Below are 114,385 nucleotides of genomic sequence, written 5' to 3'. Positions count from 1 at the left end.
TCATTTTCTCTACCTCCTCCTCAACTTTTCCTGAACCTGATCTTTTTCCCACAGCTGATGCATGAAGAAGTAAAATGACCTGTTTGGCTCAGAGCTTTACATTGCGCTGTTTATGGGCACAGCACATCGGTTCCTTGGCCCTGCCTCATTCCCACACCTCCTCCTCATCTGGAGGGGAAAATTCACACCGCTCAGCTCCGCGCAGCCATGTGGGGAGCCAAAGTTGCTGGCAGCCCAGGGAAGAGAGAGAGGAACTGAACATCTCTGGAGAACGCCTAGCTCAGCCAGCGCAAATGTATTCCCTCCTCGCCAATTCCCTGGTATCTGCAGTGGTGAGAGATGGTAAGAGAACATGGACAAATCTCTATTACTCTTTTAAAAAATGAATTGTTTTTCAAAGCAAAGTATGGTTGAAGTTAGTGGCTTTATCAAAACTTTTTATTTTTAGTGAACTACTTTACCAAATATATTTTCAAATTTCCATTTTGTTTCTATGAAAAGATATGAACATACGAAGATATGATATCTTCTAAAAAAATACGAAATTTTACTGATGTTTTAAGAAGCTGATCATAACATCTTAACAGTTTTCTTTTCCTCAAAAATCCAGTTTTTATTTGGCAAGAACTATCAAGAACGTGAGTCTTCAAAGCAGTTAAATAATAATCAAAAATATCATTGATAAATGCCATAGGTAATTTTACAAAACTAGGGAGAAAACTGAGTTTTGTAAACAGGAACCAATTTCATAATTTTGAGGTTCTTCCAGACATTTTTTTTCCCTTAATCTGTTTTCAGCTGTTCAGTCAGGACCCCAAGTCTCTTCCAGCATCATGGCTTTCTGGTAGCATAGACCATCGTGAGAGGTATCAGACTGTGCCTAGTTTATTATATAAGCCCAATGGCTTGGTATCAGTGATCCAACTCCTCCAACTCCCAGATCCATCAGTGTTTGTGCCATTTTGGTCCTGCTTGGACCACGGTGGGTACATCATGGAAGGTCCACTGCTTTCTTTCCTCCTAGCTCCTGGGAGCTCACCCCAGCTGTGCTCGGACCTCTCCCTTCTGGATACTTTGCAACACGACACCTTCAACACCGCCCCAGGACCAGCTCTGGATGAGCCCTCTTACTGGCACCTGACCTTCATTCCTCAGCTTGGGCCACGTCTCCCTGCTGTGTCATGGGGTGAAAGTCATTTCTGCGCCTTGTGGTCACCTGCAGAGCACGTTCAATGCACAGCTGCTGAGCCAGGTTTTTCGTGTTAATCTTCCTTCCGCAGAAACTTACATTTCCCTCTGGCATTGAAGGACACTAATATGGCAAGAGACTTCTTTTATTCCTTTATAAGACATCCTTTCTACATTATTAGTAGTAGTACGTGAGTTTTTTAGTCACCGGGTCAAGAGGGGGATTCTTCATTTCTCCTTGAGGGACATCTGCTGCCTAGCGAAAAAGGTTGCTGCCTCTACCTTCTTAATTTTTTTCCCTTCACAGCGCTGCAATTGTTATGCTTTCCCTTCCTCTGCTCGCTTATTAACAGGAAAGTTTATGGCAATATCTCATGCCACTTCTCTCTGCAAATGTTATACCCAAGGGAGCATCTCCTTTAACTTCACCAGCAACCCAGCAGCTCAATAAAGACACATTACATTTTCATGCCGTTATTAGATAAAGTAACCGCCATCATTTCCTATTCATAGTGACTGCCTGGTGCCCACATTAACATAAGGATGTATTGCTTTCAATCATCAGCCTAATGTAGTGCCCAGCAGAGAAACGTGCTGCACTGGGCTACATCAGCGCAGAAGGCGAATGGACCGTGACAGCCTCTATCGCCTCGTGTCGGAGACAGAAAAAGCACCCGAAGCCAGTAGTTATGAACAAAGGGAGCTCCTTTTCCTGCTGTCCGCATGGGCACTGGCTTGTGCAGGGACAGCATCTAATTTTGAGCAGCTTTTAAGGGCTGGAGAGTTTCTCATTTGCTAGAGAGCCCATCTGAGAGGCTGTCCCTGGTCACGCTCTGTGCACTGGCGTTTTGCTCTGAGTGCTGCACTTAGCTGGAGTAAACAGCAGTCAGCAAAGCAGACTGGCGATGGCACTGGTGTCACTGTTTAATCTCCTTAGCATGCTCTTAGCACCAGTGCTGATTTGCAATCAGGATGTTGGGTGCCTCCCTGAGCCCTAGGACAGTGTCAGAGTCTCTACAGGCGTTTCTTTTTTTAATCCAGCTGCTTTAAAATAGACACAGACACGCACGCACGCACACACGCACGCATACATACACAGCACAGACAGGCAACAGGGACAAGAAAAGCTTTCTGTCCTAACAGCAAAGGGTAAGCAGCTTCTGCAAGTGCAAACAAGCCATACCGAACCAGGTCACACTGTTCCTGTCTTCTCCGCACAGGAGATAGGCCCTGTGCAGAAGAGGTGGGGGGTGTATCCAGGCTACCCAGTGGGACGGACTGAAGTCCCTGCTCTTCTAGGTCACAGGAATAAGAAAATTTCAGGCTAACTTCAGGGTTTCAGATCTTACATGCAGGTTTTCCTGGCACTGGACTTTTCTGTCTTCAAAATCTGGTCCAGACAGATTTTGGATTCAAGGATTTTCCAGCCATCAGAGATGGCATACATCTTCCTCTGGCAGATGCCTATGTCTGAGTTAGCCAGCCTTGCCTCCACAAATAGTGGGAAGAAGTCTGTCTGGGACATCTCAGGTTAAAGCAGATATCTAAAATAGGTTAGATTACTCACAACCTGAAATTACCAAATTGCCTCCATGGACTGCACATCTGCAACTCAGACCTCAGGTATTACACCATGGACTTCTAAAATCAGGTGAGAATGAATCCCAGACCCTAGTGAGATGGGCATTACTATGCAAGCAGTGGCTCCAGCTGAGCTACCTGGCATCCTGATACTCAGCACTGTTAGCCAGCATGGATGCAGGGAGTCCAGCATGCCCAGAAAGCACTGGGCTTCCCAAGAGTGGCCAGGTCCCATCTGAGCGATTATTCGAAGGCCTCCTGGCAAGCTTGGGTGGAAATACTGTAATTGCCTATTGGCTTCCACTGGGGCAGGGCTAGATATCATGGTGGAGACTGCACCAGTGTGGTCTTACTTGACGCTGGCATTGCTTGGCCAGTACCAGCTCCGAGGGTGATACAGCCTTGCACTAAGAAGTAACCTGCTTAGCACACGCAAGTGGTACTCCTACACCCTGCTGCAGCCACAGCAAAGGGAAACACAATAGTGGTCCTTCCTGAAATGGCTGGGCAGAAACTGAAGCATGTCTTAACCAGCTAAAGCCATGGAAAAATTTAACTGAGGCAAAGAAGGACATGTATGTGCTTCAGGGAGGTGTCAGGATTGCCCCTTTTCACTGAGAGTGGGAGGTGGGTCTGGCAGCCCTGGAGAACAGGCAATTTCAGTCACTCATCACTCTCTTGAATGTAGGTGGTAAGGTAGCATCTAAATCTGTCTCAGGAGCCATCATAGGCGGCCTGAAGCTGACCCTGACCTCCTGGGAGGAAAAAAGGCAGCTAGCACAAACACTAGTCCTTGTCACAATGGGGTGGAAGCAGGCGCCTGTCTGTAGGGGTATGCGCCCACTGTAGGGCACGTACACAGCCACTTTGCTCTCTTCAGCTACAGCATCCCTATGGCCTGAGCTTAACAACAGTCCCAGAGCCCTGGTGACCCCAAATTAAGCTGGGGACAGTGGGTGCAACCCAGCGCAAGCACTTGTGTGTCCCCTACGGTTCCCATCCCACTTTGGGCAGTGGAGGTCCCCAGTTCAGTCCTAAGATACCAGTTCAAAGAGCCAACCCTTGCAAGCGGTACCCAGCCAGAGGCCCTTCACCAGCACAGAAAAGGGACAGAGATGGCTGGGCAAGTGCTAGTAAGGTCTAAATTTCAGAGAACTCGAAATCCCTTTCTTGAGAGTCTCCTCACCCCATGTCCTTCTCTTCAGGACAAAACTCTGCCCAGCAGTAACCTCCTGGGTGGTTATGGTGAGCCGAGGAGATGTGCAACATCATCTGAAGGTCTCACCAGTTCCTGCCATCTCAGGACTCACGGGTCCCACTGATGACCACTGACCAAGCAGGACATGTAGCCTTTCCGAATCTGTATTTACTCATTTGGAAAATGTGCCTAACAATGCTAGTTTCACTGAGGTATTTCTGTGAAGCTTAATTAGTTAATGGCACAGAGTTTCGGAGAGCTACTTGGATGGGAGGCGGTATGGAGGTGCCAAGTGTGGTTATCATGATTATCACATCTCAGTGTATTACCAGAGGCATCCATCCAGCACAAGCTGCACCAGGTGATGGCTTGCCTGGACCATGTCCCTTCATATCTACATGCATCCAAGGCACCCTGGCAGCTGATGCCATTTTTTCAGACCATGAGCACAAGAGCTAGCTAAGGTAGTGCCCAGCTAGGTCAGAGACAGCAAAGGAACTCTTGTTTCCCCAGAAAGCATGAACAAGAAAGGATATAGAGCAAGGAAGTGTCACTTGGAGCACCAAAGCCTCTTCCCAAGTTCATGTGCAACACTCCCATGATGCCAGCTGCATTTGTAGACAAGTATCTGATGGCAGAATTTGACTCTTAGCCCATTTATTTCACCTCCTCAGGGTCACAGAAGGAAAAGAGAGGTTAGTCCTCCCTGAAATAGATTTTTGGGCTGTGCTTCAGCTCAGTATACCCTTTCACTTACTCTGATGCTAGCAGAGATGAAGCAGACTAATGCTTGCCATTGCCAGCCAGCCAGTGCAGTGAAAGCTGCCCAGTTTTCTCAGGGTTTTGTCCTGCAGCAACCACTTTCTTTCTTCACATCAGAACTAGTGTCTTGACAGTGGGTTCCTCGTGAGCTAGAGACAGGCTGTCAAGTACATGATGCACCTTTAGATATAGACCTTGCCTGGACTGACGTAGCGAATGCGAAGGCGAGAAACACTGTGGAGGATTATCGACGTATGATCTCTTCTTACCTTCTCTTTGCAATGGGGGTAGAAAAGGGATGCTGTGCCATGTTTCAGAGTGACAGGCAAGGCAGAGTATGTTGGTAGAGCAATGTAGAGGAGCATGAGGTGAGAGCTGGAGGGGCAGAACAGAGGGAGATGCTGCTGTCAGGACAGGAGATGATCTACACCTGACATAGAGTTCACCTAAGTGGAAAGATGTCTTTCAGAAATGTTTTGGAGAAGACAGATTTCAGATTTTGGGTAGGGCCAGGCCACGAGACCCACGGGCACAGTGAAAACCAGCCGCAAGGACCTCTGGCGTCATGGTGGCTGTGCTCTGGTGATTCAGACTGCTTTTGGGTGGCATCAGGCTTCTCATTCAAGAAACTGTAGTTAAAAGACCTGCATGGATGTGACATCTTCCATCTGAACATGAGGAAAAACTTTTTCACTGTGAGGGTGACAGAGCACTGGAACAAGTTGCCCAGAGAGGTGGTGAAGTCTCCTTCTCTGGAGATATTCAAAACGCGCCTGGGTGCAATCCTGTGCAATGTGCTCTAGGTGACCCTGCTGAGCAGGGGGGTTGGACTAGATGATCTCCAGAGGTCCCTTCCAACCTCAGCGATTCTGTGATTCTGTGATTCTGTGATCTGCACGGGCCAGGTGACTCCTGGTGACTCACCAGGAGTCACCTGGCCCATGCAGTCTGCAGGAAGTTCCCAAGCAGTGTTACACTGAGTTAGACCCTTTCCTCCTGTGCCTATAAATAACCAATCTTCCTTGTGTGGTGGAAAAAAAATATATTTGGAATTATTAACCTTGGTTAAAAGCCCTTAATTCATCATTTCCTTGGAGCAAGGTGGTGCAACTCTCCTTCACACTGGTGGGCACGTCACCCCGTTGGGTCTGCCTGGGCAGGTAATTGCTCACCAGTTTAGGTTGTCAGGAGGGCTTGAAATAAATTTGAAATATGTAGCACTGGAAATGACAACAAACAAATAATTACTTGCAGCCATATCATACTGTAGGTTTCCCTGGAGAGAACTGTTTTAATACTGACTGTATAGGGTGGCCTGCGTTTCGGGGCACAGCCACAGGACAGACCTTATTGCTTTTCTTCCTCCCTTTGTAAATTTAACTAAATTAATTTGATTTATAGAGCCAATAAACAGGAGCTTCTGTCCCCTGCTCTCAAATACGATTGTCAAATGGGCTGTTCCTGCAGTCACCTCTTAGCCAATAATAACATAGTTTTTTTAGTTGAAAATAATCATTTAAAGGGACAACTGTCCCAGTTGTCTCATGCCTTAATTCCAGATCTGTTTTCCAGAGAATAACTAATGCTTTTCATAATGAGATCAGTTCCATCTCAGGGGACACAATCACCTTCTTCCTGGAAAGTCTTTCATGCCGGAGGATGCTAGTTGAAACCAAGAGCAATATTGTCGGTGAAAATCCCAGCTGACACTACACATTTTTTACTATGGTACAGCTAACCCTCAAGAGGCAAGCAGAGCCTGACCTCAGCAGAGCCAGCAGAGATCAACGTTACAACACCCGACCTGGGATTTAGCTCTGGTGCTTTACGCTGAAGTAAAAACTAGCAGAGTCTGCTCTCCAAGAAGATTTCCCAGAAAAAATACTATTTTGAGTTAACTAACTGTCTTGATATAAAAAACATACCTCTGTTAGCAGTAATAGCTTAAGAAGAGTTCCCAGTGTGTTTTATAAGCAATACCACTGGGACTAAAACTGCATACATTGCTAACCATGGCACATCAAAAAATCGGGCAGTGATTCAAGGTTTGATTTCTTTTTTCTGGCTCTGTGTTTCAATTTCTATTTGGCATCCCTTATATAAAAATGTAAGCCCTCAGTGTCCGGTAAAACCGAGCATATAGATAGCTCAATACAAGATATAAAAGTTGGTTATTAGGACCATCATGACCGTATCGTGACCCTTTACTCAAAAACCAAACAGCTCCTCCATATCTTTTGCCAGCAATTAGCTGCCGGACAACAACCCACTCCTTCCCAAACCCTGCCACCACTGACATCTCCTCACCAAGCTATCGCCCTCAATCAACAAAAGCCAGATTAAACAGATGAGCCCTGACCCACAGCCTCGAGGCCATCGCATTCGGGTGCTGGGGAAGTCTCAAAAGATTTCATTCCAGCACGTGTGGTATTTTACATTTTAAATGGCAATTTATAAAACCGTGATAAAGCTAACACTGAAGACGCAACTTGTTTGAAATGCAATGCCTGCCATGCAATGTGACAATGGCATGCCTCGGGGTTTGCCTTTTTTATTTTTTTTTATGTAAAGATATCAAATCATCAACCGAATAACCTGGTGTTATTTCACCTCTCTGTATGAAGCAAGTCCATCAGAGACACTTTTCTTAATTACTCAGCAATCCCACTGAGATTAATTTATCTCCAGGGTTAAAATATGCCAGGCATTTAAAGTGCAAACCAAATGATTGTATTTAAAGTTTGCCAGAAGGACTATCAGCATTTTATGTGTGTAACATCCCTGTTCGAATGATTTGGAAAGGTGGCTGTGATATATTCTGTTTAATTATTTCTTCTGATGGTTTTATAAATGTGCTCTCTACAGTCTACAAACAGCGTACATCTTGATTATATATGACATATTTGTCTTTAACTAAAAGCAGACCAATAAAGAGACTCCACTTTTTATTTAAGGTTGCTATTGGTTTGCTGTTCAAAACAAAAAAAAATACAAATATTAGTTGAATAATAAAAATCCTGACAGGCTGCTTAAAACATAAAAAATAGATATTATCCATTGTTTTAGAATTAGATGGTAAACCATGCCTGTGCATCTGAAATGGAAAGCAGTAGAGCTGGAGGAAAAGGTACAACGCAGCGTTTTCACCCTTCCGAGTGCCGGTGTGGAGATTTCTATGAATCAAAGCATGAGAGGAGCTGCTCTGCTGCGGAGAGCAACTACCACCCATGCTGGCTCCAGAGCCCGCCAGGAGAAAGCAGCCCCTGTGGCGAATTATGGTCCCAAAATTCACATCAGGAAGTTTTGGAGTTTTTGGTTCCAGACCTCTTTCAGCGACTTATCCGCCTGGTTGGTCCGTGGCTCTGGATAAAAATTACTGCTCAGCTGAGGTGCTCCAGCTCAAGGCTTTAAGCCTGTAAAGCATTAATTGTGGTTGTCAAACCAACTTGGAGAAATCTGGCAAGTCAGTGCAGCTGTATATAAATCAAAGCACCGAGGAGTTGTTTCTCTGGTGATTTGTGACATTGAGCACGGTTCTGTAGGAGAAAACGTACCCAAGCACACACATTCGCAGAGAAGCAGGTCCAGCATAGTCCCTCAGCCGCGCGCTCGCCGCCTGCTCCATAATCCGTGAGCCCTGCTGGTTTATCCCTTGCGCGCTGCCGGGGCCAGCAGGTTAAGAGCTGCCCTCAAGGAGATCCAACAAAGCACGTCATGGGAGCAAAATTAAACTAAAAAAATCAGCTCTATCCAAACTGCTGAGGGCAGACTGCTCGAGTTGCTGTCGTGCTTTTTAAATCTACCCAGGCTTTTTACCTTTTCGTGATGCCAGGGGAGTATTTTCGTATGCTCTTCGAAGCATCTGCTTTTGGCCAGGCAAGACCCAGGGCTGGACGGGCCTCTGGTCTGACCAAGCTTGGTTCCCCTCGCACCTGAAATAACGAAAGGGGTCAGGGTCCAAACTTGCGCCCTTCCTTTTCAGCCACTGGAGCCACATTCAGACCCCGTGACGGTCCCGGGCTCATGAAAAAGGCTTTTGATGAACTCCTCCAATATGTTTGGGTTAATGGTTGTCCTTTGTCACTCTCTGCAACAAAATGGAGCATTTCTCAAACGGTTTCCTCAGTGTTTTGCATGGGAACACGTGTGGCCCCAGAACAGGAGCAGAGGTGAAGGTGGACAGGGGCAGCAGAGGGTTAGCCATGCTAGATGCTGGGCTGGGCTGGGCCGGCTGCTATTGAAAGTGGCATTTACATTTATTTCAGGTGGCTCTGCTGCTTGCTCGCAGCTGATGGGAGGAGCTGCAAGTCAGCGGACTGGAAACTGGTGTAATTGGCTCATAATTGCCAGTTCGGATGGGTGTCCAGAGAGCCCGCCTGCTGGCCGGAGGCCACCAAAATGGGCAGAAAGAAGTTGCTCGGTCCCCTTTCTCAGGGGCTCAGTGGCATCTGATTGCCTCTTAGGCAGCATCGACCTGTGCTCAGGCTTCACAGTCAAGGGTGCTCCTTTGATCTTGGATACCAAGCCTATTTTCTTTCTTTCTTTTTTTTTTTTAAGTGCATTCTAGTTCTTCCAAAACACAGCAGGAGGAGGCGTCACCACTGCCCTGTCTCTTCACAGTTAGTGCACTGGCCCGAGCCTTTATGAAACCGGAGACCTCCTTGGCTGCGGGGCAGAGATGCTGGTCAGGGCCTGCCGCAGCAAGGAGGTCAGAGACATCCCCACTGCAGAGACAGAGTACAGAGAGCGGCCGGGTGCTCCACCGCTGGGCTGGGCAGTGAGCGCCAGCATCATCTGAATTGCAAATTTAGGGGCATTTCACAACACGTGGCTCTCTTAAGTCCCTCTGGGAATCCAGCCTTTTCTACCCTGTGTGCTTTCCTGATGTGCTCCTCTCTCTTGCAGCCCTGCTTCCCACCCCCTACTGCCATCCTTGAAGCAATTTCTTGCCTCCAGTGGTGAGACTGAAAGTGGCCACAGCCACGGGAGAGATGGACTTCTCTGCAACAAAGGTCGGGCCAAGGAGAGTGATGGAGGAGGAAAACAGTGCCCAGAAGAATGCACACGTAGCAGTTATTGTTAATATTACTGTTTCTTATCATGAGAAAGCAAGAGCAAAAACAAAGAGGATGTAAATGGCTTTTGCTTCTGCATATCCAAGTTTTCCACTGTTTGCAGATCCCTTCCATTGCTTCTCTTGGAGAAGAGAAAACCCTTCTAGATCATTTTCCAAGGCTTTATAATTAATGTAAGCAGAACCCTGAGGGGCATTCGATTTGTGTTAGAGTGTCAGTCTCATTTACGGTCAATTTGGGACAGATCCACTCCACTTTGCTGGACTGTAGCACAGAGTCAGATCTGTTTATGAGATGCACTTTATTACCAGCAGAGGTACCCTCAGGGCACTACATCAATTTACGAGTACTTAGTCACTGCTTTCCCTTAACCCTTTGATTGCCAGTGCATTTGTATTTTGTAAACTAAACAAAGAGATGACTTGTAGCCATGGCTGGCTGTGGCAGACTGGAAAATAGCAATTCCCTTAGCTAGTGGATCCTAAATAGTGAGATGGAAATAAGACATGCACCTGTATTCTAGTAATACTGTCATTGCCTAGAGAGGCTGCAGTTAAGGATCCCAATGTGCTTTATATGGACAGTCAGGGGACAGAAAAGGGCATGTGGGTGGGTTGGTTGTGAGCACTGGAATGTCCCTCTGCAGATGGGCCCAGGGTTAAGTGATCCATCGGTGCCTGCAGAAAAATCCAGGAAGCCTGGAAGAAAGCCTGGAAGAAAGCCCGCACGTCCTGAATTGCAGAACTCGTCTGCCCGCTCCAGCTCCAGCCTCCTGTTACTTCCCACGATCATCTGAGTCACTCCCCATCTCGGACCATTTGGTAGCCATCCCTCCCAGATTTTGCAATTTCCTCCACTTTCACACCCTAGATAGACTGCAGCAAGTCGTAACTAGCCAGGATCTGTTTATTTTTCTTCCCCCTGAAAGCCCCTTAGGTGCTTGTGAGGGCTGGGTGAGCACAGCGAGTGGAGCCGCCAGTCAGTGCTCCCTCATCCCTGCTGCATCTTGTGGCTGTCTTGGGGACCACTGCTGTCTGCCAGATCCCTGAAACACTGTGGGTTAAAAATAACCCCACCCCAAAGAAATGGAGGGAGGGGAAACTGTTTTTATCCCACATCATTTCTGCCATCCTGTTTACCAGATGGCGGCAGAAGCTATGGCTTTAGCAAAGTTGAAGAGCTGCAATGGGAAGGCGGAAAGAAGCCCGTGGGAGCGGGTTTAGGTGATTTCACCCTGACCTCAGAATGGTATGAAATCCCACTCGCCTGCAGAGTTGAGGGAACCCAGACTCACCACCAGGAGCTTGCATGGATCGTTTGAATGCCCCTGTGTCCTGGGAGCACTGGGAGAGGGCACAGGGGCAGCATCTGTCGCTCCCTCTCATGCCCATCACGCGGGCTCATGGTGGCTGAGGCCAGGGTGCCTCCTGACCTCCTGGCACCAAACCTGGAAAATGTCAGCACAGACAACAAAAGTCCCTATTTTTGTGGAGAAAAGGTGTTTCCCCATCAGCCCTGGCTGCAATCTAAAATCAGCTCTGCAGACAGGACCCAGGAACATTTTCACATTCTCTTTGCTCACTTTACTGGAAAAGAAAACTTCCCTTTTGGTTAGGTCTGCAGAATCATCTTCCTCCTGCAGCATCACGCCAGGGAGTAGAGGTTATTCTCCATAGTGTGGGACACTGATGATGACTCTCTGTCTCACGTGAGACTCAGTTTTGTTCTAGACTCTTTACAGAAAATAACGTGCAGAAAATGAACTGCTGCTGGAGCAGCTTTCAGGCTATTTCTCTGCTACAATCACACCTCAGTCAAAACTGGGGCAGGAAAAGCCCAGAAGAAAGGAGCAATAAAACAGTGAACTATGGGAAATGACAACAGAGCAGACATGACAAGGGGGTTTAAATGGCCAGCTTACATAGGATGGTGGAGTAAATGCGGTTAATACAAAGCAATTTAAAGCCAATGGTAAATGACAACTATGTTCCTTTGCTTTTTATTATTAAATCATGTTGGATTAATCTGGCGTTAACTGGTATTTCTGTCTCTCTCCTCTGTTGCACAGATCCATAGTTGCTCTGAAGCATTGGCCTTGATACATCTTATACAAATTGCAGCCAGCAGTGTGGGATCAGCCTCTGTCTGCAGAGGTGAGAAAGGGATTCCTCTTCCCTCCTGCTCTCATAGCCAGCATTTCTAAATACTACATTAAAAAAAAAAAAAAAAAAAAAAGATGTTTGCACAACTGGGCATTACCTGGCCAAACTCAGCTTGGATTATTCTATTCTTCCTAAACAAAATCTGGTGATGTTGGAGAAATTATCTCTTTGTGAAAATTGTGGTCTACCAGCACCAGGCTACATGCAATTGTGACGCTCCACCATGGGGATGACAACAATGAAGAGGTGACCCTCTGGGACACATTTTCTCTCTGGGATGTCTTGGGAAATGGGGAGTGATGGGCCTGAGCTACACCCAGAAACAATGATATCCTTTAAGAAAGTCAGCTTTCATTATAGCCAACCTGAGGGCTGAAAGGAAGAGCCCTGAGCACTGCACCACTTCTTTGGACATGGCTCTAAGACTGCAAATGAAAAGCTGTGGGTTCTCTGCAAGATTTTCCACTGATCTCTCAGGCCCTTTGCACAGCCTTCAATTATTCTCTTCTTGCCCTCAAAGCTGAACTAAAAAAAAAAAAATTATAATAGCCTGAATTCCTGGAAATTCTCCTGAGCTTTCTGGTCCTAGTAACATGTATCCAGAAGCAGAGAATGACTGCAGCATTGATTGAATATATAGATTGGTAATGTCTCAACTTTTGTTTTAATCTTTCCATTACCTATGGTATTTTTTACAGGGAAAGCCTTATTATTTAGAAAACATTTTCTGTCAGCCTTCAAACAGATGAAAAGCTTCAGCATCTTAATCAAAGGTAAATTACTGGTGCTTTCACAGTCAGAGCTTCTCTGTGGCCTGATGAAAAGGTTAACCATTTAGCACCTACTTAAGTTGAACACCATTTTCCAAGTGAATGAGAATTTGGTAGAATTTGTTGCAGCATATCCACTAGCTGGACGAGCTTCTCCACATCACCATGGCAGGGCTGTCTAGGAGGTCTTGGGCTGATGCCACCTCATTTTCCTGTCTCATGTGCTGCTATTTGATAGCATTCGCCATTAAATTTGCATTCGCCTATCTTCATGCATTGCTTTGAATCTGGACTCAGACCAGCCTCTTAGCAGCTACCTGCCCCTTGCCAGTGTTCAGGTCTGCTCACACTTGAAATTTCAGTGCACTTTTGCTCCTGCTCCCTCTTTCCATGATCAGGCAATCTGGTTATTTGCTGCAAGAGGTGGTTATTCCATACCAGGGGGTCCAAAGTTTTATTTGGGGGGTAAACCCATGCAGGATTTCCAAGTGACAGCAAAGGCAGCAGGGTTGGATGACTAATTCGTAATGGTGACCTTGGCGGTTTCAGGGATGAGGAAGAAGCATGGTAGCTTTTCCCTTTGTGCAACAGAGGAAGCAGCCCCTCATTTTTGCTCCTCACCCCAAGCCTGTGCGTGGCTGGCCAATCCCCTCTTGGGCTGTGATGTGATGACACCCTGCATTTTCCTACCACCGTCCTCCCCTGCTGCTGAGGCTACCCGTGGTAGTTCAGGCTATTTCTCCCTGCCTCCCTCGCCCAAAACAAATGAGCAATTTCACTGGTGAGCCAAAATTGGATTCGAGCCTAGGTGTCTAGATGGCAAAGGCAATTGCTTTAATCCATTAAGCTACTTTAGCTCCCTGTTTTATCTGAAACTCACAGACAGAAGTGTCACTGGGAACTTGATGGACTTAACTACTTCACGCAATCAAGGTTCCCGTGTGCAAATTATGTTTTCTTGGTTAGCTTGTTTAAAAGGAAAATGGCAAAAAAAAAAAAAAGATCTTTATCACAAGCTTGGATACGTCATTTTAGAACAAAATCCTCATTAAACAAACTGGGCCAGCAAGAAAGCATTTCAGTAGAATAGTGGGGCAGGAGTGATGTGCGGATGTTTGACTTGAAAATGACTGCAGCCTGAAAACCCATCTGTTTTTAAAAGGGAAGATAATCCAACACATACACTAAAAAGCGTAGAGCCAGTTAAATCAGTCAGGCTACCAATAGACACTCATGTGACATGCTGATTTTCCTGTCTCTCCCTGTTATTTGGTAAACCGTAGAAGGCTTCCAGCACTTCCAGCATCTTTATGCCGAATCCAGCTGTCACAGATCTGTAATTTAAGGTATAAACTGGAATCACAGTTTTTTGATGACTGTGAGCAGAGTGATGCATAATGAAAGCTGCTTTTGGCATCAGGCTTTTCAAGTCCCCTGAGGTTATTATTATATTTAGATTTTTGGCAAGGGAGCAAGCTGAAGACCACGCCAATACTGCCAGTCAGTAGAAAGCAGACACGAGGCTCGGATACTCCCTTCCTTCCCACTCAGGGCTCAGTGGGCTCAGCCCCAAATTTCTACAAATCCACTGCAGAGTGGGGTGAAAGTCACGGAGGGACTCAGGAGAATTTGGGAAAGGACACGGAGCTGGCACTGAATATGCAGGCAGCTCCCCAGGCTCAAAGTCAAAACTCAGCTGTGGTGGTGAACACAGGAAAAGTCGGTGGCTCAGGCATCCCAGAGCCCTTGTGTCCCACCCCAATAGCTAAGCCTGCTCAACAGAAAAGCTAAAATGCTTCATTACCCTTCACGAGATTATTAAAGGCAATGAAGTGGGGGACTCGCAGAGATGAAGGCTACTTCCAGCATCACTAAATCGGGGGGGAGGGGGGGGGGAGTGTAACATCTGAATAACATGCCCTCTTACAAAGCTTTGAAAGTCAAAGGCAGAAGCACCAGGAAAGTTTATCATTATATTGGCCTTTATAATTCACTCAAACATTTTCTTCCATCTTTTTCCCTCTCTGTGGCCATTTTACCCCTTAAAAGACCTTTATTTCTACCACCCGAACACAGCTCTAGGGCATTGGCTGTGTCGCTCTGCATTGTGAAGCAACATGAGAAATTTTTTGGACAGAGTTTTGTGTGGGATCAGTTTGATCTTTTTTATCTGTTTGTTTCTCATGGGTTGTCTTATCAAGGGTCAGAAAGAACAGAATCATCTTTTTACCTCCAAAAGTTACTACTTCTGGTTATGCCTGGAGCTCACAGTGGCACATTGAAAGAAAAGGCCTATGGTCCCTCTTCATCTCCAGGCAGAGTCTGGATCTGCTGATTCGCTGAACACTGCTATAGAGCAATTAGTAAAGGATACATCCCTCTGCTTGGTCCCTACAGAGTTTCAAGGGAGGTCCTTTGACTACTGGTTAGGTTATTTTCTTCAATATTTGAATTTAATTCTTGAGATTACAGACCCTCTTTCTGCTGAAGAGAGAGGTCTATTTTAATGGGCTGGGATGCAAAGGACTGACTTCTTTCTGAAGCTAACATGGTCATCTATGGCGTGTTTGCTCCATGTGGGAGCTGTTTCCCTCTTCAGATCTCCTGTCTTGACAGACATCCTCAGGGCAATGTCCACCATTTATCCTGAACCTGCAGGCATTGTCTGGCAGTTTCTCCTCGGGGTCCCTTTGCCTTTTGCTCTGACCCTCACCAGGTGCCAGGGTGCCCAGCTGCCCCCCCTTCTTTCCCCAAGATCACTGAACTTTGGTAGCTTCTCCCCTCCCTGTGCTTTACTGAGGAATGGCCCTCTGTCCCTACGTCTGCTGAGGACCTTGCAAAACAGTGATCATTACCCAGAGTTCTCTTCATCCATCCCTTCTGCCTTCTTTTTCCCAATACATTGCAGCCTGTTTCTTTTCTTACTTGTTTTTCTCATTCTTTTTCCCTTGGGAATTGCTGGGTTTGGGGTTCTCTGACCCTCCTCAAGGGTCAAGACAAGAGTCTTAGGGGCACAGCTTTGTTCTTTTGGGGAGTGACAGTCACCGGTGTAGGACTTAGCAGGTTGGCAGAAGAGGCAGACTGGCAGGAGCCAGGGAGAGAGAACACAGTCACTTGCAGAGTATTTTCCTCATTATATTGCCCTGAGCCCAGCTCCAGGCCCAAGGACAGAACAGATTTCCCCACATCTCTATTGCCACCCCCACACAAATTCTCCAGTGGCTTCCTAACCCTGTGGCTGTTACAACTGTCCCTCAGAAATTAAAATCTGCCATGATTTAGAGGCTTCTATTGCACAACACAGCTTCTATTCCCAGGCCCAGGACACTGTTAGCTGATGGTTAATGGTAATAGCCACACGGATGAGAACCAGGGGTAAATTGAAGGCCCCCTTGAAAACACTGGAAACAGATGTTCAGAAGGCTCACACTTCTCCTCATTAACTTCAGAATGTAAATGCCTGCTAATTCCTCATTTTATTGCACAGCCCCACGCTCAGTGTCAGAAAGAACAATCCTGCAGGGATGCGCCATACATCAGCTCTGAAGGTCATGACAACAGTGGAAACTTACCTAAACAGGAGGGGAAAAGGGGGGCGGGGGGCTACTGTTCCTGCAGATGGGCTGTGGTTGGGAACAAAAAGCTCTCTTGAGTGACTACAGAAGAAAATTAGATAACAGGGTTTGATAGCAGAGAAGGGAAGGGGAAGTTGTATCCTAAACAGCTCTATTGGACTTGAAGATTATCCTTAGCTGGACTCCTGACCGCTTTTGGCAACCAGACTTTTCTCAGTGAAAAGCCAGGGGCTCTTTTGCTTGGGATGAGACATGTAAAAGACAATTCCATGAATCCAGTATGACTTTGTTAGAGGTTGTGTCTGTCCTGGGATTTTTCTGTGGGCAGTTGGGGATATTTTTACTATCATCTGATGAGTGGAGATTTTGTGGTATCCATTCTGCCACGTTCTCACTCTCTTGCTTCCCATTTCAGGCATTTATTCCAACTCTTTGTCTCTGCTTTTCTAGTTTGGCTCTCTGTTCCCCTCTTCCCATACACTGTCACTGCTCAGCTCCAAATGACTGTGCTCAGGATCATAGATACCCCTGAGAAAGTGGGGTGAGCTAGGGAGGGACAGGGTTTTGCAGTCTTTGACCTTGTCACTTAGATCTCTGCACTGAAGCTCAAACTCTCTTGGGGCCAAACTCCAGCTGTACAGAAAGGATGCTGCAAGAAGAGGGTTCATGAGGAGATTTTACTGAGGACAACACATGAAAAAGTTAGTAGTGGGGAGACTAGGAGGCTCCTACACTTACTGCAGCAGCTCAGTTGGCCTCCGCAGGAGCAAGAGGGACCTGGTGTCACTCATGCAAGAAGGCGTAATTGGAAGCAAGAGCCTAGAAGACATAGGGTGTGCAATGGGTCTCCGACCCCCAGCAGGGGAGAGTGGTTCACCGCAACTTGATGCGCAGCAGGAAGCACTGCTGATATTATTAAAGCTGGATTTACAATGCAAACGTTTATGTAGTGAGTCATATTTCTATGCAAATGGATTTCTATGTATGTTTTGCAAAACAGTGGCATGGATGAGTGGAGAGGAGCTAAGACAGGCAGGTGCATCCAGCATAAGCAATTTATTCTGTTAGTTGAGAGATCAGTGGAGCCTCCTCTCATGTTCTCTTAATATCTAGAGTTTCACTTAATAAGCAGAGAAAGCATGCATATTTATTCTAACCTTTAACTGTGCTTATGAAGTATAGGTCAAATATACATTTGAAGACAGCATGACCACAGAGCTATTCCTTGGGGATCTGAGTAATAAAAAGCACCTAAAAGTTTTCCACTTAACAAGCCTCCATATATCATCAGGGACACCTGTCTGCACTGGAAATGTGACAGTTTAATAACTATAAAGAACCTGGAAATAATAATTGAGAACATGGACAACTAGAGCAACATTAATTATCTGTAACAAATACATCAAGTCAATATGCTGCTGTACATGTAAGATTAGCTTCAGTTAGTGCATTAAAAGGTCAGCAGGAAATGAAGGATGGGAAAACAACATCTCTGATTTGTGGGCATACGATGTAGACAGTCATTAGGAATAATCTGTGAAATATTCAAGCCCTCATCCTGATGTTTATAAAAGCACAGGAGTGTGTTATTTTAATGAATCCCTTCTCATTTATGAATTCCAACTCATACTCACCAAACACAAATCCCATGCACATGTACAAAGACTATTTTTGGTTAGCAGCTAAGATCCGTTCCTGAAAAAGGACACAGGCATGGATGACTCTGCAGCCTTGCCTACAACAATGGCAAAATCTTGGCTAGGAACAAAACTTTATCCTTGAGGAGCAAAAAATGCATGGTAATCATGCAAGGGAGATGTCCAAAGTACGGTTAATTTTGGTGAGGCATATTGATCATTTTGCAGTAGCATTGAAGTGAGGCAATATTTAGAGGTCTCCAAGGGTATGTTAATTATGAAGGTTTTGCCTTGGTGCTTTGGTGTGATGCATTAGGGACAATGTAGATAACGTAGAGAAAACAGTCAACAGACCACTGAACAGTGGTCTGTACTATGACCACATCCCACAAGTGCAAAAATCCCATCAATATTAAATAAGTGTGTATATCAAGAAAAGACTATAAACCTGTAAAATATCAAAGGCTAGTTACACAGGAGTCAGCCAAACAAGGATTTAACCTCATCTAGACACATCCAGGCTTTCAGTGAGGGGAGGAGTGTAGTGTATTAAGCATCAAGCTGACAAGAATTTATGCAAGATAAAGCCCTAATGTCAAAAATATGGGTATGCATGAACACATTTTTGTCATATTTCTAGTTCTATGCTGTAAATATTTTCCTGGTCCTTTTGTGATAATTTTATACAAAATAAATTTAGTCATACATTGAATACATGCGTTCAGATCATGGAATGGAGACATGGACAGGGTAGACACCTGCAAATAAAGTATAGAGAAAGAAGCTGATTTCGTGAGGTAAGGAGACAGGACCTGGAGCGGAAGGGACTGTAGCGACAGACCAAAGCAATATCCCTTCCGAATTACAAATACTAGACATTCAAGCACAAATTATTCCTTTCCAGCCTTTATTTTTATGAAATCCTTCCCTTCTCCCAAAAGATAGAAAATGTACATTGAAAAGCAGTTGAAGATAGTAAATAACTTCTTACGCAGGGAATTATAAAGCCTTTGGAAACAGAGGTGTAACAGTAAATACTGACATCTTCACAGCTAAGACCCGAGCTCTCACTACTAAAAATACCATGAAACACAAGGGCAACCTGGTCACTGCCTTTTACTGTTGCATCCAACAGTATTAAGTAGAAGGTTTACTCAGCTTATTAATATGAAGAGATTTTTGATTGTGTTTGTCTTTTCAGGATAAACAGATTACATTAGGGTTGACTTCAGACTCTGCCTTCCCTGTCCATGTAGCCTACTTACTACAGATGTGTGTGACAAGTTTAATTTATGCTGCAATAGAACAGTGATGAGAAATGCTGAATCTAAATAAAATTTCAATATAACTTTCTTACTAGAAGAGGAAAGAGCGCAGTAATTCAGACACATGTATACTCACAGCCACTGAATCTTATGATATTATTAACGAAGATTTTTGGCTTTGTAATTTTTAATGACTAAAATATCTTCTTTGTTGGATGGCTAACTTTAATGTCATAGTGGTCTCAGATTTCCCCCTGAGGGAACTTGCATTCTGTATTAACAACCCAATTCAACTGAGAGACCCATTTAACACTCTTATTAGCTCAATACAAAGATTAATTAAGCAATAACCTCTTCAGAACAGCTCCTCATCAATGGTTAATAACATGTTTGTTAGTTAACTTCCTAAGGCTAGACCCGTGATGGAGAATGTTCTCGTGAGCTGGTTAACTGTTTTAACAATTGTTAAAGGTTTTATTGCTGATATAAATTGTGCTTCACGATTTGTAACAGGAGCAGTGTTCATACGGAATTAGCCACAAAATGCAGATTTAACCACATAGGTAGAAAGCCGGTCATTTCACTGGAGGGGGCCTACAGCTCGATTAGAAAGCAGGCCATACGTGAGATAACTTTATCTCTATAATGGTCCTTATAATATTCCTCATAATGTATTTTTAAACGTATCTAAGACTTCTGTTGGCTTTTTTTAATGCTTTCATTTACAACCGTTTTTTATTGCCATGTAATAACACTTCCACGATGCCTTTGAACCTGCATTCCTTAGAGCACAAATGGATCTGCTGGCGAGCAAACTGCAGCACTCGCTGCTCAGAGGCGCCGGGCAGGCCGGGGTGGGCACAGCTAAGAAATGATTAGGAGCTGGCTGCATACTGCAGCGCCCATCACTTACCCAGGTCAAAAGCTGCGTAAAATTTAATTTTTGAAAGGCTGGGAAAAAGCTTTCCCCAGCTCCTGATCAGTAGCATGAGACACATTGCAAAGATGCTTGGGCCTTGGAGAAGGGAGCGGGAAAAAAACAATTCAATTTAGTTTAGGGTTATATTGATTTTTCCTCCTTCTCTTTATAAGACGATGCCAAAATTTATTAGATTAAAGAACATAGCAAAGTCGCTAGGTAAAATATTTCTTTTGCAGCTGCAGACTTTGTGCTGTTACGCTGGGTAAAAACGGTGGCAGCAAGTCAATCCTGAGGAAGACACCGGTGGTGAACAGCCAGCATCTCTCCTGCTCAGCGCGTCCTGCGCACCCATGGGTGCCGGACACCCTGCAGCCCCAGGCAGCTGGCTGGGCCAGCCCAGGAAGCTTCCCTGTTGCAGGAACTCTGCTGTCCGTCATACTGCGAAGCTCGGGGGCAGATGGTCACCCACTTTCCGTTCTGTCAGCTGGCCAAAATTCAAATTTCCCCCCAGAAATGGTAATGCAAACATATATATATATATATATATATATATATATTTCAGCAACAATCGAGGACAAGAGCGAAGGAAACTACTGCTGCTTACCTGCTATTCCATTTTGACACATAAATCAATACAACACTGATTAGGTATTTTTAGAGTAACACAAAATATTTTTGAGGAAAAAAAGAAAAAACACCCGATAAATCTTCCTCTGTTGCTGTTGGATGAAGAGCTGAAAACCAATTTCTACAGTTCAAAAGCAAGTGCAGAAGGAAAACATCTTTCCAGATTTATCACTTCGGGAGTATATCAATTTAATCATGTCATTCTCTTTACAGCTCATATCGGTTTATACAGGTGAAAATTAGAGTTGAATCTCCCATACATAAATGCAATCATCCCTTTCTTTCCAAATGTGCAAGGCTGAGCTGAGGCTGGAACTGACATATGCCTGTTGCCAGAAGGAGAAAAAGCCTGATTCTGAAATTCAATGTCCAGCTGCCTTACTCGTTAACTATCCAGTACATTTTATTATGGGCTCCAGCAATTTAATGTGAAATCGGACCGTTTTATGTTACTATGGTATATGAGCATTATTAAATTGCTTTTCCTGAAAAGGTACTGAAGTGGGACCATAGTTTGAGTGTTTCCTTGTGATCGAACACTGTGGCTATGCAATATTCTTATCATCACGTTTACATACACGTGGTGATGCCTTTGGCACTGTTTCCAGTAAAATGCTCATGTGCCCATCCAAATACACACACTGAACATAACAGCACAGTTTTGTTTTTCACAGATTTGGAAAATGCTTTGAAAGCAGTGTTTATCAGTCCTTTTTAAGCTTCAAATCTAATACGATTTCACGCTTCCACCTGGCTAAGAGGAAATCATGATTTATGTTAAGATGTCATCAGATAGCACTTCCCATTTTTTATGTATAGTTATGAATGCAGTGTTAACTAGATCAAACAGCAAGTCAGAATCATGCATCACGCACCAAACACACTTTAAAGTAGGCTGAAGAACAGACCAGCCCATCTTTATAATTTGTTCACCAAGGAAAAAAAAGGGAGGGGGGGTAAGATTATAGCAGTAAAAATGGAAATTAAAGGGCTCAATACTGCAAATAGATTGTGCTATCATTCCTGAGCAGAGCAGACAGTAGAGAAGTCACAGCTGCCTGTCCAAGTGTCAACAGTTCATGCATCAGAGGAAATTTGCAGAGCAGGGTACTGCTCTTTAGGGAAAGCAAGAACAGAAGAGCTGCTGCTAAGTATGAATTTAACAGTGCATTTATTCTTTTTGGGGCAACTCGCTTTCTGATAAGCTGGCAAGAAAGCCCATTGCATAAAGCAAAGAAAATCAAATCATGCAGGAAAAATGCTGCAGTCAGGCCTCTTGTCTGCCAATTTATGTGCTTCTGACAGTGGTGCCAACCAAACGCTTCAAAGGAATATTCAAGAGCTATCAAAATGGGTATCTTAATTTCCAGAAGAGTTAGATACAGGATGACATAACCTTCTCAGAAGGTCTTACAGCCTCCAAGAGATGAATAGCTGAAGCCCAGGCACACGACACCCTGCTGGATTCAAACATGTCCAGGAACATGCTGGTCTGAATCTGAACAATTATCTGAATCTGGCCCCTTCCAACCCAATTTCTCCCCACGCAAATCCCATGTGTGAGTCGGCCGCAGGGTCAGGGACTATCCCAACACGCGATCTACCTGTAGCCATCCTGTGCCTGGAACTAGAACAGCCTGCGAGAGCAGAGGCAGCCTGTGGTGCACCTTCCTGATCATACATGTATATATGCTATAAGTTGGTGTAGGCATGGTCTCAGTCTACTTTCAAGGAATAACTCTATATATTTGCAGCAAGCTCAATCTGTTTGGAAATCTTGCTTAATTTTGTTTGTTCTACAACATCCTACAGACCTGAAGTCTAAGACTGATTAGCCACTGCAAGGAAAAAAAAGATTTTTATTATTCAAATCTGCCACCCTTTAATTTCATTGAATACATCTCTGTGTTATAAGGAGCAGAAGAAAAGTTATCTTCTGTTAAACTTTTTCTGGACCACCATTTCATATATTCTCATCATATCTGCTATTATTCCTCTCCTTTCCAAGGACACAGTCCCAATAATTTTAATTAATTTTGATATGAGAATATTCCATGCTTTGAATGATTTCTCACCTGTTTTTCAAGAAGCTTCTTTAAAATAGGGGCTTATTCATACAGTGGTTTCTACCTTTGCATCCATCATCTTTTCTATGTATTATTCTACTTTTGGCTTTACACACGTCACTATATCAGAGTGAAATTTTCTGTGAAATGTAGTTTTCCCTCTGGCACTAATACTGCTAACTTGCGACACTGTGTTGTATAGAAGTTGTTTATATTTTCCCCTTCAGCAATGTTTCAATTTGCATATCTTGATGCTGACTGGCAGAAGGACCTGAAACGAGCTAAGTGAACAGGCTACACAGCAGCAAATGAAGCTTTGTGTGTTTTTTCTCCAGTTTTAACTGTGATTTGCAAGTTTTCCCCTCTTCCTTTTCAGTCAGCTCCTTCACAGACCACAAATGTACAGGGAGGTCACCCACTGTGAACTGTTTGTACAGTGATGAGTCTTGATTATTTAATACTCTTGTTTTACCTTCTGGTTCTCAGATAATTTTTAATTCATGTCATTTCTCTATCCTTCACTCACTACAGCTTAATTTTTCTAGTAACCTTGTGCGAGACACTTCAAAAGTCCTCTGAAACCTCTTGTTAACATATTTTCTGTGAGCCTGCAAAGAACAGACACAGGACTGAATCATCTAAGGTAGAGACAACTGCAGGTTTCGTGTTGGCACAAAGCAGCTTTGCAGCTCAGGTAGTGGGTTAATCTGGCATGCACCTATTCAGGTCCATAGGGGTTTTCCAGTCTTAAAGGTTCATATGGGCAGTATAGGCTCACTGCTTTATTTCTTTTTCCCCATGTTTCTCACTTTCCCAGTGTATTAGGGGAGAGCAATCAGACTCCATCCTTGTCTTCACTTCTAGAAGCCCTTCCCTGCACCAACTAAAGCTTGAATCCACCTTCTGCAAACACAGGTGAGCATAACAGGACAAACTGGGTGACAACTTACAGGTACTATGTAGAGTAGCAAACCCACTCCTTTTCCTGCTAGAAATACCTGTCTGGAACCACATTAGGTCAACACTACCTGTTTTCAGAGCTCTAGCACTAACGCGTTTTGGGCTGAGTTAATACATTCAGACCTTTCTGCCTCAGTCATTCTGATGAATGAGCTCCTGGCTTGCAGCAGAAGCATGAAGTCGCTCTTGCAGGCTGCCCTACTACAACTACAGTCCATACTGCTCACAATTTCTACTACTACTTCCCTCAAATACTTTGCATATAGTGTCCCAAGCACCCTTTATACACACAATGTGTTCAAACAGCAAATTCATTCATAAAATAGATGAACAAGAGATTTTTCCTGTTATTCCCACCAAAACTGTAAGGTTTCTTCAAATCCATATACAATATCTATTAGTTCAATAATTCCCCCTCCTCCTGGTTTTGGAATTGCATCCTTGCAACTAACACAGCCATTTCACACGTGAACATATACTTAAATCCGGCAACATACTGCTTTGTAACTCAGCAGATTTTTCTAGCACGTCTTCTGATGCTTCAGTTGTTAAAGCTTCATTACTAAGGAAAAAGCAAGTCTGTGGTAGATGCACCCCTGACAGTGAAAGCTGATAGAAAAAAATTAAACTTGCCCAGAATGCACTTATCTTCCATCTTTGATCTGTTGATCCCTTACTGATAGGGCAGATGCAATGAAGCTGCCTGTTCTTTACAAAAGACTTTCTTCTTCCCCCAAAATGTCAGCTATTTACTCTTTGAATACCATTTTAACACTTTTTTTCTTCTGTGTTCCGCTTTGGGCTCCATTATTGATTGTGGTGGGGCAAATTTCCAGATTCTGCAGGAGGTCAGTTTAGTTCAAGAACCCCCTTGCATATTGATACTCAGCCACATTGCTTTACTCTTCAGTTGCTGAATATAGGATATATATATTGTTTCTTTGTAACAGTATACATTTGCCATTCTTAAATTGTCTTCTGACACCATATCCAGAAAACTTCCTCAGTCACACTGCCCACAAAAACTCACCTACTACCTCATCAGTGTGCCAAGACCAAGCACTCAGCACCATTTCCTTGGGCTCCTCCTTAGCATTATGGATGTCTTTACAGGAAAAACAGCTTTTTGTACAAAAAAACATTGAAAAGCAGACTTTGGCTGCCATTGCAAAAGAAAGGATGTTCCTGAAATCTTTAAGCCCATAGCCACTGTTAGAACTGTACATACATCTTACTTCTTAAGAGCAGAGCAGCTCCAACCAACTTGTTTTCCTCTGAAGGACATCCCTACAGTGGAAAGGGGAGAACATAACTGTGTAAAGACAGTTCAAACAAAAGTCTTAATTTAGTAAAATTTCATAAACTCTAACACTGTCTTTGAGTACACTGTACAGATTGCCCACTTGCAAAACCTGTGTCTCACTCCACACACTGGAGATAATAGCCTGAAGTACTATCTATCCAAGTTAATGAATGTGACAATATCCCAAGATACAGGTCATGGTCGTATTTTGTGTCTCCAGGCTTTAAAAATCTGCTCTGCCGGTGAGTCTGCAAGCGATGGGCACACTGTTTCACCCGGGTGAAAGCCTGCCTCGTCTTCCAAGGTCACATGGCAGCTTGTTCTTCTGCAGCTCCACATCGCAGACTGCACCTCAGGGATGCTTAAAACTAATTTATCATCCAGCTAGGCATAGCATGGGCTTAGCAGCAGAAAGGGCTGACATCTCTACTTAGGTATAGGGGCCACTTTAAAATTGCTGTCTGGCATCACCTTGCTGCCTGAAACATTACAGACTCCCATGTACCATTACTGGACCTGTGAAATACGAAAATTGAAGTGGACTAATATTCTTCCATATACTTCCCCCTCTCCTCCCAAAATTGCACTGAGAGAGAGGTGGGGAGAAAGGAAGACACGGAAAAGGAGAAAAGGAGAAAAGGAGGGGCAGACCATATCAGAAAAGTAATGACTTTAACAGAGGAAAGGAGATGGAAGGTCCTAAAACAAGTTTTCCAGTTCAAACAAGCTTCACCTCCTTTTTCTTGTAATTCTTGTAAAATTAACTGAGGACAGCTTTATAACTTGCATTCCCTGACAGAGAGAATACCTGCAAACAAAACAATAGTTCATGTTCAAATGACAGAGACCAAAAGACGTCATATTCAGGAATTTCACACTTCCGGGGCTCCACTATTGCAGTCACTGTCCTGCCAAGTGAGAGAGGAATTGCTTCAAAGTCTTGTGCCACCCACAGAAACAGGCACTTTTCCTGCCAGTACCCTAATGTACTTCTGCACTCATAAGCACTTCAAATCAAATCAAAGGTGCATAGGAGGCAATTTCACCACCATTTTTATACAGTTCCAGTTAAATGATGATACAAGGCAGCATTGGATTTGACCTTCAATGGGACTGACATTTCACAAAATACTCACAGTAGCTCATCAAGCCTATTTATTTTGCACTTTTAAGGTAATGTGAAATACTCTTCTGCAAACTAAGTACATATATACACCCTGACTGTTTTTACAAGTAAAGTGTTTAAAAGTAAGCTCAATGTAATTAAATACCAAACAGTGAATCTATTTTGTGTACTGCAGTCTAAGTCAAGGCTGTTTCTAGCTATCAAATATTTTTATTTCTTTTAGAGACAGTGATTAAAATAGACTTTAACATAATTGGAAGCAATGATCTAATACTTTCAGCTTAAAGGCAGCATTATTGTAGCTATAAAATAGCGAGAACACATATAAAAGCTGAATAGAAGAGGTTTGTTAACGCTTGCTCAGTTTAAGCTACTGGAGTGTTTAAAAGACACACTTTTTTATAAGCATATATAAAGTTACTAATAAAAAATAAAAGCCACCAAGTCCCCTGAAAAAATGTTCAAGAAGTGAAGAAATTAGGAAGATTAAGTTTTGCATGGATCACATAGTTTAATAAGAATCAAACAAATGATAGAAATTTCTCATGTCATTTGTATTTGATACAAGTACATATACACTAGTGTGTGGGCACTTATAAAAATATAAATAATAAACCCTCACATTTTCTTTAGTAACAGTTATTTAAAAGTAGAAAAACAGCATTTTGCTGAATGCTTATGTACTAGGCATTATAGGAAAACATAGTAAGAAAGCTTTGCATTAACATTTTGGGAAGTGAATTAGAACTGAATTTGAATTCATAAGGCCTAAGCCTTTGCTTGAAACCAATGCAACTGTCAGTAATCACAAAACAGATGTGAGATCAGGTCTCCTGTGTTAAACTGCACAGTCAATATCCTACCTTAGCATGCTGGTTCCAAGAGGAGAAAAGGATAAGAAATTAATTTCAACCAACCTGCAAAAATTCCGGTGTCTTGTAACTCATTTTTTAACCCAAATCAGAACAATGAACATAAGGGGCTCTGCAGCAACCCAATTACAAGATTAAATCACAGATTTCCTTCCCACCTCCTGTGAGTGGACTTCAAAGCAAGATTTCACATTTAAACCCAGGAAAAGTACAGACGTATACAGAGACTTAGTCTAATTTTAGAAGCCTCAGTTTCGCAAGAAGGTTTCCATAGACTACCTAAAAATACTTGACTGGTTTAGTCAAAAGGGCAGCATAATTCTAGATCCCAAATGACAGATTCATTTCTCAACTTGAAATCAACTCTTATGAAATTGAGCCCAGGCTTGACAAGTCCCTAATTGGGTCTCTGAATCTTTAACACCTGATAAAATGTTACTGCTCACTGCCTTTACTGCTAAGGTCTGAAGGCTCCTGAAAAAAACCACAGTGTGAAATTCCCTCAGGTTGCTGCATGGAATTGACCTGCCTCGATACTTGGAGCATGTAAAACATATGCACTAGACACCCTCGGCATCCTTTGTAGGAAGCAGCTATTTCCAAAATGCAATTAGCCTCATATAGGCCTCTAAGACTGGTCATAAACCACTTTCTGGAAATTCTTACTTCCTTCCAACAAGGGGAGCCTTAAGTGACTAAACTAGATTTTGGTGTCTAGAAATAACAAGAGGTAACTTACGTTAAGGATGAAAAGGAGCTAGAGTTTTGTCCAAAACCAGAACTACACCAGAGACTGCTCTGATATGAAAGTGATTTGAAAAGTGGAGATAGACAGACTCCCAGGAAGCAAGCCATTTTAGAAGTTCCATGTAGTGAGGGATCAGAGTGGTGGTGGGGAAACCCATTCAGAATGAGGAAAAGAGATACACAAACAGTTTTCTTCAGTTTAATATCAGGTGGTGTTATAAACTGCTAAAACCAGACATCTTCACATTATTACACTTGATGCACCATAAAACAGCTTTATGTTACAGTGTAAGATTCAATATTATAAAACTTGCAGAGAAATGCAAACAAAAGTCTTTACTTTTTACCACTTTTATTCACATCCAAACACCACAATTCTCTTCTGTGTAAAACAGGGTCTTTTCCTTCATCTTCTACAGCGGCTTTCCAGCCAAACAGTTCTAAACATCAATAGCAACATTAGTAGTGGGAAATCAACTAGAAAGTGCTGCTGCAGCCATTTGCTTAAGATACACACACTTCTTGCTGGACAGCTGGCTGTGGAATTTTACCATCTTCTGTCTTTTCTTGCCCAGAAACTTGGCACACAGTCTTTCTTTTGAATAACCGTAGACTCAACCGTAACAAGTCACTGTCCATCGCTGCAGGATTTGTGTAAGTTTGTTTTGTTGCACCCTGTTGAAATTAAAAGAAAGAACTAAAATGAGTGGCTTTTAATATGCAAGCTGAGACATTAACCTCAAGTAGTCTCAATAATTAGAGGTACAGCTGTACATATTCACTACAAAAACTTTGAGAATTAATGATTTTTCCATTAGCATACAAGATCACAAAACCTGCTGCAGTGTGAGAAACAGCTAAAATATTTTTCTTCTAATTTTAAAAATAATTTTATCTTAGAACTCTTAACTTGGAAGAACAGAATCTTATAAGCCTTACAAAAGTCCACAGAATCTTTAGCAGGAGAATTATTCAACAGTTATCTTTGGAATTGTACTTTAACCCATTACTTTAATAACATATTCTCTAAATGCAAACAGCATAGCTCCAGAACTTAACTCCAAGATAAGAAACAGCACTTATCTCTAGTCACAATCTTAAATTAATCTCTCAGACTAAATAAAAAATAAAAACCCTATGACCTCTTTCAATAAAAGTCTCTTCTCCATTATTTAAAGGACTAGGTCAGTTCCAGAACAACAAATGGCTAATATAAAAATAGTCTCCCACAGTACAATTTGCATTCCCACATTTTAACCAAGCTCTGTAAATGAAGTACTTGCCTTTTCGTTCTTCATTAGCTGTTTACGAATTGCAGAATCCCTTCTAAAGCATAATGCTTTACAGCAAGGACCCAGGTTACTGAGAAGACCTGCTCTCTCTTCTTTTCGTAGAAGTGCAGCCATATTCAAGGCCCCCAGTTCATGTTCAAAAAGGTTTTCTGCATCTACAAAGAGTTGATATTTGCAAAGATCAGCATGTACATGGTATTTTGGAAATGGCAATATACAGAACTATGAATTTATTAAAGTTAAAAACAATCCTGCAAGAGATTTAACAACCCCCTCAAAGGCTGACTATTTGAATTTCTGCCTTTTAAACAAGGTTGGGAAAAAGAAGATGTTGCAATCTGTGGGAAAAAATGAATAAGTCCTTCACCATCTAAGGGAAATATAGGTACACTTGTATTTAGCTTCAGCACTGCAAAGAAATATTGGGACAGCAATTGCAGAAAGAGCTACAAATCATACGACAGCTCCAGAACAAAGGAGAGGGTATCATTCATGACTGGATATATGTGAAGAAAGGTATTTACTACTAGTGTTAAGCAGACAATGATTTATGTTTCACTTCTCTGTAAGATGTAAGAGAACTGTACCAGTGTCAAAACAGGGTTTATATGGCTAAACAAGTGTGAAGTATGACTATGCAAAATAATTGTTATTCATAGTGGATGAACCTTGAGCATAAGTCAATAGATGCTAACGAACTACCTCCTCCTACAGGCTCTTCAAAAGCATTTTTTAATAGTACGCAAAGTGGCAGCACTAGGCTTTTAATATATCTCTCAGAAGAATCAAATGTGTAGCTGTTAACACTTCAATCGTGTTGCTTTTCCAGATGGCTTCTGGGGGGAGACTCATTCTGTGAGATCTTTTTTCTATGAAATGCAGATATAAACAAGAAGAGTATATTTGTCTGGACAGCAGCTTACTGATTTAATCACCCTTTCACATGAGATAGGAACATAATGAAATAATTGAAAAAATTACTTTAAGTAAGGTATGTAGCAAAGGCCAATCCAGTCATCTTTATATAATAAACATCTGGTGCTTAGCAAAGACTCTAATGCACAGCTGCAGATATCAGCAAACCGGAAGAAAGTTTAACCTCCAAAAGCAAAGAATACTACAGCAACTTGGCAGAATGCACACAGAATAGAACAAGGATTTATTTTTAATCCCCTCTGTGATCTTCTGATGAAGCTGAATAGAACCAGTTTTGAAACAAGGTGAAAAGAAATAGAAAAGTTGCAAGAAATCAAGGGCAGGTAAAGGAGAACTGCACTAAAGTCATCAAAACAACCCCAATGGACAATCAACAATTCAAGTGACAAGACACTAAAAGGTCACTTCAAAGCTAACACTATCTGCTCGTAGGGTCTGCCTAGGTGCCAGATGCTGATCATGTTTGGCAACTGAGCATCTGGATCCTTAGAGAAAACAACTGCATTTAACAGATTAGGGTAAATCAGCTACAAATCTCACTTCCACCACATACTACAGATTTTTGTTTCTGAAGAAAAATTCAAACAAAAATCCCACAAACAAGCTGTTGTCTCCTTTTTCTGCACTTCAATGTGCCACCAGAAACTGTTCATCCACAAACATGAACAAAAAAAAAGAGAAAAAACAAACAAACAAACTCACTCAGCAGTAAAATAGAGGAACACAGAAATTATACCACCACAAAGAAAAGTCTGAATATACTGTCTGCCGGCAGTTCTACATGTAGTAACTTTGAGTGAGACACTGTGCACATACTAAAGGGAAATCAGTGGAGGCACTTAAATCCTCTCTCGCCTCTCCAAAGTTCTGCTGAACCTCCTACACTTAAGACAACCCAGAGGCAATGCTGAAGAGTCTCTTATCATCACCATTCCTCTGGCCTTTCTTTTCATTTCTAAAGAAGCATGAAAGGAACACAGGTTATTTCATGTATCATTTTAAATAGCCAGTAGAGCGATTCTGCACTCTAGTTTCTGTTGCAAGGAATCCCTGATATGAAGTATCCAAGTATAAAGCAAAATTATAGCATTCAAGAGAGAGAACTTACTTCTTTGGTAGTTCATACCTTTACTGTGTCAGACAGCTCTGCAGACTCAAGAAGATACAACATTGTATCAATTACACCCCTTATGTAAATTTCCAAGCATAAGAGCTGGAATATTTTTAAATTAAAAGCAAGCTAATGTTGTATAGAAAAAGCTTTAAGTGCCCCCAGCAACATATGCAGTGGGACACCTGCAATACTAATGCCAGGTACACGTGTCAAATTATAATCTTTATGCCGCATTAAAAATGTTTGTATTTAATTTGGCTTAAAAAAAAAAGTGGAAGCAGTAGCAACAGCCCATGATTAATAGTTTTACAACTTAAATGGCTCATGCAAGCAGTATCATTCATGGAGATTAAAAGTGAATTTGCTTATCTCAGCCCTATTCTCCACTGTTTGAAAGCAAACTTATTCGAACTGCTAGGTTAACAAGACAGCAGCATGATGATTAATGTTGCAAAGAATTAAAAAGTCCTGTTTCAAATAAAGAACTAGAACTTACAGCGTCAAAAATCAGAAAAATCTGGTATTCCATAAAAACAGGGGTTCTACAGATAATGTTATAATTTTCTCATATTTGTAACCTGGAATAACTCGTATACAGATCCTACAGAGAGCAAATGTTTCATAGTCCTAACAAACAATTCTACCATGTAAGTTGTTGCAAGCAGCTCAACTGGATCCCAGGACACCAAAGAAAAATGAGTGTTCTCTCTCGTACAAAAGCCCTACTTACTCTATGGAACTACAGTAAACAGCATTGATATAGGTCATGCCCATATCATCTATCTTGCATAAGTAATGTCTTCCGCCCAAATCCTCCCTCCAAGTGCTAAACTTGTGTATTATTTCATCTAGTTCCCCACTTCTAGCAGAGACATAGTATATAAATTTCACTAAGCTCCTCCTTCATTCTGACCCAGTAACTCCTATCCACGCATTTGGAAGAGGATCTTCAGAAGGGAAGCAAGAGAACATGCAGAGACCATTCATAGAAAATAAGAACATCTTATTTCTTTTTCATACTATTACTACTGATCCACTGCAGAAAATCATTAGCTCTCCAAGATGCTGCCAATACACTTTAGGCCAGGAAGGCACTAATTCAGGATGGTCTCACGAAAAGGATATTCAGCCAGGATGAAACATTTTTTTCAGGTAATTATTCTAGACCTCCTCATCCACTGCTGTAATTAAAACACTAAATTTGATTGACATGAAGCTGTATAACATTCATATAATTCTTCCTCAGTGCTCAGTATACACTTGCTATGGCTGTACAATCATAACACAAATCAATGTCCACCTTGAAACCAAAAATAATGAGCTAGCACAAACTTCACAAGCATCTTTACTAAGCACAAAAAGGCAGTTTAATCCCTGGGAAACAATTACCTTTAGGTTTTTCTAATGCTCTCTGGCAAGTCTCTCTAATTTTGGTGAAGAGTTCTGGTCCTGCCAATCGTTTGGAAATGCCAACTCTCAACATAACAGCACCTGGTGTGAATTTTAGGAGTGCAGCCCCAGGCTCCCTTGGTTCTTTTGGCTGCTTTGGCATAAGACTGGACCAATCCACATCTATTACATCTACAGGATCTACAAAACATTGACAGAAAATTAGTTATCATATCATCATCCTCTACCACAACTGATTAATTCATGTTGCTTTTAGGAGACAGAAATGTATAGTGTATGTGAAATTAGATTAACATTGTTCTGCGGTTCTCAGCAAAGACTGATCCTTACACACTTCAGATAAGTGTTAAAACTCATTTAGATTTGTGGGGAAAAGGAGCATAGGATTCCTTACAAAAATTAATGCTTCTTGGATTTCAAAAGAAAACCTAACATTTTGTTTCATTTTTTAGCAACCTCTTTTGTGAAAGGCTGCTTTACACTGCTTAGTCAGCAGATTTGGATGTATCACAATGCATTCACAAAAGTCACAGTACAACGAAATGTGGTATTATAGGTCCAAGTTTAATGCTTAAAAAGCTAGTAGTTTCCTTTGGCTGTTCTCTGCTGTAACTGCTCTTTTCAAAGGGGTGGTAGACCGTTAATTGACCAACCACATAACAATGTTTGTCTAGTACATTTATGATAGAAAATATGAACACTTTTCATATATCCCAGATGACCTAACTGAACTTACAGCAATTAGAAAATTCCATGCCTTCCAGTGTATTTGGGAAGAATTTCAGCATGGCTAAAATCTGTTCTTAAAAAATTAGTTTCAAATAACTCTCAACAGCAAATGGGAAAAATGAAAACATGTTTATAAGAACAAAGCTTATCCTTCTAGTTATAAGCAAAAAGATAAATATTGCTTCAAAACACAGTTCCCAGTACTCTGTTTAGTCACCTCTGTACTTCAGGCTTACCTGGCCATTTACCAGAACAAATAAGAAACACTGAAAAGCACACGAACTTCATTCTGAATTCAGAAATACTGTCTACACAGCATTACAACTTGAAAAGGATGAAGCAGCATTATGCACAAACTGACCTAATCTTTATATTCAAATAATCATAAAAAGAGTTTTGCTATACTTTTACCAGGCATCTTCTCATCCTCCTGTTGATCTTCCCGCTTTTCAGCATCACCCGCCAGAATTTCATCCAGTTCATCATCACTGATCGGCTCATATTCTCCAGCACCTGACCCCAGTGATTGTACATCATCAATCTTTGCTTCATCTTCTCCTCCTACAGAGACAGACACATACTTTAGCTTTAAAGCAACTACTCTTGTTTTCTAAACATGCTATAAGTAGGCTGAAAAACGAGAGGAGTTCAGCAAATTAGCTTGTTAGCTTTTGGGGACAAGTATATTCAACATGAAAATAGGTGCTCGCTCATAGAGACAGAAAAGTAATTTTTCCCACATACCATGTGACAGTTTATCATGACAGAAGGCCTTATTCAGAAGAAACATATGTTGATGGTCTGGCATGTAGTTAACACTATAAATCTAAGTTAACATCACAAAGTCTTTCACGCTTTTTCACAGGAATCAGAATTCAGGATTCAGTTCAAAGGCTCTACTAGAGAAAGAAGTAGCAAAACTTCTAAAGAATAGAAGGTGCAAGACATCTGGAATGAAGCGATTTATCATACAGTTTTAGACTCTTTGTGGAAGTCACAAGAAGAACTTGAAGGAAGCTATGCCAAATTTCCTCACTCCTACCCATCCACGTATTATATGCATACATACGTATCTACACTGCATGCATAAACATGTTCCTTAAAACCAGTAAGCACAAGACATTCAACTAAAAAGTTGAATTTTGCAGTTCATGAAAGAAATGTCTGAAGGTATGCTCTCACCTCCAAGATCACAAAAACTGATTCAAGCATTCAGAAACCCTAATGCTCCAAACCCAGGCTTTCTTAGGGTATAAATTTGTAAACCAAGGTGCTTGCAATCAGTTGCACACAACAAACAAGACAGAATTTACAGGAGCCTTCCCCTGTAAATGACTATTCTAGTATCTTCTGTCTCCCTCACTCAGAAGTAACATTACTTCTGTGTTAAGTTGCCCCAACAGCTCAGTTTGTCTGCCTTTGTAAAAACTACAGGAAAAAAAACGAATCCCCTCAACTAACCTAAAAATCGGGGGGGGGGGGGGGGGGGGAGAAGTAAAAGACATGCTAGCAGAGTGCAAGTCAAACAACCTGGCAGTACATTGGAGGAAGCATACAGTATCTTGGGCATCATTTAAACCTACTCCTGCAGCAAACACACTAAGGTTCAACACATTATCATAATTAAGTAATTAAATTCTCACACATTTAGCTATGATACAGTTCTTATTGAGAAGAAAGCAAATATGATCAAAGTACTGTTATCTCATATAAAATTACAAAAGCTTAACAATTCATTTGTTGTTCTTTATGCTCCTGAAGACTTCAGGCCTTACAATCCCAGTCAGCAAAAATTCCAAATTCTACAAAGTCTTTTTCCTCCCTCAATAGATTTTTGAGAAGATAACTCCTCAGATCACCATTAAAAAAAAAAAAAAAAGTACTGAACATAACTGTAGCATGCACCAGTTATTCTATATATCTGAGAGTCATGCTGCTTCTCCATTTTTGATATTGGTTAAAGCTACTTCCCAAACTCACTCTCCATGCAAAACTCAAGCTGTTTAACCTAGGTGTACCTCACTGAGTTTGATTTTCAGTGTTTGCCTCTTTCTATACTTACTTTATTTATTAATCCTAAGCATGCTTTTTTCAGTATGATTAGGGCCAGCAAACTGAAGCTACACTAAATGTCATACATATATTTCACCTACAAATCAGACAATCATTTCTATGATACTTGGCTCTGCACACCCTCCTTTCCCTTCCCCTCCCTCCCAACAGTTTCAAGTCAACAAGTTTCCTACTTTTTAGGATAGAGGAAAACAGGCAGAAGCTCCTTAAGGAATGATGATTAATATTTCTTATTTAAAACGCATCTTTGGCAGCAATTTTTTGCTCATTACCTATCACTTCCAAACTAAAACAGATCTTAAAATGACATAACAGGACAATGGAATTTTGTGTGTTATTCTTCAGCAAGCTGACTATTCAGAAATGTTACACCTTGGCAAAATTTTACCTCCTATCATTTATGCTTATTTGTCTCAAGATTTCTTTAGAAATTAACAATTAACATTAATTAACACAGCTAAGAAGATGCTCATCAGAATTCTCTCACATTGTATCTGCTTTCATGGTAGAAAGGCCAGAGCGAATAGGCATTTCAGAGCGTAACCCTTCAGTAGAAAATTATTCTAATACAGTTCAGCATTGTGCTAAAAGGGAAAGAATAAAATATGTGATTGCCCAGGTTCTTTCCCAGAATATCTCACCTTCTAAACTCTCTACTTTTTCAGCCTCATTTCCATCTTCAAACCCTTGTAAAGGTCCTAAATCTCTGTCTGTTCTTTCCTTCTCTGAAGCTGCAGCATCCCGACAAACACCATCGAACTCCTTTTCATGATCTCTGTCCAGTTTTGTTTCACTGTGTTTTGCTGATTCCTTTTGAGAGGAAATGTCAAGAGCTCTGTCTCTATCTCTTTCAGTAGTATCAGGTAGTTGCCTGTCTCTCTCTCTGTCCAGCTCCCTTCTTTTTTCCCTCTCTCTCTCTCGTTCTCTGAGTCTCTCTCGTTCCCTGCTCCTTGGCCAATCTTTGTCAACATCTCGGTCCCAGTCTCTCTGTCTTCCCTCTCTCCTGTCTCTGTCTCGTTCTCGATCGTGTTCATGTCGATCACGCTCCTGAAGCCTTTCCCTGCTATCAAAGGACCCAGATCTGGAATGGACCTGACGATCTGATTCAGGAGAACTTCTTCTTGAACTGTGGCTTCTTGAATCTTGACGATCTGAATAAAATATTTTAAATATATGTATGACTACAGCAAGTGAACGCAATACCATTTTACTAGACCAAAGCATTTTAAAGATTCTGGTATCCAAGGGGACTTCTGAAAAGCATTATCTTGATATTAATAATGCCTTCAGATTATCTATAGATTTAACTTTACTTTAAAACACAAGGTATTTCTCCCACTCCCAGCAAACATTTTTCACTGGCTACTCCCTACTGTTACAGAAGCCAAACTGTACATCATTTACACTGAAGGTACAAAATTTAGCAAAAAAATTTTTTTGAATTATTTTCAAAATTATTTTCAAAGCATAGTAATGCCTTGGCTAAGCAAGTGATAACTTCAGAAAGATGATTTCAGACATATAACCATGATAAGAATACCTGCATTTTTCTTCCTTCATGTACTAGCAGAGCCAAATTGCTTTAGAAGAAAGATTTTCTTTTTATTGATGTTGTTTGTATTTTAAGAAAAATGCTTTAGTCATTTTCTTTACAAGAACTACAAAACTAAAAATAATTCAACAGTGATTATTTTGATCCAAAAAGATGATTTTCGTATGCATTAAAAGCATGCCTAACAAGGACCAGATTTACCTCAGTGAAAATATCTCCTGAGATCATAATGGATCCCTCTGCCAGACAGAAGGGCATTTTAATTTTGCATACATTTCAGAATTTCCATATTAAAATGAATGTTAGTAATGAATTTTAAAACATTATTTATATGATAAAACTATCTCATATGTTCTGTTAGCACAAAGCTTATTTCTTTTTATGAGTTTCATTTGCCCTACAAATTACTTTACCCTCCAGACAGCATGAACTGCCAAATCTGACTGAATGTTTTTGTGAAAACAAAGTGGTAATCCATGTTCATCGAGGATCAGCTTTTCAAGTATGGTAACACTTGCAGAAATCTTAATTCACTCTAGTTTTACTATGAATGGAAGAGAGCATCTCCTTCTCCCATCACACTAATTACAAAAGAAAAGAGTATACAGCCATGCAAGAACAATTTGGGATTTGCACCTTTTCATTTTCATACAGAATGATAGGTCAGCCTCACTAAGACATATCTTATTACCTGAAGATGTGCTGCGACTGGGTTCCCCACGTTTCAACTGATCAATTCTGGACTTTCGCTCCCCAGTGATTTCTAAGCTTTTCTTCTCTCTGTCTCTGTCCCTGTCCCTATCCCTGTCTCTAGAGCTACTGTGTAGGATCCTCTTCCGTCCAGTCTGGTCATCTCCACTGCGATGAGCAGACTCATTGGAAGGGGATCGAAGTCTGCTTGAGGTATGGCTCCGATTGCTACCAAGACTGCTGCTGCGCTTCTGATCCACAGGCTTACGATGTGGTCCATCTTCTATAGTAACATGAGGGGTTTCCACCTTTTCTCCCCTTGTCCTGTGACTTTTTCTATGGGAGTCCTCAGTGTTTCTTTCTGGAACAACGATGTCACTGCGTTCAGGAACATCTTCATCTGACCAGTCACTAAATGTTGTATCCTCTCTTTTTGGAGGGACTTCTGCCACAGCTTTCTCAGGTGGTGCTTCAACCAACTCTTCTTTTGTTACAGGGGGAGTTCTCGGGCCTTTTTTCTTTTTATGATGTGGAACAATTTCTTCATCAGAAACTTCAGAATCACCCTTGGACCTCTTCCGCTTTTTCTCTACATTTTTCTTTTTTTGACCTTTCTTGGGTGAAAAGACTTGGTTTTCCTCAACCGTTGGCTCATTAGTGTACCTTTCCACCCCACTATCATCATCTTTCTTTTTCTTTGTTGCCTTTTTCTGTACTTTAGACTTCTTCTTGCTGTCATCATGCAGTCTATCAGATGCATCTCTTTCTTCAGAAGGACGGTGTCCAAGGTTTTCTTGGACCCTGGACCGGGAGCCTTCTGTAGCATCTGGTTGTTCTCTTTGCTTATCTGCTGAAGAAACCCTTTCTTTAAATTCTTGTTCTTCATAACGCCTGGAGCTTTCCTTTCTGTCTGATTTCCGCTCTTCTTCTTTCCAGCGACTCTGTCTATCTTCTGTAACATGAGAGGGGCTCAGTGACCGGGATTCCTGTGGTCGCACAACCTGGCTCAGAAGTCTGTGCTTTTCATCTACAAAATGGGAAAAAGGATGTACTTGTATTGTTTAGGAAGGAGAACAGGTGAACATTTGGTATCTTGTGCATGCCAAAAAGTGTCAATCAAAACAAATGATCCATTATTTCAGTTATATTTTCCAAGCTTTTATACTGCTGCAGAAGCAACAGACAATTTCCATTTTGGTAAACATGCATCTTAAAAGACAGATATGGAAGTCACTATCACCCAACAATACTAACATATAGTGACAAGATGAAGATACAAAACAAATATAAAGAAAATGGTATTGCACAGAAAAATAAGGGGAAGAAGACATTTTAAAGGTTTAACCTGTGTTTTTTCTATTTAAGGTTACAAAGTATTTTCCATAGTTAGAGGGTAAGCTAGATCTTGCAGTAAAGATAGCCCAGTCCTACTTACTTTTATCATCTCCACTGTTGTAAGCATCACTATCAGGAGAGTGCTCACGGCGACGTTTGGGTGACTGACGAGGACTTGGACTACTTTCATTTCTGTGACGCTTCCTGTGGAACAAACATGTTCAGTCAAATTTCTTGAAGATTCATTGGGGAAAAAGAAACAATTGAGTATCATCATCAATACAATCCCTGAAATACAAGCACCTCATACAGATGACAAAACATCTAAGGATGCCAGGAAGTTTTGCAATTTTTTACCTTGTTATTCCAAAACTTCAAGTACGATCAGCTTTCTCCGTCGTAATTAGGTGAGACATCTTAAACTAAGCTTCACAAAGTTAATATAGTTATCTTTTTTAATAAAGGGTATAAAAGGCTATTGAAATCTTTTTTTCCTGTGGCAATAATCCTGTATTAGATGATTCATAAGATTACACAAGTCTCTCACACAAAAGATACTAATTATTTCCAGGCAAAGTAGCCAAAAGCGAGGGGAGGCAGGGAACAAACAAACACCACACATTTACTTGGGACACAGTTCACTTAAATTTCTGTGGAAAATACATTACCCTTTGCATTACTAAATTTTCAGTACTGGGAGGCTACCAGTGCAGGCTTGAATGAACTCATGAGCACTGACCTAGCCAGCTGCTACCTGACTTGCCACACTTCAAAACCATCAGCAGTCTGCTACGCTATTTCAAAGAATGCCTGCGTTAATGAACGCAAGGTTACACAAATATACTTAGAAGGGAAAATGACATGGTCTGACCCAACTGTTAGCTTCTGAGCAGTTCCACAGTTTTGCACTAACAAAGCATCAGGCTAACTTTACCAGCATGGTTCAACTTCACTGATTGCAGGAGCCAGACCCTGGTTTTGGAGCCACCAGCAACAGCCACACACATGCAAGGGAGAGGTGGCTCCAGACTGGGCATATGCAAAAACAGGGCAGCAAGCTTCCTGCCCCATCTTCTCCTTCCTCCAAGCTTACTAACTCACTAAAATTGATATTAAAGAGACTTTTTTTAATATTTTGTTTGAAGTCACGTTTATATCCACTCACTTGGATTTTCTTTCCTCATGGACATCTCTCGTACTTCTTTCTTCTCGGAGATCTTCCCTCTTATCCCTGCGGTCTTCCCTTCCTTTTTCTTTGTCATCCCAGTCTCTCTGACGGTCTCTTTCTTTATCCCTGTCCCGACCTCTCTCCCTTTCTCGTTCCCGTTCTCGATCTCTTTCTCGCTCTCGTTCCCTTTCTCGTTCTTCCCTCTCTCGCTCTCGCTCTTTTTCTCTTTCTCTTTCTCGTTCCCTTTCCCTGTCATGGTCCCTGTCTCTGTCACGATCACGTTCCCTATCTTTGTCCCGCTCTCTCTCCCTCTCTCTTTCCCGAGCACGATCTCGTTCTAACTCTCTTTCCTTCTCCCTTTCTCTTTCCCGATCTCTTTCTCTTTCCCTCTCTCGATCCCTCTCTCTTTCTCGCTCTCTCTCCCTAGCCCTTTCATCTCTTCTATCATCAGTCCGATCTACCCTTCGGTCTTCTCTTCTTTCATCACGCTCAAGGTCATCACTTCTTCCTTGATGTCGTACTGGTGAGCTTGCTCTCTGATCTGTGAGGAGAATCAGGTTTGGTTGTTAACTGTTTAAAAAAATATACACTACTTCCACTACACTAATTAAAAAGACTTGTTTTAACAATCTAGATATTAATTTGCATTAAATAAAAAAAACCCCTCCATTCAGAACCTTGAAAATTCTCTTGAGGAGGAGGGGGAAGATAAAAAGCAGTACTAATTTGAAATTTTTGTAGTATTTAGGGAGTGGGCTTTCCTTATTTTAGCCAAAAGCCAGTACAAAAATTTTATTTTCTACTAGATTGTTCTCAATGGCTTCAAAACATAATTAGATGCTTCACACCCTAGCTACTATATTGTATTACTGAATGATTCAAAATCAGTATAAGAACTTAAAAAGCTCAGAATGACACTCATTTAAAAATGAAATATGGAAGCATAACTGCAAGAAGTTTTTGCAGACATTCTCTGCAGATTCCAACAGTTTTAATCACTGAATTTTCAAATGTTCAAAATGTGGCACAGAGACATGGAGAAAACTGTATGTATATAGAAAACTACTGTGATCCAGAAGGTCAGGGAAACTGATTTAACTAAGAGTATTCTCAACAGACCTAAGGCTAAAACTTGGGCGCATTTTGTTAGTTATATTTTAGATTTTTTGATTATTTCTGTAAATTCTGACTATTTGAGAACAATTCCTATGCTGGTGTTACTAGTATTTGAACAGCAACAATCAACAGAACAATTCTCTGCAATATGTATTAAAAGCATTATACAAAAGAGCAAAAAAGATATGGATAGAGGTTGATATTTTTTTGCTCCAGTACTCTAAGGCTGACAGAGTGCACTTCTCTGTAAATTGAGACAATGTCCACCAGGGCAGGCAGGCAGAGCTTGAACAGTACCAAGTCAATAAAACACATATTTCCATCAGTTTAATCAATTTTCAACTCTAAGTGAATTAACAATGACTTAATGCTCCCCTGCTACTAGGTAAAATTAAAAGCAAACTTGAGTGACATTTCTGCCATGGATGTAACATTCTTTTTTTTTTTTTTTTTTTTTTTAAAACAAGTCATCAGTCCATACAAGTGGTTCCATGAACAGGTTTCACATTCTTTTAATGGTGTCTATAACTTTGAAATACCACTTATTATGATTACTCAATATTAAATTTTATATAAAGTTCTGTAACTCTTGTTTATTACACTAGTTTTGGTGACAAAATTCTTATGTGAAGCAAAATACTTGGAGGTGTATTAAACAAGTAATCATGGATATTCAGCATTTATATAATCACATTCATGATTTAATTATTTGAAGCACTTTTCCTGTGGTGGTTGGGAACACCCAAACAGTTGCTTTAGTTGAACACAGAGAACCCAAATTCGCAAGTTTGAATTTTAAAATCACACTAAAAAGATTCCATATATATGACAGAAGTACATACCAACCAAAATTTATCTTGATTTTTTCTGAATGACAAATGACAGTAATCTAATCATGGAAATTTACATCTTAAATTGTAACTCTGAGAAGGATTTACTATCATAAAGAGATCTATATTTTTAAGAAAGAAAAGACCAAATGCTATCTCCATTCAAGCTCTTTACGTATTTTTATCCTGCAAGTGAAATGCAATCCATTCAGTGACTTCCCTTCCAGAAATTTCTTTGTAGTGATGACATATGTTTACTTCTAAGCTTTTTCTTCTTTTTGTTAATGAAGAACTTGGTATGAGACAAAAAATACAAATTATTTTATAATGTATCAGGCAATTATTGGGGATGGGGAGGTGGAAGAGATGAAAGCTAGTTTGCAAAAGCCATCTACCAGGACACGATCAGACTGCAGGATTTTTTGGCTAACAAGAAAAAGGAAGCTGCAGATTAGGTTTCTGAAATCCTGCCCTGAAGACAAGAGAGAAGCTAAAGCAGAAACTTTCACAATAACAAGCAATATAGCATAAATGTTTCAGTGGACTAGAAAGCATCTTGCAAAGTAGCATATAAAACACTCCTTTGAAAAACTGAAGGTAAGCAGCAGCTAGAACACAGCTGTCACTTCCAAATCAGAACTCTTCTAAAGATGGGGGGGAAAAAAAAAAAAAAATCTAATTTTGTATTTATTCTTCACAGCTCCTCCTTTCTTTTCCCATGCTATTCCCATTTGCCTGACTCTCCATTTCTCCTAATTGATGAGCAATACAAGCACTCTCCACAGTGGAAGTGGGCACCGAATTCCTTAGAGACAAGACAGCATTCTTTCAGGTGCAGAAGTGTGAAATCTTGTAGACTGTGCCTAAAAGGGCAGTCTTGCTTACTCTTCCCATGATCACCAGTATCTGTACCAGTATTTATTAGCTATTTATTACTGACCACAGCAAAGCATTCATCAATATTAAATTCCCTGGGTCAGTAAAATTTTGAATTAACTACAGACAAACTGTCAGTTCCTTTAGTAGCCAGGCCTTCCTAAAAATAAATTCAAATAATTTAAGGTGCAAAAATACAATGATCCTATAGAGACAAACAGAACCAGTAATAAAATGCAATAATGATCCTAAGTTCATGTATGTATGTACATGTGGCGGGGGAGGGGGAAAAGAAGAGGAGAAAATGTTTTAACTTGAAGTTGTACAGTGAAATCTTTTCAAGTTTAGTTTATTTAAAGAATACTTGGATGAATAAAAACAGAAGGTTGCCAAAATTCAGCCACAGGAGGGAAAAAAAGACATAACACTCAAGCATAAACTGCCAATAAGAGATCTTAGTAAAGAAGTTGGCTTACATCCAAGATAAGACTTGTGTCAAAAGTACAGTATCAAATGAGTTATTTATAAACCAGTGGGGCGGAGATACATACACACATTCATATGCATACATATAAAAATATATATATACACACATACACACACATGTATATCACACATCCACATATATATATGCATACATATGTGTAATAGTATATATTAAAATACCTCTTTCTCTGTTGTCACGCCTGTCCCGTTCACCATGCCTTCTTTCAAAGGAGGAATCCCTTGCTTGCTCTCGACTATCATAGCGATCCCGGTCAGTGTAGCTACTCCGTGATTCCCAACTGTCATGGTAGTTTCCACTACTGCTGTGACCATCAACCTGGGATCCTCTAGTCCCACGACTTCCTAATAGAGATATATCAATATAGAAGGTGGGTTTCCACATGTAAGAAAATCCACTGACGTTTTACACCAATTGAAGAAGTAATTTTTCAAAAACTTGGAGTAACTACTCATGGAAATAAAAGTCACAGTGTCAAACTCAACCAAGAACTCTTAAATTTCACACCTTTTAACTGTAAAGTTACTATACAAAAAAATTCTGTTAACAAAAAATTAGAAAAATAAGAAGGTTATCTTCCGAAAACAGAATCAACACACTGCTATTCTGAACTGCTACAATTTATGCATTGGTTTCAAACAGCAAATTCAAGAATTTCTAAATTGGCACCACCTCATCAAGACATAGAGGTTTCCTGACTAGGAATAAAGCAGTCAAGAAGTCAATTCAAATTTGTTCTGAGTAGGATGTAAGCTCACAGACTATGCAGCAGGAAAATAAGTAGAGACCACTTTCCAGTAAAATTATATGGCATTTTCCTAATGAAAACACCACAATAAGCCTGAGAGCACCAAAATATATTTATTATAGGTGATTAAAATGTTGTAAGTGAAGTTGTTTATTTATAAAGTGCATCATCAAAAATGCTGCCACAGATTAAAATCCCTTTTTTTTGGTCAATCAAGGAGAGAAAAAGAGAAAAAGAAAAAGGAAAAAAAAAAAAAGGGAAAAAGATGATTTTCAGGAACCTGTCTGGACATGCAGTTGCTTTTGAGAGAAGATAATTAACGGCTGCCCAGTACACTGAGAAATGCTGCCCCCTGCTAATCTTCAATTACACTTCAGCCTTTTATTTGTGTTTCATGGCCCCTGGGAAAACCCAGGGTGGCAGAAACATTAGATAGAATCGTAAGGGTTGGGTTTTTTTGGTTTTTTGTTTTTTTTTAATGATATGGCAGAATACCAATGCTATGCCACTTTAATGAATGGAGAACAGAGAAATGCTATAAATTTCAGCAACTGTTCTGATTAATGAAAATAGAATTGAATGTAGCTTTAAAATTGAACGTAGCTTTAAAAGCATGAACTATTTGGCAGCAATTCAGTATCAAATATCAAACATCAAACAAGATATTATGAATACTGGTATTCAATCTTCTTCAATAAGGAGACTTATTCATTTTTTAAATCATGTAATACCCTTTTCAGATAATTCTGGACCTCTGCCTCGACTTCTGCCAGTTCGATCACTTCTGCTCTCATTTCTAGAGTCACTTCTGGAGTCAATCCTTGTTTCAGCACGAGAGCTCTCCTCTCTGCCATGGGATCTTCCATAGCTGCGTGAGTCCTCCTGATACTGGTCATCCTTTTTATGGGCATCCCGACTCTCCCTGTCCCTGTAGTCATGTGAATCTCGTGTTGAGCGTGAGTCCCTCTGATCACGACTATCTTTGTTATCTCTGTTATAATCCCTCGTATCTCTGGAGTCTCGAGTGTCTCTGGATTCCCTTGGATCCCTTCGATCTCTGTTATCTCTTGTCTCCCTCCGATCTCTTCCATCACGAGATTCTCTGTCATCTCTGTGATCCCTGGAGGTACTCTGTTCCTGGTCAAAATCACGATCATCTCTTGTTTCTCTCTCTTTTTCCCTTTTCCCTCTAGTTTCTGAAAAATGTTTAAAAGAATGTTACATACTTGGCTCAATCAAAGCAAGCAAAATTTTAAAAGACAAACAACACTAAAATAATACAGTCAAAATATACTTCTGACACACACACAGAAGCTTAAAATCAGTATGGAAGAAGGATAAAATCATGTTGGGTATCCATCTATATATTCAGCAAGCTTAAAAGATCTTCTTTGTGAATCTGAATCTGTGCTTTACAAATATTTACTTGTTCAAAAGTGAGTATGTATAATAAAAACTCAGGCGTGTTAGAAAGCAAGCACATTTCAATAATTTAATGGTAAGATGATGCTTTTTTAAAAGCTACTGAATTCAAATGCTTTGTGATAGAAATAGGTTCTTTCTTCTTACACATGCACTTTAAGAAAAATCTATTGTATCTGCACCACTTGCTTTTAAGACCTCACTGCCCCACTAAAATCTTTCTTTCTTTTTGTTATTTATTTACAGTGTTGCCACTACAAGAATATAAAATTTTACAGTCAGTCTAAAAAAAGCCAACAGACATATTCTTCATAAAAGTTTCTGTTGGGAGAAATGGCATGTTTGTCCTTCACAAATTGCTCTACCAACTTGATAGACTTCTACCAGAGGGAGCGACACACTTTCTTTGTGCACAGCTCATTTAACCTCAATGAAAAAGACAACAGACTGCATTGACCACTGTCAGTGAGGAGTGGATTAGCATTTGGGCCCTTTGCAGAAAAGAAGAGAGCAATGGTTACTTACAAGTGTTGTGCCATCTCTCAGCTGATCCACTAGTACATGCCCAGTACCATAAGAAGATTACTTACCTACTGACACCATCACCGCATTACAAAAGAAACTCCTAGACCTATAGGATCTATAGAACCAGCTAAGCCTACATAGCCAGTCCTATTGAGAGCACTCCATTGCATGGTCCCTGAAACAGCACCACCAGCACAAGACTGATAATACTGATGTCTGCCAGTATTTTCTTCACCGTGTAGCCAGCGGGACAGATGCAGACAATAGCACAATTTGAATAATCGAGTTTCAAAATATAACTTGCAAACAATATAAAATTATTCTGAAGTGCTATTCTTGTTCATACCATCCCGCCTTTCATGGCGCCTATCATGAGACTGTGAAGTCCGATCACGATCATGCCTTCCCTTCTCTCTGCCAGGAGATCGATGTCTTGAAGGGCTTCGCTTCCTCTGAGGAGAAGAGGAAGAGCGTGGGGGATAGGGAGAAGATGATCGCCTCACAGGCGGGGAAGCGGTCCTTTGATAGGAGGGAGAGGGAGTTCTTTTGTGGTGTGGGGAAGGAGAATGTCTTTGAACAGAGGAGCCTGATTGTGATGAAGAGGAGTGATGTCTAGAGGATATGGGAGAATGATGCTGACCTGATGGTGAAGCAGACCTGCAAGAAAGAGTTAGAATAGCCACACATGTAATAACTTTGACAACAAGGTTACTTTACTATAACCTATGAAAAAGAGGAATTAAAATAACTTGTGCCATTTTTTACCCGTGTCTACTGAAAATAAAAGTGCTATTTCTACAAGACATCAGACTAGTCTTTCCTTATATATTTCCAAAGCATATTTATGTATTTTCTAAAGTATATTTAGTATATAAATGACAACAGTTTATTTAAGATAATATTTAAGAACCAGTTGTCCAAGAAAAATTTACAGACTCCAGAGCAATAAAACTGAAAATATTTTATGCAGCCACTAGAACTCCTTCCTGGGGAAAGAGAGGGAGGATTCACAAAAAATTTGATCTTCTCTCCCACCCCCAATCCAAGAAGAGTAATTTTCTTCACTACAAGCTTCCTTTTGGAATTCATGGTAAAATTAGGCAGATAACACTGTGTAAAAGTTATCTAAGGGGAACATTTTTTCTTCAAGTAAAGAGCTATACAGCATCCTACTTTTTAGTAAGCCACAGTGGTTCCTTCTTTTGCATTTTTTAATTATTTCTGTTATTAAAGGCACTGATCTTTTTAAACAAGTTAAGCCTAGGTCCTGCAAACTCATATGCTTATCTGCCTAAAGTTTAGCAGACAAGAACATTTACAAGGTCAGGGAAAAACTTCATTCAACAAAATGAGAAAAAAGTATGCCAAGTATCTCTCATCTGGGAAATCATAGTTTGACTAGGGATCAGTTACACATCAGTAAATAGATTTCTTCATAATGTGTATCATATGTACAGTCTAACATGGAGGAACACAGGCTTCATGCCTTTGAGGGTTTTTTTTTCCCCCCCTCTCCTTAGCAGCATCTGAGCAACTTGCAAGTGTCTTTTCTCATGAAATGAACACTACACTAAAATCCCAACTCCCTTCCTCTAGACAAAATTCCAGAGGCTCCACAGAAGAGAAGAGCAGGAATCAAAATAATACCACATGGACAATGCATTTTTAAAAACTCCACTTACTTTTGAGTAATTTGCTTTCTGTTTTTGAATGTTCATTTACAGTGTTGGTGACTTCAAGCAAATACCCAGATCATATAGATTAAGCTCTAAGTTTCAGGGGACTCACAAATGAAGGTCTACTTTACCAAAGGTAGGATCGTTCCTGCAAAATTCCACAATAGCTCAGCAGTTGGTAAAGGTATTTTGGCATTGTGACTGCTGTCGTAAGGGCTGTGCTATCCATGAGGCCCATCCTTGCCTGCAGGCCTGTGACATGTATGTATTCAACCCAGCTTTTGGCAAATACCATGCAAATGTCACAAGAAATTCTTCTCTGTGAGATAGCTGATGGCACTTGGGCTCTGAACAGAATGAGCTCTGGAGTAATTTGGGTTAGCATGCTTACAGCATGCCATGACACTATCCAAGAGCCAAATGGATAGTCTCTTGGCCAATGCTGCTCAGCAGTGGATCTCACAACTAAGATAACTTTCTGAAAGACTCAGACTCTGTTCAGGTAAAAAGATTCTCCTTATGTCAAGGACATAGAGATTCTACTTCCAAGAAGCAAAGCTTTGGGTACAGAACGCTAAGCAAAATCACTGGCAACCTGAGGTAGAAACTCAGATCTGCAAGGAAATCATTTTTGGGTAAAAGACAACAGGGAGAGAATCTTATATTAATGTCAGCACTTCTTTCCTTCTAGTCATACCACTGACTCAAGAAAACTGCTTTCATAGTTCTGTGGAGTAGTATGCTGATTACCACAGGACCAATCTTACAAAGGATGTCATTCCATAGCCAGATTCCATTATACAGCCAGATATATTCACTGAAGGAAGCATCTTTACTTGATCCTTGAGGAGTTTCAGGGTAAGTCAAGTGGCAGAAGTCAAACAATTTCTACAGAAAAGGCTGAAACAGCACTTGATATGAGCCACCTCAGCTCTACTTGAAAAACTACACAGGGAAGTGGCAGAAAGAAAGGGGTGGGCCAAAAAAAATACATAAATAAAATACATAAATAAATAAATCTTTAGAACATGCTTAACTAAGGCACTCTAAAGAACAGGTTGCATCTGTTTTCCAATTTGAGTGGTATAGTGTCTGTGATCCTGTATGCTTAGATATTGTAAGGCCTGGAAACTATCCCATTCAGATGCATCTGTGATAGTCAATGCCAGAGACTTATCTGGACTCCTCAGCAACAGACTAAGATTCTGAATCTCCTGTCTGAAGATGCAGAAGAGCGTAGGGTCCAGCTGATCTGCTCCTGAGGTGGCTTAAGAATCCCTTTAAGCTCTACATACAGTCTGAGCTCCAGAATACTTGTGTGACTTCTTCTGCCTGGAAAATTAAAAATCTGAAAGTCTCCTTTACATATACTGTGAGGAAGCATTCCTCACTGATGGCAGGAAGAAGAAAACTCAATAGTTTCTCTGTCTCTCTCCATATACACACTCTTGCTGGCTGCACCTTTCAATCACAAGAGGGAAGGTCTAACCACTGAGGGTGAGGACTGACTCTTCCTGAGAGAGCAAACAGTCTGCATCCCTCCAAGATGATCTGCATCCCTTTTTTTTCCCCCCTTCTCAACAGAAGGGTAAAAAGTAAGCAGGCCTCCCTTTCCCATTACAACAGTAATGGGTAATAGTATTTAGCACTGCCATTCTGAACTTAAATTTGCAGATTCTTTCAGCTCAGAGCAAGAAGCCTCCTTCCTTTCTTCTTCAAAGCTAAGTAGTAATTTTTTCCTGAGTGGCAAAAGGTTTTCCTCTACGGCCCCCAGAACCAGCACAAATGACATATCTAAAACACACTGCAAGAACGGTCTCTGAAATTGGCCCTGTATTATACTGTTTAGCCAGCTGTGCTTTCTTTTCCAGGAAAGATGCGTAGGAGCAAGATCTGTGCATCACCTTATCAATTTTAAATTGGAGAAACTCTGTTCCTTCCCCATCTCCAAGACAGAAGATTTCTCCTATTACATTTTGTACTTTTTAAGAAGGTGGGGGGAGGATTAAAAATAAAAAGGTGCCCAAAGATCACAGACTGAACACGTCCCATATCAGACTACTAAAGCTCCACCTGATGATGAAATATTTGAGAAGAACTGACAAATGGAAGCTTGGACCATGACTTGTGTTTGTGACATGACAGGTACTCTCAGTGTAGGACCCGGGCAAAAATACCATCTCAGAGCTCAAGTGCTGGAGGCACACACATACCAGCAACAGACCCATACAAACAAACACTCAAAGCAATAGACAAAGTTTCTAAATTACAACTATTAATGGAAATAAAATCTATGCATTTGGCATCCCACCTGCGAGAGGGTGAGAAGTTATGCTTGTGAGCGGTTGACTTGGCTGGAGCTCGGGAGGCTTGCCTTCGCCTTGCAGCAGGTGGTGAATACTCTCTGGAAGGGGAGGAATTACTGCCAGAATGATCTGCAGGGCTAGGAGAACGCTTCTGTCTATGGGAGCCTTCAGAAGGATCCCTGGAAACACAAACAGCAGCTTGTTCTACAGACATAATACGGCATTTGTACATCTCTAAGAAATTACAAACAACTCCAAGACAGAACTCGTGCTTACAAGATCATGAACTACTCTTACAGAATAATTTGTTCCATCTGTAATGTCACATATGAAATCACCTTAAGTTAGCAGAACTAAGGAATGCAAAATATACACTAAATTTCTTCCTAATGATTTGATTATAAAATACAGAGCTTGAAGATGGTGAAAACAAAATACTCTTTGATTTTTACCTAATATTCTATGCGGCTGTGAAACAGAATTCCCATCAATGGAGAGTTATCTTGATACCCGTTCATGTTCTGTAATGTCAGAACTTTAAGAAGCCTTAGAAGTTCACAGACATATTTTCAAACACTAGGCACAGTTTCAAAAGAATGAAGATCATCTGAATTTTCAACTATTTCTCTTGCTATTCATCATGAAGACTTGACATTACTTCTTAATTTTTATTTAAGGAAAAAAATTGACAAAACCCCAACTACTCTCTTACTCCTTTCACAGCTACCTAGAATGTTCTTTACTGCTCCTCCTTCCACTAATGAGGAGGAAAGCATTTGGAGGCCTCAAATTCAACTCAATCACAGCAAGTATGAGGGAAACAATGAGAGAAATAATAAATAATGTATATTTCAGTTTACAATTTCCTGACCTTCAGCCCTTTAGTTGGTGCTATGCTAGATACAAAGTAAGCGCTTACATATACACCCTATTTTCATCAAATGAATACAAGACCTAGAAATGCAGTTGTAATTTTTCAACTTAAATGGACACCTATGCTTTAAAAAATAATGGGAAAATAATGGGAATAGTCAGATTAGATGCATAAATGCAGAAGCAAAGAAATTCTAAAATCACAGTAGTCTGACTATTTCAGAATTTTTTTTAATCTACTGAAGATTAAGGAAAAGACAAATATGCCATCTCCAATGTAGAAAGGCAACAGTCCTCTCAGACGTCAGAAAAGAAGCAAGTGGACAAGTGAATGACTTGTGAACTTCCTGAAAAATATAATGAATCTTTTGGAAGGGCAGCTGACAAACTTAAGTTATGTAATATATACTTATATTATGTTGTATATATTAGTAGTATTATGTAGTTATATAGTATATACTTAATAGCTTATCAGTCCATCTAAATAATGCATTTATAATATTCAATGAATACTGAAAAGAGTGCTGCCAAAGCAGGTATAAATTCCTTATTAGTTAGTGATGCATAAGTGACAACTTTAAAAAGCAAGGTTACATTAATGTTAAAAATCCAATAATGCAACAGAACTTACCTCTGCTTCTCTTTTTTCTCCTTGTGTCTTTCAAAGTCACGCCCTCTCTCTTTCACCTCCCTTGGTTTTTCTTCAGAACGTTCTTTTGCTTTATGTTTCTCTTTGTGTTTTTTCCCTAGGGGAGTTTCCTCTTGTACTGGAGGAGGAGGACTAGGGGTACGAGGACCTTTTTTTTTAGTCTGGTTACTTTTAGAACTCCTAAAAATAAATTAACAGGAAAAAGAAATTGAAGGACTGCCAACTACTTCAAATAATGATTTCTCTGATGTTAGCAGGATAAGTTATAATGTAAAAGTGCTTTAAAGCTTTTAGGACAGGATTCATCACTCCATTAGCAAAGTGCTCAATAACTACACTTGACTGTAGGGTGAATGCAGATGGTAAAAATTCACATTGAGCTCTTCACTTTATAATCTTTATTTCTGAAGCAGATGAACACAAAGAAGAACTGCTCCATTCAGATAGCATTAGTTTCCAAAGTCACAGTGCCCTTGCAAGAACTGCACACACCCAAAGAATCTACAGCATCTTGCCTATTTAGACTCCCAATTCTGCAAAACAATACACCATCACGTACACCCAATGATTTCAACAACTCATGTCTTAGATTTAATTCTAACTACCTGACACAGGATAAAAGCATCCTTGGATTTTTGAGCACGCATCTCACTTCATATGAAAATAAATATTTACACCATCATGTATTTTTTCCACACCAATTATCACAGCCCCAAAGCCTATAAACTAGATGCCATCACATACTAAGTATCAGTAGCATACTATTCCATGTTCTATACTCTTGTAGCAAAAACACCATTGTTTTGTCTCTATTTTAAAAGAGCTGTTGTTGGCTTCGGTTGGTTGGTTGGGTTTTTGCTTAGCAAACATAGATGTCTATGCTTGTGCCGGTATGGTAATGTCTTTCCTACCTAACAGAAGCAAGCACTGATTCAGAAGGTTCTGCAGCCAGCAAGAACTTCAAACCAGTTTTAGGAGAGAACTTTAAATCAGTTTTAGGAGACTGACTTTTTGTGGCAAGGCATCCAGTTTGACTTTCCTGGGATTTTCATGTACCTTGTCCCTACCTTTTTTCTCTCACCCTTTTCCCTGCCCCTCCAAACTCCAAGTCACTCCCCAAGTCAAACATTATTTCCTGAACAGCAATATGCATTATCAACAGAATTTGCAATTGGTCAAATTACAAAATATTTCATATTTTAGTCTAGATGAGCTATTTCACAGGCTTTAGCATCTCAAATAAAACTATCCCCTCCGGTAACACTGTTTATATTTCCTCATCATCTTCAGAGACTCTAGGACACTCAAAGAGAAAAAGCCTGCTGTAAACCTTGAAATTAGCCAACTGACAACTACATGCATATAACAATTTTCCACAGTAGATGATTCACAGCTTTGCAACAGTGCACAATTTAGAGACCTTCCTCTGAAGTTATAAAATCAATAGTTCTGGAAGCAAGCAAAATGAAAAACTATGCCAATTAATTATAAAATCCACTGTAATAATACATCAATGTGGTTCTCTCCTCCCACTCTTCTCCAAGGTGCATCTACATACTGACCTCTGCTGATCCAAAAGTGGTGAAGATACAGTAGATGCTTTCTTCTCTTTCTTACTAGCTGAAGAGGAAGATTTGGGACTGGATCTTCGTTTTGGAGACTTGCTAGACTTTCTTGGTGATGGAGATGGTGATAATTTAGATCTAACCACCTCTGGAGAAATCTTGAGGAAAGGAATATATTAACTGATAATATATTGATGCCCAAAAGCTTCACTGTATGAACACACACATGCCAAATACATACACATAGTAACAGTCTAGATCTTAGATCTTAACCAATTACACTTCTACCACAAGTACACCAAGCACAATCTTCAAAACAGTTTATTAGCTTACTAAAACACCATAAAAGGAAGATAACCAGGGGAAGAGGGAGGGAGGAAGAGAAGATGATGCACTCTAATACATTACAAAAGCTATAACTAAACAAAGTTTAAAGACATTATATTCAAAATTAGTAAGATCCCAGTTAGCACTCCAGTTTGTCTGAAAAATTTATCTCCAGCCCTGTGCTAGCCCTTAACACTTCCTCTGTTCTCACCCATATTCCCAGCCAGAATACATCAGCAATGCAAGCAGCAAAGGGGACAAAGTCATGGACATAAAAAGAAGCCCTTACAGCTCACTCTCTGTGCTGTAGGATATATGGAAAACAAGTTGTACATTTACTCTGCAAAAGTTTTGTGACAATCAGCTGGAATCTATAATCATATGTACCCTATAACTCCTCTTCTATTGCTTCCTGCAATAAAGGTTTCCCAAAGGACATAAATACTAGTTAGAATATGGTCCTGTCAAAATTTAGTGGGACAGACCACAAAACACAAGTATTGTGGGTTTAGCTTCTGTATGCTCACGCTCCTATACTGTGTTTATTTTTTATAGTTAATGTCACACTTCTTCACAAACCCAGAAACCTTTTGATTAAAACACATTAAAATATGAAGGCACCAGCCATATTGGGTAGCCAAAGACAACAGTTAGTCCTCTGAAAGAAAGAGGCCTCCTTTCAGACTTTTTTTTTTTTTTTTTTTTAAAAAACTTCCCCTAAATTTTAGGTCTTCTAACACTTACTTTGGGAACAGCTCTGCCTGTTACTCTACTTTACTTTGTTACTACACAAAATGTTGGATAAACAACTTGTTAAAAGTTATGCCTTGTATTTTCCTATACACCTTGTCTCTGTTAAAAGTCATCTTAGTTCTGTATTATTAAAAAGCACACTCGAGTTACTGGAAGAGTTTTGTAAACATTTAATAACCGATTTCACAATGGCAAGAATTCAGTTATGGTGCTGGAAGACTGACCAGATAGATACTGGCACCTAATATCCAAGTCACACACCAACTTATATGCGGGCCACTTATTTACTACTGCGTAACACAATAGCACATCTGTAATCCAGAAAGCTCAAATTGCCCTGGAAACAATTAGAAGGCTATGAAGGGATCGCTGTTGTTTTTTTTTTAATTTCACATTTGCATAATACAAACCTCTTTTTTAATTACTATTTCCTCTCGTTTCTCCATGTTTTCCTGTTCCAACTTCATGAGTTCTCTCTGAATCTTTTGGCGCTTCATTTCCAAAGACAGCTCATGGTCATAGTCATAATTGACATCTCCATTATCAGAGTCTTTATTAAAAAAAGTAGATAGATTAGTAAATAAATTGCATATGAAATTAATAATATTACTTAGCATACTGGATGCACAGCACGAATATTTGTGCAACTTTTAAGCACTGCACATGTGGATCACCGAAGCTAAGCCAAATCTCTACTCCAATTATCCTATGTAAACTTGAAATAACTCCAGTTAGATCCAACCAAGCTACAATTAAAATACTTAAACTGCATAAAAAAAATCTTTCAATTTATTTTAGAGATTTGCACCCATTATTAAACTGAGGCAGAAAGGGAAAATAAAATGAATATTCCTAATTTACTTCCCAATAAATCACTTCTTTACATTTATGTAACAACAAATTCAAAAAAGACTGTGTTTTCACAAAGTCCAGAAATACGCGCAGCGCTTAATTGGGAAATCTCACATGAAACAGATTTATATAGTGATGCATGATACGACAGCTTTTTGTTTAATTAAGTATCCCACAAAGCAATAGATACTCTTTTTTAATTAAACATACAAACTGATTTTAAAGTAATTAAAAAAAAGACATCTGCATGAACTCTTTCATTGGATTAAAAAAAAAAAGAAATCACACTTTGATAGCTTATTTCTGTTTTAAAACACTACTGCTTGATTTTCACATCAGTATAGGTGTTGTTTTCTCCCACTTTTTCTTTAAGTCATGGCTAGTTAATATCACACTCTTCCATTCATGCAACTGAAATCTTCTTGAAAAAGAGAGCAGTTTTACTCATTCTGTTTACATTTATTTTGTTTACAGTTATTTAAATCTGATGCTCAGAAAGAAGTTGGAGAAAATCACCTTCAAAGAAAAGAGGGCCTCATTAAACTTTCTTTAGCTTTCATCCCTCTTCATACACACAGAAATTTTATAAAAGCTTCTGCAATGACTATGCTCAATACACAAATTCCCTTTATATGTCATGAATGCATGGGAGCTGCTTGTAGATAGGTGCAGTCCCTAACAGCATAGATTCTTTCCCAGTCCATCTGTCTACCTATGTAACACCCACTGCAACTTAACAGACAGTACTTCTACTTCCGCCATGTCAGAGGTTTTAACTATTATGAACACCAATTTGAAAAAATCATAATTCTCAAGATGAAAGGCCTAATGTCTAAGGCTTAAGATATTCAAAGTACCTATTTACGTAATGAAAGTTTTTGTGTTGCAAACCTTTTTGAATTAGATTCTATTTGCATACCTACATGCCACAGGACAGAGCTTATTAAAACACCCAGAAAGTTCAAGTTTAGAAAGGGCTGAAAATATATTATGGCTGCTTTTCTAAAAGTTAGAAAATCTCACAGAACAGAAAATTTCTTTTGGATTTTATGAGAGTGACAGAGGTGGCAGTAGAAGAAAATATCAAAAAAAAATCTCAGTAGTACATTAAGGAATGTGTTTACTATTCTTTTAATTGCTTCTAAAAACTTCTGTTAATATTTGCCTTCACATTCTCTATTCATACATTGTGCTTAAGACACAGCAGAACAGTATCTGCAACACTTGCAACTTTTTATAGAAAAGCTACCTACTCAATGAAATTTACGGTGGAGCCTCATTCCACAAATAGATCCATTATATCTAAATTCACTCAAGAAATTTCAGTGGCTTTCCTTTTTTCAAAAACAAAGTCTGCCACATGGGCTATTGAACCTTTACTTTCTACATTTATTAAATCTTTATTTCTTACATTATAACCAACTACTAGACAAGCAATCAATCAACAAGCAACTAACATTTATGTGTTTAGCCAAAATTGACTTCAAGCTATCATAAAACTGCAACATTATGCTGAAGATCTCTATAATTTGAGAGAAATTTTTACCACAGTTCTGTGTAAATTTTTAGGCACGCTAATTTAAAGTCACATACTTATCTTCCAATATACAACAGTTGCTTCCTCCCCCCAAATACTTAATACAAAACCCTTTGTTTAGGAAGGCACTGTGGCTGTCCACATTTTGTTTCCACCCTGAAGAACTTCCAATTTAACATAAACTTAAAGCAAAAGTGCTAAGCATACAGAATCATTTGCACATTTCAAAAGATTTTGTGTCATATGAAGCTTTAATACAATGTAGATATGTGTTTTATACAATTATTTATATCTTGTCTCTTGTGTAAGACAAGAGTTGTAAACTCTGGAAAAGGACTGTTTTTTTGTTTGGCTACAATTTTTGGTAGAAAGAATCCTCAAAGGTGGATCAGGATCCCCATGTTCTCTTGTCATATTGTAACTACTGCTGAAACACTGATATTTACAAAACTAGGTAAACACCAAACTTCATTAGAAGCTGTTGTAATTTCACTGTCAGGTTAATTTGGTCTCTAACAAAAGGGAAATGGAAAGACTCAGGAGAGAGAGGAGAAAACAAGACAGTTTTTTCCTCAACTGTCTGCACTGTAAATGGATGGATATTATCAACACCATGGACAATGAAATCATCTTTTAACCATAAAAAAAGACTACAGCAGTAATGCAAACTTCTTACAACTCTTTCAGTTGTTTTGAAAGGTGAATAGTTCACCAAATTCTACCTTCAGCTGTTACACTCATTCTAGTCAAGCCCTCCTTAATGAGACAGTCCACACCAACACAAATCATTGAAAAAAAATCCCGCTGCCTTTAGGCTTCAAATGAGTTATATGCTCTCTTCTCAATCCTACCAGTTTCAAAAAAAAATTTAGATGTCATCTGGATTCAACTACTGACCTAGATGTGAAAGGCTCAGCCACAGAGCACCCAACGGCCAAGTTACATGTTGTCTGAGGAATGGAAAAAGTGTCCGTTTTCTAAACAAGTTGGTTTTACTATTGTAGCAGTCCAACTCAGACTGCTTCTTTGCTCATCTCCAAAAACAGATGTTAATGATCACCGCATAAAAGTATGTTGCTTAGAGACTGAATTTTTAACCATTCTGCTTTACTTACAGTCTGACAATCCTGTAATACTTGAACTGTAGGGGACCACTGGTTTAATTTCACTTACCTTCTCTATTTGTTTCCCAATCCCCATTTTCCTCTTCACTTTCTGGTGTTCTCTCCTTTGTAATTTTGATATCCTCCTTTTCTCTGTGTCTTCCTCGTGAAGACTCTTTCTATAAAGGGAAAAATGCTGAATTAAACAAGTTTTTTTTTAAAAAAGAAGCCTGAAGAAGCAGGTACATTTTACATGGTATTTGGGGCTTCTTTGTTTTTTAATAGTAAAAAAGTCTTTTCCCCTTTGGTCTGTTGAACAAATTCCTTCTTAAATGTGCAGAGACTCCACAGGCAAAATATTCTAATGCAATTTCATACAATCAGTATGCAAACAGCAGACGGGGAGAAGAAAGAAGAAGGGATCCATAAAATAGGAAGGTTTAAAGGCAGGGCAAGAATCAAGCATGTATCAGAGAATCAGGTTTAAAATAGGAACCGAAAGAACAAATCACTTTCGTAAGACCAGAAGTTTAATGAGCATTTAAACAGTATGTTTTTAACAGCTTGAATAAGAGTTCTCAGCTGTAAATAAGAATATCTGTATTCAAGGCAGATGAGCCTGCTTAACTCTACAGAGGATAAGGATGTGTGAAAGAGGGAAGAAAAAAAAAAATAGAGAACCTTGGCTGGTAGAAGAAGGAGTGAAAAAAAAAAAGCAACACACAGGGATCAAGTTTTGATGATAGCTTTATCTTTGATCTTTCATTGGCCCAGAGTTATTAGTCAAGTCTAACTATTGCAGTACCACCCACTTTGCATTCAGCAGATGGTCCTACAGATACCTAAGGAAGCCAGAGACTCCTCTTACAGGAAATAAGACTGTTTCAAAAGTGCTCTCTTTTTCTCCTCCTCCTACCTGCCAATAGTAAAGCTGCACAGTTGTATCACTGCCTCTGCTGAATCAATATCCTCTAGACAATCTACTTGGACTTGAGTGGAATAAAGAACAAAGTTTTTTCACTACTCGCAAAAAAAGTACATCCAAGTTTAGAAGTATCTCAGATTAATTTAGTAAGTAGGAAATCAGAAAGAGCATAATGAAAGCCTGCCACGTTTCCTTTGAGTCCTCCCCTCCCCTTATTCTGTCTTTTGGGGATTCTTCAGTTTTGATGTGCGGGACCCTTTGTTTTATGCCAAGAAAAGGATATTCCGGAGAATTTCACTAGCTATTCCTTATCAGGAATTAGATCTTTGCTTGATTTCAGTCCTAAACATCATCTTAGAAATATAGTAAGGAAATAATATAACACTTTGGACAGTCACTCACAAGTGAACAAAATTCAACTTTTCCTTTTTATTCATTAAACTAGATATAAGATATTAATATTATTAACTATATACATGATGACATAACAAGTATTGCTTTTATTTTACCTAGTGAACTGAAACATATTACAATGTACAATTATCTTGAAGCCTCTCATCTTGATGCATTAAGCACATCATAAGTCTTAGAAGGTTTGAAAAAACTAACAGGCCACTAAAAAAAAAAAAAAAAAAAAAAACACAAAGGAACTTCATATTAAAAAACTAATTCCGGTCATGTTTAACTAAAAACAGCTTGTAGTGTAAGAAGGAAAAGAAAGTTAATTTTTCTTCTTTTTTATGACAGGACCTCTTAAATGATGCACAAGATTCTAACCTGGCAAGTCACATTAGTTTCTCTGACCTCAACTGCAGACAAGTTACATCAGGTAAGCCATAATCCTATCATGTACAAAAGGCACTCAGGTCTAAGAACAAGAATTGTACTAAGCTCCAAAGTTGAGAGTACAAACTTGAAGAGAAAATGACACTGAAGAGATTTGAAAAGTTCTGACTTATCAGCAAGCCTCACTTGCAGCCATTTCTTTAGAACATTTTCATTTTTCCAGACTGCCCTCTTTGCTGACTGCAACTGTTCTGTTAAACTCTTTATTTCTACTATATACTCCAAATAATTGCTATTATATAAACAAATAAAATTTCTTAAGTACAAATACTAGTTTCTATTAATCCAACACTATTTGTTACTAGCAAACTGAAATATGAACATTAAGACATCCTTTATGTACTGCCTTTAAGAAAAAAATTCTCAAAGCCTATTTATAAAATAACTTTTCAACAAAGCAAGTACAGTTCAGTCAGAATGCTTCAAGTCCAATGCAATTTAGTAAGTACTCCATGTTAAAAATCATACACAACCTGAATATATCTTGCCTACATCTCCAAACTTACAACCAGACATAAGCATCCTGAAACGCTGGCCTGTATTTTCTCCTTCAGTGGAGAGATTCGGTAGTGGCAGTAGTGGGACAATCATACTTCTACAGAAGAACTGAGAACAAAATGCCTATGAAAGAAATTTTATTGTAATTATCAAATATAGGTGAAGTGAATAGACGATTTTTATGCCAGCATGCTATTTTACAAGTCACAACAACTTGATCCAAGCCCATTATAAACTAACAACTTCAGTTTAATTGTCATGAGAAAAGATTCTGGTAACATACCATCTTAAAAAAAAAAAAAATCTCAATTTAGACATTCTTTTCCTAGAATATATATTAAAAATTTCTCATGGAAAAGTCTTCAACATATTCCTTTTGTTGCATTTGTTTTACTTACAGTATGTTCCCTCATACTGTGTGCTATACTGGTTAATGAGCAAGTATTTCATTCGTATCCTCACAGATGATCCTGTACATTACAAAGTTTGTCTGTCTCTCGCCCTTACTGAGCCAAAAACAAAAAAGGTCAAACTCCTAAAGGCCAAAAGCATGTCTTTTTTCTGTATTTGAAGGTGCAGTATGCACTTCAGATACACCTGCAAACTATTTATCTGCAGACTCTGGAAAACACCATTTACCAGAAGACAAACGATAAACTTTCATAATAATCTAATTATTTACTAAACAAACAAACAAACAAACAACAACAACAAAAAAACAACAGTATATTGTCCTAAGCATAGACAACAATTTAGCAGACTTTGTCTATGCTGTTTTCAGGTATATGCTCAAAGTTATACTTTGCATGTGTTGCATAGATTATTGCAGTTTAATACCGAATTTCAGGAGAAATACTACTTAAGGAGGGAAAAAATTAGACATTATTACTGAACTCCGTGAGATTTTATTACATCTAATATCTACTTAAGTTGAAGATCCACACCTCATAAGATGTGATCAGCACCCACAGCACAAGGTTTAATGCCTACTTGAATAAATTTCCCACTAAAGCCAGAAGAATTTGGCCAAGTACCAAAGGATTCATGCAGTCTGCAAAACATGCTTCTAGTCAAGTGTTATCTTGCCAATACTGATGGACAAAATATTCATAACATTCTTATAACATACAATTCTTACAAGGCAGAAGTTTCAGCTTCTCTCTTGTCAGCACATGTACATGCAGCAGTGGTATAAACTAATTTAAAAGCAAAAATTCTTTTAAATCTAGAACAAGCTACTAAGTATTATAGCTAGAATCGTTTGGGTAAGCACAGTATTATTTTGCTCTACATATAGTACCTTTATAGCATAAACTACTGCCATACAATACAAACGTTCAAGAAAACGAATCTGAAATTTCCCTGAAACAAACAGATATTGATTCCTTTTCAGAGATGGAAGACAATGCTGACTTCCATTTCCAGTGCAGATATTCAGAAGCCACGATGACAAAAAGCACAAGATAGGAAACAAACACACAAGCAAATTTTTCTTACAAACACCTTTCACCTAAAGGTAAATTAAGTTCTTCCCCCTGTTTCTCCCAAATCACACAAACTTCACGGAAATTGTTTTAGATAATACTTCGAATACCTCCAATGTAACTGTCTTCTCAAAACACAGAAAATTCAACATGACAATTTCCAACTAAATATAATAAAGGCAAGAACCTTATCTAATTACTTGCAATGCATTTGATACACTAACACACAGCACTGAAATAATTCCAAACATAAATCTAAAAACATTGAAGCAACTGAGTTCAATGTAGCTGTCCATGCAATGCAGCATATTGTTTCTGGAAGTAACAGTACAACACATGAAGAAATAGTAAGGGATACTCTATAAGCTGTCCATATAGGAAGTTTCTTCCTAAAGATAGACAGATTTTACTGGTAAGCTTATGTCTCCAAGCAACAAGAACTCTCTCTCTTCTAAAAACATTTTATACTAGTTAAACTGTCTCAGCTTTCTGTGGAAGCTGCTCATGTATCTTCTTGTGGCAACCAGTAGAATTATTATATAGAAGGTAAATAGCATTTCCCTTTGGCATTTTCAGATTTGCCATTGTTTCTACTGGGATAAAGTATGAATAAGATGCATCTAATTTACATTCTCTCAACCACACATTATATGCATTCATCACATCTCCTTTCTCCTCCTCTCCAGTTTCATTCTCACCTCCTTGCCCACTTCAGAAGGATCTTTGACTACATTTCCCTTGCATAGGGGTGATCATAACCAAACAGCATTTCAAATAAAAGTGGACCATGAATTTTTATAGCGTAATATTAATCATTTTCTATTCCATTTTTATATACGTATTTGATTCTGTGACTGTGACTGCACTTCAAGCAGAAGTTTTCATTGAGCTGTCCACAATAACTTCTTTTTCTCCCAGCTGGTTTCACTTACTTTAAAAATTTTCACTCACGGCTTTTGGTTTTAATTAATTCCTTCACTGTGCATTACCTTGCATTTGCCAACACCAAGTTTCATCTGCCATTGTACTCCTCAAAACTATCTTTTCCCCAAGCCCCATGGCTTTCCTCAGACTTTATTAATCTCAACTAATATCTTCTGCAAAGTCTGCCATCTGGGGTGTTCAACACTTTTTTCCACATTCTTAAAAAATTAGCTATTTAGATGAAGCACCACGGCATCCTCTGTAACTTCATCATTTTGAAACTAATCTAACATTTTCCCTTTAGCTGGCCTCTAAACTCGATAACATTATACCTACTATTCTTTAACTGCTTATAGGTCCCAAAAGCTCCGTTTCCAAAGAAGCTATTTAGGATTTCATCTGTATCAAATAGTTCTCTTTCAGCCAGTACTCTGTTACAGTTTCAATTCTAGCAGACTGGTGAAGCACAAGTTTTGTGTGGAGGAGCAGTGCTCTCTTGCTCTTTTTTTCTTTTTTCTTCTTCTTTAAAGCCACAGTTACAAAACTTTTTATGGAACAAGCTATTTGTCATTATTTCAAAACAAAGTTAAGATTTCTTATGTAGTTCCTCAGTTATCCCAGAAGTTTTGATAAGAGATGAAACTGTCAATCATTAGATCTCCATCACAGGCACAGCTTTAATGATGGAGCAAGATTTCTGTTAGCAGTTCAGCCACTTGAGTCTTCTGTTCTTTTAGAACTCCTGGTCCTTTGCAATACAAGTGTTGACAGCTGTCCCTCTTCCTCTACTTGTTCCAGAATCTTTTCTTTGGATATCCCAGCTTTTGACAGTTGCGTCCATGCAATCAATATGAAAGCTCAGTGATTTCCTGAATCTTTTATTTTATGAGATTGATGCAGAGGAATTTTCTCTCTGCAATACACTTATCCTGTAAATAACTCTAGTACTTTAACAGACCCACTAATTCTCTGATTCCTTTTGATCCTTCCAATTCACTTCATTTGGGGTTTCATTTTTTAAGAGTATTTTATTATTACTTTAATAGACCACTATAAAAAGCAGGGTTAACTAATCAAAAGTAAAAATTACACCCAAATTAAGAGTTATACCAGGAGAGAAAAAATTATAGTAAATTGTTAATAATGGTTGGAAAAAACACTTTTCCCACCATCTGTTCTCAATAACTAAACAGTTTGTTCAAACTATTAGAAAATAAAAGAAACACATTTAAGTAAAAGAATAAAAGACTGAAATTTTATGCAAATAAACAGCAACTGAAAGCATGATTGGAAGGTAAGCCATTCTGTTAATTTAATGATAGCAGCTGCTGTTGATTTCTGTACACCTGACATAAAATCCATTTTACACAGCAAGTAGAAACAGACCCAGAGAAAAAGAGAATGCCATTAATATCTGCAGAAGCAAAACCAAACTTTCACAAAGAACTTTTAACTGTTATTTTTATGAAGATAGTCTTAAAAAAACATGATGGAACATCAGGGACACACTGATGCTATTGTTACACAGGTGCAGCGTCACGCTACCAGCTCTGCCCTCTTTGTAACATCAGTGCAGGAACAGATAACACAGGTTTTAAAATAAGTAACTTCTGATATTTGAGTGGAGTAGGGCTGCAGAAAGATGCTTAGAAAGTGAGAACGATAATGAATGAATTGGTTGCAAAATCCAAAAGTGGGCATTTGGGAGGCCAATGAGTATGTGAGGAGGAAGGTGAAATGAACCAGCACAGCTGTAACTGTATGGTCTCATTAGAAGGGAATTTGGAATAAGCAAAACGCCAACTGGAGTCAGGATGCATGTAAACGACGGATATGAAGGAACATGGGAGGAAAAAAAGTAAATGACTGGAACAATAGTTAATACTTTTTTTGATAGTATCAAAAAGTTTGCACTGTTATTAAATACCTGTGTATCAATATTTATAACATATTTCAATCTGCAGAATTTATAAAATTTTTGAAACCAGAAGATCGAAAAGCACTATAAAATTGCAAAATAATTAAAATAACACATCTGTTAAGACACTTTATAATAAAATATGTCACAATCTATGTACAAAATTACCAAATTTTAAAACATTTTAAATTACAAGCCACCATGACCAGGTTTCTAGGACACACTGCCAATTGCTACTGAGTGATTCTGGAGTTTTGCAAACTCCATTCTTACCCTAACAGGAGAGGATGATTCTTCTGTATTTCGTTTCTGTGGCTCAGCCTCAACGTCCTGACGTTTGTTCTTCATTCTTTCCCGAAGATCCCCAGTTGGCCTTTCTGGTGACCTGTATAATACAGAAACATAATATAACCAGTTCTATGGGATTATTTTTAAAGCAATACTATCTGTCTTTTAACTGTTTTTGTTATCAGTATATACAGAAAGATCTAAACCTCCCACCCAAAAGTGATGAGGATGAAGAAAAACATTGAATTCTAACAGGTTTAAGCATTCTAAAAAAACCTCTTTCAGACCATCAAGACAGACTTGACTCTAGGAGAAAAACTATGTTATGGCTCAGTTACCATTCCTGATCAGTTCAGGTGATCCTAGACACAGCAAATCTGCTTTTTCTGACTATCATGCAAATCCATTTCACAATCAGTCTTTCCAGGCATCTTTAGCCTTTTCCATATTTTAAGCTGCATTGATTTTGTGTGCGTGTGTGTGTATGTGTGCATGCATGTACACATATGTACACACACTTATTTACATATATAAAAATTAAAGCAGAGTCAAACCACTGTAGACCGGCAATAATAGTCATACAGAAGCACAACTCCGAATATGGATGAAGTCCATGAGTTGAGATCACCTGACCTAGCTGCTATTCTCCTGTGACCTTGATCAGACAACAACACAAAGAAAAGCTGTTGTGGACCATGCATCAGAAATTCACTTTTGGAGACCTTGTTTATTTTCCATCTTGCAATAGCATAATTATTCCATTATTTTTTAAACAAACAATAATGGAATAACTGTACTAGTCACACAACTTTATAGTGTACCTTCTGTAAAAAGTATTACTGTGAGGTGTGCAGGGAGAGGGAAGATACACTGCTACAAAACATGTATATAATTTCACCCCCCCCCCCACTACAGATCAACAAATTCATCTACCCCTTATGGGTTAAAAGGGAACGACTCTTGCATTTAGACAAGTTCATAACCAAAGGGGATGGTAGGAGCTGCTGCAAATGACATTTTGGTTCAAGTAAGCAATTTACTTTGCATATAAATCTAGCTTGATATTGAGTTTGGTGCTTCTGTGATGGCTGTTAGCCATAATTACAGATGCTTATGTGAGATGGTTCTGTGAAGGTACAGGATCTGTACAGATTAATTTCCACTAAAGAATCATAAAGAGATACTGATGCTACCTTAGCGAATGAATAATGAAATCTGCATTTGCTTCATTTTCCAAAATGAATTAACGTTTCCATTTAGAAACTGCCCACCCCTTCCTCAGTCACAAAATACACAATGGGTCAACTTTCTTTCACAATTTCTGCATAAAAAATATTTAAATTAATAATATGATTTCACTTTCAAACTGTGCACATTTGAAGCACAGTAATTTACTTCCACTTCCTTTTTTTGGAAGGTTTTCTACATTTAATGCTTTAAATTGCATCATGATGTTAAATGTCTTAAGATCCACGAAGAAAAAGACCAGTGACTGCTGTCATTTTTAAATACATTTAATTCTTCATGAAATTGTCAATACAGGTCACTCTAGATCAGAGGAAAGGTACAACAGTAGCATGCTGTTTCTTTCGGCACTAACACTGATCAAATAATATCCAGCATACAAATATAAGCAAGGTATATTCCTTCCATGCATGACTATCATCTTTAAAGCATCTAGCTTTAGCAAAGGCTATGATTCAAAGTATTTTTTTAAGCCTAGAAACATAATTCCCTTGCATTATCAAAACTAACTCTCTGAAGCATTTCAAACCGTTAGCTACCTCAACAAAACATCTGTCAATGTTAAAGTGGCAATTCAATGCCTTCTGTTCATTTAATTATTATTAATATTCCAGCTATGGCACAAAGGATCTGGATTTGTGAAACAGATAAAATTATTTTAAAAAGCAAAGAAACTGTAGACAATGTACTAGTAACTTTCCTCCTCAAAAGCAGTAATTCTCAGGGGGGAAAAAAAGCCTGTAGCTGAAGGAGAAAAGCAAGAGAACTTACACAGAATGCAGGTTATCTACTTTCTAGAGAGACATAAGATACTGTGATATTATTAATGTCTTCCTCCTGCCCCCTCACCCCCACAAAGTTACAGGGCAGAGTGAAAAAACACATCCAAACAATTTCACTCTCCATTAACACCTTTTCCAGTGTGGAAAGGAGGGAAGAAAATGCTTAGTTTATTATAGCATTATTCAGGTCTACCTTAAGATCATTAAAGTCACCAAACAATCACAGTAATGAAAAACAAACTGAAGTTATCATTTTTTATAGCTTTGTGAGATAGCACTGGAGCAAAATCAAGGTAACCATCCTACCCAAACAAAAAACAAAAAAAGCATCATAAAAGCCAAAACAGTCTTTTATTAGACTTAAAATTTGTCAAATACTTAAAACATCATTAGTCAGGAAACCATGACTGTTTTCAGATACTTTGGCTTAATGCACAGAAAATAAGCTGGCTTATTAACAGTTTTTTTTTCCTTTAGGTGTTCCACAATATTTTTGTAATAATGGCTTCTTTTCTCTCTATATATACATGTTTGTTTGTTTTTTAAGTAGCCTTTGGATATTCCAGGTAATAAACACAGGGCTGGGCAACCTGCTGAATTTCAAAAGATAAATACAATTTAACTTTACAGTTTGAGATGATATGGCTAGACTGCAAATGGCAGAACCTTTCATACACAGGCCTCCACATATTTTCACTAAACATTGAAAGAGAAAAGCTACTAATGAAAAATTTCTCTTCAATGATTTAATATTTTGTGCAGGGCCCATAAATTAAAAAAAACCCTACAATGCAGAATTTCACCCTTTCAAACTTTAAATAGTGGAGTTAAGTGATTTTAAACTGCATTATTTCCTGCAACAGTTCAGTTCTGCATATTAAACAGCTTGTTTGGAGTACATCCATTCACAGCAAGCGCCTCCTCACTCCTTATTTCTTTACCTATCTCAAAAAGTCAGGAACAGCTCCCTAGCAAAGGGAGCATATTACAATTTATATATTTGAATATATTTGAGTATATTTGGGGGGGGTGCATGCCTGCATGTGTATTTATTTATACACATTTACATTATACACTAATAATTGTATCATTATAACTGAACACTCATGAGACATTGCCCTGTTTTTCAGTTTCACGCATAATGATATTTGTACCCTTCAAAATCCAACAAGTTTACCTACTACTGCTGCTGATTTGGTTTGGTTTTTAAACCCAGTGGCTTAACTCTGCTGGAACAATGTGAGATTGACACAAGCTGAGCTCTGGCTAGATGTACTCACTGCAAGTGTATGGTTTTTCCTATATTTGAACTATTCTATACTAGTAGATCTGTAACTGTAGTCTGGGTTCAAAGGGAGGCACGCGCCCCAAGCGCAAGATCTGTCAAAGCATTTCTTCACATGACCTAGCTAAACATGTCTAGCTCCCAAGCACATAATCCATTCTGCACTGGATCCCAGGGTTTTTTCTTCATGGTTCCCAAAACAGTTTGTAAACACCGCTCTGTAACAATCCAGGATGAACAGCATCCCTCTCTTAGCCGATCCGACCCTGTGACTGCATAGGTCCTGGCAACAGTGCAAGAGAAACAGTAGGAGGGCTGCCAAGCAACTAGCCAACAATCTGCGTGGAGCAAGAGAGCAAAACTCTTTTGGGGATAGAACGTTTTGACACAGCTCTTTCCTTGTTGGCATCTCCTATTCCAGATGTCTGGAAGACAGCTTGATTGTTATCTACTGAGGGACAAAAATGGCTCTTGATAACATACATTTAACCATGCATTTGTCTGCTAAAATACAGCTTTGTATGTAAAAACACGCTCCTTACTTTTTTTTTTTTTTAATGGTAAGATTAAAATTCGTGGTGTAAGATGGACTATTAATGCTGAAATGTAGTTACATGTAAACTACCTTTAAGAGGCCTTTTCACACTTTGGAGTCAAGTTCTATTGTTTGATGGTGTTCTGAACTACGGGGGAGCGTTATGGTCAGCTAAAACCATTAACAACGAGACTAGTTTCAGACAGGTAGGAAATAGGAGGGGTAAGACAGATAGCTAATATGAGATGCTTTGTCCTACCAAATGGCTGGCAAAGCGGACAAGGGACTTCACTAGCAAGCCTGGCTGAACACATGTAGCCGCACCACCAGTATATCCCAGATACTCTAACAGGAATAATGCTTGAATTGAACTGATGCAGAAGCAGTGTTAGCTTGATTTGCACAAAGCCAATAAAAATGTATTTCAAATACCTGGAAAATGTTTGTAAACATGTCTGTAATGTTAAGTGGCGTGAAAAATGCCAAAATTCTGCAATGTACATAAACCAGCCTTTTCTGAGTCTGGCCTTTATTTGTCAGTTTTGGTGTGGGGGTGGGTAGGTGGGTCCCCCCCCCCCTTTTTTTTAACATAGCAGGCAAGCAAGCAGCAAGACCTGTCATTCGACTTTTTCATATAATCCTAACAGGAGGAAAAAGTTAGTAATAAAGAAGTAAACCAACATTAGTCTTAAATGTTAGTGATAACAGCGAAGCAAAAACAAAGCCTTAGTCTATCAAAGAAATGTGACTTTTCTTCAAATTACCAAGGAGAATGATACACTGAATGTTCCAAATACTGAAAGCAAGGTGAAAATGACATTCAATATATAATAGTTTTTAGATTTAAATTTAAACTTTATGAGTAAATCACCCCTTTTCTTTTTCCTATTTGGAACATTCAGTACAGAATAGAGTAAGATCCCTTACACACTGAAAGAAACATTAAGCTCAGTGACACATTTTGTATCCCAGCTGCTACCCCTTCAGGATCAATAAAAGATCAAACGAGCAAAATCAAGATCATCCTGAGAGTACGGCACAGCAATAGAGGAAAGAACCAGAACCTCATGCCAAGCTTCCTGTTTGACCTTCACAAAGTTTCTTAACTTTGATGCTTCAGTGTGCCCATCCATAAAAAAGGGTAACACTGACCTTACTGTAGCATTATGAAGCATAATTGTCTGTAAAATGCGAAGTCTTCATACAAAGAGGTACCATGTGAAAACTATGCAATCTTGTTTGCTCTTTATAGCTAGAACAGTACAGACTGACTGCTATGTTTAGTTTCTGCTAACAAGCACAGTGTTATACCACATAAAGGACACTGAGAAAAACAACATTTTATAGAGATACTAATGTATGAAGAGGCATATAAAAAAAGTATTCTCTTCTCAAAAATCAAGTAATTTTTTGAATCACCTCTTGTGATATAGGATATTTGTCATATACCTGACAGATATAGTCATGAAACTACTTTTTGAAGAGAAGCGTTTTTTCCACAACTAGAGAGAAAGGATAGACATTTTACTCATCAAACAATATCATGAAAGCAGAAGGGTTGCAAGTATGTGAGTACTGCTGTAAGTAGTTGCAAAACAGCATTTTAGTACAGGACAGAAAGGCATATCAGAAGCTGCAGTAACAGTATGTAATTAATAATTCATTTATTAAGGTATCTGAATTTCCCATTTCAAGTAATGTAAGAAGTTAATCTGCATCCAGCAGACTCCATTAATTTTTTTAAGCTATGTACACATAAAAATCCTGGGAAAACCCACTGCAATTTATGAAATCAATCGTTTTGAGCAGCTTCACAATGCAATTGGTTATTGCTAAAACATACCATTAGGCACACCACAGCATTTCTTTTTTTTTTTTTCTTTTTTTTTTTTTTTAAACAGAAGACAGTTGCAAAAGCAATTTTCCTACAGCATGTGAAGAATTCAAAGTGAGTTCTTGATTTACCTTCTATAACTGCTGCTATAGCCTTTACCTCGTGGTGAAGGGCCATGTACGAATCTACATGTGTTCCCATAGAGGCAGTTGCCAGTCTTCAGCCAGTTACGGCACTGTGTCTAAGAGACAGACATCACTGGGTGAATTTCACACTCATTTCTGGAAATACCATTGGTGTGAGTGTGGCAGAACAAACAAATGACTCCACGTTAACTCCCATTTATCTGTAAGTTCTGTCCACCAGTAATTTAATTCATTAAAAAAAAAAAAAAAAAAAAAAAAAAAAAACCAACAACGAACATCAGGTCTGGCAGAGAAAAATTTAGGCTGGTGAAAATACTGTTTAAATGTACAGTACTACTGCTCCTCTCCAAAAGCTGGGACAACATACGTTATTTGAAAATTCTAGTATTAGTATTTTGAACATCCATGCGTTAAGGAGTTCTTTTCACCATAACTAACATCAATGACACCTGGATATTTGGCACTTGCAAACTACTCTTTCCCACCATTTAGGTCCTGGAAAAGAAGATGCTGGGGTGGGGAGGAAAAGAAGAATACTTTTACAACTCACCTCTGCAGTATTTCCTGTGCTGGGTCCAAGCCTTTCAAACACACTGGGTCTTCGGGATGTGCTATCGGATATGGTCTTGGTATTTTCCACTGTGACCTTCCTTCTAATTTTTGACATTTTGTACTACTTCAACCAAAAAAAAAAGCAGAACTGTAAAATCCTTCAGTTTTTGAGCTATTGACACTGAACTCAGAATAAAATATTATGATATACTTTGTAAGAGTTGCTGCAGAGGTGATGAAGAAAGGAAAAAGTCATAAATGAATGGAATGTAACTAATTACAAGGAATGCCTCTGATTTGAGCTACTCAGCTGAACACCAGCAATGATTGTTTTTCATTTTATTTTATGACCCGCTTTGGATTCTTCAGCTTCCCTTTGGGAAAGATCAGATGATATTCTATTCGTTCAGACAGCAAACAAGACACAGAACAGCTGCTTTCCTTGATCAGGTATTTTTGTGCAACAACTCAAGTGACTTCAGGTGTAAAGAATATTTAATGTCACTTCACCAACCTCTCAGAAACATGTTCTGACTAGTAAAAACAGCTCCCAGTTTCAGAAACAAATGCCCAAATCAGACCTCCCATTTTTTTCCCCTTTGCTGTGTGCGATAACCTATTGAAAACCAACTTGCCATCATCCACACTCTGTATTCTTACTGATTTGTTATTGTACAATTATTTGGAACTGCCTGAGTTCAAGAAAAAAAAAAAGTGATGATACACTCCTTTAGAAATACCTCCTTTTATTAAAGGACGGATTTTGAAATGGATACAGCTTAAATTTGACAAATAAGGAAGTCACAATTTATCTTACCTGGGTAAGGAAGGAGTTATTGAATACAGAAAGAAACTATAAAAAAAGAGGAAGATATGGGGCACTAGAGACAGGTTACAGAGAGAGGGCAAAACGGTTTCCAAAACTATTGTCCATTCTTTGAATGTTACTGATCTGCACGGAAATAAAATCAACTTGGGAAAATCTGCCTGTTGCTGGACCTCTGCTACATTGCAAAATGTCATCATTCTGGAGCTCATTAGAGTAAAATGATTAGCCAAACACCAATCTTCTACCCTTCTGCTGTCTCTTCTGCTCCTGTCATCAACAGATCATTGTGTTCAGAACATGTACATTTAAAAAGTTAATTTATTTTCTTTTGTCTTATGCTCAAACAAGAATTATCAATGAAAAAAGCTCATCCATACTGTCAGAAGAATACACATTTAAACTAACCACCACCAGACTGGATTAATACAAATTTTTAATGATTTGAACAGTGATATGTTTCCATAGCATTCAGATTATAAGGTTCCACTCTACAGCAAAACACATAATATATAATGTATAAATGTATACATATAAAATGTATACATACATATAAAATGTAACACTGGTGTAACCTAGATTTTACACTTGACATTTGGATAGTGTCCCTTTTTTTCCTTGTACTTCAGTGAAACTTCATTATCTGAATCCCACGGTTACTTTAATGACAAGACTTCCCTAGAGGTCTGATGTCCGTGCACTTCCTACAGAGAAAACTCTGCTGACGCTCTTGCTAAGCACTTTAGCTCCTTTTCAAACAACTGGAGAAAGAAAGCTTAAGGTATATACTTGAGAAGACTTCTCAGTTCAGCCCTAGTCACTACTTCTCCAAGCCTTTGATTATTATCTCATGAGTAAGGTTCAGATAAACAAGATGATCGCTCAGAGAGGGAAGAAGTTAACCATGTGGTATACACTAGACATTAAGAACAATGGTTAACATTAATTAGTGCTCTGTAGGATGGAAGCAGATAGTAAAATAGAATTTGCAAGTAGTAAGAAATTATTTGGGTTAGTAAAAAACTGTGGAGAATAGAGAAGGCTTCCAGAAAGATCTAATTGAGTTAGAAAACTGAGTAATACAACAGCAGATGAAATGCAAATAAATATAATGTAATGCACACAAGGAGAAATGATTTTATCTAAATACTTGATGAGTTCAAATTAGTCCAGTCTTCTGAGAAAAATAATTAGGAGTCATTGTGGACAGCTCAATGTGCAACAGTAGTTAAAGTCTGACAGGATAAACCATTAAAGTTAGAAAGCAAAACAATACCACATCTAATCTAGCTGAGCATCCTTCTATTTCAGGATTGTTCCCCACTGTATTTTAGTAAACAAAACACTGGATTTGTAAGGTTTCATGCAGTTACACCCTTTAATTGAGGATACAAAAAAAAAACCCTGACATATGCAAAATCATTTTTAATAAGACAATCACATACCAAATACTGAATTTGGTTTAAATGGTTACAGTAAAAAAGAACCATATCTGAAAAAGAAAAGGTTAGAAGAACGGCACTGGCAATGGCATAGGGAGAGGGTTCAACACATGAAGGACGAGTAAAATGAGTGCATCTAATACGTAAGTACAGTACATAGTGACATGACAGCAGTATACAATATATGAATAAGAAAAATTCTCATTCAATTTGCCTCCTAATATGTATATCTTTTTATTTTCAAAGAAACAGAGGCAAATTATTTCCCTCCCCCCCCCCCAAAATGTTACTGTTACAGCAACTAATTACAGCAACTAATACCTTTCTGGAATTCACTTGACTTGCATAAGAAATTATGATGATGACTAGGCTTAAAAGGATAGTTATAAATGTAGAGAGGATAAAGGGGGTAACATCATAACTGAACGGATATTTTCATTCCAAGTCCCTAGTTCCCTATATTTTGGCTGATAATTCCTTAGAAGAAAATTAAGAGAACACCACCCAACCCTGAATCTTCTAAGTTTTGTAGAAAAACCTACTTTGAAATAACATAAAAATTTGAAATGTGAAAATAAAAAAAAACCACACTCTTTCAGGTAGCATTCTAACAGTTCTGTTCTTACATTCTGGCCCATACCCCCAGTTTGCTTAAGAAAAACAGGTACTTTATCAACAGAAGAGACATCTAATGAAAAACTGTTTCAAGCAAATGAAAACAGCATGCTGTGACCACACAGCATATTACTTTCTGTATGCACAGAATATCCCATAAGGTCTCACTTCTGCAATCAGATCTGCATTATAAGATTTCACTTGTAAGAGAATACGCCTGTAATACAGGCTGCAGGATTAGAGTCCGGACACATTATTCAGAGACAAACTGAGGAATATTCACATAGTGAAACATACGCATGTATTAAATTTGAGCGACTGTATCTGAATATGCAGTCACTCCCATTTTCATTCTTCAAAGACCAAGCAAGCTCAATAAACCAACAGTCTATTAAAACAACACTGCAGTTGAAATTTTAGATGCAAAATGGCACTTGTGTAATATTGATAAGTACAGAAATGATAGAAATGCCCCTCCCTTGCTTCTAAACAAGTAGTGTGAGGGGGAAGGACCAGAAAATTTAAATTGTGTTTAATTTCTGAATTTTTCATCCAGCAAATTAATGAGTAATCAACTGAAATGCAATATCCCATAAAAATTCAAATAACTTGCTCAGTTCTTGCACATTTACATTGCTTTACCCTTCTTGATCACAGTCCTGCTATCAATTCCACACTCATCACCAGTGCAATTCTTTTTCTTTCCATCAAGCTCCTGTCTCTTTGAACTATCATCTCCTTATCAAACATTCAGGTGGATCAGACAACACTGAGTACCAACGTGGACTGAGCCTTAAACATTCAGATTTCCAGCTCAAGATTTTAAATAATTACTATTACATATTTTTTAAAAGTTTCTAATTAGAAAGCTACAATGTACTTCTCTACTTTAGGTACATAACAACATTACTAAATAGACTTAGGGGCATCTAAGAGCCTGCAACTTCTGAGAACTTACCACAACTAACAAATACAACCAAACCAATAATAAGAAGGGTAAAACAATAGGGAAATCAATTTTATCCTCCTAAATTAAATTCTATAGCTGAAGTTTTAAATGTAACAACTATAAAGTATCACTTTTCCATCCATAAATAATATCCATGGGAATCTTTAATAAAAAATTAGAAATATTTTAACACTATGATAACTTATTCACTTACAGATAAATCTACATCATTTTACAAAAGAAGTTTACGTTTCCAGGGTAAATGACAACCTGTTAATTCCATTATTATACTACCAATATAGATCAAGAGGTTAGTTATTAAAAAATACATAGACTTGAGGGAAGTGAGTATTCCTAGTGGACCAATAACTGAAATCAACAAAGCACGGTACAATTCACATAATATTTAGTGCACTTATGTATTGTTATTATCCGTACTCCTACATTTGGGGTCAAGTATACTTAACATTTGTCTTCCATAGAAGTATGATAATACGTACGCCACAATCAAGAGAAATACACATGAAACATCTGCTTTTTCTATTAGAAAAACCTAACCCAGTCCTTTGCAAAAACTAACCCTGCTTGTAGAGAAAAACTAGTAACTGAGAGGTGACGAGAACTCAACAAAAGCAAAGTTTATAAAATCTGTAAGAAGATAAAATCCCATTAACAGTCTAAGACATCACTAATAATTATGTAAATGTATGCACATGCAAGTGTGTGTGCACACCACAAATTAAACATTACGTCACTTAAGAAGATCCTACTGGTAAAGTGATAAATAAGGTTCCATTTAAAATAACAAGCAAAATTTTAAACTGAAAATGTTATAGAAATTCAGATACAAACTGATTATGCTATAACATTCTAGGATAAACTAAATCATTGCAAATGTTGACAACTAAATAATAGCTTGGAAAGACAGAAAAACATCAACGCTTCCCTTTCATTTTTCTAAATGAAGAGCTTTCAGCTGAAAGGGATTTTTTTTTCCTGATTACTATTTTAACATTTCCATGTCACAATACTAATAAAATACAGTGATATTTGAAAGAACTCTGCAGTTTCACTACACAATAGTGCTAAAAAACAGTAAAATGAACTGTTAATCAGCTCTCAAAAATACTCAGAAACTGGCTGTACTTTTATGTGATGTTAGTCTAGCACTCTTCAACTGACAGAAAGAAGCCTGTTTAACAGAAAACTGGAAGTTATTCCAAGTTTACTTTTACAACTTCAAGCTGTTAATGCACTTATTAGCTTGAAGTTATCCCTCTAATTTAACATATGTTATTTCTCCATGAGTAAAAATAAGCAACTGCAAATTATATTTTTACAAGTATGAAACGATGGCTGGCGGTCTATAGATAAACAGATTAAAAAAAAAATCAGGCCCTAGCATGTCAAAAATAAGGTATCAGACAGCGTTTCCTATCTTGTCTAACAAAGTCCTCATACTCAAGGAAGACATTTTCCCAGACTAAGAGACAGTCTACACAGACTGATGCAGACAAATCCAAGCTCACTCCACCTCCATATCAAGTTTGTCAGATACACATTACCTCCAATCTGTAAACTGGATAGCCACATTAGCACGTTGTCATACTTGAGCAAACATGCTGAGAAGCAGCACTTACTATTTTGGGCACAGCCACATGCTAATGTACCTCTATAATTTCCACATACAGTCAATTCATAGCATGAGCCTGTCCACTCCTGTCGGCATCGAGAGCCACTGTGTTTAGGCACCACGGCAAGATCCCATAAAGTGGTGACCCACTATCTGTCACAACCTGGTCTTCAAACAATCTTGCAGAAGATCAGTAAGAAATCAATGGTGGAGTGGGACTCCAGTAGAGAAGTCAAAGGTGAGGACCTAAGCAGAACATCCCTAACATTAACCAAACTTGCCCGGCCTACAAGCCCTGGAAGCGATGGGAGTTAGCTGCAGCTGCTATCTAAAGGAATGGCGACGAGTGAATTCATCCTAGCGAAATTACTGAGTCTTCTCAGCGCATAAAGCAGAAACCAATTTACTGCCAGCAAGCGGGAGAAGAACGCCGCTGAAGTGTGTGTGTGTGTGTCTGTGTGTGTGTCTGTGTGTGTGTGGCGGGGGGGGGGAGCGGGGGAACCCACCACACACACAAAAACTGCAAAGACCAAATCATCGGGTAGGCGGCCCTGAACGCGGCCCCTCGCTGATGACGCTGCAAGCGGCGCAGCCGGCGGGCGCCCCCCCCTCCCCGCAGCCCCGAGGCCGCCCCGGTGCGGAGCGGCACCACCCGCGGCCCAGCACCGCCCCGGCCCCGGCGCCCCCCGGCGCCCCGCGGCCCCGGCAGGGCGGGAAGGGGGCGGCCCGCCTCGCCCCTCCCCCCCTCCGCGCCCCGGCCGTGCCGCCGCACTCACCTGCTCCTTCCGCTGCCGCGCCGCTCCCCGCCGCCTCCTCCGCCGCCGCCCGGGGCGGAGAGGGTGGGAGGGGGCGAGGGGGGAGTCCGTCCTCCCGGGCCTGGGCGCCGAGCGACACGGAGAGGAAGACGAGGAGCGCCACCCGCTCCCGCAGCCCAACGGCGCCCGCCGCTCCCGTCCTCCCCCCGCGCGCGAGGGCCGCCGGGAAAGCGCCGCCGCCGCCGCTCCCGCCGCCGCCGCGCCGCCCTTCCCAGCAGCCCCTGCGCTTCCCGCCGCGCCGCCGCTGGTGATGACGTTGGAGAGGGGAGGGAGGCGGTCGTGGCGCCATGACGAGGTAGGGCGGCCGTTACGCCGGCCGTTGGACTTGGACTTGGACTTGGACTTGGACTTGGAGGAGGGGCGGCGGCGGCGGCCCGGGGCTCAGAGTCAATGAGCGTGGCAAGGGGGTCACGGTTTTCCTGGTCAGCGCAGCGGGAGCTGAGCTGAGCGGCTTCAACAGTTAAAAAGCACAAGCTGCTTTAAGACTTTTAAATAAAGGCACAAGCAATGCAATGATCCTCTTCTTAGGGCTTAAAACCCTCCTACCGTTTGATGCATGCAGTAGTAGGTTAGCAAGTACTTTACAAAAGCAAGGTGGCTACAAATACTAAAACTTGTTTCAAAAGCCCTGTTTTATGAAAGGGTAAGTGAACTGGATTGATCGGAGGCTTACAGGAGCAAATAAAACTCCAGACTCTCTCTCTATATATTTAATATATATTTAAGTGTTGAGAAGTTGTACTTGCAGCATTGCCTTCTGTGTTGCTGTCCTCATAGCACTGAACTAGTGTAGGTTTAAGAATATAAGTATAGTTGAAAAAAGTTGATGTATTCTAAAATGAACTAAAAGGGATGCAGTCATCATTTTTTGCCTGTGTATAAATAATTGTAGCAAAGCAGCAAGCTTTCTTGTTATTATTGAGCTAACTAAATACAGTCATGTTGGAATAAATTATATTCAATACCTGTTTGTGTAAAAGTACAGGCTAAGGTTAGGAAATGCCAAATGAAAGCATCACAAATTCTGAAGAATGTGTTTAGCTATCTCTTTGACAGCAGCAAGTGCTTCTAAGCAAGTTGGCTTAATTTCTTGAGGGGGAAGCAAAAATCCATAAGTTCCTGTGTCCCGAAGCTCAAAAGTAAAAGAATATTTAATGCCAAGATCATAAGCCCAGTCATCTGAACCTCCAGGGGCTAAATCTATATAAGGAAGGGAAAAAAAATAACAATTAGCTGAAACCGGAGCTCTAGTTTTCTGCTCAAAAGCTGCCCTCTGATGCTACAGAGGATATGCTATCATGCTTACTACTGTAGTAAAAATCATACTTACAAATTGTATGTGCGCCTGCACCAAGTTTGTATGTTTTTTGTGTTGTCCTCTTAATAGCTTTAGCTGCTTTGTTTGCTAGACTCTCCTGAAATGAACAACACATTACTAGCTTTATGACCTTATGATAATAGTTCATATGTATTCAGTTAGGATTTATTTTTACTGTGCTCCAGATCTCAGTTAGACAGTCATAGCACCATTCTGCCAATCTGGAAAGATTTAAAACTTTGGGAATGGGGTTAACATGGTACATTCTGCCCAACAGAGGATATATTTGTTCCATTTGTGTGATTTGTTAGCTCAAGACTCTCAAAATATACATAATCAGGTATGTTTTCATCATACCATTAGGACCATCTGAAATAAATATCCCTAGCAAAACACCTTAGTAAAAATAGCAAGCATCCACCAGAATACCTCATTGCTCAGGTATGTGACGTTTTGGGGGGTTTTTTTAGTTACCCACCCAAGTAATTTCAAAGGTCATGTAACGCATACAACATAATCACAAATTTATCCAACTGTCTTATCAAGTTGTCCAAAAAACTTTGACTCTGCTTGTTTAGCAGCATCTGGAAAGTATCAGAAATTTATGATGCCCTTTCAGTCTGGAATAAATATTATCATTTTTCCAGGTCCTTCAAAAGCCTGCTGCTTTACACAGTGCTAGGGCAGTCTGAATTCCTTTAAGTTCTTAAGAATATCAGGAGAAATCTCCTTTCTGAATCCTTATCTTCAGAGTGATGTGACACCCTCATTACAAGCCTAACCAAGCATGGTGAGAAGTTCTGGAATAAATGTGAAACTTAGGAAGTGGGAAGACTTACCAGCTCATCATGGTCTTTACTTTTGTTGGTAGTGTAAGAATATGGAAACAATACCATCTGGGAGTAAGAGTGCATTGTTATGTATGCTTTAATGATGTCTTTATGGTTTCTGAGAAAGCGAGCCACTGCTCTCACTTCTGGTTCAGACTCTGGGTACGGTCCACAGTATATCTCACGGCATTCGTAAGAAGATGCTCCTTCACCTGTAACAAAAGAGAGCACACAGTGTTACTCCTTAAGTTCTTCCCTTCTGTGTTATCTGTTTAGCTAATGAAAGAACAGATTATGATGCTAATATTCAAGAAAGCATAGGCTCTTTCAGTCTATGGAAAGAACTTGTGTTCTTGCAGAAATCAGTGCAGGCTTACTCAGATTTCTCACCTATTATACTCTGAAAATTTGAAAAAGGTGAAGAAAAATCAAAATGGTTCAAAGGCTGGATAAAAAGTCCTACAGGAGAGTATGAAAGTGCTCCATTTCTTTAAATTAATCAAGAACATGATCTAAAAATCTAGAAGTACTTCTGCAGGGAAAAGACAGATTCTAAGAGGTTATTTAATCTCGTGGGGAAAGTCAACTGCTGTTGCACAAATCAAATTGTAAGTAATGTACCAAGTTTTTAAGAATGAGGAAAACTGGGCACTGGAATAAGTTATCAAAAGAATTAGTTGATTCTCCATTTTTGATACCTACATCCTCCCGTTACACAGTGGAAGAAGCAGAAATACAGTGAAGAGCAGACTATGGGGGAAGAGTGCTGACGGAGACAGTGTGTCTGGAACATGCAGACTGTGGGGAATCAGAAACAGGTATTGGGACAGGGAGGGCTGTGGTAAAATTTTTTTCATGTTCCAGGATATATATGTACAATCCTTAATGTTGCTGAATTGAGGGGGATGGGAGGATTTCACAGGGAGTCCATGAAAATGTATGCACATGAAAATACAAACAATTCCTGGAATCTGTGCAAAATCTTGCAAAAGTGGGAAAATCAGAATGTTTTATACTGTTCTGTTTTGCACAGAAGTGAATAACTGCCCAAGATAAAAGACAATGAAGAATCTTTTTGCTGGCAATCCTGGATTCTGCTTTCCTAAATTCTCGGTCATAGAGAAAACAGTCAGCTGAGAAAATAATGTGAAAAACATGGAGGAATTCTAGGTCCATGGTCCAGTCAAATTTAGTTCCACAGAGCAAATTCAAAGTAAGTGCATTGCTTTTAGTGGAGTAAAATTGCATTTTATTATTAAAAAAGAAATGCATACTATATCAGCGCATCAAGTAGTGTATTTTACTCTTCATAAAAACCATGAGGGCTTTGTTCCTCTTCAAAAAGTTTTTATCTGAACAGCTGAAGAGGAAAAACACATAAACACAGCAATACAGTTCTAATTAAATGCATAGATTTAAACCCTGGAATTTTGCAGTGACGTGAAGCATATTCATGAGCAAAACTGAAGCCAATAGAAGTCTGAGCATTTAATACCTTTGTCAAGAACTCTTAGCTATTGAAAGGTATATGAGTAAAGATTAATATGCAAGGTCCCATGAATGTTTCACCATGACTTTGTGTCACTTAACACAACTATGTCAATTTAAGCAATTAACACAACTAGTAATAATTACAGCATTGTTATAATTTTACTGACTCTGTAGAACTAAAAGGGGTAGAAACCTAGGGAAATCCTTGCAACCATGTAAGTTATTGTAAGCACCTGACTAGTGCTTAGACTCATCTGTACAAGCAGCTGTTCCTGTCTGATGACCCTGCAAGGTGCTGAGGCTTCTCTCTTTTATCTTTTCAACCCTGTCTAGGTGAGGAGTGTAGCATAGCTGAAAACAGTATGAATATATCCCTAGTCACTAAAATAAGATGCTCCAGTTTTGCCCTGTAAGAAGATGTACATGTTGCTCAAACACTTTTTCAGAGAAGACCCACTCTGTAGTCTCCTTGTATTATTCTCCTTTTTGTAAAGTAGAATCACTTATCTGGCTCAGAAGTTGTTAACCACCAAAAGTGTTTGGCAAGTTAAATGCGTTATTGAAGGTGAGTGTTGAGACAAGCATTGGGTGACATGGCAAGGGCCACTTCTTCTTCCTTTCCCACCACAACCTGCACCACGTGTCTTAATGTAATGGAAGAGACAGGGTACAGCATCTCGGCCCCCTTCTCTCTTGTCATGGCACTGGGAAAAGGTTAGTCTTCACTGTGGAGTCTTAAGGGGGAAAATCCTGGGTCCCTACAAAAAGTATCTCAAGTTGAGGAACTGTTCTTCTGTTCATAAATGTTATTCAGGCGCATTCATCTTTATATCAAAAGGGTAAAGGAAAATATTTTAAAATTAAGAACTTTGAAGATTAAAACTGAGGCAGAGATAAAATGGAAAGGAAGTGAGGTCATACCACACCACTGCGCATCAAAATTCCTGTTCATGTCAGTACCAATACACTTGCTGTTACCATGTGATGAGCGGCTCTTTCTCCACAGCCGTTTCTGTGAAAAGAAACACAAAAACTGGGGTTCACAGAAAAAGTTAAGAAAAATTATGTCATCGTTTCACTGCTTAGTTAAATATACCTTCCCATTTGTATCTCTACAGGTCATGTGCCAATGAAGGGGCAAAAAAATAAGAAAGATTATAAAACCATAGTCTGATTGCCAGTAAGCCTGAGTGATAAGATGAAATGTTGGACAGGAAAAGATGTGGACATATTTGGTCTGATTTCAACAGACTTGCACTGTGGAAGGAGGGGAGAAGACATACTGTTTAGCCAGGTATATAAGTTTACAAGTACAAGTCCAATCTTTCTGTAGGGACTGCTGACAGCATGTGGAAAGTTAGGAATATGGTGTGCAGCTGTTGGGCTGTATAAGTGTGGCTATCCAAATACAAGCAGAGCTGGAATGAAAATCCAAAGAGTAAAAGAATGGAAGAGATTTTGTTTAAAATTTAAGTGAAGTGTCTAAAAATCAAAGAACCGTTTCAGCTTCTCAGAATTTCAAACCAATGAGTAAATAAAATCCTGGGCAGAAGGCTTTCACCTGTTGTACCTTCATTTACCTGACACAAAAAATACTCAAAGAACTGGGCTATCTTGCAGGATGAAGGAGTGAGTTACTGGCTGTGGCCGATCTGATGCAGTACACTATTCATCTTGTATTGGATTGTGCCAGTATTTGTAACCTTGCTGCTGAAGGCTGGCATAGGCATTCCCTGATGTCTGAAAGTGTTAAAATTCCAGAATGAGATGCTGTCATTTCCAAATGCATTTTCAGCAATTTGGAAGACACAAAGGTTCTATGGGTCAAATATCAATTAGTCATAGTATTTGCTGTACTTGAAATGAGGCAGAAGTGCAGAAATTTCAAGCGCAAATTAACAAGTTTGGACATGCAGTTCCAGAGTGGAAATTATGCCCTGAGCATCCACCACACTGACGGTTTCCGTAGATGGCATGTCAGTATATTCCACAGTCCGTCTAAAAAACCTTTACATACGGAGGGATGACTCCATGTGTACTCATAGCCATCCACATTCACCACAGGCATGATGTAGAAATCAAAGTGCTCCAGAAGTGTTGACATGGTCTGATCTCTCTCACGTAAATAGGTTGTCTGTAAAACACCAGGAAAACTTATTAAAAGCATTTATAATGGTGTTTTTCTTACCTTCCTAAAAAGGCACCTGATGGCCTATGTAAAATAATCCTGCAATTATTACACCAGGCTACCTCATGATAGATGTATATGACATCAGAGAAATTGCTACTCCAAATAGCACTTTAGTTAGAACTCCCAGGGGAGAGACTGGGAATCGAACTGGTACAGTCAGTCAGATGCACTACAGTCATCTAATGTTAGCAAGTTGGTCATGAGATAGAGCTGAAACCTATCAGGAGGAAAGCTTGAGCTTTTGCTGCTTGTATAAATAAATAGGGAAAAAAATAGCACAAAAGAGTGTAAAAGTAGCATAAAATAACACAAGCACAAAAATAACAACATTTCATGTAGCTGCTGCACCTAACAGTATTCTTCATATTTTCATTATGAGTTCAATGCACCTGTATGCAAAGAGCCAATAAGAGCTACACTGCTAATTTTGCCTCAATTATAGCTTATTTTAAAGGCTCAAGTGATACCTAACCTGGTTGTAGGTCCACCACACAGGGATAAATTTTAACCTAGATAAGTGACTGTGTTTCTAATAGAATAGATTAGGTCTTTAATCATATCTTCTTTTTCTTTATGCCTTACTTGAAGCAACTTCTCTTATTTCAAATTCTTCCCACTTTTCCTCAGGCAATGGACTTTCTCTGAATTAAGTGAAAAGTGTCACTCTCTCTACCATCTAACAACAAAATTAAATGATAAAAAGTGGAAACATTATAAAAATGCCTCATGTTTGCAAAACAGAGCGCTATTGATGTTAATATGTGTGTGCAGATGTCTATTAATGTCAGATTTTAAAATGTTATTTTGTGACGTGATATAGAAATAAAATTTGAATTTAAAACACGTAAATTAGATCAAGCGTATGGAGAAACTAAATGTTCAGCCTGTTACTGCTGAAAAATATTGCAGGGACATTTCACTGGCACAGCAACAGCACAGCTGGTAATTATTTGGAGCAACATGAAAAGGGCAAATGCATTTCTCTCCAAGGGAGCTTGAAAGCTGGGATTATCAGTGGGGCATAAGGTACATTCAGCTGTATCTGCATCTAACTCCTGCAATCTCCTTTAAAAATGTTATAGTCTTTGAGGTTTTATAGTTGTGACTGAGGATAGAAATAAACACATTTATTTTCTTTTATAATTTGTTATTATTTAGTTCCATCGTGGACAAACCATAATTCATCTTTCAAGGACTCATCTATGTTGTTGCTCTGGCTGCAGGGCTGGTGACTGTGAAGTCACAATCTCATCTGGTTTGTTTTTATTGTGAACTTTGTTTTTGTGAATAAGTAATTGAATAAACAATGTCTCAGGACATTACTTGAGCAACCTGGGCAACCTTGGCTAGGCCAGAATGAGTTTTTTCTTGGGAACCTTTTTCCTGGCCCATACTAAGAACTGAAAGAACAACTCAGCATGATGAGTTTTGCCTGCAGTGCTGAGCAGAAATGTCTTAAATTCAAAAAGACCAAAGAGGTCTTTTTGGGTGCAAACCCCTTATCTGTCTCTTGGCATACCTTTGTTCACTGTCCTGAGCTGTATGAGATCATTAGAGACCAGGCATGACCATTGGTCTGGGACTGCATAACAAAGCTGGAGAGGTTCAAGATGCCAATCTCCACCTCTCAGCACCTGCTTGTGATGGCAAAAAACAGGACAGGGGGAGAGGGCACATCCTCCCAAGCTTTTTTTTCCTTCTAGAGTTATCCAGAGGGAAATCCTTGATCCCAAGCATCTCCATATTGTGGCAATGAGTTCTGGATGAAATTCTGGAAGGCATCTGCATAGGCAAATTGAAGTTCTGGTCTAGCTCCAGGGAGAAAATGGCATGAAAGGGCAGCAATTTGTCTTCTCTGTTCTCCAGAGAAGAACAGGCTGTTCCAAGAGCAGAAAACAATAAAACAGGAGTGATACCAGCCTCTTCTAGGGTTGTTCACACCCCTGTTGCTCCTGGCCTTTTCTGCTTTTATATATATATATATATATAAATTATAATATATATAATATATTATAATATATATTATAATATATATATTTATTTATATACAAAGAGGCTTTTGTATCCTTCTCTCCTCCTGAAAAAAACACAAGCCAAGCAAAACCAAGCAAGACCTTTTCCATCTCCAAACCCTATTCCTGAACTGAGAGTTCTTGTATTATGGTGCACACTGTGATTGTCTAATCAAGACACTGTGGCCATGCTGTATAGGCCATTTTGCATTTTTATCCCTGGCTTGTGAGACCCTTTTTATTTTATATTTAGGTGATAACTCTCTACCTGTATTCTGATAACCAGTTAGACCATATATATATTTTGAAACGTGGTCTGAGTTTTTATTTCATTCTGGTTTATGTTTAGGCCATGGACTATGCAACATTTTTCTTTATTTTACATCTAGGTAATGAAGGCATTTCTGTGTAAATGCCACTTATTTGGGTACCTATGCCCATATTTTCACTTAAATTTTTCATTTACCTATTTTCATTTACTCCCTTCTTGATAACAACACATTTATATTTTGATTATTTGATTGTAAGTGGTGTCCTGCTCTGTTGTAGGGCTTATTGCATAGCTTGCTTTCCTCCCCATTCTCCAGACTGATTATTCTGCCTAACAATGGCAAGAGAGCAAATGGCATAGGGTCTCAAGTCTAAAGAAGGGATAAATAGCAGAGATCTTGTCTCTTGGAGTTATTGGGGTATCTGCTGATGTCTGAAAGCAGCCAACCTGACATGAGAGAAGGCTAAACTCATCTGGGCTGGGAGGCAGGAAGGGGTCTGTTTATAACTGATGGTGTATATCTGATGTCTTGTGGAGTTACCAATTAGAGGACAATGCTTGTCTAGAGGTTGTTTAGCAAAAGGGAAGAAAAAAAAACAGCAGTCTTCTCAGAGAGTTTGTGCTGTGAAAAGCAAATGAAGGAGATGTAAACCAGATTTTTTTCACTTTGGGTAGAGCTAGGACCAGAGGCCTTGCTGAAATGCAGCTCTGAGTTTGTTTTGGTCTTTCATGGTATTGCCCTTGAGACACATATATGCAACGTGTTTCTCTGGTCCCATGCCAGCAGCTCTGAAAGGAACTGCTCACCAGTGGCCTCCCATGGGCTGTGAAAAAAACAGCAGATGGTGACAATCTGCACAGCAACATTCAGCCTGTCTGCCAAAGCTCTCCATCAATCTAGTAGACCAAGCACACATTATCCCGGAGTGTGGCAAAGGGCTGTGTTCACAGAATGGGAGCATAGCAGTCCCTGTGGTGAGGTACCCACCAGAATCTTATGGAAAACACTAGTCAGAGAAATGGCTGCATCAGAACAGAATCCCTGTAGGGCAAAACTCTCACAATTTTGATGACACTGTTAATGCAGACTGCAGTAAACTGGCCAAACCCATAGTGTTTTCCTACCAGTAAGAGACAGAAATGATGAGACTTCAGAGGGCAATCATGAACCTCTTCTCCACTTGTATTTGTGCTTGGAATGGAGTTAATTGATGCTTGATATCAAACCCTTACAGAGACCTTCTGGTTTGGCACTTCAAATTCAGAAATGCTGAATTTACTGCTGCTCATGCTGAGTGCATAATACGGTCTCATCCCATCAGTGATCATTGGTTTCCATGAACTGATATTATACATATGGATGGCAGTTGTTGCCATTCATGTCCTGAAGGTCTGAAATGACAGTTTCTCCGGCAGGGCTGGTACCATCAGAAGAACGTGGCTTGTGTGGCCTCATTCTCTGAATGAGGTAAATCCAGCAAAAAGCATGAGTACAAATAGAAAATCAGAGGCAGCAAGAGCAGTGACAGCAGGCAGAGCAGCAGGTGACATCTCACAGAAAGAGTGAAACAGAGGTTGCTGGTGTGCCTGCAATTTAGCCTCTTTGGAGAGTCTATTGATATGGAGCTATGTCACGCCTGGAGCAAGCAAATGTAGGGTGTGGGGTGCCTGTCACACTGGAGAGGCATGGAGGGAAAAAGCAAGAGTTGTGGGATATCCTAAGCTCACTCTAGGTGATTTACTCCAGGCAGTGCCAGCTGGAGTGATATGGACGTGAGACACCATGCACTATTTGACCCAGAACCAGGATCATTCCTTGGCAAGGACCCATGTGGCAGTATAGACAGAGCTCTAATGCATTTCCAAATACATCCTTTTCCTGGCATACTCTCTTCATCCCTGGCGATTCCACAGTTGTAGAAATCTGTGTTGAATTTGCTGCACATACTTTGAAAATTTTCTTTCATACCTGAAAATACACTTGAGCTCTTTTCCATTTGATCCATATGATATTTTTCCTCTCTCTCTCTCTTTCTCTCTCATCCCCACTGACACACACATACACACCCACAAACACACACACACTGCTACATATAAACAATAAATACAGATCTCATGTTTTGGTGCTCTGCAAGTAAATAGCTTAAAACATTGTAGAAGTTAGAGCGCAATTTGCAAGAGAAGGTAAATGGCATCAAGATATTTTACTTTGCTTTAAAAACAGTCATCAAATGTGATATGTACTCACATGGCCTATGAACCACAGGCAAAAAGCAGGAGAAATCCATTCTCTAGCATGGATACCACAGTCAATCCATATGGCACTTTTGACTTTTTCCTGCCTTCTAGAAAGCTGACAAAAAAAGAAATTTTATTAAAATGCCGCTGTTTGAAGTATGCCACATAAAAGTGAAAAGTGAAAAGGGTAACCAAGATGGAAGAAGGAGCATCTGTCTTGTAGGGAGTGCTTAGACTGATCCTGGGCTGGTTACTGCTTTCATTTACATTAGCATATGGTAAGAGGACAATATTCAGAACACCTGCAGCAGGCTCCTAACACAGGCATCAAGACCGCAGCAGTACCTGAGGTCAGGAGAGCAGATCACCAAGTATTCAGGGGATGGAGCTAGACTGCCTTTATAGTCAAGAGAGGAGGGTATCCACCATGCCAATATTTCATGCCTTTGGTTGGTGGCCCAGGTGTGGTAACTTCTCTGGCTTTCAGTGACCCAACAAAGAAGCTAAACTGGTCAAAGATAATGGCACCTTATTGGAAGAATGTAGGAAACTTCTAAAAAGGCAAAAAATTACAGGTTGTTAAAATATAAATACAGATTTAAGAAAGTGTTTTGGCCAAAACCCTTCACTTGCTTACATTACTACCTGGAAATATTTCACAGTAAGTCACAGCGCTACCTTCAAAACATAAAGTGGTCGTTTCTCATATGAGGATCCAATATATATTTTCTGGAGGAGGTCAGAATGGGTTTTCACCATTTCTTCCATCCAAAAATATATCTACAAAGATGAAGTGGATCAATTAGTATATGAATCTTTTCCATATTGTTTCCCCTCATCCCTGAAAGTGGTCTGGACCTGGATTCATTCTGCTTCCCAAAGTGCTGCTTCCTTAGCTGACTGGAAAGAGAAACTAGCAATTCAGACCATTTACCCCTTGCCAGGCTCTGATTTCTTTTAAAAGAAACAGTGAGATATAGTCACAGCACTGTCTAAGTATTACCCTGAAATTCCTCTTTAGTTTCATTTCGTTAAAATATTATTCTTTTCATACCTTAAAGATTTATGTGGTGTTTTGCTGCTGCATTTCCCTTCTGAGTTGGCTGTATTGGAGTGGTGGTTTGAAGTAATATTTGCTGCGTTACTTCTTTATGAAGGCATTGTAATAATTAGAACTCTTGCTAGCTGGGCAGTACAATGGCAATTGTTTACCTGTTGGTGATTTCTTTCCCTGTCTCTGTTCTCAACTACCAGACAAATTTAACCTCTTAAATAAATCTACAGAGGATTACAACAAAAATATCTTACTTCTCTCAGAGAATGGTAGTTTTCATAATATGATGAAGAACTGCGTGGATTGACTGTGTCATTGATAGTCTGTTTTTCAATAAGTCCTTGAACATCTCCCACCAAAACTCTAAGTAAGAAAGAAAGAGCACAACCTCCTGGTAAATGACCATGTTGCCAAACAACTTTACCTGAAGCATTCATGACAAGAAATAAAGAATTCATACTTGTGCGGGATGGTCAGTCTCCTTAACTCAGCCTTTATATTATATATAATGGACACACTGATGTAGAAATGGACTTCTTTGTCCTTCTTGATGTTTTCAACCATAACAGGCTGCCAGAGAATGACCTGCAAAGTTTCCAAGAACATTTTATTTTTTATCAAGGAAAGAAAAAGTATACCATTAACATTTAATAAGTATTTTGAAAATAATCAAAGCATATGTTTTCAATTTAAGAGACTGTGTATAACAAGCAGTTTAATGTTCCGTGTGCTTTGTTAGAGTATTTTGCCACTGCTGGAAATGAAAAGTGTGTATTTAAGAAATGTTTATAATGACTTCTGCACAAAAATTCATAAATCAGGAACAAAGACAGGAACACAACCTTTTCTGAGACAATATTTCTGGTATAATAGATATGTTTAGCTGGTTATTATGCTACATGTTTTCAAGTCTGCTGAGAGTTATTTTCCCTCAGGGTATTTTGGGAATTAATGAAGATCAGACCAGTCTTTGTAGTTATTGTATTCACTGATTACTTGAGCAGGGATGAAATAAATGCCAGAAGGAGTTTAAGTCAAGATGAAGCAGCAATATAGAGATTAGAAATGGGAGGAAAATCAGAAAATGAGATTCTTCTTGGTAAAATTAAATCTTATACAATAATATAATCAGAAACCAACATACTCAATAAGAGACCAAAACTTTAGAAGCAATAACACCAAAAGACCTAGGAGTGACAGTGAGCAGAAAATTAGACATGAATTTACAATGTGAAAAAGGTCAGCATAATTCTTGGCTGCATATTTAAAGAGGTACAGCACGGAGTCACTAAAAAATAGGGGGTTTTTACTCTTTCCTGGTGCAATTACACCAGGAATATTATATTCAACTTAGGACACCATGTTTCCAGGAACATGCCAGCTGTCAGCGTTTACCTGACTCATTTCTTAGACAGAACATATATGCAACATCATACAGAGAATTCTTCTATGCTCTTAGTCAAGACTTTGAAACGATAAATGGTAAAACATTAGGGCCCTAAGTGCATTACTGTGATGTGCTGTCCACATAGCTGACTAGTCTCAGTGTAGGTATCTCAGCCATTATTATTGGCAGGGTAGCTGCAGCATCACATGCCTCAGTGTTGCTGGGAAAACCCATCCAAGAAGCAAGCTGGATGCTGAGTTCACCAGTGCTGATCTCCCTGTTGCCCTGGCTAGCCTGCTGTCTGCACTGAGGCACACCTGTTCAGATTTGGTTTCTCACTGGTGAAGGCATTCTTCAAGTTGAGAATAAGGAGATCTAAAGAACTCTAGATTGACATAGCTGAGTTGGCAGAGGAGCAATGAATGCTGGTAAAAGAGAAACTTTCATAACGCACAGGATTACTGGTCATCAGCCCATCATCAGCAATGGTCAATGCTGCCTCAGGGACAGCTGGTAAAGACTGATACAGATGTTTCTGGGTCTGGGTCCTCTAATGAGTGCTATTGTAAGGATAAAGTGTGTCCTTTTATTAGATTTTTGTTCTCTGTCTTTTGCAAGAATAGCACCTGTAATTAGCCTGCTAATTCTTCTTGTAAGATGCTAATTTTCAGTTGTTTCTCTTTTTCCTAGATTGTAACCAACTGGGCTGAACTTTTCAAATGTCAAGTATTTGTCACAAGCTGAGGATTTGTTTTTTGTTTTTTGTTTTTTTATAAGTTTCAGCTTAAACAGCTCATCCCCTTAGGGAAAAATATGTTGATTTTGCAGGTGTTAAAGAATTTTATATGGTGATCTAAACACTCTTGCTGCCATGTTGGGGAGTTTAAAATTTGTTGGGAGGTACCACATGATCTTTATTTCCTTTTTCTCCTTTTCTTTTTCCTTGACATATGGAGGTGGAAAAGAGCAAATAAAGGTATCAAAGTTTGTGGGAGCTGAAGAGGAGGGTAAGACAATGCTAGGAGGGATAGCGGAAAAGTATAATAGGAATTGAAATGGGCACAGAATAGGAGCCAAGAAGGACAGAGAAGGAGTGTGGGCAAAGACATTGTTAAAAGCTCTCAGTCATCTGAGACACATCTTCAATTGTGTTGTAAATTATGATGGTTGAGGGAATGGTTACATTTTTTGTTGCAGAATGTTGACTTCAGACTAACTGTGAGGGTGTGATTGGGAAAATGCTTTTGAAGAGGAAGAGATGCCTTATTTTAATTAAATGCTCTCTAATGACAGACAGAAGTGAAAAAGTCCCACTAGACTTTTTAGCAATAGCAGAAGAGATTTTTACCATTTAAATGCTGCTTTAAGAAAAATAACACTTTGGTAAGTCCTGATCTTCAAAGAGCATAAGATACCAGAGCAATGAAAACAAAGCATTTGTTGAGCTGCTCTATTAGGAGAAAAGAATGAAAGGCAGAGGGCTAAATCTTCCTCTGGGGGTAAATAGTACTAGTGAGTTGTGTAGAAGAATTTGCCCTAGGACCAGAGAGAAATAGGGAACTATTTACCTCAGTGGTGTTCAGTAAATTCTGAAGGGCTTCAACCTGTTTGTCTGTTTGTGGGAGAGCCCACAAAACTTCATCCCTGGAAAGACAAAGGTATTTAGATAAAGCACAGGCACCTGAAACCATTATAGGTCATGCAAAACAGTCTTGGCCTTACTTGTCTTCCCTGGCTTGGCTACCATGGACTCAAAGAGGATTCAGTAGTGAGAATGCTGGGCCCAGTTCTAGCCTCGACTTCTGCCAATCTGTCAAAATATGAAAGAGCCAGGTGGCTGGTGTAGGACTTTGGTAACCATTGCCTACTACTGTATCCCAGATTGCTCCTGGGAGCTGGCAGCAACACAACACAGCCCTGGCTAATCTAGAGTGTGGCAGGAATAAAACCAGACTAGATTGGGAAGACATCTCTCCTGTTGTCCCCCAAGTTTCTAGAGTTCATTCATCCTTCAGCAGTGACATGAGGCCTCCCAGCCTGCTGCAGAAGACAAACACAGCATTTCATGGATGTGCAGAGGGCGCTACCGTCATCCTTCCTACTCCAATCCATTTTTACTGCTCTCCTCATTTCTCTCCCTCTGCGAGTTATGCAGGGTTTCCAGCGCTTTGTACCACTGCCCTCCCTCCCTGTGCAGTAACTAATATTCCCCCTTCTACTTGAAACCCATGGCCCAAACATGCTGCACAGAGAGATGGCCCTTCCAAGCTACTCCTGTGCTTGACCCCACATCAAGGACAGAAGAAAAATTCACACACAGTTCAGCAAGAATGAAAGGACAGTACCCCTGCGCAAGTACAGAATAGTAGTAGCTGGAGCTCACACTTGCAATTGAGGGGAAGAAATAAGTCAGCTGTCTGAAGAGATCTTTGTCTAAATGCTGCCTTAAGAAAAATATCACTTTGTATTGTAAATCCAGTCCTGATCTTCAGAGCTCTGCAAGCCATGTAGCTCACAATTGTGTTGGATAGGCTTGAAAATAATTCATGTTTGTAGAGGAAGGAGACTCGGGGGAAATATCTGACCCTTATTTCCACTTTCTGGGTTGGAGTGCTTCTCAGCCCTCTAATCGTCTGGAGCTGATGGCAGTGCATAAAACAAGCGCTGTAGAAGTCCCTAAGAGGACTTCTTAGGGACTGTCTGAAAAGACCATTCTGAAAAGAAAACAGGCAGGGCTCTCAAAACAAGTATTTTCAAGCTGCAGAACATGATTGTCGCAACTCATTGTTGTGACTGATTTCAAGCAGAGACCTGACAGCATCCGGCTACCAGGTGATTTATCTTTTCTACTTTTAGCCAGGCTCCAAGCAATCGCTGTTATTTCTCATGCAGAACCAACAATATGCCAGCCTTATTTTTGCTTCCACCGTCATTTGACAGAGCATCAAATAGCAATCAGGGCTAGGCAGGGCTGGCAGTTTGCCTATTTCTTTAGACAAGTGAACTCCAAAGCTCATGTTTGGGACTGCTTCAAAAGTAAGCCTGTCTTCTCATGGTGATATTTGCCGCAGGGAATCTTTTCAGAAGGGAGGCCAGAAGAGGGCTGCTGCATGTGGTTGCGTCCTACACTTCTCATTGCCTGCTGCAGCATGGAGTACAAAATGAGGAAGCTGGTATATATTTATACCCCCAATTTGTTGCACATGTGTTTCAGTTGAGTGTGGTAAGTGCCAGATAGCCAGTGGCTAGCAGCGAGTCCTTTATAGCTCATGCTGGTAGGACCTGAACATAGTGAACATGTTGATCTGAGTTCTGCCCCTGCTGTAGTATTAGCAGCTGAAGTTGTAGTTGTTGGGCTTCTCAATTCCTCTGCATTGCTTCAGCATTATACTCTCCCACCTGTCTTCTTCCCCATTCCTGTTAAAAACTGTTCCAGTCAAAAGCTCTAATTATTGTCTCCTACACCAGTCTTAGAACCAACCCTCCATCCCCACCTTCCTTGCCTTGTGTGCTGCCTTGGCTACAGCTGAACACGTTCACCTTGAACTCACCTCTTCTCTTTCAGATTCTGTCCTCTTGCCCTGCTTCCCTAGTTGTACTTTAAGTTTGTTCTTAAGAGGATCCTTCTCATTCCCCTCCTCTAACTTTCTGTCAGGGTCCCTCAGACTCTCTTGCTGGTCCCCTACTCTTTTTCCTCTGCTTCTTACTTCTGGGTAAATTGAAATTCAGCTGACATCCCCACACTACAATGCTCAGGTCTTATCCTGTATCTGTGACACAGTGAGTGGGATCCATCACTGCTCCTTTTCAATGGTTTTGGTATCTTCTTCTGAGCTGCTTACTCTCTTTGTAAAGAAATAGGCACTTAGAGGGTTCAGTTAATCTGACCTGTTTTAGATGTGTGCTGAACTGGAATTAATTACTATACATTAGTACATACATATGTTTCTCTCCATTGGCTGTACAGGAGGTGAAGGGGACTTGTTCTTATGTAGAATTATATAGAAAACCCATATGGTCAGATGAATCCCATCCAGGGCCCCTGGCCACCATCTCACAAATAGATATAAATCAGTGCCAGTTCTCCATAGTCATCTTAGTCTCTTCACCCCTCCCCTCCATTGCATTTCTCGATCACTAGGAAGGCCATCGGCATTGCTTATCACACGGGCCGATGAAAACAAAGCATCAGCATGTATATGTCCCCAGGACCTCATAGCCTGGCTTCATTTAAACCCTGCATGTTCTTTCTGACTAATGTCTCTAAGAGAGAGGCCTTCTTGCTTGACTACAACTCCAAGTCTTACCCAGTCCCTCAGCAAGTTATGTCACTAGAGGAATACTGCAAAGATCTCCTCCTGTCCCCTCAGACCTTGTTGCCTGCTGCTTGTGTCCCTCATCTATTTAGCTTGAGGCACATACTACTTGTTTTCTCTTTCAAGAGCCTATCCCACTCTCCCTGTCCTCCCTTCCTTGCTGATGACAGATTTACTCCCAACTCTGGTGACCCTGCCATGTCAGTCTCCACTCATGTGGACGTTTTCATGTGACATTGCCAAACAAGTGCCTTTGTCTTGCATCTCTTTTGATTGCTGATGTTTGGGCAACTCTCACCTTATCCAGCTATAAACCTCCTATACAGAATTCTTTCAGATTCTTTGCTAAAAATCTTTGCTGTGATGCCAGTCAAAATTTGTAACGCCTTTTAAGCTGTTAGTCTTCCTGGAGAACAGATATCTGTCTATGGGTGCTCTTTTCTCCCGCCCTGTTGGCTCTCAGACAACCTCCAGCCTTCTCTTTTCCCTATAACAGTTCAGTGAGCTACATGTGTTTTCAGTGTTACCCACTCTTTCACAAGTCTTGCGTTATCTGGTATTTTTCTTAGCAGTCCAACGGCAGTAATCATGCAATGACCTTGCAAAGAGAAGCTTTAATACAAGACCATTAAATTCTTGAACACTAGCATCAAATAAAAGTAAAAAGTCAAATAAAATATATCACCTTTAAAATCTCATTATTTTTAGTCATTTTCATAACTGGCCTGGGAGGGCTAGACTCATGTTTTCCAGTGGGAAATGCCATATTCTTCTGTAAGGGTCAGATATTCAATGTTTTATTTAAACATTAAATAAATGAATCTTCAAGTAACATAGAACAATGTTGCTCCACTGAATTCACCTAAAAGCTTATTTATCTGTTCCTTTGCTTTAACCCCCCCACAACTGCATGGTAATCCACAACAAAATATTATTGCAACACAAGGTGAGATGAATGATCCTGTTTTTAAGGCACAAATTCAAGAGGTGTTCGCCTGTCATAGTTCTGCCACTGACTTGTGGTGCGAAGTCACAGAAGGGTTGTGAGACATAATTCATTATTATTTGTGTAGCTATTTGAGTTCTGGGAGCAGGCACTGTTTAATCGTGGTTCCTGTAGGTTGTTCAGCTTGCTTAATATTGCCACATGAGGGGGTTGTCTTTTTAGTTCCACCTATTACAACTTTTCAGGTTTTTAAACCAGCTGCACACATAGAAAATAAAGCTCTTTGGCTGTCTTCATCTCTGACATGTGTTTTCATGTTTTAACAAAGTGTTTGGTTTCAGGGCATTTCTGAAGTTTATCAATAGGTAACAATAAAGCTGTTTCTGAAACATTGTACAAATACTAAATGGTTATTCAAAAATGATTTATGACTGAAAAAACAATCATAAAAGCTCCTTTAGAAAGAAAACAGATTGTTAACACTTTCAGAAATGGTTTCTCTCTCTACCCCAAGAAGTAATTCATTTAAACTCTTGTTTTAAGGCAAATGAAGCAAATTATTTTTTCCCATTAAGTTTCAAAATGCCCTTTACTGGCACTCAAAAGCACTGAATGAACATAACTGATTTGCACTTAGACTGAAAAGAGTAGTTTTAATGTGATTAAAAACATAGGATTTATGAATGCAAAGAAGACTTATAATAATTTCATTTCCTCCACCATCTATATATTAAATTGAACCACATATCCAATTACAAGAGCAATAAATAAATGTCAACCTTTGCCAAATGTTTGCTTATGCAATTTGGAGATATTTTACCTTGGAAGAGTGAAGCCATGCTTCTCCTGAATCCAGATAAATAGAGTAAAAAAGAGCAGGCAAGACTTCATCCTGACAGCATCCACAATGAAACCCAATGCAATTGGAAAGCCAAAGGTTCAGGACCCACATTATGGATTTCAAAAATGTTATTTAAAGAGTGGTTAAAATTTAATACTGTCTCTCACCTCAATCCCATGCTCCTGGTGGCTGCGTCAATATGACAGAATTCCCAGGGGAGATTCTGTTCGTATTAATGTAGCTGGGCCCAGAAAGGGTATGGTACATTCTTGACATTTTCATATTGCCTAATCACTTTGTCTTCTGTGCTTTTATTTTGTTTCATTGTGGCTAGGAAGCACAGAGATAAGAAAGAATACCAACACCAAAGTTTTTGGTAGTGTGATCCTGTCATATTTATGGAGGTGCAACAGCATCTTTGCATTGAGCACTCTGAAAACAAATCACAGCCAAGTGTGAAGCTGGGTTAGAGAAGTGGGGGTGAGGTTATTAAGTCCAAGTGGAAAAATCATTAACATTATTACTAATTTTTGCATGCCCCAGTGATTTTCCTCCCATATTTCTATCCATGATTGTCCAGACAGGACATACCAGAGAGCTGAAAGAACCTGACATGTCCAGCATAGATGATCTCCATGTATGTTCTGTGCCTGAACAGTAAATCCAGCTTGGCTAGGACATGACAGGCTTCTTACAGTGTAATTATCATGTGCATTGAAAGTGTCATCCGTAGGCAGTACAAGCAATATGCAGCAATTACTGGAAATATTCAGTGGGGTTGGTCTGTTTGTGGCAAAGGCTTGTCAGGAATATATGCATGTCCAACAACACAATCAGTTACATCTGCTACATGCCTGTAAATCACAGGTAATTGGTCAAATTCCCCGAAGTCCAAAGCCTACCCACCAACACTACAGCTCCAGGCAGAAAATCCTGACCTAGTTAGAGAGCCTCACTATGGTAGCCTTATGTGGAGGAGAACTGTTATTTACATCTCCAGGGTGGCAATATATCCACCCTAATATTAGCCCTTGAGCATCTGGCTCAACATGTCAAATAGGTGTAGCTTCACCCATAATGTCTAATATAAAAGTTTCTTGGTGCAAATGGTCCCCAGAACCACAACATAGTTTTGTTCCAGAGGGAATTCGCTCCAGTGGAGGACCTACAAGGGAATTTACACACATGCAGTGTGGACATCATGGAGCCAAGAACTGGAAGTGAAGAGAGGGGGATAAATTATTTGACAGTGTAGGTATAGCTTAAGGTTACAGCTATACAATTGAATGAAAACTCCCTTGGACCTGGGAAAAACCCTGGAGTGGAAGTTAAGTAGCAGGGACTAGGTTGCATCCACTGGTCCCCTCTAGAACAGCTCTGGAGTGGTCCAGATCAGAGGCAGTGCCCCGCTGAGGCAGCATTTGGGCCTCAGAGCTCAAGTTCAGTCCTGGCTCTTCTTTATTTAGAAGTGCAGACATGCCCTAAGAAGCCAGACAGCTAAGTTTCAGATGGCTAAAGTCAGAAGAGATGAATCACACTCCCCGGTGAGTAGCTTGGTGTTAAGTCTCTCTGAAAATACACAAACACTGAAAATCCCCAAATCAGAAACACTGGGTTGAGCACAAACTAGACACCAAAGGGAAAGAAAAAAAAGGCTCACAGGAAGTTAAACCATTGATAACCTGCCTGGCTTTTGCAGTTCCTTTTTTATCTTTTCTAAATCTTATTCAAACAAATACAAAGTTCTAGTAAGTGACACAAGCCATTCCCGGTAAGAGAAGTGGGCAGCGCTCTGATACAGTGGTTGATTTTTAAACCGAAGGTTCAGATGTTCTTCTTTCACGTAGGCACGTAGGCAAAAAGATCCTGCTAACAGATGATAAAATACAGGAAACAAAACTTGCTCATCCAGTTATACTTTCATTTGGAAATGTTTGATTCACAGATACAAATTTAAAGAAAAACTGGATCTACTAAGTTAGGTATAACAGAGCAAATTGAAAAATGTGTGGAGTGAGGTCACTGCTAACAAAGGAAAGAAAAGGGTCATCTATGTCTAGATCTTAAGGTGCTAATTAAGTGAGAAATGGGAACACCTTCCTACCTACCTAAGAAGAAACTTTTGAACAAATGGCAGGTGTGAGACATTTTTATAATTTGGTTGCTCTTCCTGTGGGTTCTTTGGCTCATCTGCACAGAGGAGGTTCACACCCTGTTTGAAAGGTGCTGTTTGCCTACTTCCTTTTTGGTTTCTGATATGCACTGGAAATATTTCACAAAAAGACACAATGGTCATTTGAGGAAACTGAAGGCACTAGATGAAAATCTGAGAGAAGGACAAACCAGAGCCTGCCTTGGGGTGGGTGGCTAAAGCATCACACAGGTTAAACCACAGTAAACAGAAAGGTAAATGTAGGATGAAAGAACAAAAAATAACTAATGGAAGATGTGACTGACCAGGAGGCAGAGATATATCCCCATGCCTTCTGCTTGCCTGAAAGCATCACAGGTCTCAAGGCTCGACCCAGAAACCCGTTGCCTTTCAAGTGTGGGCTGAACGTTGCTTATCTGGATGATCTGTCTTTCTGCCTTTTTCCTTCCTGCAGAATTTAAACAACACAGACAGGCAATACTCTTCTCCACATATGCAGCCTGTATCAGCAGCAAGGTCAAGCACAGCTTTCAAAACCAGGATCACTGATCACTGTCCTTGGGTTATTACATGTCAACTCCATGTCTGCTACACCCCCTTTCTCCATCCTGCCTTCTCCCAATAGCAGCAGCCAAACTGTTCAGATCTGGGTGCCTGAACTGAGGTTCCTGGGCAATAAGCATCTCTGCAGCAGGCTGATTTTCGAAAGCATGGAGGCTCCTTTCCCAAGGATATTTATGCCATGTGACACACATTTCACACACAAAGACAATTTCTGTGACAGTTCAATCTCAGAGTGGATCAAATTTCCTTGCCTCATATGATCTATTTATACTGTATTGCTGAGGTTTGCTATAATAGGCAACCAAGTATACATTGATTACTGCTGAAACCTTGTGTGTTGCTGAGGAGCACCCTAGCTGTGCATAGACAAGACATAAGTAAAAAAAAAACTAATGACATAATAGAGAGGGATGGTAGTGTATTTAGACACCAAACTTAAGCATTAACTCCCCCGCTTTCCCCAAACTATTAGGGGTTATCACTTGTCCTTTGACTTATGTTGACATTCCTACCATCCGCTCGTCTCATCCACTTAAGGAAGAAAGATTCATTTCCTCTGATGTTAGCTGTTTCCAGTGTAGACTGCTATACCTGAGTGAGTCATCCGGCACTGCCTTCATCGTCGCTGGAGAGAAATAGGCACTTTTAGGGAGCAATTCATCTGACCTCCTGTAGACATCTCAATTAGAGGGAAATGAAATGCCTGATCCTATTCACTCACGGGAACTGGAGCTGGGGTGACTTGCTCGGAGGTAGGAGGCTGCATTTATTCCAGTGAATCCCATTGATTCTGCCTATCTTCTATCTTCCTACCATGGCCCGGACACTTTGAGATGCTCGTTATGGCCAGAAGCAATTTGCTGTGTTCTGGGCTACAGAAGTCATAAATTAAGATACACTTGCACTACCTGCAACTGTAAGTTGTTTCTTACCCTTCAAAAATTTCTGAGAACCTGGAAGGTTTTTCTAAGTTAAGCTATGAATGAAAATGCAGTTTTAAAAAATACTGTGAGGGGCAACAATAAAAACAATTGGGTTAATCAAAACATTTGGTTTTGATAATTTCAACTGTTGTTTGGTTTTGATTTGATTTCAAAGCCATTTCATCATTTTATTGAGAATTAAATCACATTTCTAGGCAATTTCATTTTTTTAAGAAAAGGAGGAAATGAGATGTAATTATATATTTGAGAAGTGTCGCAAGGGGAACTTTTAGCAGTTTGAAAGCTTCCTTTTTTGAACATATATATATATATATATATATATATATATCTTTCTCTAATTGGGAAATTAATCAAAGCTAATCCTTTTCAGCAATCCTTTTTGCTTCTAATGAATCAGCATTCCCTGACAAAGAACTGTTTGGTCAAAGAGTTCCTGCTCAGTTCAGAGTTTTTGCTGCACCTGGATTAATTATTATTTCTACACTGAGTAGACCATGCGCTGTGCTGAACTGGTGCCTGCAAGTGTTACTCACATAACAGATGTGGCAGACCCTGTGCAGTAGTAGGGGACAGTCTGATCTGCACTGATTTCTGTTAACTTTTAGAGTAGCTTTGGGGTCTGCACTGGCTTTTATTTCAAAGGGGATGCTCAGGTCCTAGTTTTTAATAAAATAATCTCTTACTTTCTTTGCTGAGAACTACTGATGCAGGAACTATGGATTGGCAGTATATATAAAGCTTTCTGATGCCATTATTATATTGATTCTCAGATCCAAGTTGTGTATCTCACCACATGCCAGGGCCCATGCGAAGTTTGTGCTGTCTGTTGATAATAATAAACCTGTTAACAAGCACACAGATGGGGCAGGAGTGGGGAAAGGTCAGCTCTTATCGCAGACGCCACTGTCAGATCCTTCTCCCTGTTGGGGATTTGCATATTCTCCTGTTGTTTTGATCCTCCTGTTATTTCCAGTTAATCAGTAATGAGTCCCTCCAGGGACTGGCAATCATACCAATGGATCCATGTGATTGAAGCAGCATACAGAGGCCAAATGAGTCTGTGTTGTTCTTCTTGGCTCTTTAAATTCAGATTCAAATGCAAAATGAATCTCCTGAATAATATTTACAGATTTTTGCCCTCTTTTGTGCATTATCACCATTGATGAGGACAACGGTAACCTGCTAGCATCCTTCTCAAATGATGTAAAGGACTACTAAAATCTAACTGAACTCTGATCTCTGTTGCTTGCTATGCAATGCAGCTCAGTGCCGTCACTCGTGAACCACACAAGGATGCAATTAGTTTAACAGCTCTTTATTATGAATGCAGCAGAACAGAATTAGAACTCAATTTAGAAGTCTCCCTTTCAAACCCATTCAGCCGTTACGCTTGCATCATCTTTCAGTTTTCCAAGGCATATAATTGATAAATGATTTCTCCCTCCACACCTCAGCTCCTCATCTTTATTCATGAACCAATAAATCTCTGTAGGAAACTGTGATCGTTTACATACGTGGCCAATGTCATCAACCTCTGTCATTTCATTGTGGAAGCAATTTTGCAGCCTATGAAACCACTGGAATAGGAAATTCTTGACTATCTCTAAATTTCTATGGTTCTGGCATTTCTCTCTTGTATTGTTCCCTAAGATGAAAATCAAATTTCTACCTATACCGAGAACTGATGGGTTAACCTGGCAGAAAATGAACCTCTCATCACAGGGTGTGTGCTGTGAAAGCAGTATGCTTAAATCTTGGCTAATGGGTATGAACAGTGGCTGAAAATACATGATCACTTTGTGTTCTTGAGTAATCAGTTACCCCAAATCTAATTTATTCATTTTTTAATCTACTTTCTTTACCATTTAGCTTTTTCAGTAGTGTACCACCTTGACAAGGAGGAAGACACTATAACGTTTCAGGACCAAATTGTATTTGTTTGCTCAGGGAGGTGAGGTGTCCGCACTGGCTGAACACTTTCCTCTTTAGCTCTGTTTCCTGTAGGCCTGTTATCAACTTTCACTGAACAATATGTTCTCCAAGGGACTCATGTTTTCTCATTGCCTGGAGCTATTGATTTATTTGCCAGTATTTTAACAACCAGCACTTGTAAAGCAAAATAAAGTTTATTAAACAAAGAGGTGTATCAAAGGGGAGCCACAGGAGCACTCCAGACAGAGCTTCTGAGCTCTTCAGAGAGGTATTTCAGGTACCACGCACAAGGAGCACACTTCAGCTAATGTGCAAGAGAGGGGATGCATGCACCTCTCGCTCTCTTTCTGTGCATATACATATAGATATACGTCAATACAAGTAGCCCTGGATAGTGCCACTAGTTGCCTGTGACAGCACTTTGGCAGTGTTTGCTGCTCTTTTCTGCACTGTCTATACATGCCCACCTTGCTTGGACTGGCATCTGGCAGAGGTTGGAAGAATGGGCCCTTCCCTTTGGGCTTTTGGAGGATGCTGGGACCTCTTTGGAGCCATGGTGAAGAGATGCTCCACAGAGCAAAGCTCGTGCCCCCTTTCATTCAGCCCTCTGGGCTGGTAGGGTCCCCACCTTGGAAGGCACATCTGTTTGGCACGTGCCGAGCATCTGTAAGCAGAAGCAGATCCACACTGCAGAGGGACTCATCAGTGTCCCAGCGGAGCAGCTCTTGTACAAATGCATCCACATGGGCACTCACCTTTTTCCCTACTCATCCAGGGATGGGGAAGGGGAGAGGAGAGCTTCCCTGCAGTGCACTCTCGGTGTTGCAGTTGTGGACCCACGGCAAAGCTGCAATGCCTTTGTATGGCTGCTCCACCCCAGCATGGTGGGATTGGTCTCCTGTTGGGGCCCTTGCGGTGCTTCAGAACAATAATCTATATGAGATATAGAGCATGGAACTAACACTGTTTAGGATTAATTGCTTAGCACAACTTGCTTAGCATTAGTAGCTAAATTTGCTGAAGCCTTAGGCCTCAGGCTATAGCCACTGCTACGTGCTTTGAAGTAGTTTTACCAAGGACACTGGCGCAGCTGGAAATGATACATCCTGAGAAAGTACAGATAAACTAGCAGAAGCCAGTGGGAACCAAGGTTAAGGGTAAGATAGCTTTGCTAAATAAGTAGCAAGGTACAAGGCATGATCGCTGCGTGCGTGATCGGTGCCATGATTGGCTACCTGTGACATAATCTGCATGGTGATTGGCCTAGCAAAGTGTGCGACTGCACAAACATATATAAGATGGGCAAATTGCCGAATAAAGTTGGAATTGAACCTGCATTCTGTGAATGCGTATGATTCTTTCCCGTCACTCCTGCGGACCGCGACATCTGGCGACCCCGACATGATACTGCGGAGGAGAAGCTGGCTTTGCTAAGAGTTCGAGTAACGGGAGTGGATACCGCCCGGGAGGCTCGTGCCCGGGGAAAACGAGCCTGGCCGTCTGAAAAAAGACGGGAAAAGAAAAGTCGTAGCTACGCAACTCTTCTGACCGGTGAGTCAGGCGCCCTTGTGAGGCGGCGGGCGGTATGGGAAACGCTGTATCAGCGGTAGAAAAGGCCACGTTGGAAAAATTGTTACAAGTGGCAGCACAAACAGAGCGCCAGGTGGAGCGCCAGGCGCTGGTGGACTTGCTGTGGTGGGGAAGGCGGCACGGTTTGTTACGGGAGTCCAGCCAGGTCTTTAGCGCGGAAGCCTGGAAGAAGGTTGGGAAGGAACTGTGGGAATCCATCCAGACAGGAGAAAAAGAGGCCAGGCGTCTGGCCAAAACATATCGAGACGTGCGGCTCATGATCGAACAGCTGCACGGGGAGGCACAGGCGACCGCCGCCATACGGAGGGCACTGCAGGCGGAGCCCCCTGCGGCGGCACTTTCGCCGGGGAATGAGGACGAGGGAGCGGAGTGCGCGGTGCCCATCTTTGATACACCATCCTCGGGGGGGCCCTCGGTGATAGATGAGCCCTCCCCGCCATGTGCGGCACCTCTCTCTAAGCTAGAGCGGGAGGCTTGGGGGACTGGCACAGGATATGAGGACTTGCCACCGTACAAGAAAGGGGACGTTGCTGACACCTTTGCTGCCCCCCCTGAGCCGTCCACTCCCCCCATGGAAGTGGATCCGGCCGCTGTGCCATTACCTGAGGAGGAAAGCGTTGATCTGACTGAATATTCAAAAAAAAATGGAGGAACTGTTGGAGGAAATGAGGAGGCTGGATAGGGGGTAGAAAAAGGCGCATGTGAGGGAGGCGTATAAGAAGGTGCATCAGGCCATTGTGGACGGCCTGAAAGCGGTTGAGGAACGGTTCTCCGGGGATCCTGCCGGCGGATCCCAGGAGAACCAAGAGATCGCCCCCAGAGACTGGGTGATTACCAACGTACTCAAAGGGACGTGGTCCCTTGAGCAGGCGGAGCAGCATCTGCAAGCCTGGAAAAAAAACCCTTTAACACAAAAGGAGTATCGAACGATTTTGGACCGTTTACCGAGAGCACCGGAGAAAGCCCTGCCACCTAGGGACCCTGAGTTTGACATGGCAAAAAGGTGGCGCGGGATCATTCAGAATGCTGAACTGGTTGGGGACATGCAGTTTTTCCCTATAGTAGCCCCGGTCGTGACCACGGGTCAGGGACAGACGAGGTGGGAGCCTCTGGATTGGCAAGTGGTAACAAAGCTGCAACAGTTGGTAATGCAGTACGGGATAAACAACCACCAAGTGCAAGCGCAGCTGAGAGCCCTGGTGAAATATCAAAACCTAGTGCCAAGCGACATCCGCGCCCTTGCCGAACTGATTCTGGGGCCCACCTCTTTGCTGGTGTTTTTGAATAAGTGGCAGGAACTGCAGAAATTGGTAAAAGAAAGCGGAGTTCAATCTACTCATACTATCACATTCCTAGAAGCACTTTCTACTACGTATATGATGACTCCCTGTGACTGGAAAGCGTTAATGAAAATGGATTTGACTAACACTCAGTATGCTGTGTGGCTTTCGGACTTTCGAGACAAATGTCCCGTACAGGCGGTTGATAACTTGAATAACGGACAAGGAGTAGGCTATAACCAATTGGCTGGAGAGGGGCTGCATGCGGATCCAGCAACCCAGACGGAATATAATAGAGAAACATATGAGAGGATTGCAAAGTTCGTTTTACAAGCCTTGCGCGGACTGACAGGTACAAACGCCGATTCAAGTTTGTCATTTGCAAAAGTATTACAGGGACCTACAGACCCGTACCCTGCATTTGTTGATTGGTTATATGCAGCAACTGAGCGGCAGATTGAGAATGAGGAGGCTCGGGCACTGTTGCTGAGGCAGCTCGCTTTTGAGAATGCGAATGCTGACTGTGCGAGAGCCTTGCAGGCGATTAAGAACCGAGCAACTTGCACTATTGCAGAGATGGTGCGGGCTTGTCAAAGCGTAGGCTCTATACACCACAGCACCGAATCCCTTGCCGCTGCACTGGCTGCTCAGATGTACGAGCAAGGGGGAACAAAAAAGAAAAAAAAAAAAAAGGATGTTCCCGTTGTGGGGCAGCACCGCGCTGGGGGGGGGGGGGGGGCGCGACGCGGCGGCCGCCCCTCAGCGCCAGCACCAGCACCGAGCTGCTGCCCGGCCTCCCCGCCTCCCCCTCCCGCTCCTCCCCGCCTCCCCCTCCCGCTCCTCCCCCCCCGCGGTAGCGAGCGAGTGAGATGGCGGCCGCCGGGGCTCGGGCTGAGCACGAGCAGATCCTGGTGCTCGATCTGCCCACCGACCTCAAATTCAAAGTAATGCTACAACCTTTTGACTATGACCCTCAGAGATAATGGCTCTAATTCTCTTCCTTCACTTCTTGTTGTAATTGCAGCCAGTCCAACTGCAATTAAACGATATTGTCATGCTTAATGACCTACAAAAATATTAGGAGCCATTAATTGGCTCTGACCAGTGCTAGGACTTTCCACGGAACTGCTACACCCCCTTTTTGAAAAGCTCAAAGGGGACACCTCCCTAACCTCCACTCAAACTTTGACACCTGAAGCGAGAAAGGCACTCCAGTTATGTGCCCGTGCTCTGGAGGAATGCCAGAGTTGGCGACATGACTTCTCATTGCCTTTTTATTTAGCTCTGATTGCCAACAGCTTCCAGCCTTTTGCAGTATTACTTTGATGGGATACAAAAAGCACAGATCCCTTGCACATTTTGGAATGGATTTTTCTGTAACATACTCCACCGAAAAACTTATGGACTCTTACAGAAATGTATTCTAAGCTTATCATTAAGGGCAGGGAGAGACTGCAAACCATGAATGGCTGTGACCCTGAAGTTATTTATATCCCAGCCACTACAGACAATTTGAACTGGTAAATTTCAGAAGATTGGGGTTTTCAAATCGCCCTTGCTGATTTCACTGGACAGCTTTCCATCCATTATCCTCGGCACAGGTTATGGGCAGAGGCTGGCAGCCTACCCCTAGTCGCTGTCGCCCTGTCCCAGTTCCTGGTTTAACTGTCTTCACCGATGCTTCGGGCAGGTCTAAAAGGGCTGCTATCATGTGGCAGGACCCTGTCATGCAACAATGGAAAACAACAGTACGTACACAGGAACGAGGGTCGGTACAGGTACTGGAGATGGTGGCCATCCGTATGGCTTTTGAACTTTGTGCCAATGAACCTGTAAATGTTGTTACTGATTCCTGTTATGCCGCAGGCCTTGTGCAAAGGTTGGAGGCCTCCTTTCTCCGTGAGATCTCCAATCCATTGCTCTTTGCAGAACTTTATGCTCTTTGGACTCTTATTAATCACAGAAAGCATGACTTTTACGTTTTACATGTACGCTCACACACGGACCTGGCCGGACCCATCGCTGAGGGAAATCGACGTGCTGATGCTGCAGCCATGCCAGCGGTGGTACCCAACCTTCTGGAACAAGCCAGACTGTCTCACTCCTTCTTTCATCAAAACGCCTGCTCGCTGAAGAGGCAGTTTCAGCTACCCATCCAGCAGGCCAGAGACATTATTTTTGTCTTGTTCAGACTGTCAGTAGTTCGCCCCAATGCCTTCAAAGGAAGGGGCGAACCCTAGAGTTTTAAAGGCTAATGAATTAGGGCAAACAGACGTTACATATGTTTTAGAATTTGGTCATCTTAAATATGTACATGTCACAGTCGACACCCATTCTCGATTTTTGTGGGCCACCGCCCACACTGGTGAAAAGGCTAGGAATGTGACTTGCCATTGGCTTGCCTGCTTTGCGGTCTTGGGGGTGCCAACAACCATCAAAACGGATAACAGCCCAGCCTATTGCTCAGGCCGTGTACGTCAATTCCTCAATACATGGGGCATCTCTCATGTAACAGGCATACCCCACTCCCCAACCGGCCAAGCCATTGTTGAGCAGTCACACCGCAGCCTGAAAGACATGCTACAAAAACAAAAAAAGGGGGAGACACTGCTCACCCCACAAGAATGACTACACAAAGCGTTATATGTCCTTAATTTTTTGAATTGTGATGAAACAGGTCATAATAATTTCGAACGTCAGCAAGCCACAGACATGAGATCAATACAAAAGCCCCCAGTTTTGGTCAAAGACTTGGTTTCCAGCCAATGGGTGGGACCAATGGAACTGATAACCTGGGGGAGGGGAAATGCTTGTGTTTCTACAGGAACTCGGTTACGATGGGTGCCATCGCGACGTGTATGACCTTATGTTGCCTCATCCTCGGAGCAACAAGCACGCCCGTCGGACCAGGCACCTGGAAACGTGGCAACATCCGGGTGACTCTTGCGAATGTAACCAATACGGACACCTTGTTTATCAATGACGATGCCGTCAGACCCTTTCCACACTTGCTTGACCGGACTTCCTTTTGATATACAGCGCATGGGGTCTCTTTACAATGATACTGTGTTAACAAATTGTAGTGCGCCAGGTACACTTCAGCCCAAATGGTGGTGGTGTGATGCAGAATGGAGACACAGGAGTGGAATATTTCCACATGGTATAACAATATGCACAATGTACACAATTTTCCTGCCTTGCCACTGCAGCCACAAGAACTTGACTTATTGGGAATTACACAGGCTGCAGTCTGCTTTTATCTAAATTATACTGCAAGGGCACCTACCAAAGAGGGGGACGTTGATGAATCTCCCTCAGGCATTTATGCCAATACACCTGTATGGTGTAATCACACCACCTCAGGTCAAATAACACCTGGACCACAACCCATAGGGTTGGCTGCTAAGATATTCTTAATTTGTGGTTAGAGAGCCTGGAAAGGCGTACCAGGTAAAGCTGTGGGGGGACCATGTATCTTTGGACTTTTGACAATATTCCATCCCGAAAAATGGTTAATTGATGGAACGGTCCATCTTCGAGCAAAGCGATCCACCCACAGCTTTATGTCAGGTTGCGATAGTAACGTAGAATTTTGGAATCCAGCAGAACGTATCTTGAGTAGTATTTTTGCAGGAATAGGGACTGCTCATGCTTTATCACAACTTAACAGATTAGGATGCTGGCTTGCAAAAGAAGCAAATGCCACTAGTGCTGCTTTAAGTGCCTTATTAACAGACGTAGATTCAATTAGATATGCCACCTTACAAAATCGGGCTGCAATTGACTTTTTGCTATTGGCCCAAGGCCATGGCCGTCAAGACTTTGAAGGAATGTGTTGTATGAACCTGAGTGATCATTCTGAGTCAGTACATACAAGCATTGCAAAATTGAAGGAGTTAACAAAACAACTGCAAGAAGATGATGGTGAAAACTTGTGGGGACTGTTTGATTGGTTGAATATGCTTGCCATAGGGCCCTGGTTGGCGGCTGGACTAAAACAGCTGATTACCGTAGGTGTCGTGGGTATGTTCCCATTGATTTGTGGGCCTTGTATACTACAATGCATCCTAGCTCGGGTACAGAAAATGGTTGATCTATTATTTGAAAGAAGAGGGGGAAGTGTTGGGGCCCTTGCGGTGCTTCAGAACAATAATCTATATGAGATATAGAGCATGGAACTAACACTGTTTAGGATTAATTGCTTAGCACAACTTGCTTAGCATTAGTAGCTAAATTTGCTGAAGCCTTAGGCCTCAGGCTGTAGCCACTGCTACGTGCTTTGAAGTAGTTTTACCAAGGACACTGGCGCAGCTGGAAATGATACATCCTGAGAAAGTACAGATAAACTAGCAGAAGCCAGTGGGAACCAAGGTTAAGGGTAAGATAGCTTTGCTAAATAAGTAGCAAGGTACAAGGCATGATCGCTGCGTGCGTGATCGGTGCCATGATTGGCTACCTGTGACATAATCTGCATGGTGATTGGCCTAGCAAAGTGTACGACTGCACAAACATATATAAGATGGGCAAATTGCCGAATAAAGTTGGAATTGAACCTGCATTCTGTGAATGCGTATGATTCTTTCCCGTCACTCCCGCGGACCGCGACAGTCTCCTGACAGCTGGGGGGATCCATACTGAAAGCTTATGTATTCTGCATCCAAGGACCACGCTCTGAAAGCCCTGAGATTCCTGTTTGGGGTATCATTTCCAAACCTTTACAAGATCACTATAGCCTAAACAGGAATTTCTATCACGTTGCTGGGTGCCTCCCTGCCCAGAGCTTGTCCAAGAAGTGCAGAGGGACATAACCTTACAAGAATTTTTTCATCTACTGTCATCTGAAACTCACAGTCTCCAGATGCTCCTGGGCAGATACCACTAGGTCAGCAAGGACAGGTGAAAGTTGGAATGGCAGAGGCCCAACTCATTTTTAGTGGGTTGATCCCACACATTGTTAAGGCCTGGCAAGCCACAGGAGTTTTTTGACAGCACAAGGTCCCATTAGCACAGTTAACAGACTCTACAATTAGCAGAACCTATGTTCCCAATATTTGGCCCCAGCAGCAAATTTTGGGAGTTCTTCACTAGGAAGAGGCACTTTCTGTGTTCTGCAAGGTCTGGTCACCACGTCAGGAGCACTGCCCTGTGTTGGCCCGGGAGAGATCATGACTGCAATGTGCCAGGACACCATGGCCAGATTTTCCTAGTGTGAAACATGATTTGATAGTGCAACAAGCTGCGGAGCCATGGCCGGTGGTGAGGGCCCACATCTCTCCTCAGAAATCTTGATTACTTTTTGCTAATGTGGCTGATCAAGCCTTTCACTGGACGTGTTACTTAAGCACAGGAGTATTTCACTAGCACCCAAGCAGACACAGCTCTTGGGGAGAAGGCATGGAAAGCTTGATGCAGCTAACACCTATCCACCACCTCCCACACATGTGGGATGTGCTGCTCTACAGCTGCAAAAGCAAGGGAAAGCATCTTACTGAGGGGCAAAGATACTCACAGGACTGGTCAGAAGACATTTCCCCTCTCAGTGACAAACCAGCATGTGGTCTGGGATACCTGGTTTGCTTAACCAGGGTGAAGAGCTAGGACATCGTAATGGTGTTGATGGCAATGGGTTATTGCTTTTCTGCCTGTGTGCATCTCAGCAGAACCGTGCATGTCAGTCACCTGCTTTGAGATTTTCCAGGTGGATCCATGCGGGATTTCTCTCCATGCTTTGTGTGTTTATAGATTATTCATTGCTGTACTCCTTTAAATCCTTAACACATGCACTAAATGAATGTCTGGCCTTGAAGGAGTTCAGTGCCTATATGCATGATCAGTTATGCAGTTTTCTGCCCTTTTCACAAATTTCAGACATCTCTTTACTGGTGAACATGTGACCTATGGGTATTCTAGGCCTTGCAGGCTTTGGACAATTTATTGTGGATCTGTAGTACGCTTTGCAAACAATAGTAGCTTGGACTTCGGGAGCAAATAAAGTTTTCTGTAGGACATTGTTGTCTTTAAAAAGTGATCAGCTCGTGAGCAGGGAATAAACTGCAATTAAAAACAACACTTTAAAAATAGTTATTTTACTTAATAAAAACTAAAACTTGCAGCTATGTGTTGCTTACTGAACAGCAAAGGAACCATCATGAGAATGACATGATTGTCCCAATGATAGGCCAGAACTGCCTATGTAAAAAAAAAAAAAGAATATAATGAGAATGTTCAAATAATTGATAAAAATAATACCAACCAACCAAATAATTGGTCCTAATTCAGAGTTAAGTTTGCCTGCACTAAACTATTTATATACACACACACACACACATATATATACAATCAACAGACATCACCTTACCAATATGCAGAGCTCCCCTCTTCACTGGCTTGCTTAATGAGCAGCTACTTACAACTGTGTACAAATTTTAACTTTGACTTTTCAGCCACAGGCAATAAGGCTCATGCATTCAGGGATGCTACTCTCTGCTGCTATTCTTGTTTGCTTGGCTGAAAAGTACTTAAAGAGACTGAGCAGCTTGGAGGAGAAGGCTCCCAAACCTTGACGAGTCCGTTTTTCAGATGTCTGAGGAGGCTGCCAGAAGCAGAAGGCAGTGAGCCTGGAAAGTCACAGTACTGACCCAGCATGTGGGTGTGAAAGATCACAGAATCACAGAATCACAGAATCACTGAGGTTGGAAGGGACCTCTGGAGATCATCTAGTCCAACCCCCCTGCTCCACCAGGGTCACCTAGAGCACATTGCACAGGATTGCATCCAGGCGGCTTTTGAATATCTCCAGAGAAGGAGACTCCACCACCTCTCGGGGCAACCTGTTCCAGTGCTCTGTCACCCTCACAGTGAAAAAGTTTTTCCTCATGTTAAGATGGAAGTGTCTGTGTTTCAGTTTGTGCCCATTGCCTCGCGTCCTGTCGCTCGGCACCACTGAAAAGAGTCTGGCCCCATCCTCTCGACACCCTCCCTTCACATACTTGTACACATTGATAAGATCTCCTCTCAGCCTTCTCTTCTCCAAGCTAAACAGGCCAAGCTCTCTCAGCCTTTCCTCATAAGAGAGATGCTCCAGTCCCCTAATCATCTTTGTGGCCCTTCGCTGGACTTGCTCCAGTAGTGCCACATCCCTCTTGTACTGGGGAGCCCAGAACTGGACGCAGTACTCCAGATGTGGCCTCACCAGGGCTGAGTAGAGGGGGAGAATCACTTCCCTCGACCTGCTGGCAACACTCTTTCTGATGCAGCCCAGGATACCATTGGCCTTCTTGGCCACAAGGGCACATTGCTGCCTCATACTTAACTTGGTGTCCACCAGCACTCCCAGGTCCTTCTCAGCAGAGCTGCTTTCCAGCAGGTCAACCCCCAGCCTGTACTGGTGCATGGGGTTATTCCTCCCCAGGTGCAGGACCCTGCACTTGCCTTTGTTGAACTTCAGGAGGTTCCTCTCCGCCCAGCTCTCCAGCCTGTCCAGGTCTCTCTGAATGGCAGCACAGCCCTCTGGCGTATCAGCCACTCCTCCCAGTTTTGTATCATCAGCAAACTTGCTGAGTGTGCACTCTGTGCCTTCATCCAGGTCATTGATGAAGAAGTTGAACAAGACTGGAATGTCAATGGCACCAGGATGCCAGAGGAAGCTGTTTGCTCCACCAAGCTGTACATAGCTGTAGCTGTTGCTCTGGTGGGTTCTGCAGCAATCTGCCAGAGATAAGGTCCCATTTTCTAAGCAGGGCCCAGACCTGAGATACTGCACAGTTAGGCAGTGTTAGAAACCGGGACCTGAACCTCTGATCTGGCTCACAGCAGAAATAAGCTGCAATTGGGAGGACGAGTGGTGTAAGGCTGGGATTCTCATTCAACTCCATCTCTGGAGGAAGTCAAAACATGGCTGTATCTGCACTAGAGCACAGCAGACAGCCGTGCCATTTGCTGTCCTCTTTCTAAAAGTAGCCAGGATAGATGATTTACAGCAAGGTGTAAAATTCTCATCATGCACCTAATTACGCTCTACTACTCCATGGAGGATATTTCCTTCTGACTCCATATGGTGATCAGATTTTACCCTGAAGCATGTGGATTGATTGCTCTCATGACTTTCTCCTAGCTACTCTAACCAACGATGCTTTATTCTTATTTGTACAAATGTCTAAGCCTTTTTGAAGCTTTGAAAATTATGATGAATTGTGCAATGAAAATCAATAATGAAAGCGTTTACAAAGCCCCCATGTTTCTGGAGTGATCCTAAAGACAGCTGCCCCCTCTAAGGGTGATGGAAATGTTGGAGAAAAGTGACAGCAAAAAGTTCCAGATCCCTGTTTTTTGTGATCAGTTTGTCATGGATTCTGTCATCACTAAGATCTTTTTTACAGACCACTATTATCAGTCCATGAAAGCATAACCTCAAGCCCATAGAAAAAATGTTTATATTCCTCTACCAGAATGCAGCTATTCCCACATCTTCAGGTCCATGACAGTTTTATATTTCACAGAAGATTATAGAGATAGAGATGAAGATCTGGTAAAATGTTTACTATATTATCCCTGCCAACAGAGCTTATTCCCTTTTGCACACTGACAGGTGCTAGCATTTTGCTCAGGGTTAAATATCTCATTTTTTCACCGTTTCCAGGAGGAGAGTGTTTTAAGAGCTGTGTGGCTATAGTCACCCATGCCAGCCTCTGAAGCTCAAGATAGATTCACTGCCACCTTGTGGTTAGCTCTCCCTGTTGCATTGGTGCTAGGGCTGGTGAGAGGATGGTCACAGCCGGTACAGAGCTTCAGGCTGGGCTTCAGAGATAGTGCCCTAAAACGCAGCCTGGGGACGGAGCAGTAGCAATGGGGAGGGCCGTATGGCAGGGTGCCTGGCCCCAGGGCTGTAAGTGAGGAGGAGAAGAAAGCAGCTCCTTCTGCAAAACACATTTTTAATAACAGCACATATCGTATAGCCCCTCACCAGAGCCAGATTTCGCTCTCCAGGACCCCCGAAGACCTAAATCTTGCCTACATGAAATGCATGATGTGTGAAAGGCTGCTTTCCCAGCCTCCTCTAAAAATCCCCCCCCCCCCCCGCAAAAGCAACATGGAGAGAAGAGTTGCTAAAAGCCTGTGAATGGGAAATACTGTGTCTGAAGCCCCCTCTTCCCTCTGGGAATAGCAAGCACCAACATTCATTTGGGATCAAGAGAGCCCCCCCATCCCACCTTGTACTGCTACCATCTCCTGTTTGTTGCCTACTTCATCCCTCACGTCTACCCCTGAGGTCTTGATCAAGGTCATCTTCCTGTGGTGGGGTACCTGGAGGAGCTCTTCACGCACATCTCTGCTTGAACATGGTGCTTTTCCAGGAGTGTGTGCAAACCCCTAATTACTAGGTTTCACTGGAAGAGAGCGAGTCTTATAAGTGATTTTCAGTGGAGTCCAATGAACAGCCAAGACTAAGATGATTACTTCACCAGTACTCAGGATCTTTCAAAAACAAGCACACACCAAAGTGGAAAGAGCAGAAAAGAATAGCCAGATCCCCTCCCACCGCCAATTACTTTGCCCACTTAAGATCCACATTGTCTGTTCAGCCTAAAATGTCCCCTGCAGTGTGCAAACATGCACACACATACATACAAAATATGTGGGCAATTCCAAGGGAGATGCTAAGGTCACATTTTTTGCCTGTGGATTCCTC

The 114,385-nt window shown here is 40.5% G+C and overlaps 2 protein-coding genes and 1 long non-coding RNA gene across 10 annotated transcripts; 1 reads left to right on the top strand and 2 right to left on the bottom strand.

Moving 5' to 3' along the window:
* Window positions 1-26,708: 26,708 nt before the first annotated feature.
* On the bottom strand, window positions 26,709-77,367 carry ZC3H13 (zinc finger CCCH-type containing 13). Of its 8 annotated transcripts, none has more exons than XM_067292268.1 (20): window positions 77,302-77,367; window positions 71,059-71,184; window positions 70,494-70,603; window positions 64,667-64,778; window positions 57,869-57,977; window positions 54,717-54,856; window positions 53,224-53,384; window positions 51,644-51,841; window positions 50,145-50,318; window positions 46,504-46,814; window positions 44,942-45,406; window positions 43,624-43,806; window positions 40,133-40,676; window positions 39,068-39,171; window positions 37,634-38,659; window positions 36,032-36,541; window positions 33,723-33,878; window positions 32,568-32,768; window positions 29,120-29,283; window positions 26,709-28,511 (listed from the first exon to the last, which is right to left on the bottom strand). In XM_067292268.1, exons 2-20 carry the CDS (start codon window positions 71,173-71,175, stop codon window positions 28,341-28,343), a joined length of 4,956 nt encoding a protein of 1,651 aa, XP_067148369.1. In that variant the 5' UTR covers window positions 71,176-71,184; window positions 77,302-77,367; the 3' UTR covers window positions 26,709-28,340. The 8 variants fall into 8 exon arrangements, with proteins under 8 accessions (XP_067148369.1, XP_067148376.1, XP_067148372.1 ...); XM_067292275.1 differs by having other exon boundaries at window positions 33,729-33,878; XM_067292271.1 differs by having other exon boundaries at window positions 71,059-71,181; window positions 77,302-77,318.
* A 988-nt stretch (window positions 77,368-78,355) lies between these two features.
* Window positions 78,356-96,285, bottom strand: CPB2 (carboxypeptidase B2). Its single transcript, XM_013948332.1, has 11 exons — window positions 96,215-96,285; window positions 91,701-91,776; window positions 89,206-89,330; window positions 89,000-89,108; window positions 88,370-88,471; window positions 87,702-87,806; window positions 82,997-83,113; window positions 81,901-81,991; window positions 79,498-79,700; window positions 78,671-78,755; window positions 78,356-78,540 (listed from the first exon to the last, which is right to left on the bottom strand). Exons 1-11 carry the CDS (start codon window positions 96,283-96,285, stop codon window positions 78,356-78,358), a joined length of 1,269 nt encoding a protein of 422 aa, XP_013803786.1.
* Window positions 80,247-82,195, top strand: LOC106489199 (uncharacterized). The gene is made up of 3 exons (XR_001293348.2): window positions 80,247-80,306; window positions 80,522-80,701; window positions 82,098-82,195. It is a non-coding gene; the product is annotated as an uncharacterized lncRNA (long non-coding RNA).
* Window positions 96,286-114,385: the final 18,100 nt, after the last annotated feature.

Source organism: Apteryx mantelli, chromosome 1 (assembly GCF_036417845.1).
Source record: "Apteryx mantelli isolate bAptMan1 chromosome 1, bAptMan1.hap1, whole genome shotgun sequence".
Taxonomy (NCBI): domain Eukaryota; kingdom Metazoa; phylum Chordata; class Aves; order Apterygiformes; family Apterygidae; genus Apteryx; species Apteryx mantelli.
Note: the sequence above shows the minus strand (reverse complement) of the source record. Positions and strands in the feature narration are given on the sequence as shown.

Bases quoted from the DNA above. Each gene is read 5' to 3' on its own strand.
- ZC3H13 (XM_067292268.1), bottom strand. From the start codon at position 71,175: ATGTCAAAAATTAGAAGGAAGGTCACAGTGGAAAATACCAAGACCATA. The intron at 70,604-71,058 runs GTGAGTTGTAAA...TCTGTCTCTTAG, and splicing joins GCACAGGAAATACTGCAGAG to ACACAGTGCCGTAACTGGCT. The intron at 53,385-54,716 runs GTTTGTATTATG...CCTTTCCTCAAG, and splicing joins AAATAGTAATTAAAAAAGAG to ATTTCTCCAGAGGTGGTTAG.
- CPB2 (XM_013948332.1), bottom strand. From the start codon at position 96,285: ATGAAGTCTTGCCTGCTCTTTTTTACTCTATTTATCTGGATTCAGGAG. The intron at 89,109-89,205 runs GTATGAATTCTT...TTTCTTACTTAG, and splicing joins AGACTGACCATCCCGCACAA to AGTTTTGGTGGGAGATGTTC. The intron at 83,114-87,701 runs GTGAGTACATAT...GGTGTTTTACAG, and splicing joins GCCTGTGGTTCATAGGCCAT to ACAACCTATTTACGTGAGAG.